This window comes from Oncorhynchus masou, chromosome 2, assembly GCF_036934945.1.
Source record: "Oncorhynchus masou masou isolate Uvic2021 chromosome 2, UVic_Omas_1.1, whole genome shotgun sequence".
NCBI classification, from domain to species: domain Eukaryota; kingdom Metazoa; phylum Chordata; class Actinopteri; order Salmoniformes; family Salmonidae; genus Oncorhynchus; species Oncorhynchus masou.
This window is the reverse complement of record NC_088213.1, coordinates 26,726,725-26,851,127: the sequence shown is the minus strand read 5'-3', so window position 1 is coordinate 26,851,127 and position 124,403 is coordinate 26,726,725. Positions and strand designations below refer to the sequence as shown.

At 42.7% G+C, this 124,403-nt stretch overlaps 1 protein-coding gene and 1 long non-coding RNA gene across 6 annotated transcripts; one reads left to right on the top strand and one right to left on the bottom strand.

Annotated features, from left to right (window-relative positions):
• Positions 1-4,028: 4,028 nt before the first annotated feature.
• Positions 4,029-117,897, top strand: LOC135557787 (tubby protein-like). 3 transcript variants are annotated; one of them, XM_064991394.1, is made up of 12 exons: positions 4,029-4,273; positions 71,804-71,855; positions 89,980-90,142; positions 94,371-94,508; positions 103,607-103,759; positions 104,524-104,645; positions 105,782-105,973; positions 106,454-106,566; positions 109,924-110,038; positions 110,518-110,616; positions 110,736-110,907; positions 115,081-117,897. In XM_064991394.1, the coding sequence occupies exons 1-12, from the start codon at positions 4,218-4,220 to the stop codon at positions 115,212-115,214; spliced, it is 1,509 nt and encodes a 502-aa protein (XP_064847466.1). In that variant the 5' UTR covers positions 4,029-4,217; the 3' UTR covers positions 115,215-117,897. The 3 variants fall into 3 exon arrangements, with proteins under 3 accessions (XP_064847466.1, XP_064847483.1, XP_064847475.1); XM_064991403.1 differs by lacking the exon at positions 4,029-4,273 and adding an exon at positions 52,417-52,900; XM_064991411.1 differs by lacking the exons at positions 94,371-94,508; positions 103,607-103,759.
• A 387-nt stretch (positions 117,898-118,284) lies between these two features.
• Positions 118,285-122,884, bottom strand: LOC135557778 (uncharacterized). Of its 3 annotated transcripts, none has more exons than XR_010458263.1 (5): positions 122,467-122,884; positions 121,452-121,965; positions 120,548-120,639; positions 119,694-119,836; positions 118,285-119,477 (listed from the first exon to the last, which is right to left on the bottom strand). It is a non-coding gene; the product is annotated as an uncharacterized LOC135557778 (long non-coding RNA). The 3 variants fall into 3 exon arrangements; XR_010458261.1 differs by having other exon boundaries at positions 122,780-122,884; XR_010458262.1 differs by having other exon boundaries at positions 120,548-120,636; positions 122,780-122,884.
• Between the last annotated feature and the right edge of the window lie 1,519 nt (positions 122,885-124,403).

Here is a 124,403-nt window from a genome sequence, read left to right as displayed (position 1 = left end):
TATCTGTTGCAGTGATTATCGGCTCCACTACAAACGAAAGGTGAGAGGGTGGGAGAATAATTATACTACAGTTTCTCATTTCAGATTAAGGGAATGGGATACAGAGAAAATAGTACGGGTTGGGAGGGCATTATTCCAGCTCTGTTAAAATACCAGGATTTTACCATCCTTTCACTGAGAGTTTAAGTTTAGTGGTAGTCATCTCATATATATGAGCTTTGTGGTTTCTTCAGAGCTTTTTTAGAGAGAGGTGAACTTACCGCTATTACCTTATTGCATGTCATCTCTCTCTCCTCTCTCATCTGTTCCTTAATTTGTTCTCAATCATTGTCTACACTAGAGGGAGCCAAGACAGGATATATGTTGGGTAGTGCAGTGCCTTTTAAAGTCCTAAAACTGTTGATTGCACATATCAGTGATGATGGTGGATGATATTCCTTGTGTGTTAACATAGTTCAAACTAGAACCCTGTCTTGAAAACTCAGAATTGAATAGTAATGAAGCCCAAAATACACAAATATCATGTTGTAGGCATTTTGTGTTTGAGTGACTCTCTTAAATGGATTTCTGCATCCCCTTGGTTACCATTTGTTTTCATACCCTCCACCTGTGTTTTGCTGACTCACTCTACTGTATTCAAAAGCCTAAAATATGGGCACTAATAAGGACAAGGATTTCAATGGCACCCTTTATTACTGCAAATCACCTAATTAAATCAAAGGAATTCTGTTCCTCGTTCGCCAGCACCATCATCAATCAGCAGTCATGCTGAGTTTCTCTGGGGGGAGTGGGAGATTTCTTTGAAAAGGTTACCAGACATTGTATAATTGTTACATGGTATTGTATAATCTCAACCGTTCACTGGGACACAATTTCCCAGCTGGCTGCTGTTTTTTAAAGTCGTGACTCAGTGGGCTACTGCACATCCCCAAACTCTCACGGTTTATCTGAGCTGCCTGTCCGAGTTGTCAGGGATTCAACCCCTTTTACTATTGAGCCTGGGTGTGATTCAACATGCCTCTGAGGGACCCCTATTGAGACTGCCAAGGTCCACCGCCACCCCCTCGTAGCGTCTATCCATTGACACTGGGGTTTGGCAGGAGAAAGGGAGGGTGCCCACTCATCCACACTTCCTAGGCAAATCCCAATCTCTCTCAATGTCCCAATGGAAGATCTCGCTTTGCATTTGGCTCAAAGTCACAGTCCGGAAGGCAGGCATCCAAACCAGCTGCTTTAGAAAATCTGATGACCATTATATGTGTTTACCTCATCCTTGTCACGTACACAGCTTTTTGTGTGAACTTTCAATGTACCTGATAATGAGGGACCCCTTTATTCATCCGCACACTCTCTTTCAATCCTGCTGTGCTGTTAGAAATGTTGTGAAATCTTATGAGTGGGACTTGGCCTCGGCAGGAGTGGGCTATATACACTGAACTAAAATATAAACGCAACAGGTAAAGTGTTGGTCCCATGTTTGATGAGCTGGAAAATTATCCCAGAAATGTTCCATACACACATAAAGCTAATTTCTCTCAAATGTTGTGAACAAATTTGTTTACATTCCTGTTAGTGAGCATTTCTCCTTTGCCAAAAAATAATCTCACCACAGGTGTGGCATATCAAGAAGCTGATTAAGCAGCATGATCATTACACAGGTGCACCTTGTGCTGGGGACAATAAAAGGCCACTTTAAGGCCACTGTGCAGTTTTGTCGCACAACACAATGCCACAGATGTCTCAAGTTTTGAGGGAGTGTGCAATTGGCATGCTGACTGCAGGAATGTCCACCAGAGCTGTTCACAGAGAATTGAATGTTCAGTTCAGCCACAGTTGTCTACAATAAGCTACCTCTGTTTCTTTGGTTTGAGAAATTGGCAGTACGTTCAACTGGCCTCATAACCGCAGACCACCTGTAACCATGTCAGCCCAGGACATCCACACATTCTTCACCTGTGGGATCGTGTGGGGGAGGGGGGTTTGTCTATAAAAAAAAATGAGACATGAGACAGAGGGAGAGGCATGGGGAGAGAGGGAGAGACATGAGAGGGAGAGGCATGACGAGAGGGAGAGGCATGGGGGTTGGGGGCATGGGGGTTGAGGGAAAGGCATGGGGAGAGAGGGAGAGACAGAGGGAGAGGCATGACGAGAGGGAGAGGCATGGGGGTTGAGGGAAAGGCATGGGGAGAGAGGGAGAGGCATGGGGGGATAGTGAGAGGCATGGGGGAGAGGGAGAGGCATGGCGGGAGAGGGAAAGGAATGGGGAGAGAGGGAGAGGCATGGGGAGAAAGGGAGAGGCATGGGGAGAGAGAAGGAATGAGCTTGGGTGAGAGAGAGACAGATAGTATGGGAAGGGGCGAGTTTATGTGTGCAACAGAGAAATATGGAGAGAAAAGGGAATTTGTATGAAATAATGCATGTGAGAGAGTTGGAGAGTTTTTATTTTATTTATTTATTTATTTCACCTTTATTTAACCAGGTAGGCAAGTTGAGAACAAGTTCTCATTTACAATTGCGACCTGGCCAAGATAAAGCAAAGCAGTTCGACACATACAACGACACAGAGTTACACATGGAGTAAAACAAACATACAGTCAATAATACAGTATAAACAAGTCTATATACGATGTGAGCAAATGAGGTGAGATAAGGGAGGTAAAGGCAAAAAAAGGCCATGGCAAAGTAAATACAATATAGCAAGTAAAACACTGGAATGGTAGATTTGCAATGGAAGAGTGTGCAAATTAGAAATAAAAATAATGGGGTGCAAAGGAGCACAATAAATAAATAAATAAAATACAGTAGGGAAAGAGGTAGTTGTTTGGGCTAAATTATAGGTGGGCTATGTACAGGTGCAGTAATCTGTGAGCTGCTCTGACAGTTGGTGCTTAAAGCTAGTGAGGGAGACAAGTGTTTCCAGTTTCAGAGATTTTTGTAGTAAAGCCCTTTTGTGGGGGAAAACTCATTCTGATTGGCTGCTCAGTCATGTGAAATCCATAGATTAAGGCCTAATGAATTTATTTTATTTCAATTGACTGATTTCCTTATATGAACTGTAACTCAGTAAAATCTTTGAAATTGTTGCATGTTGCGTTTATATTTTTCTTCAATATAATTATGTTCTGTATATATGTTCTACTATATGACTGCTCCAAATTGATATGTCACTCCACTTTTTCAATGCCTTTACTTAGCGACCTTCAAGGCCAATCCTAAGGGACATTGGCTGTCAGGCATTCATCACATCTCTCTCTCTCCCCCTCTGAGCTGTCAAGGAGAGTTTAAGGGATTCAGGGTCAACAGGTTGTGTTAAAGGCCTATGTGCCAAACACCTCCAGACGCAACCCCAAAAGACTAAACCCATGCTTTCTGTAACTGGCTTATGTTATCAATCAGTGTTAATAAATACATTTGATTTTGTTAGAAAAATGTGTGTGTGTGTGTGTTCAGAAGCAGTGATTTCTCTGTGTTATTAAGGCATTGCTTTCAGTCAACATTGATTTTCTGAAGCAAAGACATTTTAACAGAAGATATGTCTCCACATAATACGTAGGTATACACGGCCAAGAAATATCAACAGATAGCTCTGAACACTTTGTATATGCCTGAAAATGATCTTTCACTTACAGTGCAGCCAGAAGAAAACATGAATATGTAAGCACGTGTAGGCTATCAATCATGCCCAAGGAGATAGAGTTCAATACTGTCCATTAATAATGGAATGAATGGCAGGCCAACAAATACAGATAATAATTCAAAACACAATGCTACACCTTTCCAACGTCATCACCAGATGAGACCAACGGGCGTTACAATCTGGGGGACACTGTTACAGAGGATGGAGACTATACATACTTTAATGAAATACAAGTGATATGTGATGTTTTTGCTCGTTGTGATCTGGAAATTATTTGATGATGTATTTAATCGAAATAGACGGGAACATGCCTGCGTGCGCGCAACTAATGGAGTTACCCATGCATTCGTCAAATTATTGACAAGCTTGTCAACTTGCGCGCACTGATTTTTTTCCCTTCACATTCCAAATGGTATAGCCTATAGAAAGTGAGTCCCTGAATCGATGTGCACCACATCTCAACTCCCATTCATTCGAGGAGGAAACGCTAGAACTGGTGAGAAATATCGGCGTGGCATCTAAACCCAGGTTTTATTTTCGTGTCACGTTGAACCCTATTTAGCAACACCCCATAGAAGTCATGGAAGGAGTCAGCAGCAACAGGAACATGTCATACAGTCGATGGAGTTATGACAGGTAAGCGTCTATCCTTTGTCAACATTTACCTTGTTATGCGAGCTGATATCACCAACTTGCCAGCAGAACCTCTCCTTTGCCTTTGTTTAGCAGGCTACCATTGTCATATCTAATCAGAAGTTGGTTGTGATTGATAAACCAATATATATATATATATATATATATATATAAAAATCCTGATATTGACAGAATATATATTAGGCTGTCATGCAGTCTACACTGTAAATCAGTTGTTATCATGAGGCATTTTGACACTGGCATGACAAATTGATATGACCTAGATGTGTGTGTGTGTGTGTGTGTGTGTGTGTGTGTGTGTGTGTGTGTGTGTGTGTGTGTGTGTGTGTGTGTGTGTGTGTGTGTGTGTGTGTGTGTGTGTGTGTGTGTGTGTGTGTGTCGAAGCAGTGATTTGTCTGTGATACTACAACCATATTGCTTCTGGTCAATGTTGATTTCCTGAAACAAATACAATGTGACGGATCCTAGGAGGCTGTATGTCCTGTAACTTACATTTTCAGTTTTTTCTTTTCTTATTTTAACTCGCGGTCAGTTGAAACAGCTTTCAGTATATTTGAGTTGTAGTAAGCTTTGTCAGGCACTGGTACAGTAAGTGGGGCAATAACTTATTTTTCTATTTCTGCATCAAACCGCTACAGTACAGAGTGTTGCTTGCTAGTCTTTATGTTCTGACTATAAGGCCTTTCCTTATTGGTCAGCAGACATGAGCACACACAGTCAGTCAGTAAGCAACATCCCACTGAGCACACACTGGTTGAATCAACATTGTTTCCACCTCATTTCAATAAAATTACGTTGAACCAACATGGAATAGATGTTGAATTGACGTTTGTGCCCAGTGGGATGCTTGTGGCCCGGCTCTCTTAAGCTCTTACATTGTGATTGGTATTCTAGACACCGTAACTGTGCTGATTGGGCATCCCAAGAGGATGCAGAGAGAGATTCTGGGTCTCCTACAGCTTCATACAATTTCTTTCAGCTCTGTGCAACAATGGGGGTGGGGAGAAGAGAGGTAGATTAAGCTGAAGCCTCTCAGCACGTCTCCTCGGCAGTAACACATTCTTGATGTTTGATGTTTTTGTGTTCATGTTATACAGTACCAGACAAAAGTTTAGACACACCTACTCATTCCAGGTTTTTCTTTATTTGTACTATTTTCTACATTGTAGAATAATAGTGAAGATATCCAAACAATGAAAAGACACGTGAAATCAAATCAATTTTATTAGTCACATTCGCAGAATACTTACAGTGAAATGCTTACATACGAGCCCCTAACCAACAGTGATGTTTCAAAAAATACGGATAAGAATAAGAAATAAAAGTAGCAAGTAATTGACGAGCAACAGTAAAAAATAACAATATATACAGGGGGTGCCGGTACAGAGTCAATGTGCGGGGGCACCGGTTAGTTGAGGTAGTATATACATGTAGTAACCTAAAAAGTGTTAAACAAATAAAAATATATTTTATATTTGAGATTCTTCAAATAGCCACCCTTTGATTTGATCACAGCTTTGCACACACTTGGCATTCTCTCAACCAGCTTTATGAGGTTGTCACCTGGAATGCATTTCAGTTAACAGGTGTGCCTTATAATATTAAAAGATCATTTATGGAATTTACTTCCTTCTTAATGAATTTGAGCCAATCAGTTGTGTTGTGACAAGGTAGGGGGGTTTACAGAAGATGGCCCCATTTGGTAAAATACCAAGTCCATATAATGACAAGAACAGCTCCAAAAGGCAAAGAGAAACAACAGCCCATCTTTCTTTAAGACATGAAGGTCAGTCGATACGGAAAAGATCAAGAACTTTAAAAGTTTCTTCACGTGCAGTCGCAAAAGTGATCAAGCACTATGATGAAACTGGCTCCCATGAGGACCGCCACAGGAAAGGAAGATCCAGAGTTTCCTCTGCTGCAGAGGATAAGTTCATTAGAGTTACCAGCCTCAGATATTGCAGCACAACAGACACATCTCAACTTCAACTGTTCAGAGAAGACTGCGTGAATCAGGCCTTTATGGTCAAATTGCTGCTAAGAAACCACTACTAAAGGACACCAATAAAGGTCAAGACACACGAGCAATGGACATTAGACCGGTGGAAATCTGTCCTTTGGCCTGATGAGTCCAAATGTGAGATTTTTGGTTCCAAATGCGGTGTCTTTGTGAGACGCAGAGTAGGTGAACGGATAATCTCTGCATGTGTGATTCCCACCGTGAAGCATGGAGGAGGTGTGATGGTGTGGGGGTGCTTTGCTGGTGACACTGTCTGTGATTTATTTAGAATTCAAGGCACACTTAACCAGCATGGCTAACACAGCATTCTGCAGCGATATGCCATCCCATCTGGTTTGCACTTAGTGGGACGATCATTTGTTTTTCAACAGGACAATGACCCAAAACACACCTCCAGGCTTTGTAAGGGCACCAAGGAGAGAGATGGAGTGCTGCATCAGATGACCTGGCCTCCACAATTACCCGACCTCAACCTTATTTGAGATGGTTATGGATGATTTGAACCGCAGAGTGAAGGAAAAGCAGCCAACAAGTGCTCAGCATATGTGGGAACTCCTTCAAGTCGGTTGGAAAAGCATTCCAGGTGAAGCTGGTTGAGAGAATGCCAAGAGTGTGCAAAGCTTTCATCAAGGCAAAGAGTGGCTACTTTTAATAATCTAAAATACATTTTGATTTGTTTAACCCTTTTTTGGTTGATACATGATTCCATGTGTTATTTCATAGTTTTGATGTCTTCACTATTATTCGACAATGTGAAAATAGACCAAATAAATAAAAACCTTTGAATGAGTAGGTTCTGTATATGACATGCAAATGAATAGAGGCAGGCTGCTATGCTCCTAAAATGTGACTGAGAGAGATGTAATGGTTTGTTGTGTGGAGAGATGTCAGAAGCTGTTCATTACTGTGGTGCTTGATCCATGTTTGACACACTAGTGATATCTGTATGCAGTACACATGAAATGGCACTCCATCAGACACGTGTCACACAGGTTTTACACTTGCAATACAGTCATAAAAAGGCAGCTGACACAAACAACAAATATCAACATCCACAGTTAATAACCCACTTACAAACTAAACAGCAGCTCTTGTATGTATTTATTCTGGCTACGATACTATGGGTATGGTATGTTAAATGTAAGTAATGATTGCTCCAGCTTCTATGCTGTGCATCTCTCACTGTTAGAGGGGAATTTGATCCTGATTTAAAATGCTTACATTTTTCATTCCAATTTATGAGTTCCCTCCGGTTGGCCTCAGGTTCATTAGAACATGTTTCTGGGCCGCATGTAGACTCGACGGGGCTGCTTTGGTTTGAATATGCTCTGCTCATGGACCAGGTGTGTGTTTGTTCAGGCATCGTAATTCATGGCTGTGCCTGTGAAGGTAGGAGCAGTGCACTCACAATGTGTTAGTTCAACAGACCTGGCAGCCAGTACGCACAGCAACCACAGAGCGATGGAGAGCCAAGGTGGTGAGGGGAGATACTATTCAACGAGAGGAGGGGATCACATTCTCACAGATTGTATTTTCATAATTATTGTGTGTCTGCTGAAAAAATCTACATAAATGCCAGGAGATCTCATTAGTCTCTGATTTGGTATCGCCTCACATGGTACATTGCAGTTTTACAGCACTTCTTTATGGACCTCTAACAATTCCTTCTTTTACAGAAGGAACCTAGTACATATCAATTATTTAATGCAATAATGAAGCCAGGACTACAATAAAGTGCATTACTGCAGGGGCAAACTTTTTACGTAATCATTTGATGTTTTTTGTGTTAGTGAGTAGTGTTGGTGAGAGTGAGCCATTTTCTGTGTATGCTGCCATTGTATTTCTGAGAACATCTCTGGGGGTTAATGCACTGTTGGAGTATTGATGGTCCACGCTGCACACCTGCTTCTACGTCACAGATGAATGGGTGATGACACGGGGTACCGACGTGTGAGAGCTCACATCTATAATCTGTGTAGTGGAGGGGAATGACACACACACACACACACACACACAGACACTGTAGGCGCTAGGCAGCCATACAACATAGCTCATGGCTGTTAATATTGTAACGCCAATAATGACATACGGTGCATAGTACATTAAATGCACACACACACACACATATTACTGTGTGTACTAACATATAAACGTTGGTACGAGTTCATATGCTATGTAGACACTGATCTAAAGACAGCACTATTAACTTTAATCGTACGACTAAATAGAGTAGAACAATTATATGATTCCCACATTCTAACCTGTCTGTCTTACTGTTATTGATAATAGTGTTCTGTCTCAGTAACACAGGGTTAGTTCCATTTAAAAGGACCCATGAGCACCAACATAGGAGCATGTCAAATGAAAGCTAAGAGTCTCTTTTTTGTATTCTTTTATTAAGGCATATCCATTTTTCAACCCTTTTCCATCCTAAAAAATGTGGAATGAGCAAAGGCTTTGATTTCTGGTCAAACAGATGAAAAATGGGTCTTGCAAAACATCTACCAGAAAAAGTCCTTAAAGGTACTACAAATACATCAAAGACCCTTGCCAACTACTATCAACACATATATTTAGTTTTGGATACATTTTTCTGCCTTCTGCAAGTTTAAGAAACATTGCCTTGTGGCTTGAAATTCCGTTACCAAAAACCCACATGCTGTATCTTTTAAGATATTTTCTCTCCCTCATGAGGAGGGATGATAATTAAAATTCACAGAAGTAACAAGTATAGGTAAACCTTTCAATTAGATAGTGTTTTTACTGATATCAATTTTGTTTATGAATTATTAAGTGATTAAAACTCAATTTCGTTACCAAATCGGTAACGGAATTTAAAAAAAATGGGTAATGGAATTTCTGTGATTGAATTGACTACAATGGAAAATCATAGTAGTCATTAACCACAGTTGGGTTCACAAGTTTGGACGGCACAGTACAGCAAGCAAAAGCATATTACTGTGTAGAGCACAGTAGATTAACTAGAGTTCAGGACACTATTGCACTGAACTATACTCTACTTTACTGTACTGAACCATAATCTACTTTGTCTTCTACTGTACTGAACTCTACTCTGCTGTACTGTACTCTGCTGTACTCTTCTGAGCTCTACTGTGCTATACTTGATGTCAAACTAGTGAAACATAGATATCTAGGATTGGTTCAGATTTAGTCCAGACCAATAAATGTGGTCTGGTTTGGGGGCAAAGCTCATTAAAATAATAGCCAGTGAGTAGATTCAAACCCAAATATGCAAAGGAGGATATTGTATATTTATACATTTTGTGTAGCTATTTAGGAAAGATCATTATGGAGTGAATGACATTAATATCCATAATTATGCATTTCTGTGTCGTACAGATCGGGATCCATGATGAAATTATGTTACCGCAATTCCAATACCAGATTTAAATCCACTTCACTTATGTCAGGCTTCACATATGTCAGGCTGCTGGTAAGAAGTTTGGTGCAGGAGAGCGGAGAATTGTGATCAGGCGCACACTTTAATTGGCAGAAGTGACAACAGACAGAAGCAACTGCATCAAAAATCTCCAGCCAATTGGCAAAAGTGCAAAGAGCGACAACAATCACAATCATGCATAAGTTAAACAATTAAACACACTCGGTTTAACACGGTACCCGGGGAAAAACCAGACTGGCGCGTAACACGAAACATGTAACAAAACAGTTCCACACAAAGACATGGGGGAAACTGAGGGAATATATATGTAGTGTGATTAGAGAATGTAAACCAGGTGTGTGGGGAAACAAGACAAAACAAATGGAACAATGACAAGTGGAGCTGCGATTGCTAGAAGACCGCCCGAATGCTGCCCGAACAAGGAGAGGAGCTGACTTCGGTGGAAATCGTGACAACTTACTGTAGTTCAATAACCAAAATAGATTTTTTTCATAGTCAATGTGTGATGTCATAGCTGACACCATTCTATCTGCATACATGTTGAATTTTTATTTGGAGCAGATATTTAATTAATGTGGACATAAACTTTTAGAGATTTTACTGAATCTTTGTATCTGCACAGTTCTTCCACTAAATGTGTTTTTTTGTCAAATGTTCAGTGTAAATTGGTCAAAGTAGTCATTGTGTATAGAGGTGTATGCATCTAAGTAAATAACAGTGTCTGTCTGCCTCTTATCAACTCAGAATGGAACAGAAGGGGCCTTGGTTGGAGAGAGCGGGGGCCTGGGTTGGAGAGAGCCGGGGCCTGGGTTGGAGAGAGCGGGAGGCCTGGGTTGGAGAGAGCCGGGGCCTGGGTTGGAGAGAGCCGGGGCCTGGGTTGGAGAGAGCGGGGGCCTGGGTTGGAGTGAGCCGGGGCCTGGGTTGGAGAGAGCCGGGGCCTGGGTTGGAGAGAGCCGGGGCCTGGGTTGGAGAGAGCGGGGGCCTGGGTTGGAGTGAGCTGGGGCCTGGGTTGGAGAGCGGGGGCCTGGGTTGAGAGAGATGGGCCTGGGTTGGAGAGAGCGGGGGCCTGGGTTGGAGAGAGCCGGGGCCTGGGTTGAGAGAGCGGGGCCTGGGTTGGAGAGAGCCGGGGCCTGGGTTGGAGAGAGCAGGGGCCTGGGTTGGAGAGAGCCGGGGCCTGGGTTGGAGAGAGAGAGCCGGGGCCTGGGTTGGAGAGAGCGGGGGCCTGGGTTGGAGTGAGCCGGGGCCTGGGTTGGAGAGAGCGGGGGCCTGGGTTGGAGAGAGCGGGGGCCTGGGTTGGAGAGAGATGGGCCTGGGTTGGAGAGAGCGGGGGCCTGGGTTGGCGAGCGAGGGGGGGCCTGGGTTGGCGAGCGAGGGGGGGCCTGGGTTGGCGAGCGTGGGGGGGGCCTGGGTTGGCGAGCGAGAGTGGGGGGCCTGGGTTGGCGAGCGAGGGGGGGGGGGCTGGGTTGGCGAGCGAGGGGGGGCCTGGGTTGGCGGGAGAGAGGGGGCCTGAGTTGAACAGAGAGAGGGGGCCTGAGTTGAACAGAGAGAGGGAGAACGAAGGGGCTGGGTTTAGACACAAGTGCGCAGATTTATAGGGGTTACACATATTAGAGACTGTTTTCAAAACACTCCCCCTGCTGCTGCTGCAAGGCCCAGATTGAATTCTGCTCTGTCAGTGCCATACACAGGTTGGTGTGTGTGTCTGTGAGTGAGGTCAGGGCTCTGCTGGGGCCATGAGCCAAGGTTTTGATTGCAAACACATCACTGATGGATAATATCTGATGGTTGTAATATCAATGTAACAATGTAGGTCCTATGTTGAGAACTGTTCCAATAACTGGCCCTAGCAGTATATAGAGCACTCAATAGGTCTTAATCCAGTTCCCTGAGGCTTCACATCAAGGGTCATGGCATTGATGGTCAATCATTTCCAGTTGCAATCTTCAAGGCTTCAAAAACACAGCCCCCAGGAATGTCTAGTTTTAAGCTCCTGTAACCATATGCTTTCTGAGTTTAGTTGGGTAAACACAAAATCCATGAGGTTTGGATATGATTTCCTCAGAGCATAAAGCTGTATAATGTTTGGGCCATTGTCTATCAGTAGTTAATTGATGCCTATCCTCCTACCCTCTATTACCTCTAATTGGATCCCATCTGATGAATCTATTGGAAGGGGAGAGGGCTAGTCGTCAGGCAAAGTTATTGTTCCGGAAGTAATGAATTATGAGACCAAGAGACCACTATGAGGGGAGCAGCTGTCTGCTTTTACCTGGCATTCTACTAAATAGCTAGTGTGAATAAGAAGCATTACCACTGAGACTGTTCTGGGAACTGCTGCTCTGCTCTGAGGAGTGCGCTACACTTCAGTAATTATAGCCCCCAATCAGATAGTGGTGCTGGAAGTGATGCTTTTTATCAATATGTTGTTTAGGGAGGCACACTGTGTATATTAGATTAGATGAACATTTGAATATTTCAATAATAGGCAGCTGGAGACAACCATGTTCACAGATGTTGCCTTTGGCTTTTATAAAACGGCACTGTATTTCAGTTTATACTAAGGTCTCAAATATCCTATTTATATTTTACATGTAAAACTACAGTAATGTTTCTATCCTCACAACCTAATTTTACTGCCTAAGATATAGATTCACCCAGCTGGCTGTAGAGCACAGCTCCAGACTGGTCTGGTTGGCAGTACATTCATATTAATATTTATTTAAATGCAGCATCTTGCCAGCAGCTATCAAATTATATTATAATTCCTGGGTATCTGTATGCGTTTTTCTGTGTCAACCTCTAAGAGGAGTGGGATTTAAGTGATGCTTAACTCAGTTTCTTTAGCAGTCTGACAAACCTTAATATCTTACCTGTGTGACACGACTACGACCACGACTGTAGGGCTGAGGTGCTTTGTCTCTGTTTTCAAGGATTTTTCCAAAGGGTTTGAATGTTTCCCCACCATCCTCAATCTGACTGTATTGTCATTTGTCATACTCTCATACACTACCTCACTTTCCCAACCTCAAAACATAGATTGATATCAATCTGGTGGCATGGTAGAAAGGAAGTCGTTGTTCTGTTTGGTCCTTTGCTTGAGATGTCCTGGCTGTGTTCCTAATGGCACCCTATTCCCTTTATAGTGCCCCAGACTGTGTTCAATAGGTGCTATTACCTAGAATCTGGCTACTGTATATCACATGATTATAGTTGAGTACTTTTCAGCTGAATCCCAGTGTTTGAATGATGTGTATTGACTGCAATATATGGCACAGTGTTCACTGTTAGCTTGAATGGTAGGAGGTTGAACATAGTGATGAAAGGGTGTATGTACACTACTGGTCAAATGTTTGGGGCCACTAAGACATTTTAAGAAAAACACATTTTTGTTGATTAAAATAACATCAAATTGATAAGAAATACAGTGTAGACATTGTTAATGTTGTAAATGACTATTGTAGCTGGAAACAGCAGATTTTGTTTGGACTATCTACATAGGCGTACAGAGGCCCATTATCAGCAGCCATCACTCCTGTGTTCCAATGGCACGTTGTGTTAGCTAATCCAAGTTTATAATTTTAAAAGGCTAATTGATCATTAGTAAACCCTTTTGCAATTATGTTAGCACAGCTAAAAACTGTTGTTATGATTAAATAAGCAATAAAACTGGCCTTTAGACTAGTTGAGTGTCTGGAGCATCAGCATTTGGGTACCTGCACCTTTTTGAGCACTTGAGTGTGTCTTGTTAGGATTATGGAGGATGTACCATATACGTACTACATCTTACCCCTTGGCTGTGACTGTGCTGGTGTACAGTATATGGAGATGTTATTACAGTGTTCACATCCACGTGTCCACTTCCAGACAGGCTGCTATTTAATGATCAGAAGCTGCACTGCTGAAGAATATTGACTTTTGTCACAATGGAGAGAGAATTTAATTGGTAAACAATCTTCTTTTCAAAGCATAATTGCGCAGTATGTAAAGAAAATGTAATTCGATTTTCCAATTAAAATACAATTGGCTACTTATGTCATTTGAAATGGAATGTTTCTGTAACTGAAGGGGAGTTTCACTATCAACAAAAAAGATGAGTCAATCTCTATTCTGGCCTGTATTTAGACAGAAATGTACACTCAGGTTTGCTTCCCAAACGCATCCTAAATGACACCCGATTGTTCCTGGTCAAAAGTAGTGTACTACATATTCTTGCCTGCATCCAGATTCAAGAGACAGACTGGTCTCTCAGTCTACTGTATGCTAAACCTCTCTTTTGAATAATTGATCTTAGCGCAGGGAAGGTTGACCTCTGGTATGCTGTGTGGAATGCTAACCATGTTTTAAAGTAATAGGCAGCGCCTGACTTGGGCAGCAGCTCACTGGATCTGATTACTGGCACCTCAAATTTTCTACTGCTTGAGCTCCTGTTCCTCTTATTGAACATTAGTTCAGAAGTCTTGTGGAGCTCTTGCACCCAAATGTAAACAGCACCGGCCCCTATTTCAGTCCAAGTCAAGCACTGGTAATAGTGGGTACTATGGAGACAGTCAGACTCTTTTTATTTTTTATTTTTAGTAATGATAGGGGTTTCTTACTGTAGCAATAAATTGGACTATTATTATAAGCCTTGGCGCGCTGACTGTCTGTTGGAAACTACTATCTCTATAATTCATGGCCAGAATAATGCATGAGATCTCTCTACTGGCTCTACAGCAGGTTTCATTGTCAATTTCATTTGGTTCAATATTGGGTGAGATTCTGGTCCAAGTTAAAAAGTTATAATTATACTCTGTCTTATTCATTGAGACATGTTGGTATTACTGTATGGGAGTATTGTGGACCACTGCCTGTCAATGGCAGTGACTGAGTCTAACTCACTGCTATAGTCAGTGTTTATATGTTGCAATGTCATGATAGTGTCACAGTACACTGTCGACCTTCTCGTCCCTTACTTTCCCAAGGACACAAAGTGTTTTGAGAAGAGAACAAACCTCGAAGTGAGTTAATAGTGGAGGACTGCAGCACGTGCACTGCCTGAGCTGTAGAGATCATTAAGGGAAGTGTGGAGCACCTCTTGTTAAAGCCAAAGTGTGCTGGGCCAACTGCAAAGACAGCAATTAGAGCTGGTAGCTGCCTGCCTGCGACTGATGATCACAGTGAATGCTACGTATATAATTATATAGCTAGACTCTAAAGGATACCAGAGCTGGAAAAGTAAATAGCCAATTTCACTGCTTGTGTTTTGTAGGTATGGAAGGGGCTTGTGTTTGTGTAAAGAAGCCTTATAGTGTGATGAATAGATGGTTCCGTTGTGAAGTGAAAATGGGAAATTACGAGTAGTTATGGTTAGGTCTTTATACACTGAGTGTACAAAACATAAGGAACACCTTGTAATGCTCCGGGTGTCGTGGGTGTGGAGTCAAAAGCAGGAGACAGAGAGTTCAATGCTGTGCGTCTTTAATAGCACCAACGCACCACAGGGTGCTCACAAGAGGTGCGTTCCCAAACACAGGGAATCAAAATGTACAACGAAAAATACACGACCAAGTACTAACACGTACATCTCCAACAGAGCCGAAGGTTACATTGAAATTATCCCGCACAACAACAAGGCGGGCCGGCTGTCTAATAAAGACAAACTAATTAAATGTAAACAGGTGCTACCACTAAACATACAAGGAGGGGGAGGAAAGACAATCAGTGGCAGCTAATAGGCCAGTGACGACGACCGCCGAGCGCCACCCGCCCGGGAAAGGGAACCACCCTCGGTCGGACTCGTGACAGTACCCCCCTCCTGACGCGCGGCTCCCGCAGCGCGCCGACACCGGCCTCGAGGTCGCCCTGGAGGACGAGGTGCAGGGCGATCCGGATGGAGGCGATGGAAATCCCTCAACATGGATGGATCCAAGATGTCCCCCAACGGTACCCAGCACCTCTCCTCCGGACCGTACCCCTCCCACGAGGTACTGCAGGCCCCTCACCCGGCGTCTTGAGTCCAGAATGGCTCGGATCGTGTACGCCGGGGACCCCTCAATGTCCAGAGGGGGGGGGGGAACCTCCGGCACCTCACTGTCCTGCAGGGGACCAGCTACCACCGGCCTGAGGAGAGACACATGAAACGAGGGGTTAATACGATAATAGGAAGGGAGTTGTAATCGATAACACACCTCATTTATTCTCCTCAGGACTTTAAAGGGCCCTACACACTGCGGACCCAGCTTCCGGCAGAGCAAGCGGAGAGGTAGGTTTCGGGTCGAGAGCCAGACCCTGTCCCCCGGTACAAACACGGGGGCCTCACTGCGGTGGCGGTCAGCACTCCTCTTCTGCCGTCCACTCGCTTGTCGTAGAGATTCCTGGACGGCCCTCCAGGTCTCCTTGGAGCGCTGTACCCATTCCTCCACTGCAGGAGCCTCGGTCTGGCTCGGATGCCATGGTGCCAGGACCGGCTGGTACCCCAACACACACTGAAAAGGGGACACGTTAGTAGAGGAGTGGCGTAGTGAGTTCTGAGCCATTTCAGCCCAGGGAATGAATTGTGCCCACTCCACTGGCCGATCCTGGCAATACGACCGCAGAAACCTACCCACCTCTTGGTTCACTCTCTCCACCTGCCCATTACTCTCGGGGTGATAACCGGAGGTCAGGCTGACAGAGACCCCCAAGCGTTCCATGAACGCTCTCCATACCCGAGACGTGAATTGGGGGCCCCGATCAGAAACGATGTCCTCCGGCACCCCGTAGTGCCGAAAGACATGGGTGAATAATGCCTCCGCAGTCTGTAGGGCTGTAGGGATACCGGGCAACGGGAGGAGACGGCAGGACTTAGAGAACCGGTCCACAATCACTAGAACCGTGGTGTTCCCCTGAGACGGCGGAAGATCGGTCAGGAAATCTATGGACAGATGTGACCATGGCCGCTGTGGAACGGGGAGGGGTTGTAACTTCCCTCTAGGAAGGTGCCTAGGAGCCTTACTCTGAGCGCACACTGAACAGGAGGAGACATAACCCTTAATGTCCTTAGCCAACGTAGGCCACCAATACCTCCCCTGAAGGCTCCCCACTGTCCTCGTCACCCCAGGGTGACCCGAGGAGGGTAGGACGTGAGCCCACCGAATCAGTTTGTCCCGAACACCAAGCGGCACGTACCTTCGCCCCGCTGGACACTGAGGAGGCGTGGGTTCAGCCCGTAACGCCCGCTCGATGACCGAGTCCACCTCCCATACCACTGGTGCTACCAGCTTTGAGGCGGAAAGGATGGGAGTAGGTTCGGTGGACCCCTCCTCCGTGTCGTAGAGGCAGGACAGTGCGTCAGCCTTTACGTTCTGGGAGCCCGGTCTATAAGACAAAGTAAACCGGAACCGGGTGAAGAATATGGCCCACCTTGCTTGACGTGGGTTAAGTCTCCTAGCTGCCCGAATGTACTCCAGATTCTGGTGGTCGGTCCAGATGAGAAAGGGGTGCTTAGCCCCCTCAAGCCAGTGTCTCCACACCTTCAGAGCTCTAACCACCGCTAGCAACTCCCGGTCCCCCACATCATAGTTACGCTCCGCTGGGCTGAGCTTCCTTGAGAAGAAAGCGCAGGGGCGGAGTTTTGGTGGCGTACCCGAGCGCTGTGATAGCACGGCACCCACCCCAGCCTTGGACGCGTCCACCTCCACTATGAATGCTAGAGAGGGGTCCGGATGCGCCAACACGGGCGCATCAGTGAACAGCGCCTTCAACTTGTTGAATGCTCCATCCGCCTCTGCTGACCACTGCAACCGCACCGGGCCCCCCTTCAGCAGTGAGGTGATGGGAGCCGCTATCTGGCCAAAACCCCGGATAAACCTCCGGTAGTAGTTGGCAAAACCCCAAAACCGCTGCACCTCCTTTACCGTGGTCGGAGTCGGCCAATTACGCACGGCCCCCTCCATCACTACCCCCGAGGTGGAAATGCGATATCCCAGAAAAGAGACGGCTCGTTTAGAGAACACGCATTTCCCAGCCTATATGTATAGGTCATGCTCCAGCAGTCTACCAAGCACCTTGCGCACCAGAGACACATGTGCGGTGTGAGTGGCCGAGTAGATGAGAATGTCATCGATGTAAACAACCACTCCCTGCCCGCACAGGTCCCTGAGAATCTCGTCTACAAAGGATTGGAAAACGGCTGGAGCATTCTTTAACCCATACGGCATGACGAGGTACTCATAGTGGCCTGATGTGGTACTAAATGCGGTTTTCCACTCGTCTCCCTTCCGAATACGCACCAGACTATACGCGCTCCTGAGATCCAGTTTTGTGAAGAACTGCGCTCCGTGGAACGATTCCACCACCGTAGCGATGAGAGGTAGCGGGTAACTATACCCCACTGTGATGGCGTTTAGACCTCTATAATCGACACACGGATGCAAGCCTCCCTCCTTTTTCCTCACAAAAAAGAAACTCGAGGAGACGGGTGAAATGGAGGGCCGAATGTACCCTGTCCCAGCGACTCCGTGACATATGTCTCCATTGCCAACGTCTCCTCCTGGGACAGAGGGTACACGTGACTCTTGGGAATAGCAGCGTCTACCTGGAGATCTATCCTACAATCCCTTCCTGGTCGATAAGGTGGTAATTTAGTCACTTTCACTTTACTGAAAGCGATTGCCAAATTGGCATACTCGGGGGAATGCACACCGTGGAACGCTGGTCTGGACTCTCCACCGACGTGGCACCGATGGAAACTCCCAAACATCTTCCAGAACACTCCTCTGACCACCCCTGGAGAACCCCCTGTCTCCACGAAATTTTAGGATTGTGCCGGGCCAGCCAGGGAGTCCCCAGCACCACTGGAAACGCAGGCGAATCAATAATAAAGAAACTGATACGCTCCCTATGATTCCCCTGCGTCACCATGTCCAGCGGGACCGTGGTCTCCCTGACCATCCCTGACCCTAATGGCCGGCTATCTAGGGAGTGCACGGGGAAAGGAGAATCTATCGGCACCAGCGGAACCCCTAACTTAAAGGGCGAGTCCGCGATCCATAAAGTTCCCAGCTGCGCCTGAATCGACTAGCGCCCTATGCTGGGAAGAGGGAAAAAAGTGAAGGAAAAAAGTTAAGACAAACATGTGGCCGACAAGGGGTTCTGGGTGAGTTTGATGCTGACTCACCTGGGGTGACCGAGAAGAGTTCCGCCTGCCATCTCTACTCCCAGACGGACCCCCCCCAGCACCGATCAGACGTGTGTCCTCTCCGACCACAGCTGGTGCAGGGGAGCCTCCTCCTCCGGTACCCCTCGGCGCAGCCCCTCCCAACTCCATCGGAATGGGAGCGGAGGGGCTGGGTGGTGGAACGCACAGGACCCTCTCTGAACGCCCGCGAGCAGCCAGCAGATTATCCAGTCGAATGGACATGTCAATCAGCTGATCCAGTGACAGAGTGGTGTCCCGACACGCTAACTTCCGGCGGACGTCCTCTCGGAGACAACATATATATATATGACCCTATTAATGTAAGGAAGACCCCTCCCCATCTATTAATACAACATGAGCATAATCAATTATTATAATACATCAAACATTTGTTACAGCCCCTATCATGACCCCAAGTTGAACCCGACACAAGAATGGTTCACCACCCAAAGGACATCCAGCCAACTTGACACTGGAATGCATTGGAGTCAACATGGGCCAGCATCCCTGTGGAACACTTTGGACACCTTGTAGAATTGAGGCTGTTCTGAGGGCAAAAGGGGGGGGCAACTCAATATTAGGAAGCTGTTCCTAATGTCTTGTACACTTAGTGTATGATTCTACATAGTAACAGTATTATAAATCATGTTGGAGTTGTAGATACCCCTCCATAGATGGTTTTTGATGACCTTCTAACCATGAAGTGGAGTGCTTAGTGTATGTAGGGGTAGACAGGTACTGTAGACTGGCCATGCAGTGAACACCCTGAAAGAACTTCACTGGACTCTCTGTAAACTAGAAACCATATATCCTGAGTCTGCATTTATTGTAGGCGGGGATTTTAACAAAACTAAACTGAAATCAAGTCTCCCTAAATTTGATCAGCATATCGAATGTGCGACTCGAGCTGGCAGCAATCAAACAAGCTAAGCGTCAGTATAGAGACAAAGTAGAGTTAATTCAACGCACAAACAAACACGTATGTGGCAGGGTCTACAGTCAATCACGGATTACAAAAATAAAACCAGCCCTGTCGAGGAACTTCTTTGCTCATTTTGAGGACAATACAGTGCCACTGACAAGGCCCGCTACCAAAACCTGTGGGCTCTCCTTCACTGTGGCCAACGTGAGTAAAAGATTTAAATGTGTTAACCCTCGCAAGGCTGCTGGCTCAGACGGCATCCCTAGCCGTGACCTCAGAGCATGCGCGCATGAGCAGACATATTCAATCAATCCCTATCCCAGTCTGCTGTGCCCACATGCTTCAAGAGTGCCACCATTGTTCCTGTTACCAAGAAAGCTAAGGTAACTGAGCTAAACAACTATTGCCCTGCAGCATTCACTTCTGTCATCATCAAGTGCTTTGAGAGACTATCCAAGGATCATATCACCTCCACCCTACCTGATACCCTAGACCCACTCCAATTTGCTTACCGCCCCAATAGATCCACAGACGACACAATCACACTGCACATTGCCCTAACCCATCTGGACAAGAGGAATACCTATGTAAGAATGCTGTTCATCGACTACAGCTCAGCATTTAACACCATAGTACCCTCCAAACTCGTCATTAAGCTCGAGACACAGGGTCTCGACCTCTTCCCTGTGCAACTGGGTCCTGGACATTCTGACTGGCCGCCCCCAGGGGCCCAACAAGGGTGCGTTCTCAGCCCTCTCCTGTGCTCCCTGTTCACCCATGACTACTTGGCCATGCACGCTTCCAACTCAATCATCAAGTTTACAGACAACACTACAGTGGTAGGCTTGATTACCAACAATGACGAGACGGCCTACAGGGAGGAGGTGTGGGCCCTCGGAGTGTGGTGTCAGGAAAATAACCTCACACTCAACGTCAACAAAACAAAGGAGATGATCGTGGACTTCAAGAAACAGCAGAGGGATCCACATCGACGGGACAGTAGTGGAGAAGGTGGAAAGTTTTAAGTTCCTCGGCGTACACATCACAGCCAAACTGAATTGGTCCACCCACACAGACAGCGTGGTGAAGAAGGCGGAACAGCACCTCTTCAACCTCAGGAGGCTTAAGAAATTTGGCTTTTCACCGAAAACACTCACAAACTTTTACAGATGCACACTCGAGAGCATCCTGTTGGGCTGTATCACAGCCTGGTACGGCAGCTGCTCCGCCCACAACCGTAAGGCTCTCCAGAGGGTAGTGAGGTCTGCACAAATCATCACCGGGGGCAAACTAGCTGCCCTCCGGGACACTTACAGCACCCGATGTCACAGGAAGGCCAAAAAGATCATCAAGGACATCAACCACCCGAGCCACTGCCTGTTCACCCCACTATCATCCAGAAGGCGAGGTCAGTACAGGTGCATCAAAGCTGGGACTGATAGACTGTAAAACAGCTTCTATCTCAAGTTCATCAGACTGTTAAACAGTCAACACTAACATTGAGTGGCTGCTGCCAACATACAGACTCAAATCTCAAGCCACTTTAATAATTAATAATTGGATGTAATAAATGTATCACTAGCCACTTTAAACAATGCCACTTTATATAATGTTTACATACCCTACATTACTCATCTCATATGTATATACTGTACTCTATACCATCTACTCCATCTTGTCTATGCCGCACGGCCATCGTTCTTCCATATATTTATATGTACATTCTTATTCATCCCATTACACGCGTGTGTGTGTGTGTGCGCGTGTGTGTGTGTGTGTGTGTGTGTGTATATATATAAGGTAGTTGTTGTGAAATTGTTAGATATTACTGCACTGTCGGAACTAGAATCACAAGCATTTCGCTACACTCGCATTAACATCTGCTAACCATGTGTATGTGACCAATGAAATTTGATTTGACTCCCAGAGTATTCATTTGTCTTATAATTTTCTATTAGTCTTCATGCTCCGCTCTGCTTGTGAATGAGCTTAACAACAGAAGACATCCAGTAAAATCTCTGATAATTACTGTGTGGTCTCTGGAGGTGTTTTGAACATATCTGATATGTAAGGAAAGACCCCAACCATCCCAGTCTTTTCACTGAGCAGGGCCTCTTTGTTCCAGTACACTGGCCAATTGCCAGAGTATGCGGTCAGTGGCAAACTCACACATCATAGACAGGAACTGTCCAAGGTCCTTGCAAATGATGTATATAAACCCTGCATAGCTGATGCTATATTTTGGCCATGGAGAGACTTTGAAACCACCTGTCGGCCATATTGTCACTCCTCAGAAAAGCAGTCATCCATAGGAATGAATGGAATTCTACAATATTTAATTCAAATGTTTTAAGGACAAATGAACATGTATTATTTTGTTTTAGTAGGGACAGTAACATGAGTGCTTTCGAAGTATACTTTAAGGAAAATGTTTTCATGTTTTTCTGTTTAGCTCACATTATATAATTTAAAAGTATGCATTAAGGTGACTGTAATAGAATAAACATAGCAAAAACAAAGGTTCACAGTAGTAAACTAATTTCTATCGCTTCCCCACCATTGTAAACAATATTTTGGAAGTGCCAAGATGGTGGCTTGTGGCTTCAAAAGAGCGGCCCCTGTAAGTCATCTAGTGTATATATATATATAAATCATTGGTCCTTACATTGATCACACACTGATTAACTGTCTTAATACTTCAGCCTTTGACATGTTTCCTTCATTAGTCATAAATCTATAGACAAGCTCTCCATCCACAGAGGGGAGGCCATGGGAAACCATCGTTAAACTGGTTGGCTGATTGCAGGCTCCTAGTTGACAACGAGTAGGCCACTGTGTGGGATGGATACCACATTATCTCATCACATTATTGACCACAGATCATCTAGCTGGATGTTATTTTTCTCGCTCGCTTGCGCGCTGTCTCTGAGCCATTGTTCCCGAATGTAATGATTCACTCACTGACAAGTTTCAGCAGAAAAAGTAATAAGAAGGTAAATAGATCATCAGTCCAGCAGCAGGCAGCCTGGGGTTTTTCAGAAATTTATCAGCAGCCTTGGCTGATGCCTCAAGGTGAGCATGGCCATTGTAACACTGGCTCAGTGATAATGATAAATGACTCTTCAATGAAGCAAACATATTATTAAGGCAGTCCTCCTACACACTTGTAGTTGAATGTTATCTTACATTTAAATGTTGTCTTTTTCCTTTTAATATATCATCAAATTATAACTATGCACCTGCAACAAGCAACCTCAGATGTACAAGTGCTTTTCCTAGGTGTTACGAAATTAAAAGCATATTTTATTTCTTACATTTGTTCTGTCCCTACACCTGTTATGGTTGCATCACCTCACTCCGCCTGTTTAGTAACATTATATCTAGGTACAATATGTGCTTATTCTTACTAAACTGATTTATATTTTTCTTTTCATCTTTGGCAATTGCAGTTAAACGAAGGCTTTAGAGAAAAATCACCATCTCAGTGACACACCAGTATTGAGTAACAACGCTTGAATCAGCAGTGAATCACTCAGGACAACAGCAGATTGCAATCAATGTGCCATCGCATCGTGATGAAAGTATTGAATGCGTGGCTATTATCACAACAGTTGAGAGACGTGGACAGAAATGGGACTGAAGGAGGAGTACTGGAGTATTGTAGAGGGAAAGGGGGGATACCTAGTCAGTTGTACAACTGAATGCCTTCAACTGAAATGTGTCTTCTGCATTTAACCCAACCCCCCTGAATTAGAGAGGTGCGGGGGGCTGCCTTAATCGACATCCACGACTTCCGGCGCCCGGGGAACAGTGGGTTAACGGCCTTGCTCAGGGGTAAAACAACAGATTTTTACTTGTCAGCTCGGTGATTCGCTCCATTAACCTTTTGGTTACTGGCCCAACGCTCTAACCACTACACTACCTGCTGCCCCTATGAGGATGTCCCAGGGGCCCTATTTGAAATCCTGAGCTGCACACGCCTGTCTTTAACTAGGTGAGGCAGTAGGTTAGACACCACGTAACAACACATTATTGTCAGATAGCACACTCAGCAGTATACTGCATTACCTCCAAGTGTAAGAAGACTTTGATGCAGAGTGCACACATGAAAACCCAGTTGTACCCTGATGCACCTGTGTGCTATCCCCTGGTCCAACAGAACATTCAGGTCAGTACTAATGGTTGGTAGTGGAAGAATATTAAAAATTACAACATTTATTTTATATCCATTTGATTTTCATAAAATTAAATACATGCTTTGTACAGTATCGTAGATGCATCAATTGCAGCTGGTTGCATCCATTTCCTTGTGTTATAGCATGTTAGCTTTAAATCTGTTGCTTTCATTCATAAAAGTAATAAAAACCTCTGTCTTTCTGAGTTATTCACCTCTCTCATGCAGTTGGTTATTATCTAGCGTGATAACAGTAAATCTGCCGTGCCTACATTATTGCATCCCTGGGTCTGCTGAGATTTAGTCATATAGAAGCCTATGGGTGACTGATACATGATGAGATGAGGCCTTTTCAGAATGACAGATTTACATCACACTCTGTTTCAGAGGGACTCTGACTGACACCAGAGAGAGAGAAAGAGAGCGCCTGTTCTCCCTGGGGGAGTTTGGTTTCCTGTGTTCACCTTTTGTCTTGTTTTCTTCCCTTCCTAAAATAGGAACTTTAATGTCCCCGAGGGAGGAAATGGTCTGAGACACACAGCAGACATGGAGGTATTTAAATGAAGATGAAGCTAACTGTGTTGGTGGAACCTTATTAAATAATATCTCCTTATTTAATAGAAGGTTTCCTCATATCCTCTATAACAACGTTAGTGGTAGACTTCACAGTCTGGCATGAGTAATGTTAGGAAATAGAGTGAAGCAGATTTCTCAGTGGACCTAGGATCTTTTCTTCGGCATTGTCTGTCATGTGAGTGTGTGAGAGAGCGAGTTTGTATAAAAGGTTCTTTCCCCACTGGGACAACACTACAGTCACTGGTTCCACAGTGCAACAGTAGAGAACTCCAGATATGTGCAGCCAGTGTAGATGAACAGAGAACAACAGAACTCTCACCTCAGTAGAGCTGAGACCCAATCTTATCTTCTTCTGCCTCTGAAGCATCACAAAGCAGCCATCTGTTGCTCTCCTTTATTCTCCCAATAACATAGCATGTGATGTGCTCTATTTACCCTATCTGACTGGAGATGAGTGAGAGGGTTGAGTTAGTGGTACTGCCTGCTGTACCTGACAGACGCTGCCTGACACACACACACACACACAAATGCATGCACACACACACACACAACTACGTGCTACCAGCCTACCACACATAATCAGTTATCAGGTATTCCTCATGAGAGATTTCAGGGGCGCAGGAGCAGACATACACCAATTCAGACCCTTTTGCTGAACTGTAGGCCTCTTAAATCCTAACCCTGGATAGCAGACCTCTCATACCCTAACCCTGCATGGTAGACCTCTCGAACCCTAACCCTGGATGGTAGACCTCTCAAACCCTAACCCTGGATGGTAGACCTCTCGAACCCTAACCCTGGATGTTAGACCTCTCGAACCCTAACCCTGGATGGTAGACCTCTCGAACCCTAGCCCTGGATGGTAGACCTCTCGAACCCTAACCCTGGATGGTAGACCTCTCTAACCCTAACCCTGGATGGTAGACCTCTCGAACCCTAGCCCTGGATGGTAGACCTCTCGAACCCTAACCCTGGATGGTAGACCTCTCAGATCCCTAACACGGGATGGTAGACCTCTCGAACGCTAACCCTGGATGGTAGACCTCTCGAACCCTAACCCTGGATGGTAGACCTCAAACCCTAACCTTGGATGGTAGACCTCTCAAACCCTAACCCTGGATGGTAGACCTCTAACCCTAACCCTGGATGGTAGACCTCTTGAACCCTGGATGGTAGACCTCTCGAACCCTGGATGGTAGACCTCTCTAACCCTAACCTTGGATGGTAGACCTCTCAAACCCTAACCCTGGATGGTAGACCTCAAACCCTAACCTTGGATGGTAGACCTCTCAAACCCTAACCCTGGATGGTAGACCTCTCATACCCTAACCCTGCATGGTAGACCTCTCGAACCCTAACCCTGGATGGTAGACCTCTCGAACCCTAACCCTGGATGGTAGACCTCTCGAACCCTAACCCTGGATGGTAGACCTCTCCAACCCTAACCCTGCATGGTAGACCTCTCAAACCCTAACCCTGGATGGTAGACCTCTCAAACCCTAACCCTGGACGGTAGACCTCTCAAACCCTAACCCTGGATGGTAGACCTCTCGAACCCTAACCCTGGATGGTAGACCTCTCGAACCCTAACCCTGGATGGTAGACCTCTCTAACCCTAACCTTGGATGGTAGACCTCTCAAACCCTAACCCTGGATGGTAGACCTCTCAAACCCTAACCCTGGATGTTAGACCTCTCGAACCCTAACCCTGGATGGTAGACCTCTCGAACCCTAGCCCTGGATGGTAGACCTCTCGAACCCTAACCCTGGATGGTAGACCTCTCGAACCCTAACCCTGGATGGTAGACCTCTCGAACGCTAACCCTGGATGGTAGACCTCTCAAACCCTAACCCTGGATGGTAGACCTCAAACCCTAACCTTGGATGGTAGACCTCTCAAACCCTAACCCTGGATGGTAGACCTCTAACCCTAACCCTGGATGTTAGACCTCTCGAACCCTGGATGGTAGACCTCTCGAACCCTAACCCTGGATGGTAGACCTCTCAAACCCTAACCCTGGATGGTAGACCTCTCGAACCCTAACCCTGGATGGTAGACCTCTCTAACCCTAACCCTGGATGGTAGACCTCTCGAACCCTAACCCTGGGTGGTAGGCCTCTCGAACCCTAACCCTGGGTGGTAGGCCTCTCGAACCCTAACCCTGGGTGGTCAATATCATCTCTCCTACTCCATATTACTCCTTCATCTCCTCCACCACCTCCTCTTTCTACCCATGGAGCCGGTTGCTATGGTGAACAGTGATAGTGGAATAGGGAAATTGACAGGAGGATCCACTGACATTAAATTGTATGTGCTGCATAATTACTTTCCCCGTCTTTTTCAAGAGGAGAGCAGACTAAATGTGGAAACTTGCTAAGCCCTCTCCTCGTTCTCTTCCTCTCTCTCTTGGTCTCTCTCTTACTGTTTCTGATACTCTATACCTCTGTCTGCATGCTGTGTATGGAATCTATTAGCAGCAGGATTTCATGCTGCATTTACTATTAATAATTAATATGGCAGTGCGAGAGAGCCAAAGATCTGAAGTGACAACCAGTAATATTTAAAATCCCCTATTTTGATAATGGCCATGATTACTTATCACAGAGGACTTTCCTGTTCCAAAGGTGGTTGGTTTATAGATGCATTACTTCACAACGTTGAAAGTAAAATACATCACTTATTCTTCATCTGAAATGGCTGTGTGGAAGATGTGATAGCTGCTGTTTTTGAGGACGGTTTTACTTGAAATGGTTGTGATATGTGTTTGTCATACCTACTACCTCAGTTGAATGCAATGACTGTAAGTTGCTCTGGATAAGAACATCTGCTAAAATGTCATCAGTCCAAGCATGTCCATGCATACTGTCTTGTGGCCTTATATAATCACATGTAAACAGGCATTTGTGTAATCATTGAGACAGATGATGTGTTATGGACCAGAAGACCGTGATTCCTTTGAAAGGAACTGATTAACTTAGAGGGTAGAGGGAGGGAATTCTAAAGAGTACAGTGATAGACTCATGATGTTGCATAGTCATCATCCTCCACCATACAGTATATGTTATGGCACCCTGGTCAGAGCATGCAAATTCACTTTTGTACAGAACACTTCTAAGAGACAGAGACCGTATGTATCAAGTGTCTCAGAGTGACGAGTGCTGATTTATATCAGTTTTGCTTTTTAGATCACAATAAAAAAAGGTTATGTGGTCAACCGAGATCAGCACTCCTATTCTGAGATCGTTGATACAAACATCCCTTGAAATGGTGGTGAAAGTCTCCCAGATTCTGGTGAAGGATACCCCATGTTGTTGTTCAAAAGCTCAATGACTTTAAAATAATCATATTTTCAAGATGTTGTAGTGACTAAATCAGAATAGTCCATACCAAGTGATTGAGGGAGTACTACAATACATCTCTGGTCATATACAGTATGATGCTGAACAGCACCACCATGTGATGATGGAACAATGTCTGGAGTGGATCACATGATTCTCTAACTTCCTGGTGTTTGTGTTCCCTCCTGTGGCCGAAGGGAATAAGCACATGTGCAAGTTGAATTTGGTAGTATAGCGGCCATAAACTACCACTGTGTCAGGGTAGGAGTAAATTTGTTATCTACAGTACCATGGGTAGGAGGATATTCTTAACAGAAATGTCAATTTTGATAGACCTCTTTTACTCTTGTATGAACCTGAGTGAGTTTAGTTTATGATCACCTGCTAGTAGTCAAGAAAGTAATCTTACCCTTATCTTTCCCTCAGTTCATCATCATGAATTGTAGCAAAGTAGCCTTGTATGTCAGTCTCTATCACAGGCGGCTGTTGGCACCTTAATAGGGGAGGATGGAACGGAATGAATGGAATGGTGTCAACATCAAACACATGGTTTCCTTCTGTTTGATACCATTACATGAACTTAATTCCAGTCATATCATAACATGAATAAGATGTAATGAATCACTTAGGTAATGGTATTATGTGATGTGTGCAGTATTGCGGTTGACATATTGCTTGGTGCAGTATCTGTTTTGGGCGGACTACCACTAGGTGTCAGGGTAGTCTGTGGTTGCCATGGTCACGAGCAACCGAGCGCAGCTAAGCTGTCTAAAGACATGGAGAAAAGACGACGTCTGTTCATTTACTGCCTTTTAATTAAATGATGTATGGTATGATTGCATGATCATGGAGCGAAGGACAGACACACAGCCAGGGGGAGATTCACATTTGGACAAAATACCGTCCACTCCTCGGCGCCTCCGTCCTCTCCCCTCCTTGACTCGGAAATCAATAAGTGGTCGAGGAGAGTGTTAATTCGTTGGTAGGCGACTGAAGGAGGCTGCTCCCCTCCTCCATGATCTACTTTGTCAGAGGATGCACAAGAGTATCCTCATGGCAGGTAGCTCAGAAGTCTTTTATAATTAGCCACACCCCCTTTAAATCAGCTGTTGTTTTCTCAAAGGAGAAAGTATACAAACATTTAACATGATAAGTAGCATAACAATTTTATCTATAAAATATCTTGCACAACTAGCTAAACATATATGTTTTTTATTACTTTACACATTTATTGTTGGATTCCACCCCTTCATTTGCATGATTACGCGCGAGTGGAGGAGTCTCATTTCCTGCAGGCGCATTTGTTTCCACGTTTCCTCCTCTCCTCGATTACCTTTGACCTTTTTCAAAAAGAGCAGAGGAAAGGACAGAGGACGGATGAGTTAGGAAAACCGAATTGAGAATCTCCTAGGGTCTGTCCTTTTCTGTTGGAGTTGCCGCTGTAGTTTTTCACTAGATGGTGGTAGAGGTGTGGAGAGATTTTGCTGCAGGTAGGTTGTCTGAACTGATGTTTTACCTTAATGGAAGTATGCCTCACATTTGTATAATTTCTACATTTCTAACAGCACTGGAATTCATAATGATGAAAAGAAGAACATTATGACTAACAACATACATTTCACACGCATTCACACTATTCCTTCAGTCTTACTAAATAGAGAGCGTCATTTAGCCTAATGTAAGACGGTCACGATTTGATAGTCTGTGAGAGTAGAATTAAGTATTTATCTTCATATTATCTATGGGTGTAGCATATTTAATGACATTGCCTTAACAACCATGCAACATTGTTTGCTACCATGGAAGCTGCTGCCACATAACTAGGAAAAAGCATCTTGTGCGTAATCCTCTCCAACAGGAAGTTAGGACTTTATAAAATAATGAAATATGAGTTTTGTTTACATAAATATCTGAATAAATGTTCAGCAAGGGTGTGTTGACATGAGATAAAACAAATTAACAGTTACAACAGAAATAAATGTATCAAACATTTTATTCACCAAGTTGAAGATGTACTGTTCACTCTTTTGTAGACTTTTGCCTGTTTCTCTCCCATCTGAGAAACAAGATGGTGGTCAGTCGACGTCCATGTCATTTGTGGTGTTTCTTTCCTGTTGGTTCCCCAGACGTTAGTAGATTTCCCATTTAGAATGTGATGTAGACTGGTTCAGTTCTGGAGAAAGATTATAGGGAAATTGGAAACCACGACGATGAAACAATGGGAATGGAAATGTCTGCATCAGCTGAGAAAGTGTGAGATGTTCACGTAATGCCCTCTAAAGATAGACATAGGGCAGAGATACTGTATTCCACTTGTCAAGATGGCACTCTCGTTTTTACACCCCCATCTGTCTGTCTGCAGGGCGTGGGGTGTGAGTGTGATCTGGAGCAGCAATCTGTCTGTCTGTGTGTGAGATGCACCCCGTGAGTGGCTGAGGTGGTGGCTGGTGATAAGAGAACTAGCTGTACCTTGTCTCTGAAACAACAGACTGCTTGATCTACTCAAACTAGTGTCAAAAACAACCCAGAAATGAACCCTGAGAATCCACCCTTTGTACCTGCTTCAGCAAAGCTCCAGAATCCAACAAATTGAGGAATCAAACATTTGCACCTGCCATCCTTAGCAACAATACCTGTTGTTTGCTCCACACCCGTGGTTTTCTCTGTATATCCCTGTTATTATTTATCCTGTTGCAGTAAGTATCCCTGGAATTATCCAAGGAACTGTTGGGAGTAGAGGCAGTCCATCTCCAGCCTCACTGGGACATCGGGACACTGTTTCATCCAGCCTGACATTTCCTAATCCAAATCATGTTTTATGCATGTTTCTGTTTGGCACTGAGAGATGAGCTAGGGGGGGCTGTGTTGATATAGGGTGTCTGGTGTGGGTGTGCGCGTTTTATGTGTTTGCGTGTGTGTGTGTGTGTAGTCTGCGGGCCCAAGTTCTGACTGGTAATCATGACTGCAAAACTAGATTAACGCCCTCTAATAAAAGTGAGCCTCTCTCCGCTTCATGTCTCCACTCTGCCCACGTTCAGGCCTAGCCTGCTGGTTGAGCTTCCTGCTCCCATGCTGCTTAGTGGCTGAGAGAGCACAGGGGCCTTCCTGGCCGACACACTCACACCACGCGCTGCAACATGCTGATCAGTGTTAGTACAGGGAGATGTGGTTGGCTACAGTAATTGATAGATTTTCTACATGTATTCTGCAGGTGATGGGGTCGTATTGGCATTACTCTGATGATGGAGGAATATTCTTAGCCTGCTGTAACAACCATGGAACACATTGCTATAGATGCATTATCCTGAAGCATTTCAGTTCTATCTAGGGAAGAGGGAGATAGGAAGGATGTTATTAGTGTTACCATTGCATTGGTCTGTGTTGCAGAGTAAAAATAAGTCTATAAAAAGCAATAGCCATCCATCACCATTGGGTGGGATTGACTGACCAAGCTGATCCTTCATTGTTGAAACGGTTGATTAGGTTCTACATGACCCCTCCATTCAAAAATAGGCAAACCGATTTGAGCTTTTCCTAGTGTGCTCAATTATCCCATGTGGTTGAAAACACCATTGATTCTGATGGATTAATGGCTCCATGAAACATACTACAGACCACAGTATAGTTTGTGGCCATTGTGTAGTGGTGGGAAGCAATAATGCCAGCCTTGACATTTGGTGCAGCGACATCAAATCACATTTTATTTGTCACATACTCCGAATACAACAGGTGTAGACTTTACTGTAAAATGCTTACTTATGAGCTTTTTCCCAACAATGCAGAGTTAAAAAGTAAGACAAATTTGCAAAAAATTAAATAGGAAATTGTATCACAATAAAATAACAAGACTGTATATAAGTACTGGTACTGAGTCAATGTGCAGGGTACGAGGTAGTTGAGGTAATTTCTAGGTAGAGGTAAAGGTGACTAGGCAATAAACAGAGTAGCAGCAGCTTATGTGAAGAGTGTGTCAAATCAATCAAACTCTATTTTTTTTCATGCGCCGAATACAACAAATGTAGACTTTACCGTGAAATGCTTACGTACTACAAGCCCTTAACCAACAGTGCAGTTCAAGAAGAGTTAAGAAAATATTGACCAAGTAGACAAAAAAAAAATGTAACACAACACGAATAACAATAAGGCTATATACCGGGGGCACCGGTACCGAGTCAGTATGTGGGGGTACAGGTTAGTTGAGGTCATTTGTACATGTAGGTGGGAGTGAAGTGACTATGCATAGATAATAAACAGTGAGTAGCTGCAGTGTACAAAAGGGAGGGAGGGGGTGTCAATGTAAATTGTGTATGAGTGTATGTAGTGTGTGTGTTTGGATGTCTGTGTAGTGTGTGTGTGTGTGTGTGTAAGAGTCCATTAAGTGTGCATAGAGCCAGTGTAAGAGAGTCAAATAAAAAGGGTCAATGCAAATAGTCTGGGTAGCCATTTGATTAGATGTTCAGAAGTCTTATGGCTTGGGGGTAGAAGCTGTTTAGAAGCCTCTTGGACCTAGACTTGGCGCTCCGGTACCACTTGCCGTGCAGTAGCAGAAAGAACAGTCTATGACTAGGGTGGCTGGAATCTTTGGCAATTTCTAGGGCCTTCCTCTGACACTGCCTGGTATAGAGGTCCTGGATGGCAGGAAGTTTGCCCCAGTGATGTACTTGGCCGTACGCACTACCCCTGTAGTAGAGGTCTACCGATTAATCGGAATGGCCGATTAATTAGGGCCGAATTCAAGTTTTCACAACAATCGGTAATCTGCATTTTTGGACACTGATTGTGGCAGATAAAAAATATAAAAAATGTTTACCTTCTACTTTGTTATTGACTTGTTTATTGTTTACTCCATGTGTAACTCTGTGTTGTTATCTGTTCACACTGCTATGCTTTATCTTGGCCAGGTCGCAGTTGTAAATGAGAACTTGTTCTCAACTAGCCTACCTGGTTAAATAAAGGTGAAATAAATCAAATATGTTTTATTTATTTAACTGGGCAAGTCAGTTAAGAACACATTCTTATTTTCAATGACAGCCTAGGAATGGTGGGTTCACTGCCTTGTTCAGGGGCAGAACAACAGATTTTTACAGGGTCAGCTCGGGGGGATTCAATCTTGCAACCTTCCGGTTACTAGTTCAACGCTCTAACCACCCGCCTTGCATTGCACTCCACGAGGAGCCTGCTTGGCTTAGCTGACTACCTGTTACGCGAGTGCAGCAAGAAGCCAAGGTAAGTTGCTAGCTAGAATTAAACTTATCTTATAAAAAACAATCAACCATAACATAATCACTAGTTTAACTACACATGGTTGATGATATTACTAGTTTATCTAGAGTGTCCTGCGTTGCATATAATCGATGCGGTGCCTGTTAATTTCTCATCGAATCACAGCTTACTTCTCCAAACGGGTGATGATTTAACAAGCGAATTCGCAAAAAAAGCACTGTTGTTGCACCAATGTGTACCTCACCATAAACATCAATGCCTTTCTTTTAAAATCAATACACACATGACTTTCTTTTAACTGGGGAAATTGTCACTTCTCTTGCGTTCAGTGCAAGCAGAGTCAGGGTATATGCAGCAGTTTGGGCCGCCTGGCTCTTTGCGAACTGTGTGAAGACCATTTATTCCTAACAAAGACATAACATTGAAGGTTGTACAATGTAACAGCAATATTTAGACTTAGGGATGCCACCCGTTAGATAAAATACTGAACGGTTCGGGTATTTCACTGAAAGAATAAACATACTCATCTCATATGTATATACTGTACTCGATACCATCTACTGTATCTTGCCTATGCTGCTCTGTACCATCACTCATTCATATATCCTTATGTACATATTCTTTATCCCCTTACACTGTGTGTAAGCCAGTAGTTTAGGAATTGTTAGTTAGATTACTTGTTGGTTATTACTGCATTGTCGGAACTAGAAGCACAAGCATTTCGCTACACTTGTATTAACATCTGCTAACCATGTGTATGTGACAAATAAAATTTGATTTGATTTGTGTTTTCTTAATTATAGTTTCCGGATTTGACCATATAAATGACCTAAGGCTCATATTTCTATGTGTTATTATGTTATAATTAAGTCTATGATTTGATTGAGCAGTCTGACTGAGCGGTGGTATGCAGCAGCAGGCTCATAAGCATTCGTTCAAACAGCACTTTCGTGCATATGCCAGCAGCTCTTCGTTGTGCTTCAAGCCTATCAACTCCCGAGATTAGGCTGGTGTAACCGATGTGAAATGGCTAGCTAGTTAGCGGGGTGCGCGCTAATATCGTTTCAATCGGTGATGGCACTCGCTCTGAGACCTTGAAGTAGTTGTTCCCCTCTGCAAGGGCCGCAGCATTTGAGGAGCAATGGATAACGATGCTTCGAGGGTGGCTGTTTTCGATGTGATCCTGGTTCGAGCCCAGGTAGGGGCGAGGAGAAGGACTGAAGCTTTACTGTTACACTGGTAATACTAAAGTGCCTATAAGAACATCCAATAGTCAAAGGTATATGAAATACAAATGGTATAGAGAGAAATAGTCCTATAAATACTATATTAACTACAACCTAAAACTTCTTACCTGGGAATATTGAAGACTCATCTTCAAAAAGGAACCACCAGCTTTCATACGTTCTCATGTTCTAAGCAATGAACTTAAACATTAGCTTTTTTACATGGCACATATTGCATTTTTACTTTCTTCTCCAACACTTTGTTTTTGCATTACTTAAACCAAATTGAACATGTTTCATTATTTATTTGAGGCTAAATTGATTTTATTGATGTATTAATAACTTCTTAAGGCTGCAATCCCGTTAACGGGCCAGTGAAAGTGCAGGAGGCCACATTCAAAACAACAGAAATGTCATAATTAAAATTCTTCAAACATACATGTATCTTATACCGTTTTAAAGCTAATCTTGTTGTTAATCCCACCACCAACTCACAGAAAAGCACAGCCATTTTTCCAGCCAAAGAGAGGAGTCACAAAAAGCACAAATAGAGATATAATTAATCACTAACCTTTGATGATCTTCATCGGATGACACTCATAGAACTTCATGTTACACAATACATGTATGTTTTGTTTGATAAAGTTCATATTTATATAAAAAAATCTGAGGTTACATTGGCGCGTGACGTTCACTAGCTCCAAAAACATCCAGTGATTTTGCATAGCCACATCAATTCAACAGAAATACTCATCATAAATGTAGATGAAAATACAAGTTATACATATGGAATATAGATTAACCTCTCCTTAATGCAACCGCTGTGTCAGAGTTTTTAAGAAACTACTGAAAAAGCAAACCATGCAATAATCTGAGACTGCGCTCAGAAAATAAATAAAATTATCCGCCATGTTGGAGTCAACAGAAATCAGAAATCACGATATAAATATTCCCTTTGATGATCTTCATTAGAATGCACTCCCAGGAATCCTAGTTCCACAATAAATGCTTGATTTGTTCAATAATGTCCATTTATTTATGTCCAAGTAGCTACTTTTGTCAGCGCGTTTAGTACACAAATCCAAAAGCTAGTGCAGGTCCATCCGAACATCGGACGAAAACTTCAAGAAGTTATATTACAGGTCGAAGAAACTTGTCAAACTAAATATAAAATCAATCTTTAGGGTGTTATCATAAATCTTCAATAAAGTTCCAACCGGATAATTCCTTTGTCTGTAGGAAAGCCATGTAAAGCAGGTCGAAATCATGTGAATTGCGCGTGACCAGCCCTTGGCTCTCTGCCAGACACCTGGCTCATTCAGCTCCCATTCAGCTCCACAACACAGTAGAAACCTAATTCAAGTTTCTAAAGAGGGTTGACATCTAGTGGAAGCCCTAGGAAGTGCAACTCCATCCATATCCCACTGTGAATTCAAAAAGGGTTGGGTTGAAAATCGACCAACCTCCGATTTCTCACTTCCTGTTTGGATTTCTTCTCAGGTTTTTGCCTGCAATTTGAGTTCTGTTATACTCACAGACATAATTTTAGAAATTTTTGTTTTCTATCCAATACTAATAATAATATGCATACATTAGCAACTGGGACTGAGGAGCAGGCTGTTTACTCTGGGCACCTTTCATCCAAGCTACTCAATACTGCCCCTGCAGCCATAAGAAGTTTTTAAGTTAAAATAAAAGTGTTCATTCACTATTGTTGCAATTGTCATTATTACAAATAAATAAATAAAAATCGTCCGATTAATCAATATCAGCTTTTTTTTGGTCCTCCAATACTCTGTATCGGCGTTGAAAAATCATAATCGGTTGACCTCTGTAGTGCCTTACGGTCGGAGGCCGTGCAGTTGCCATACTAGGCGGTGATGCAAACAGTCAGGATGCTCTTGTCAATGTTGTGTGCTACTGGTACGATGTCAGGTGTATGAGAGCAGTGACTTGTGATCAGGCACACTTTTATTTGGCAAAAGCACAAAAGACAGACGCAACGGCATCAAAAAATCCTCCAGCCACAGGTAAAAGTCAATAAGCGCGAAACCACTCACAAATATACAAATGTATGACAAATACATACAACGGGTCAAAATACAATACCCGGGGAGGAAAACCAGTCTGGCGCATCACACTAAACACGTAACAAAACAATTTCACACAAAAACATGGGGGGAACAGAGGTATAAATACATGCAGTGTGATGAGAGAATGTAAACCAGGTGTGCATGGAACAAGACAAAACCAATGGAACAATGACAACATGGAGCGGTGATGGCTAGAAAGCCGGTGACTTCGAACGCCGCCCGAACAAGGAGAGAATAGGCGTTGTCTTGCCTTCTTCACGAAGGTCTTGGTGTTTGGACCATTCTAGTTTGTTAGGAATGTGGACACCAAGGAAATTTAAACTCTCAACCTGCTCCACTACAGCCCCATCAATGAGAATGGGGTGTGCTCAGCCTTCTTTTTCCTATTGTCCACTCCTTTGTCTTGAACATGTTGAGGGAGAGGTTATTGTCCTGGTACCACACTGCATCACTGGTTGCACATAGAAATGAGGTAAAACGGATTTAAGTTTCCCTGCATTAAAGTTCCCGGCCACTAGGATTGCTGCCTCTGGATGAGCATTTTCTTGTTTGCTTATTGCCTTATACAGCTCGTTGAGTGTGATCTTAGTGCCAACATTTGTATGTGGTGGTAAATAGACAGCTATGAAAAATATTGATGAAAACTCTCTTGGTAAATAGTGTTGTCTACAGCTTATCATGAGATACCTCAGGTGAGCAAAACCTTGAGACTTCCTTCATATTACATTTTGAGCAACAACTGCCACCCCATGTCTTACCAGAGGCAGCTGTTCTGTCTTGACGATGAATGGAAAACACGGCCAACTGTGTATTATCCATGTCGTCGTTCAGCCAGGACTCCGTTAAACATAAGATATTACAGTTTTTAATGTCCCGTTGGTAGGATAGTCTTGAACGGAGCTCATCCAGTTTATTCTCCACTGATGCATGTTGGCCAATAGGACGGATGGTAGAGGAGGGTTACCCACTCTGCCACAAATTCTCACAAGGCACCTGTACCTGCCTCCCCTGTATCGGTGTCTCTTCTTGAAAAGAGAACAGTGTGTGCAGCCTGAGGAAAGGAACAGAGCGCAAGCTTTAAAAAAAAATCATCAATACCCTGTAGTCGCATCATGCAACCCATATATCTTTTGATTTCTAAGGCATTCTAAGGTTTGTATCATTCACAACGGAAGTTGACAAATAACTCTAAATCTAGCGTATAGGACAGGCTTCATATGATTTTACGCTCAACATAGCCACTTCATATGCGCACTCACTCCGGAATGGACCAAAATATCCTTTCTATGTTATTCAGCTAAGTTCAATTATACTTCTTACTATACAATGGCACGGGACTTATAAGCGTATACAGTCTCATTCTGTTCTGAAATACAATTTATTAATATCATAAAGATTCTTTAGACCTGCCTAAAATAAATAATGGATTTATTGTGATGGTGTGTATTCAATTGATTTATTCAACTTTTTTAAATGTAGATGTTCCAAATGCGCGCATCAGCGGCTTGTGTAAGTGAAGGCCTGGAGATGCTAAACATGTTTATGTTTAAATAAACATGGTAAATTACTGTGACACCTGCAGTCTTTTACATGGGTCCAGAATTGGGGAGGGTCCAGAATTCTGGGATGATGGTGTTGATGTGAGCCATGACCAGCCTTTCAAAGCCTTTTATGGCTAAAGATATGATTGCTACAGGGCAATAGGCATTTAGACTGGTTACCTACCTACTCACAGCCTGATGCTACCTTAGCCTGATGGGCCATACATTTTATGAGCCCTACATTGAAGAACTTTAATGAGTCCAAGCCCAAATGATTGTGCCAAAATCCAATACATACAGTTAATTTGGAAAGAATTCGGACTCCTTAACTTTTTCCACATTTTGTTACGTTACAGCCTTGTTCTAAAATGGAGTAAATAGTTTCCCCTCATCAATCTTCACACAATATACCATAATGACTAAGCAAAAAACAGGTTTTTAGACATTTTTGCAAATGTATTACAAATAAAAAATAAAAAATCACATTTACATTAGTATTCAGACCCTTTACTCAGTATTTTGTTGAAGCACCTTTGGCAGCAATTACAGACTTGAGTCTTCTTGGGTATAACGCCACAAGCTTGGCACATCTGTATTTGGGAAGTTTCTCCCATTCTTCTCAGCAGATCCTCTCAAGCTGTGTCAAGTTGGATGAGGAGCGTCACTGAACAGCTATTTTCAGGTCTCTCCAGAGAAGTTAGATCGGGTTCAAGTCCGGACTCTGGCTGGGACACTCAAGGACAGTCGAAGCCACTCCTGTCTTGGCTGTGTGCTTAGGGTCGTTGTCCTTTTGGAAGGTGAACCTTCACCGCAATCTGAGGTTCTGAGTGCTTTGAAGCAGGTTTTCATCAAGGATCTCTCTGTACTTTGCTCTGTTCATCTATCCCTCAATCTTGACTAGTTTTCCAGGCCCTGCCACTGAAAAACATTCCCACAGTATAATGCTGCCATCACCATGCTTCACCATAGGGATGGTGCCAGGTTTGCTCCAGATGTGACGCTTGACATTCAGGCCAAATAATTCAATCTTGGTTTCATCATGCCATAGAATCTTGTTTTTTGGGTGCCTTTTGGCAAACTCCAAGCGGGCTGCCATGTTCCTTTTACTGAGGAGTGGCGTCCGTCCAGTCACTCTAGCATAAAGGCCTGATTGGTGGAGTGCTGCAGAGATGGTTGTCCTTCTGGAGGGTTCTCCCATCTTCACTGAAGAACTCTGGAGCTCTGTCAGAGCTTGTTCACCTCCCTGACCAAGGCCCTTCTCCCCCAGTTGTTCAGTTTGTCTGGGCGGCTAGCTCTAGAAAGAGTCTTGGTGATTCCAATCTTCCATTTAAGAATGGTGGAGACCACTGTGTTCTTGGGGACCTTCAATGCTGCAGACATTTTTTGGTACCCTTCCTCAGGTCTGTGCCTCGACACAATCCTGTCTCGGCGCTCTATGGGCAATTCCTTCGACCTCATGGCTTGGTTTTTGCTCTGACATGCACTGTCAACTGTGGGCCCTTATATAGACAGGTGTGTGGCTTTCCAAATCATGTCCAATCAATTGAATTTACCACAGGTGGACTCCAATTACGTTGTAGAAACATCTCAAGGATGATCAATGGAAACAGGATGCACCTGAGCTCAATTTCGGGTCTCATAGTAACAGACAAATCTCAACATCAACTGTTCAGAGGAGACTGCGTGAATCAGGCAAACTACTACTAAAGTACACCAATGAGCTCAATTTCGAGTTTCAGGAAAGGGTCTGAATACTTATGTAAATAAGGTATTTCTGTTTTTTCTTTTTAATACATTTGCAAACATTTAATAAAAACTGTTTTCACTTTGTCATTATGGTGTATTGTGTGTAGATTGATGAGGGAAAAAGTGAATTTAATCCACTTTAGAATAAAGTAACAAAATGTAACAAAATGTGGGAAAAGGTAAGGGGTTTGAATGCACTGTATATGATATAGGCTACTGCACATTACGCACGACAGAAAAACATAAAAGCCCATAGATCTAGCTAGCTATATGCTTTCCTGGGTAAATAAATACAACTAGCTCTAGTAGGCTAATCTTGTGTGCACTGTTACTGTATTGTATTATACTTAATTATATGGCCTGGAATTATGGACATCGTTCAAACCATGATAAAGCAGAGAGAGAACATGCGATTCTGGTGCAGCACATGCGGCCTACAAATTTATAAGTATAGGCTAGCGAATGTGTTTTTAATTTTGAAATATATAACAGCCTATTTGTATAACTCTTAGTGGGACGCATATAAACCTTTCATTATACTTCCCCTGATGTTATTAGCCTACCTCTTTCTCTGTTGCTTCATTCCATCCTCTCTTTCAACAGTTAAATTAATTATGTTTCGTTGTCCTTATCTTCATCATTCTAATGACATCCTTGAATAATATAGGACTAGAATTAGATGCAGAAGGGTTTTGCTTTCGCTGGTTTGTCACATGTCTTGATCTCTGTTTGAAGCTTCAGACAAACCCAATCTAAATATTACTGTTGGTTGTGATGACCAGCACGTTGTGTTTTTGGACAGACAATACCACAGTTTCCTTGACCTCGTGTTCCTTTTGGTAGACAAATGCTCTCTGATTAGAAGTGGAGCACAGGGCAAATAGACTGTATAAGTTGAGACGTAACAGTAATTTTCAGTAAAAGCACACAGACATTTGTGTCACACAGTAGAAGCTTTGTGGACTTTTCATGCGTGTGCCTGCTCTGTGCCCCCCTCCCCCCAGTCACATCAGACAATTAACACTGGGTAGCAGCCAACACTCCCATTGTTTTCCTGTTGAAAGCGACACACACACACACACACACACACACACACACACACACAGTTGTAAAGCTGAGCGATGTAGTACTACTTGAAATAAGGAAGCCTCTGTTTGTACAAATCCCTCACAGGCACCCTCTGAAACTGCCTCTTGGGTCTCCGCCACCACTCCATCACTGCTGATTAGGTTTCTGCTGGATAATATTTGCATGTACAATTCATACTCTAATGAAAGCGCATGCAGAATTCAGCTGAATCCTCCTCTGACTGCTGTACTTGGTAGTAAGTAGAAGCATATGACATCTAGCTACAGTGCTTAGGGAAAGTCTACACACCCCTTGCACAGTGTTCACGTTTTTCTGCCTTAAAATTAAATCTAAAAAGGGATTACATTTAATTTCGTATTGTAGAGTAAAAATAAGTCCTATTAAAAGCAATAGCCATCCATCACCATGGGGGGGATTGACTGACCAAGCTGATCCATATTTAGCTTTTCCTAGTGTGCTCATTTAGCCCATGTGGTTGAAAATATCATTGATTCTGATGGATTAATGCCATTAATGCCACCATGTAAACATACAGTAGTGTCGACCACAGTACATCACATATGGAATGGCGTCGACAGAGAGGGCTGCCTCGCTTCTCGCTCTTAGGAAACTTGCAGTATTTGTTTTTTTATGTATTACATTGTTATAGTCCAGAACATTTTATGTTTTTACATACAGCCGGGAAGAACTATTGGATATCAGAGCGGCGGTAACGCACCAGCATTACGACCAGGAATACGACTTTCCCGAAGCAGATTCTTTGTTCGCAACCCCAGGGCGATTGAATTGATTCCAGAAACCGACCCAAAACAACACCTGGCGAAGTGGAGGTACTGGGAGCAGTCTTCTCTGCCCGACTTTACACACACCACGCATAGCTTCAGAGTATATTATTCGCACATGTCTCTGGATAATAAAGTTGACGAGCTCAGGGCGAGGGCTTCTTTCCAGCAAGACATCAGGGATTGTAACATACTCTGTTTCACGGAAACATGGCTCTCTTGGGATATACTGTCTGAGTCCGTCCAGCCAATTGGGTTCTCAGTTCATCGCGCAGACAGGAATAAATATCTCTCCGGGAAGGAGGAGGGCGGGGGTGTATGTTTCATGATTAACGACTCATGGTCTAATTGTGATAACATACAGGAACTAAAGTCCTTTTGTTCACCCAACCTAGAATACCTCTCAATCAAATTAAACCACAAACCAATTAGACCAATTAAACTTCACTGGACTTTATGCAAACTGGAAACCACATATACTGAGGCTGCATTTATTGTGGCTAGGGATTTTAACAAAGCAAATTTGAGGAAAAGGCTCCCAAAGTTCTATCAACATATTGACTGTAGTACTCGTGCTGCTAAAACACTCGACCACTGTTACTCCCTATAGGCAGAAACTCAAACAGGAAGTACCCTTGCTAAGGACTATCCAAAGCTGGTCTGACCAATCAGAATCCACGCTTCAAGATGGTTTTGATCATGCGGACTGAGATATGTTCCGGGTAGCTTCAGAGAATAACGACGTATCTACTGACACGGTGACTGAGTTTATCAGGAAGTACCCCCTGTACTATTAAAACCTACCTTAACCAGAAACCGTGGATAAATGGCAGCATTGGCGCAAAACTGAAAGCGTGAACCACTGCATTTAACCATGGCAAGGTGACTGGGAATATGGCAGAATACAAACAGTGTAATTATTCCCTCCGCATGTCAACCAAACAGGCAAAACGTCAGTATAGAGACAAAGTGGAGTCTCAATTTAACGGCTCAGACATGAGATGTATGTGGCAAGGTCTACAGACAATCACAGATTACAAAAGGAAAAACCAGCTACGTTGTGGACACTGACGTCTTGCTTCCGGATAAGCTAAACACCTTCGCCCGCTTTGAGGATAACACAGTGCCACCGATGCAGCCCGCTACCAAGGACTATGGGCTCTCCTCCGACATGAGTAAGACATTCAAGCGTGTTAACCCTCACAAGGCTGCCGGCCCAGACAGCATCCCTATCTGCGTCCTTAGAGGATGCGCAGACCAGCTAGCTGGTGTGTTTACGGACATATTCAATCTCTCCCTATCCCAGTCTGCTGTCCCCACATGCTTCAAGATGGCCACAATTGTTCCTGTACCCAAGAAAGCAAAGGTAACTGAACTAAATGACTACCGCCACGTGGCACTCACTTCTGTCATCATGAAGTGCTTTGAGAGACTAGTCAAGGATCATATCACCTCTACCTTACCTGTCACCCTGGACCCACTTCCATTTGCTTACTGCCCCAATAGGTCCACAGACGATGCAATCGCACAACACTGCACACTGCCCTATCACATCTAGATAAGAGTAATACCTATGTAAAAATGCTGTTCATTGACTATAGCTCAGCATTTAACACCATCGTACCCTCCAAGCTCATCATTTAGCTTGAGTCCCTGGGTCTGACCCCCGCCCTGTGCTACTGGGTCCTGGACTTCCTGACGGGCCACCCCCAGGTAGTGAAGGTAGGAAACACCGGCACCCCACAAGGGTGTGTGCTCAGCCCTCTCCTGTACTCCCTTTTCACCCATGACTGAGTGGCCAAGCACGTCTCCAACTCAATCAGTGAAGCGAAGAGGATACCTTGGTGTCAAGAAGGGCAGCAAAGAAGCCACTTCTCTCCAGGAAAAACATCAGGGACAGACTGATATTCTGCAAAAGGTACAGGGATTGCATTGCTGAGGACTGGGATAAAGTCATTTTTTCTGATGAATCACCTTTCCGATTTGTTTGGGGCATCCGGAAAAAAGCTTGTCCGGAGAAGACAAGGTGAGCGCTACCATCAGTCCAGTGTCGTGCCATCAGTAAAGCATCCTGAGACCATTCATGTGTGGGGTTGCTTCTCAGCCAAGGGAGTGGGCTCACTCACAATTTTGCCTAAGAACACAGCCATGAATAGAGAATGGTACCAACACATCCTCCGAGAGCAACTTCTCCCAAACATCCAGGAACAGCTGACGAACAGTGCCTTTTCCAGCATGATGGAGCACCTTGCCATAAGGCAAAAGTGATAACTAATTTGCTCGGAGAACAAACCATCAATATTTTGGGTCCATGGCCAGGAAACTCCCCAGACCTTAATCCCAATGAGAACGTGTGGTCAATCGTCAAGAGGCGGGTGGACAAACAAAAACCCACAAATTCTGACAAACTCCAAGCATTGATTATGCAAGAATGGGCTGCCATCAGTCAGGATGTGGCCCAGAAGCTAATTGACAGCATGCCAGGGCGGATTGCAGAGGTCTTGAAAAAGAAGGGTCAACACTGCAAATATTAACTCTCTGCATCAACTTCATGTAATTGTCAATAAAATAAAAGCCTTTGACACTTATGAAATGCTTGTAATTAAACTTCAGCATTCCATAGTAACATCTGACAAAAATATCTAACGACACTGAAGCAGCAAACTTTGTGGAAATTAATATTTGTGTCATTCTCAAAACTTTTAGCCATGACTGTATGTTGTGAAATTGTTAGATATTACTTGTTAGCGATTACTGCACTGTCAGAGCTGGAAACACAAGCATTTTGCTACACTCGCAAAAACATCTGCTAAACACGTGTATGTGACCAATATAATTTGATTTGATTTGGTGCAATTCCTTATGTTGCTGAATAACACTAGTCTGTCACATGTATTGATCTAGGAAGCCCCACACAAACCCAAACTATATCCTACTCTTTCTTGGCAGTGATGATAAACACCTTGTGTTGTTGGACAGACATTACCACAGTTTCCTTGACCTCGTGTTCCTTTTGGCAGATAGAATCTATCTGATGAGAAGTGGAGGACAGGGCTGGGTGCAAATAGACTGCAGATGTATAATTCAAGACATAAGAGTCATTTTCAGTAAAAAGCACACAGATGTTTGTGTCACACAGTAGAAGCTTTGAGGACTTTTTATGCGTGTGCTCCCCCCATTCTCCCCCCTTTTTGAGGAGTGCACCATAAAAGTGTGAATGAGATTTGAATGTCAGTCAGGGTGCTGCTCCTCGAACTGAACACAGTCACATCAGACCCAATCAATACTGGGAAGCAGCCAATGCCCCCATTCACTTCCTTTTGAATGAACACACACACACACACACACACTGTTGTAAAGCTGAGCGATGTAGTACTCAGCCTGAAATAAGGAAGCCTCTGTTTGTACAAATCCCTCACAGGCACCCTCTGAAACTGCCTCTTGGGTCTCCGCCACCACTCCATCACTGCTGATTAGGTTTCTGCTGGATAATATTTGCATGTACAATTTATGCACTAATGAAAGCACGTGCAGAATCCAGCTGAATCCTCCTCCAGCTGCTGTACTTGGTGGTAATTAGAGGCATATGACATCTAGCTACAGTGCCTAGTGAATGTCTACAGACCCCTTGCACAGATTTCATATTTTGCTGCCTCAAAATATAATCTAAAAAATGTTGTTTTTTTTCTACTGATCTATATATACTACACCACATTTTAAAATAGAGACAATAGAACATTTTCTAATTGAATAAAACATAGAAACAATGATGTCTTGATTGCATTAGTACTTGGTTGAAGCACCTTTGGCAGTGATTACAAATGTGAATACTTTTGACTGATTCTGCCAACTTTGAACAACTCTTAGGGAAACATATATGCCTTGTTTTTATCCAAATTGCTCACGCTCAGTACATTTGGTTGGAGGTTATTGATGGCCAGCAATTGGTGGACAGCAATATTCAAACCTTCTCAAATTTTCAAGTAGGACTGAGACTGGACCCCTCAGGAACCCCTAACACTGCTTGGAAAGCCATTCTGGTGTGTCTTTGGCATAAAAATGTGTAATTGTCTGGTTGAAATATAGATCTCTATTCGGTTAGGTATTCAGAAGACTACAATAGGTTTTCCTCTAACTTTTTACCTCGGCTTTGCTACTTTATTTTTTGATCCTGACAAACTGCCAATGACCAAGGGTTGAAACTGGATCAGGGAACAGAATCGAAAACCGGAAAATAACCAAATGATTTGAGGTACAGAACCCAAACTGGAAATGAAAGTGATCTACACTGTTCCGGAACAGAACCGTTGTTTTAAAAGCATGGGAACCAGTTAATAACATTATTTTATGCTCCGGGCATTTCTTTCCAGTCCCACAGAAACCGCAACAAAGCGCCTATGCAAAGCCCTCACTCTTTAGTCCTACCTGTAGATAACATCTGCATCTCTGACAAGAGTAGCCAAACTGTGTTTAGTATGCCCAGTGGCACAGCAAGCACGGAGAGGATATTCTCCGCTGCTGGCCTGCTCTCCAGGCACCATTACATGAGCCTGAAGCCGCAGACTCTGTCCAAACTCGCAATTAGAAATGTATTCAAAGGCACTGTAGACTGAGCTTAATAAGGCATTTTTCCATTAAATTTGTCTTTATTTCTAGCTACTATAAGTCTCAGCCTGTATGCACAATTTATAGACTATAATGATTTAATACAACGAAATGTTGTTTAAATGCTGAGCGCTTAACAGCCCTGACTCCCTACCAGCCTTGTGTGTCATACTCGCAAATGCTTCACAATGTATTACTTTGTAGGCTATAATTGAAATAATATAGCCTGAATAATTCATTTTCTTAGGCTCTCTGACTGGCTCCTGACCTATTTAGTGTTTATATGCTGTTTAATGTGACTTTAGCCTATTTGAAATAATAAGCACTTCTTTACATTCACATGTTTAAAAAAATACTTTTCATTCAAATCATATTGTTTGGTTTCAATATTACAAAACAAAATGGTAGGTTCAGGTAGTCACAACAATGGATGGGTGTTGGTTAATTGTGATTTTAATGAATGGAGTGAATTTTTCTTCCTGTGAACGAGTGGTTTTTAGTGGAGCGGTTGGAAAGAAGTGCTGAAGCAGAACTCCATGAGTAATGAGCGGAATTTCCGACCGCTCAACTCCGCACACATACTCTGCTCTGCACACACACACACTTTTTCTCTATCGATCTACCCAACGTTTGCTCTGGTCCAACGTTAAACCAACTAGGAAGTTCAAAGACATTCAAAGATCCTTCATAGAAGCCTCTCCTCTGTTGGCATAATTCTGTGGGGCAAATTCAGATAATACATGTCATAACTTGATGCCCAGCGGTTCAAGGCAAGCTTCTTCCATCCTCTCTCCTCCCCCTCAAAATGTAAGTTGCATCTCTCACTCTACACTTTGACACTGTGTGTGTGTGTGTGTGTTTGTCTTTCATTATGGTTAAACCACGCTGTTACTGAAACATACAATTAGCTCTTAACGACTTTACTACACAGATTAAATTGCTAACCCGCTCCATAGCAAGCTGCTTTATCCACACTGATTGGTGAAGTAATTTAATGTTGTATTTTTTTAAAGTATGATTTCAGAGGTTTAAAAAGGAACAGAAATCTGTACTTTATTTGGTTCGAACCGGTTCAGAACTTTATTTTGCTGGTCGGAACAGTGGAGTGGAACAGTGATTGGAAAATGATTTTGTTTCCAAACCCTGCCAGTAACAAACATACCCATAACATGATGCAGTTGGCAAAAAATACATACCTATAACATGATGCTGCCACCAAAATGCTTGAAAATACAGGGTTGCAATCTGTGATGTATTGGATTTGACCCAATTTAAGACAAAGTACATTTCTTTGCCTTGTTGTCTTGCAGTATTAATTACGTGCCTTGTTGTCTTGCAGTATTAATTAAGGGCCTTGTTGAAAACATAATGGATGATTCGGAATGGATTTTGTAACACATCCTTTCATTTTGTCATTAATTGTATCATTACATTTTTGGTTAATTTACAAATTTCTATCACTTTGAATCCATTTTAACCCCTTCTTAGATGGCAGCATATATGGCTGTTTTAGTTCTGAAGCAATCGCTGGACCCATTAAAGGGCCTTGTCCTGGCTGGTTGGTGCTGGGCAGAACTGAAAAATCAATTGATACAGTTGAAGTCGGAAGTTTACATACACCTTAGCCAAATACATTTAAACTCAGTTTTCACAATTCCTGACATTTAATCCTAATAAAAAGTTCGGATCACCACTTTATTTTAAGAATTTGAAACGTCAGAATAATAGTTATTTATTTCAGCTTTTATTTCTTTCATCACATTCCCAGTGGGTCAGAAGTTTACATACACTCCATTAGTATTTGGTAGCATTGCCTTTCAATTGTTTAACTTGGGTCAAACGTTTCGGGTAGCCTTCCACAAGCTTCCCACAATAAATTGGGTGAATTTTGGCCCATTCCTCCTATCAGAGCTGATGTAACTGAGTCAGGTTTGTTGGCCTCGTTGCTCGCACTTGCTTTTTCAGTTCTGCCCACAAGTTTTCGATTGAGGTAAGGGCTTTTGTGATGGCCACTCCAATACCTTGACTTTGTGTCCTTAAGCCATTTTGTCACAACTTTGGAAGTATGCTTGGGGTCATTGTCCATTTGGAAGACCCATTTGCAACCAAGCTTTAACTTTCTGACTTATGTCTTGAGATGTTGCTTCAATATAGCCACATAATTGTCCTGCTTCATGATGCCATCTATTTTGTGAAGTGCACCAGTCCCTCCTGCAGCAAAGCACCCCCACAACAACATGATGCTGCCACCATCGTGCGTCACAGTTGGGATGGTGTTCTTTGGCTTGCAAGCCTCCACCTTTTTCCTCCAAACATAACAATGGTCATTATGGCCAAACAGTTCCATTTTTGTTTCATCAGACCAGGGGACATTTCTCCAAAAAGTACGATCTTTGTCCCCATGTGCAGTTGCAAACCATAGTCTGGCTTTTTATGGAGGTTTTGGAGCAGTGGCTTCTTCCTTGCGGAGCGGCCTTTCAGGTTATGTCGATATAGGACTAATTTTACTGTGGATATAGATAATTTTATACCTGTTTCCTCCAGCATCTTCACAAGGTCATTTGCTGTTGTTTTGGGATTGATTTGCACTTTTTGCACCAAAGAACGTTAATCTGTAGGAGACAGAACACGTCGTCTTCCTGAGCGGTATGACGGCTGCATGGTGTTTATACTTGCGTACTGTTTGTACAGATGAACGTGGTACTTTCAGGCGTTTGGAAATTGCTCCCAAGGATGAACCAAACTGGTGGAGGTCTACAACTTTTTTTCTGAGACCTTGGCTGATTTCCTTCTTTTGATTTTCCCATGATGTCAAGCGAAGCGGCACAGAGTTTGAAGGTAGGCCTTGAAATACATCCACAGGTGCACCTCCAATTGACTCCAATTGATGATGTCAATTAGCCTATTAGAAGCTTCTAAAGCCATGACATAATTTTCTGGAATTTTCCAAGCTGTTTAAAGGCACAGTTAACTTAGTGTATGTAAACTTCGGACCCACTGGAATTGTGATACAGTGAATTATAAGTCAAATAATCTGTCTGTAAACAATTGTTGGGAAAAAAAACTTTGTGTCACGCACAAAGTAATGTCCTAACCGACTTGCCAAAACTATAGTTTGTTGACAACAAATTTGTGGAGTGGTTGAAAAATTTGTTTTAATGACTCCAACCTAAGTGTATGTAAACTTCTGACTTCAATTGTACTTGATTGAGACATAAATCCAGGGATTTGTTTTAAAGCAAACCGGTGCTGTTCAACAGCTCTGGTTGGAATATGTAATCAGTGGGATTTTAAGAGGCTGTGTCTTCAGAAACATAATGCTATTGTGTTTTCCAGGTGTGAAGAGGTATTCTCAACAATCTTTGTCTAATTCCTTCAGAGTACTGTAATACTTGTCTCTCTTAGTAAGATTAATTAGTTAGATATTGAAATGTCTTTTGTCTTCAATCAGTTGGATAAGCAGGTTGGCCACATGCTGTTTTGCAATTACACAACAAAACTCGCGTGCGCATACAGACACATTGACAATGGTAAAAGTGGTTCATCAGAGAGTGTGCATGGCATGTCCTGCATGCCTGATCAGACTGATGTATTATTAACAGTGTGGCTCCTCTCCTCCAGAACTAAGCTCTGCGGCAGTGCATCACACTGGCTGGACCAGATATTTGAAGAGACCATGCACATTTTACCCAGAGCAGCATTTTCAAAGGGAATCACATCAGCAAGGGTCCAGGGCACAGGACCATTATCACAATCACTGATCCTGCCATCCTCCAGTTTCCACAATGCCTCTGGACAAGCCTCTCACAAAGGTCTGTTTTGGGACAATCTAATTGCTCTGGGTAGTTTATAGTGTTAGTTCTGTAATGATATAACCATGATATGAGACAGTGCCTGAAACTTTTCTCATTGAATTGATTATGTCCAGGGCTTGTTGGACTTTTACTGCAGTATATTACATTTCTGTCCTTGGACATGTGAAAGTGTAGGTGAGTGTAAACCAGGAGGGAGGGAGGGAGTCTGGTAGCAGGGGCACAGTGAGAATTATGATGATGATGTGATGGTTAGCAGGGAGGGAGGGCGATCAGGGAGGGAGGAGGGAGGTCGATCAGGGTGGGAGGGAGAGACCAGAGAGGGAGTCTGGTAGAGGAGGCACAGTGAAGATGATGATGGAACTAAAGGGGCCCCTTGCTGTCGGTCATCTACCTGACCAGATCAGCCCCAACTTCAAAGGGCTCCCATTCTGGCATCAAATATTTACCAGCCTGTTGTGCTTACACCTGCTCTGAGAAGACGAGAGGGGAGTAACTTTTTATTAGCGCTGTTGCCTAGTGAGAGTTGTCATATGGAGCAGCCCAGCACTCAGAAGATCAGAGTATGTGGATCTCTTACTATACAGTTTAGGAGGGACAGAACATGTTGTACTTACTTAGTATCCCTGCACATTGTAAATATGGTTCTGGAACTGACCCTGTATACAGTATAGTATGCTTACTTACTTTATCGTGTTCTTATTTTTTATATCTTGTGTGTTTTTGTTCTACCTTGTTATTTTTAGTGTTACACTGTTGTTGATTACTGCGTTGTTGCGGTTAGAGCTGCAAGAAAGGCATTTCACTGTACTTGTGCACGTGATATTAAAACTTGAAACTCTCCCAGGGCCCAGGCTTTCTCTAGATTGGCTTATTTCACAGAATTTGTTTTACCATGACTGTAATTTACCTCCATTTTATATTTCTACAGAAGCCTGGATGTATTGCCATTCAGTTCTGTGTTTCCCAATACACCAACGTACCAATGAACAGTAGCCTACGGATCAGTGATGCCTGTCGTTGAGGCATACCGTAAATAATTGAGAGAGAATGCTGAAGCGCCCTCAATACTGCCTGCACTGCCTCTGACGTGTTAATCTGTCACATGACTCCAGTGACATTTTGACTAGCATTGTGTGCTATCATGACTAATATGCAGTGAAAAAGAAAGCAGATGACAGTATATCATGCCATAATGTGTGTGCACAGTATCTGTATCAAAAGAACAGTCTCATCTACACTGCTCTGACCTTGTTGGGGAAAATGCATGCATGTTCCCCCATGCCTCAGCATACAGTAGCACATCCCTAAGCTTGTGTGTGTGTGTGTGTGTGTGTGTGTGTGTGTGTGTGTGTGTGTGTGTGTGTGTGTGTGTGTGTGTGTGTGTGTGTGTGTGTGTGTGTGTGTGTGTGTGTGTGTGTGTGTGTGTGTGTGTGTGTGTGTGTGTGTGTGTGTGTGTGTGTGTGTGTGTGTGTGTGTGTGTGCGTGCGCTGGGTGGTGCAGCAAAAGGTCTGTCAGCAGTGCTGAATATTAGAATCAATAGCCAGGTTCACTGAATGCACACTAAATCAAAGTGACTGAATGTGACCATGATAGAGATGAGCAGGAAAGAGCACAACATCCCGATGATGAAATACAGTTAAAACACTGTGTCTGGGGATGTTGTGGTGAAAATACAGTATATGGACCGGCATTTTTGTTACCATATAAAACTGGATGTTCACCAGGTCAGTCTATGCCATGGAAATGGCAGGTGTTCTTAATGTTTTGTACACTCAGTATAGGTTTGACAGAGAGAGCAGGCTGGTGTACCAGATTAATAGTTTATATATTTTATTTTGAAATGTAATGTTTATTAAATACATCTGATTTGCATTTTCAGATTGCGATTAAGCCAACATGGAATTGCATCAATAAGCAGTTTTAAGGGAAATATATTTGATTGATTTCATGTTTAGTAATAACCATCAGAACACACTAAAGGTGGGTGGGGGCAGCAAGTGTGTGTGTGTGTCTGTGTGTGTGTGAGAGAGAGAGCGAGAGAGCGGGAGAGAGAGAGACTGAGGCAGTCATTATCACAGACAGACAGTGTGTCTTTGTCCGGAGCATGTTAAATGACTATTACAATTACTCTGCACAGTCATATGTTAATGACATTCACTCTCAGAGAATGAATAAATCATGTCTCAGAAAACACATCTGAGTCCATGCTTTAGCAGCTAGGTGTGTGTGTGCATGTGTGCGTTGACGCGGGAGGAAAGACCGAACGGGAACACTACGGCTGAAACATTTAAAGCAGCAAGACAAAAGAAAATCTCTTGTACCCGTTTCCTCCGCCTTGCAGCTTGGTGCTCGATTCCGCTCTAACCGATGCTCAGAGAGATCGTGTGAGAGATTGAGTGCCAGGGACAGAGAGGTGGAGGAGAGAAGTGAGAGAGCGCTGAGAGCGGGAGTGAGAACAGAGCAGGGTGTGAGCGAGATAGACAGAGCGCGAGAACCAGAAAGAACGCGCACATGAAGGAGAGGAGACTGAGAGAAGGGGGGTGTTTTATGTGTGCTGCTTGTGTGTATGAGTGAGGAGCCTTCCTGTCTGGATCGTTAGTCATCTCCAGCCAAGCGCTGGGCTCTGTGCTCTATAGGCTGTACTGACTGAGGAACACAGGGACATACAGACAGAGGCTAGGGGACTTTGAGAGGGCTGTGCAGAGGATGTGCTGGCTGCGTGGGCTCTGTCGCCGTGATCGCTGTCTCCAGACCCCTCAGCTGCCTCTGCTTCGCTCGGCTGCTGGCGCAGGTCCCCACTTAGCCCAGCACTCGGAGGACATCAGCTGTCAGTGGTAGAGAGATGAGCTCCAAGCACTCTTCCGACTGGATCCCCTACAGGTACAGTACAGTTCTCTGTGTGCTAGTCAAGACTCAACAGACCACAAGAGAAGGGAGTGGGTGGATGTTTGTGTGTACAAGTGTGAATAGCTATATATGTTCCAGCACTATTAAGGATAGAGAGAATAAAGGATAAGACCTGGGAGCATGCTTGGAAGTTTAGATTGTTGACATCAATTGACTATTCGCTAAACCCCACAAATCTCAGTGCTTCAATGGATAGAAACTTTCCATGAGTCTGACACCTCAGGTTACCTCACGTGAAAAATGGTTTTATTTAAAATATAAATTGTTTAAATGGTTAAATAATTGAACAGTGCACATGGGGTAGTACTTTCTACTGTGATTCCTGAAATGCAGAGCCTCTTGGAGTATTTTTCGAATCTGAAATTATTTGTTTATTTGCTCAGCTGGTTAGCTATCTCAGTCTCATTGACCACAAAATGTTGCTTACTAGCTAGCCACTTAATATAACTTGTTTTCTCTAAATGCATGTTAGCTAGCGAAGTTTGCCATGTTGTTGATACAACTCCCAACTGCTGTCAACATCAGGATACGATTTGAGAGCACTAGCTAGTTTAGCTCCAAAAGGGATCTGCATCCCAATATGGTGACCAGAGTATGGGCGAGTGGGTGTGTCGAAAGGAAAGTATTGGGCATTAGGAAAGGAGTCGTTGTCGAAAGGAAAGTAGTGGGCATTAGGAAAGGAGTCATTGTCGAAAGGAAAGTAGTGGGCATTAGGAAAGGAGTCGTTGTCGAAAGGAAAGTAGTGGGCAATAGGAAAGGACTGGGTGTGTCAAAAGGAAAGTAGTGGGCATGTGGAAAGGACTGGGTGTGTCGAAAGGAAAGTAGTGGGCATGTCAAAAGGACTGGGTGTGTCAAGGAAAGTAGTGGGCATGTGGAAAGGACTGGGTGTGTCAAGGAAAGTAGTGGGCATTAGGAAAGGAGTGGTTGTGTCACGGAAAGTAGTGGGCATGTGGAAAGGACTGGGTGTGTCGAAAGGAAAGTAGTGGGCATTAGGAAAGGAGTGGTTGTCGAAAGGAAACTAGTGGGCAATAGGAAAGGACTGGGTGTGTCAAAAGGAAAGTAGTTGGCATGTGGAAAGGACTGGGTGTGTCAAAAGGAAAGTAGTTGGCATGTGGAAAGGAGTGGGTGTGTCGATAGGAAAGTAGTTGGCATGTGGAAAGGACTGGGTGTGTCAAAAGGAAAGTAGTTGGCATGTGGAAAGGACTGGGTGTGTCAAAAGGAAAGTAGTGGGCAATAGGAAAGGAGTGGTTGTGTCAAGGAAAGTAGTGGGCATGTGGAAAGGACTGGGTGTGTCGAAAGGAAAGTAGTGGGCATTAGGAAAGGAGTGGTTGTCGAAAGGAAAGTAGTGGGCAATAGGAAAGGACTGGGTGTGTCAAAAGGAAAGTAGTTGGCATGTGGAAAGGACTGGGTGTGTCAAAAGGAAAGTAGTTGGCATGTGGAAAGGAGTGGGTGTGTCGATAGGAAAGTAGTTGGCATGTGGAAAGGAGTGGGTGTGTCGATAGGAAAGTAGTTGGCATGTGGAAAGGACTGGGTGTGTCAAAAGGAAAGTAGTTGGCATGTGGAAAGGACTGGGTGTGTCAAAAGGAAAGTAGTTGGCATGTGGAAAGGACTGGGTGTGTCAAAAGGAAAGTAGTTGGCATGTGGAAAGGAGTGGGTGTGTCGATAGGAAAGTAGTGGGCAATAGGAAAGGACTGGGTGTGTCAAAAGGAAAGTAGTTGGCATGTGGAAAGGACTGGGTGTGTCAAAAGGAAAGTAGTTGGCATGTGGAAAGGACTGGGTGTGTCAAAAGGAAAGTAGTTGGCATGTGGAAAGGAGTGGGTGTGTCGATAGGAAAGTAGTTGGCATGTGGAAAGGACTGGGTGTGTCAAAAGGAAAGTAGTTGGCATGTGGAAAGGACTGGGTGTGTCAAAAGGAAAGTAGTTGGCATGTGGAAAGGAGTGGGTGTGTCGATAGGAAAGTAGTTGGCATGTGGAAAGGACTGGGTGTGTCGATAGGAAAGTAGTTGGCATGTGGACAGGACTGGGTGTGTCAAAAGGAAAGTAGTTGGCATGTGGAAAGGAGTGGGTGTGTCGATAGGAAAGTAGTTGGCATGTGGAAAGGACTGGGTGTGTCGATCAAAAGGAAAGTAGTTGGCATGTGGAAAGGAGTGGGTGTGTCGAAAGCACTCTGCTATGGGTTAGATGGTTTTGATTGGTGTTGGGTGTTTTTATTTTCTTTCATACAATTACCGCACATTGAGCTATCCTACTGTGAGAGTTTGGACTTGTTTTTAAACCAGAGAATTAACCTGAGTCGTATTTCACTGTAAGTTTTATACAAATAACTGTACATTTTCAGGTATAAAACTGATGATTGTTTATTTTTTATTAAAAATATTGATGGTTGTACTGTTGCTTCATGCGTTGTATGTGTGTGCTTCCTATGACTGTCACCCTGATATTGGTTACTAGTTAGCTATTTCGCACGCTGTTGACGGACAGTAGTGCTTGTCAAGCGGGAGAAAAGGGCACTGTGTCCTGGTGTTGCCATTCATGCCCTCCCCATTGAGTAGTAGACAGTTATCAATATAGGCTGCTATCTTAATTGATATTAACAAAATGGCCACATCAGCTTCCGCCGGCGGTTATCGACACGTCGTGCAGTCCAATCAGACACGCAAAATTGTCTTGAGTGGCAAAAAAATCTGCCCAATTGGCTGATTTGCTTTCCATACACCCACTCCTTTCGACACACCAACTCACCCATACTCCGGTCGCCATATTGGGCTGCAGCATCCCATACTTGCCAAAAGCTGTTAGCTAGTAGTTTTGACTGCATGCTGACTGCATGCTCTGGAACTTTGGCAACTACTAAGAATTTTTTAAACCTAACGCTTTGTGCTGGATGTGCCGATGTTCATAGCAAACGGAGCAGCTTTATTTAGGCAAGCCTAAATTACACTGAGTATACAAACATTAAGAACACCTGCTCTTTCCATGACATAGTCTGACCAGGTGAATCTAGGTGAAAGCTATGATCCCTTATTGATGCCACATGTTAAATCCACTTCAATCAGTGTAGATGAAGGGAAGGAGACCGGTTAAAGAAGGATTTTTAAACCCTTAGACCAGGTATTCCCAAACTGGGGTAAGCGCAATGCCGTAGGGGGTGTGCCAAATAAAAATGTGATTTACATAATAAAAAAATCAGTACATTTATATTTTCCAACGGGGCTATACATTTGCGAGATTTTTTTTTCTCTCACCTGAGTAGCCTTGTTTCACTGCCAAAAATTAAACTATCTAATGTTCAGCGAAATAACAACACAATGTCAAATACAGGTAGCTTAGTCAAATAATTAACATCCAATCACATTAACCGTTACTCTCTCGCGGGAAACCTTCACTCTTGTGCAGACATTTAGAAATGAAACATGACAATTTGAAAAATAAGCCACAAGTTTTTTGAGCGAGAATAAAGACTACTTTCGAGTAGTAAGGGATGTATAAAAGCAACAGATACCATTAATAAGAAAGGGCTAGAAGCGTCTTATATGGTGAGCTACCGAGTGGCTAGGACAGGCAAGCCCCATACTATTGTGGAGGACTTAATTCTTCTTGCTGCCGTGGATATGGCTGGGACAATGCTGGGGGAAAACTGATGGAGTAAAATCCATGACAGGGAGACACAGTGGAGTGGTAACGCGCGTGCAAGCAGTTGCTCCCGACGCCACTTGGGTACACTGCAGCATCCACTGAGAGGCTCTTGCTGCCAAGGGAATACCTAGCAGCTTGAAAGACGGTTTGGACACTACAGTGAAAATGTTTAACTTTGTTAAAGCAAGGCCCCTGAACTCTTGTGTATTTTCTGCATTATGCAATGATATGGGCAGTGACCATGTAACGCTTTTACAACATACAGGAGTGTGCTGGTTATCAAGGGGCAAAGTATTGACATGCTTTTTTGAATTGAGAGACAAGCTTAAAGTTTTCTTTACTGACCATAATTTTCACTTGTCTGACCGTTTGCATGATGACGAGTTTCTCACACAACTGACCTATCTGGGTGATATTTTTTCTCACCTGAATGAACTCAATCTAGGATTACAGGGACTGTCCACAACTATATTCAATGTGCGGGACAAAATTGAGGCTATGATTAAGAAGTTTGAGCTCTTTTCTGTCTGCATTAACAAGGACAACACACAGGTCTTTTCATCATTGTATGATTTTTGTTTTGTGTGCAAATGAACTCAAGCTTACGGACAATGTCAAATGTGATATAGTGAAGCACCTGAGTGAGATGGGTGCTCAATTTTGCAGGTACTTTCCCAAACGGATGACACAAACAACTGGATTCGTTATCCGTTTTGTGACCTGCCTCCAGTCCACTTACCGATATCTGAACAAGAGAGCCTCATCATAATTGCAAAAAGCTTTTTGTCACTTCCCACGAAACGGATTGTGACAAACTCGCACTCATTCTTATGTTTTAATAAATGTATCGTATAGTGTGTGTGTGGATATAGAAGTCCTCGAAGGCAGGGAGCTCGGCCCAAGTGATGTACTGGGCTGTCAGCACCACCTTCTTTGACGCCTTGCGGTCGAGGGGGATGCATTTGCCATACCAAGCGGTGATGCAGCCAGTCAATATGCTTTCGATGATGCAGCTGTATAACTTTTTGAGGATCCGAGGGCCCATGACAAATCTTTTCAGCCACCGTGCCCTCTTCACGACTGTTTGGGTGTGTGTGGACTAGAGGTCGACGGATGATGACTTTTCAACACCGATACCAATTATTGGAGGACCAAAAAAGCCGATACCGATTAATCGGACGATTTTTAAAATATATATTTTTATTTATTTATTTGTAATAATGACAATTACAACAATACTGAATTAACACTTATTTTAACTTAATATAATACATCAATAAAATCAATTTAGCCTCAAGTAAATAATGAAACATGTTCAATTTGGTTTAAATAATGCAACAAGTTTTGGAGAAGAAAGTAAATGTGCTAAGTAAGAAAGCTAACGTTTCAGTTCCTTGCTCAGAACATGAGAACATATGAAAGCTGGTGGTTCCTTTTAAGATGAGTCTTCAAAATTCCCAGGTAAGAAGTTTTAGATGGTAGTTATTATAGGAATTATATGACTATTTCCCTCTCTAACATTTGTATTTCATTAACCTTTGACTATTGGATGTTTTTATAGGCACTTTAGTATTGCCAGTGTAACAGTATAGCTTCCGTCCCTCTCCTCGCTCCTCCCTGGGCTCGAACCAGCAACACAACGACAACAGCCACCCTCGAAGCAGCGTTACCCATGCAGAGCAAGGGGAACAACTACTAGAAGGCTCAGAGCGAGTGACGTTTGAAACGCTATTAGCGCACGCTAACTAGCCAGCCATTTCACTTCGGTTACACCAGCCTCATCTCGGGAGTTGATAGGCTTGAAGTCATAAACAGAGCAATGCTTGATGCACAATGAAGAGCTGCTGGCAAAACGCACGAAAGTGCTGTTTGAATGAATGTTTACGGGCCTGCTTCTGCCTACCACCGCTCAGTCAGATACTTAGATGCTTGTATGCTCAGTCAGATTATATGCAATGTAGGACACGCTAGGTAATATCTAGTAATATCATCAGCCATGTGTAGTTAACTAGTGATTATGATTGATCGTTTTTTATAAGATAAGTTTCATGCTAGCTAGCAACTTACTTTGGCTTACTGCATTCGTGTAACAAGCAGTCTCCTTGTGGAGTGCAATGAGAGAGAGGCAGGTCTTTATTGCGTTGGACTAGTTAACTGCAAGATTTGATCCCCCGAGCTGACAAGGTGCAAATCTGTCGTTCTGCCCCTGAACAAGGCAGTTAACCCAACGTTCCTAGGCCGTCATTTAAAATAAGAATGTGTTCTTTAACTGACTTGCCTAGTTAAATAAAGGTGTAAAAAATAAAATTAAAAAAATCGGCAAATCGGCGCCCACAAATACCGATTTCCGATTGTTATGAAAACTTGAAATCGGCCCTAGTTAATCGGCCATTCCGATTAATCGGTCGACCTCTAGTGTGGACCATGTTAAGTCCTTATGTGGATGCCAAGGAACTGGAAGCTCTCGACCCACTCCACAACAGCCTTGTCATTGTGGAGAGGGGCGTGCTCTCCTTTCTTTCTCCAATAATCCACAATCAAGTCCTTGGCCTTACTGACATTGTGGGGGAGGTTGTTGTCCCTGGCACCACAATGCTAAGTCTCTGACATCTTCCCTGTAGGATGACTCGTCGTCTCATCAGCAAACTTGGTGATTGTGTTGGAGTCGTGCGTGACCGCACGGTCGTGAATAAACAGGAAGTACTAAGCACAATTTATGCAGAAATCCAGGTAATTCCAACGGGTTCACATACTTTTTCTTGCCACTGTATGTGTATTGAACACTATTCCAGAGGAAAAACAATATTGTGTGGATGTTTTGGAGTCTAATAACTCTGAGGAGGACGTTGGGAAAAAAATTATTGGGTATTGAGTAGACTGATACCCCATTTAATTTATCCCCAATCCTTAGGTAAAGCTGTACAGTCCAGTGCAATATGAATGTCAATACACACAAAAGGCTGACTTGGGAGGGGATTTCACACAGTCACAGTCCCGCGATAAGAGCTACAATGCTAATATTTGCGTAAACTCTTCACAGTTGTATTCTGTGTGTGTCACCAAATAGACTGATACCCCATTTCATTGCTTCACATTCCAACCTTGTTTAACATGATCTATTCTAAATATGGCACGATTCCACCATTTGTAACCTTCTGCATCACTTTCAAAAACATACTTTTATTTTGAAGGCAAACCGCAAATTCCACTATTGTGCCTAATCCTTATTGTGGCTAGCTTCACAACACATAACCCGGTCCGGTCGAGCCTCACTAGCCAGATGAAGCTAGCTGTCTGCTTATAATGTTAGCTTTGGGCAACAGGGTAAAGTAGCTGGCTAGCTATTTATTTTCATGAACCGAAGTTCAATTTTATTAGGCAAACAACAAGTGGCTACCTAGCTAATACTTACTCACAAGGATTCATAAATCATTGCTAAGAATAATGAAAATGATTTCAGTTTCTACTGGTCATTTGTTTTCAGGATGGTTGTATTGGTGCTAGCTAGGTACCAAGCTAACTAGCTTCCCCAGAAGTTGCAGTCGAATAAATGATGCTTTATTACTAACGTGGTATTGTAAACACATTGTTTGTGGCTGGTGTTTACTTGTTTGCTGATATTTCTGTACAGCTTTGACAGTGCTACTGATAGTAGTGGTGGCTCTTGGCTTGCACGTGCAAATTCAGAACACACAACATTCTATAATAGAACTGTATTATTTGACGTGTCAAATTAAGAGCTTTTTTAACGCATAAAATAGTATTATTTTATTTTTATTTTTTTTGACACGCAAGACCCAAACGGCTATTTCTGTGTAGCTCCGGTAGGCCAACATCTAAAAATAGCACACTTGGTAATGTGTACCGGTGCTCGACCAGTCGGCGAAAGCCAACATCACCCTCGACAGAGAACGATTGATTGTCAAGGGCAATGAATTCCATTATCTTGGCGTTAATGGATTTCGCCTTTGAGTTGTCTCGCTGAAATGTTCTTACTCTTTCAAATGACTGCTCGACTTGTTAACTGCTCGATCCACACAGCAGACTTCATGGGCTAGGTTAGGAATGCTACAGTATGTGGAGCGCAAAATTTTACGCGGCATCATTACGCCATGTACTTACATTATATAGATATGCAAATCAGCTTTGACATCGGTTTTGCACATCGGTGTTAAGCTAGACGTTGGACCGATACCGATGTTGGCATTTTTAGCTAATATTGTCCGATTCCGATATGTTCACCGATATATTGTGCATCCCTAGTTGAAAGCTGAGCTGTAGTCTGAACAGCATTCTCACATAGTTATTTTCCCTCCCATTTGTCCAGGTGGGAGAGGGCAGTGTGAAGTGCAATTGAGATTGCTTCATCTGTGGATCTGTTGGGGCGGTGTCGCGACTCTCCTGTGAAGATCTGAAGGATCAGGTTACAGTGGATCCGCTCTACAGCGCCCTCTCTCAGTCCATACACTGAAATGGTTAGAGACCAGTACATTACCGGGTTGCTATGGGTGTGTAAAATGGTTCTAGCTCTACATTAGATCAGCGTGACCGACAGCAAGAGCTGAAAGGTACGAAATTGTTATAAACTCTGAAACTCGAAGAAGACTATTGAGGAACATTCAGTCTGCAGCTGTTTAAGTAAACTCGACCGAGAACCACCGGGTGGTACGTTGAAAGATCCATTCTAACAAACATTTCCTCTGGAAGATCCGTTCTCACAGACACCTGAAACCAAGAAGCTACAACTACAAAAGACATGGTGTTCTCTGGTGGACAACCAGAGACTTACACAACCCAAGACTTTCTGTCCAATTACTCGCCGTAGATGGATCGATTGTTTTCAACAGAGAGACAGCAAAGACATACACACGTAAATATGTTAATTGCAATTATTTCGAATGAGCGGCCGTTCATGTACAAAGTATTCACATTTCCTTGAGCATAGTTATCAGCTGTGTGTACGTTAGTGGAATTCCTTTCTCTCTCTTTTGAATCCGCAATTTTGTGTAACAAGCTGCCATATCAGTTTAGTCCACTAGGGACTTTTCATTGCATTGTGTATTAATTCATGTGTAAGCTATCCTGTTTGTGTGTTTATGTAATTCTGTGTGATTATTTAGTTACTTAGTAAATAAATAATTAAGCCAATTTGTGTATCGCTGATTCATCATTTATGCTAGGGTTCGTGCGGATATCCAAGAGTTTTGCGACATTCAGAATGAAACTGAAGGTAAATAAGAATTCATGATTTGACTGTGACTGATGTAAGAGATATATCTTTAGAGTTTAGTCGGGAGATAGTAACTTGTTAAATAACTTTTCCCGTGATGCCCCTGATTACTACTTAATTAATTGTTATATGAATAATTTAATCGCGTAAAAATTGAATGTGGTATGTAATAATTTTAGAAAATAGCAGACACGTTAATGATTGTCAATACACGACAGCGGTATGCAAATTGGAGTGGGCCTAGGGTGTCTGGGATGATGGTGTTGATGTGTGTCATGACCAGCCTTTCAAAGCACTTCATAATTACAGATATGAGTGCTACAGGGCGATAGTCATTTAGGTAGGTCACTTTTGAGCTCTTGGGGCTTTGCTTGGCTCATCGCGCTCTAGCGCCTCCAGGCTCACTTCGGTCATCAGTTGAATGGTGTTTCCTCTGACACATTGGTGCAGCTGGCTTCCGGGTTAAGTGGGCGGGTGTTAAGAAGCGCAGTTTGGCAGGTCGCATGACTCGACCTTCGCCTTTCCCGAGCCCGTTGGGGAGTTGCAGTGATGAGACAAGATCGCAATTGGATATCACGAAATTGGGGAGAAAAATGGGGTACATTTTTTAAATAATAATGTCTGTGAAGACAGTTGCCCAGCTGGTCTACGCATGCTTTGAGAATGCCCCCTGGGATTCTGTGATTGTTAACCTGTTTATACATTTTGCTCAGCTTTGGTCACGGAGAGCGAGATCACGGTCATCTGGAAAAACAGGGGGTTTCATACAAGGTACAGTGTTATATTCCTCAAAGCAAGAATAAAAGGCATTTAGATCATATGGGAGTTCAGCATCTCTGGGAAACTCATGGCTGGGTTTCCCTTTGTAATTCGTTATCGTCTGCAAGCATGTTTGATGTCTCGTCGGAGGTCGTAGTGGGCTTTCTTGAATGTGTCCATGTCCATGCCCCGTTCCTTGTAAGCGGTAGGTCTGGCCTTTAGCCCAGCACGAATATTGCCTGCAATCTATGTTTTTTTGATTTGGGTACATACTTATAGTCACTGTGGGGGCGACATGCTCCATGCACTTATTGATGAAGCATGTGACTATTGTGGTAAACTTCTCAATGCTATCGGATTGATTGCATTCATGCTTGCACCATGCAGTCTTTTATCAGTTATTTTCCTTCTCTGTACTACCTGCAGCATGATACATTTTTCTGTGGCCACCTGATAGACTGTTGGTGGTCAGAGCTCAAATGGAGAAGTGGGTATTAATCTTGCTGTAGAATTTATTGAGGCCAGGCGGGCCAGCAGGTCAAACGAACAACTAAAATTAACGAGTCACCCGGAGAAATGAATCATGACTTTCAAGTCAAAAGAGTAGTTCAAAAAGAACAAATCACTGCACAGCACTAGCCTCAAGATGATTGGTTTTGACCACTAGAAAGTTTTGCTTCCCTCCCGCTCGTCACTATTTTAGTTCAGTGCAGTTTGAAAGCACTACTTGATTGTACCCGCAAAACACCAGTCTCAACGTCAACAATGAAGAGGCAACTCCGGAATGCTGGCCTTCTAGGCAGAGTTGCAAAGAAAAAGCCATATCTCAGACTCGCCAATTAAAAGAAAAGATTAAGATGGGCAAAAGAACACAGACACTGGACAGAGGAACTCTGCCTAGAAGGCCAGCATCCCGGAGTCGCCTCTTCACTGTTGACGTTGAGATGGGTGTTTTGCAGGTACTATTTAATGACGCTGCCAGTTGAGGACTTGTGAGGTGTCTGTTTCTCAAACTAAACACTCAAATATACTTGTCCTCGTGCTCAGTTGTGCACCAGGCCTTCCACTCCTCTTTCTATTCTGGTTAGAGACAGTTTGCACTGCTCTGTGAAGGGAGCAGTACACAGCATTGTATGAGATCTTCAGTTTCTTGCCAATTTCTCGCATGGAATAGCCTTCATTTCTCAGAACAAGAATAGACTGACGAGTTTCAGAAGAAAGTCTTTGTTTCTGGCCATTTTGAGCCTGTAATCGAACCCACAAATGCTGATGCTCCAGATACTCAACTAGTCTAAGAAGGCCAGTTTTATTGGTTCTTTAATTAGCACAACAGTTTTCAGCTGTGCTAACAAAAATGCAAAATAGTTTTCCAATGATCAATTAGCTTTTGAAAATGATAAACTTGGATTAGCTAACACAACTTGCCATTGGAACACAGGAGTGATGATTGCTGATAAAGGGCCTCTGTACGCCTATGTATATATTCTATAAGAATGTTGCCATTTCCAGCTACAATAGTCATTTACAACATTAACAATGCCTACACTGTATTTCTGATCAATTTGATGTTATTTTAATGGACCAAAAATGTGCTTTTCTTTCAAAAACAAGGACCTTTCTAAGTGACCCCAAACTTTTGAACGGTAGTGTATATACAGTGGCGCAAAAAAATATTTGGTCAGCCACCAATTGTGCAAGTCCTCCCACTTAAAAAGATGAGAGAGGCCTGTAATTTTCATCATAGGTACAGTTCAACTATGACAGACAATATGAGAGAGAAAAAAATCCAGAAAATCACATTGCAGGATTTTTAATGAATTTATTTGCAAAATATGGTGGAAAATAAGTATTTGGTCAATAACAAAAGTTTATCTCAATACTATTATATACCCTTTGTTGGCAATGACAGAGGTCAAACGGTTTCTGTAAGTCTTCACAAGGTTTTCACACACTGTTGATGGTATTTTGGCCCATTCCTCCATGCAGATATTCTCTAGAGCATTGATGTTTTGGGGCTGTTGCTGGGAAATACAGATTTTCAACTCCCTCCAAAGATTTTCTATGGGGTTGAGATCTGGAGACTGGCAAGGCCACTCCAGGACCTTGAAATGCTTCTTACGAAGCCACTCCTTTGTTGCCCGGGCGGTGTGTTTGGGATCATTGTCATGCTGAAAGACCCAGCCACGTTTCATCTTCAATGCCCTTGCTGATGGAAGGAGGTTTTCACTCAAAATCTCACGATACATGACCCCATTCATTCTTTCCTTTACACGGATCAGTCGTCCTGATCCCTTTGCAGAAAAACAGCCCCAAAGCATGATGTTTCCACCCCCATGCTTCACAGTAGGTATGGTGTTCTTTGGATGCAACTCAGCATTCATTGTCCTCCAAACACGACGAGTTGAGTTTTTACCAAAAATGTATATTTTGGTTTCATCTGACCATATGACATTCTCCCAGTCTTCTTCTGGATCATCCAAATGCTCTCTAGCAAACTTCAGACGGGCCTGGACATGTACTGGCTTAAACAGGGGGACACGTCTGGCACTGCAGGATTTGAGTCCCTGGCGGCGTAGTGTGTTACTGATGGTAGGCTTTGTTACTTTAGTCCCAGCTCTCTGCAGGTCATTCACTACGTCCCCCTGTGTGGTTCTGGGATTTTTGCTCACCGTTCTTGTGATCATTTTGACCCCACGGGGTGAGATCTTGCGTGGAGCCCCAGATCGAGGGAGATTATTAGTGGTCTTGTATGTCTTCCATTTCCTAATATTTGCTCCCACAGTTGATTTCTTCAAACCAAGCTGCTTACCTATTGCAGATTCAGTCTTCCCAGACGGGTGCGGGTCTACAATTTTGTTTCTGTTGTCCTTTGACAGCTCTTTGGTCTTGGCCATAGTGGAGTTTGGAGTGTGACTGTTTGAGGTTGTGGACAGGTGTCTTTTATAATGATAACAAGTTCAAACAGGTGCCATTAATACAGGTAACGAGTGGAGGACAGAGGAGCCTCTTAAAGAAGAAGTTACAGGTCTGTGAGAGTCAGAAATCTTGCTTGTTTGTAGGTGACCAAATTTTCCACCATAATTTGCAAATAAATGAATTAAACATCCTACAATGTGATTTTCTGGATTTTCTTTCTCATTTTGTCTGTCATAGTTGAAGTGTTCCAATGATGAAAATTACAGGCCTCATCTTTTTTATTGGGAAAACTTGCACAATTGGTGGCTGACTAAATACTTTTTTACCCCACTGTATGTTATTATTTTGACTTTTTTGGGGTGAATGGCCGCCACCGCTCATGAGCGCTACATTCAGAACTACTGGCTAAAAATATACAAGTGTACTGGAGAATCTCTTTCGTTCAGAGCCATTCAGTGGCTAGCCACGTTATAAACATCATTTTTACCAGGTTCCCATGAAGCAATTGTAATGAAAACCCACCACAACATACCAGAGAGTTTACCTGATTAGTAAAGGATAGTAGTCTGTGTTTAATTTCATGGTGTATTAAAAACACAGTTTGAGATCATTGTGAGGGGATTTCACCAGTGGTTTGAAGGGGGAATTGGGCTTCCTGGGGAAAATGTCTGCTACAACAGTAACCAAGGGGGAGGGGCTTTGTGAAGGGTCTGTTGTGGTCATTGGTGTGTGGTAGTATCTAATTGATGTTTATTTGGTTTTGTCTTTCAAGAATGATGAAAAACTCACTGTATCTCTTATAATAACTGTAGTAGTTATGACTGGTTATTCATGTGAAAATATTTTGGACCTGTCTTTATAGTGTATTTATTGACCCACTTTTTTAATAACATAAAACTGTAGGAGACATTCAATTCCAATGTTGCGTAGGTTACTGTGTTATTGGTGAGTTGTAAAGTCTGCTGATATGAAAGTCTATTTAGGGAATATATGGCACCGTTTTACTGTAATCCAATTACATGGGGATTTTCTCATGCAGAATCTGGTGTAATAGAATCCATAAAAAGCTCTGCTCATTTCCCCCAAAGTGTATTTTCTCCACTACTATCACCTTGGGAAGCAGCAGCCATTGTTTTGCTCTGTGTGACCCCTGCATGTCTCTCCCCATACATTGATAATGCGTTCTGCTGATTATAGGCATTCTCGAGTCACAATCTAATCACAATCTTGTTCACCTAATACATTTTTTGCACTATTAGTTAGAGCATGTAAGTAAGCATTTCACTGTAAGGTGTTGTACTCGGTGCACGTGACAAATAAACTTTGATTTGATCTGCCCGAATGGTTAATAATGTCAGTGTTATTTATCAGTTAGCTTCTTTTTGGGTGAAATAAAGACTTATGCCTGTTCTCAAAGACATTACTACTGCTACTGTTGATACTGCTGCTGCTGTTGCCTCCAAGAGAAGCCCCATTACCATGGTTGCACTGCTTCCTCTGCTCCTATTGGCTCCCTGTTGCTATAAGTTACGGAGCTGGCTTGCCATGAATCTCATTGAGAGATTGCGTCAGGAGAACTGGCCTCCTATGATAGAGCAATAAAGGTAGTGATAGATCTGTGTGTACGTATGTACACGTACTCATGTTGCTGCTTCTAAGAGAGCACACACAGATACACACACCAACATTAAACACATACACTTGAGTGTCCTGGATTTGTATTTGACAGGTTCTAGGGTTTCTAACCCCACTTATTAGAGGATGTATTCATCTGAGAGGAAGAGCAACCATAAGGATTGGTTCAATATGACCCTACCAGGAACAGTAGTTCAAAATATCTGTTATCATTTCAGTTAATCTAGGGAACTAATAAGTTCCTTTCATTAAATCAAATTTCCTCATAGAAAATAATAATTTAACATGTCATTTAATTTGCTTTTGTATCCTTAAGCATGCTCTTTTTGCTGTATAGTTTCTTGTTAAGCATGTTCATCGTTAAGTGTTTTAATGACAAATTACTTTGAAGAGAACTCTTCAAAAAATGTTTCTTATATGTTTGCTATATGAAGATGTGATTACGATGTTGAGTGATATAGCAGTAGTCAATGACATTAGTAATGTAGATAATAAAGGTGATATTGACGTTGTAGGCCTAGGTGTTAAAAGTAATAGACAGGATGACGTATTAGGTGACGCAGTGTCCTATTTAATAACTGACCTCAGGGACAAGAGCCCTTAAACAACACACTACACTGACATACTGAGGCACTGCCACAGAGTCACATTGCTTACCTGTGGGAGGTTGATATGGGAGGGGAGCTCCCAGAGTGGGTGTTCCTCTCGACTTGGAGGCCTGGCCAGCCTGTCATGGATGGTTTCTCAGAGCAATAAGCAGTTCCTCCCATCAGATGGAGCCTACCTGGTGCTTTCTATGAAAAACGTATGTATGGGGCCTGGTGAAGAAGCTGGGCGAGACGAGGGGAGGTGACCTGGGGACTCAGCTGCACCTCTGTGGCCTCTCATGAATCCCATGTGAGCCAGCTCTAAGCCAGCCCAGTATACCAGATTCACCCTGGCTCCGGCAGGTCACAGCCAAACACACACAGCACTGCCAGGGAGGGACGTCAGGCTACCTGTACTGTTCCTACTGTACACAGCGAACAATTATTTTATATATACAGTGCCTTGCGAAAGTATTCGGCCCCCTTGAACTTTGCGACCTTTTGCCACATTTCAGGCTTCAAACATAAAGATATAAAACTGTATTTTTTTGTGAAGAATCAACAACAAGTGGGACACAATCATGAAGTGGAACGACATTTATTGGATATTTCAAACTTTTTTAACAAATCAAAAACTGAAAAATTGGGCGTGCAAAATTATTCAGCTTAAAACATCCCCCTTAAGTTAATACTTTGTAGCACAACCTTTTGCTGAGATTACAGCTGTAAGTCGCTTGGGGTATGTCTCTATCAGTTTGGCGAGCAACACAGGAACACACCATACCCACTGTCAAACATGGTGGTGCACATCGAGAGACTGAAATTTTTAGAGAGTTGAAGTCGGAAGTTTACATATATGAGTTGAAGTCGGAAGTTTACATACACCTTAGCCAAATACATTTAAACTCAGTTTTTCACAATTCCTGACATTTCATCCTAGTAAAGATTCCCTGTCGAGGTCAGTTAGCATCACCACTTTATTTTAAGAATGTGAAATGTCAGAATAATAGTTGAGAGAATGATTTATTTACTTCAGCATTTCTTTCTTTCATCACATTCTCAGTGGGTCAGAAGTTTACATACACTCAATTAGTAAGTAAGTCGCTCTGGATAAGAGCGTCTGCTAAATGACTTAAATGTAAATGTAGTATTTAGTAGCATTGCCTTTAAATAGTTTAACTTGGGTCAAACGTTTCAGGTAGCCTTCCACAAGCTTCCCACAATAAGTTGGGTGAATTTTGGCCCATTTGTCCTGACAGAGATGGTGCAACTGAGTCGGGTTTGTTGGCTTCCTTGCTCGCACATGCTTTTTCAGTTCTGCCCACAAATGTTCTATGGGATTGAGGTCAGGGCTTTGTGATGGCCACTCCAATACCTTGACTTGTTGTCCTTAAGCCATTTTGTCACAAATTTGGAAGTATGCTTGGGGTCATTGTCCATTTGGAAGACCCATTTGCGATCAAGCTTTAACTTCCTGACTGATATCTTGAGATGTTGCTTCAATATATCAACATAATTTTCCTGCCTCATGATGCCATCTATTTTGTGAAGTGCACCAGTCCCTCCTGCAGCAAAGCACCCCGACAACATGATGCTGCCACCCCTGTGCTTCACGGTTGTGATGGTGTTCTTCAGCTTGCAATTCCCCCCCCCTTTCCTCCAAACATAACAATGGTCATTATGGCCAAACAGTTCCATTTTTGTTTCATCAGACCAGAGGACATTTTTCCAAAAAGTCTGATCTTTGTCCCCATGTGCAGTTGCAAACCGTTGTCTGGCTTTTTTATGGCGGTTTGGATCAGTGACTTCTTCCCTGCTGAGCAGCCTTTCAGGTTATGTCAATATAGGACTCATCTTACTGTGGCTATAGATACATTTGTACCTGTTTCCTCCAGCATCTTCACAAGGTCCTTTGCTGTTGTTCTGGGATTGATTCGCACCAAAGTCCGTTCATCTCTAGGAGACAGAACGCGTCTCTTTCCTGAGCGGTATGACGGCTGTGTGGTCCCATGGTGTTTATACTTATGTACTATTGTTTGTACAGATGAACATGGTACCTTCAGGCGTTTATAAATTGCTCCCAAGGATGAACCAGACTTGTGGAGGTCTGCAATTCTTTTTCTGAGGTCTTGGCTGATTTCTTTTGATTTTCCCATGATGTCAAGCAAAGAGGCACTGAGTTTGAAGGTAGGCCTTGAAATACATCCACAGGTACACCTCCAATTCACTGAAATTATGTCAATCAGAAGCTTGTAAAGCCATTACATAATTGTCTGGAATTTTCCAAGCTGTTTAAAGGCACAGTCAACTTAGTGTATGTAAACTTCTGACCCACTGGAATTGTGATACAGTGAATTATAAGTCAAATAATCTGTCTGTAAACAATTGTTGGAAAAATGACTTGTGATTCATGCACAAAGTAGATGTCCTAACCGACTTGCCAAAACTATAGTTTGTTAACAAGAAATTTGTGGAGTGGTGGAAAAACTAATTTTATTGACTCCAAACTAAGTGTATGTAAACTTTGGACTTCAAATGTACCTACTGTAAAAAAGTGCCAAACACTTTAAAGTACACAAACGTTTTAAATTTCAGCCACGTACTGTATTGTGCATACTTAGAAACACATGTATATGTATACTGTACGTACACAGGCTTCTTGAATATAGTGTAAGAACAATCATATATGACCAATTTCTATGAAAATTTTCGATATTTAAACCGATGTAAAAACAGCATCAAGGACTTTGTTGAATTGGCATGATTTCAGAGAAATGCCATTGAAAACCTGTACGATATTGAGTTTATTAGAGAGAGTATCAGGGAAAAATATGTCCCTGTTATATTATATAAAATGTAATGTAAGGCATTTGATCTAATTGTTTTATAATAATCAACCCTCATTGATTATTCATGTGATGCTGGTAGACAGCACAACATTCTAACTCTATTCTGTGGAGGGAACATCAAAATAGAATATCTGCTAAGACATCCCTCTGCACTGCAGGTAAAACACATTAAACACTCACTAGGCACTTCACCAGCACTGTGTTCCCAATAGGGACAGCATTAATGCATCACTGTTGAGGGGTCAATGGGTACCGTTCAGACTACGTTGTTATTGACATCAACTGGGGTAGGTGGGGCGAGAAGAGTAGAGGTGTCTAATGCACATTCTAGCTTACCACTAATGCATATCAATTAACATGTCTTCTCTATTGTAATGCGGTAGTTGACCCTCATTGTCACAGCTGTGTTTATGTCATTATCTACCTGTCTGAAACACATTCACACACTTGATTGCTGACTGTCGCTAGTGAGTGTTTTTTCTGTGTGTGTTTCGGAAAGGGAGATGTACTGTGTATGTAGCACACACACTAACCACAAACACACACATTATTGAACCCCCCTGGCTCTGCTCCATCTACCCCCCCAGCTGAAGGAAGCACTCTTCTCCTTCACCTGACCTTCAGCCTCTTATTATCTTCAATTAAGAACCCTTTCGTTTAAATGGTCTGGGCAATGCCAAGCAACACAGAGTGAATGGGCAATTGGAGTGTGTCATTGCTGATTTAGAGGTTGCGTGTGTTTTGGTGTGGGAGGAATGGGAAAGATGGCGACTGGCTGGGCATTACCATTACCTTTATAGTCCTATCACACAGGATAAAGATGTTAGATCATCATCCAATTGTGACTATGAATTCCCTAGCACTTCATATCCCATGCTGGTGTGACTGATCTCTGTATGATGTCATTCTACACGTTTTGTAATGTAATCGTAAGAGTTATGTGTTGCTTCCTAGAGAACATATCGGAGGCTACATGACATGTCACTCCCAATAACTACTGTGGTTCCTCCAGTGACATACACTGCATTTTAAAGACATCACCTGCTGTTTTCTGCTTCACTGGAAAGCTCCATGACAGATATTAATGTATCACTATTTCCCATAATTTCCAAGTGGTTATTGCAGTGTATCAAACAGGAGAGGAAACTAATGTTTTTTCCTGGAGTGTGTGTGTGTTTGTTCTGTACAATGTCAAAGAAATGGAAAGAGCTTTTGTTTTAACCATCTCTCTCTCGTTCTTCGTTTCTCTCTCTTGCTCTCTGCAGTACCTTGGACGATGAGGGCAGCAACCTCCGCCAACAGAAGCTAGACAGACAGGTAGGTCTCCCATGTCCCTGTACTGTAGCAGAGCAGCTCAGCCACTTACTGATATGAACCTCCTCTGTTGTTCCTTGGCTGGTAAAGGAGACTGTAGTGTGATGAAAAGAGAGGAAGAATATACTCTACAGAAGGGTTGCGCTATATTTGATAAATTACTGTGAACTAGAAAGTTCACACACCTGGTTTTCATGGTAGACAATAATTCAATCTCTGATTATTAGGCAGGGATGAAAGCCAGCTAAAGCTAATCTGGTTAATTGTTTTTAGGAGATGTCATCAGTGTTATACTTATGCATTAATGCCAGAGGAGGTGTGGTATACAGCCATTAGCCATTGGCCATATACCACAAAACCCTTATTGCCTTATTGCTATTATATGATCACTTGGCTACACAGCTGATGCCTGCTGGACTGTTCATTAACACGGTACTTCATTTTGTTTATCTGTCGGCCCCAGCCTCAACTCAGGCCCTGTGTGTAGCTAACTGACCCTCTCTGCCCATTCACCACCGTTTACCCGCTGTTGTCTTACCTGTTGTCTTAGCTCTCCCAATCAACACTTGTGATTGCTTTATGCCTCTCTCTAATGCCAATATGCCTTGTATACTGTTGTTTAGGGTTGCTCTCATTATTTTATTTTACTGCGGAGCCCCTAGTCCCACTCAACATGCCTCAGATAGCTCCGTTGTCCCACCCCCCACACATGCGGAGACCGCACCTAGATTAACTGGCGCCTCCAGAGATGCAACCTCTCTCATCGTCACTCAATGCCTAAGTTTACCTCTACTGTACTCGCACCCTACCATACCCTTGTCTGTACATTATGCCCTGAATCTATCCTATCACACCCAGAAATCTGCTCCTTTTATTCTCTGTTCCCAACGCACTAGACGACCAGTTCTTATAGCCTTTAGCCGTACCCTCATCCTACTCCTCCTCTGTTCCTCTGGTGATGTAGAGGTTAACCCAGGCCCTGTTTGTCCCCAGGCCCTCTCATTTGTTGACTTTTGTCACTGTAAAAGCCTTGGGTTCATGCATGTTAACGTCAGAAGCCTCCTCCCTAAGTTTTCTTTATTCACTACTTTAGCACACTCTGCCAACCCCGATGTCCTAACCGTGTCTGAATCCTGGCTTAGGAAGGCCACCAAAAGTTCTGGAATTTCCATCCCCAATTACAACATTTTCCTTCAAGATAGAACTGCTAAAGGGGGCGGAGTTGCAATCTACTGTAAAGATAGCCTGCAGAGTTCTGTCATACTTTCCAGGTCTGTGCCCAAACAGTTCGAGCTTCTACTTTTAAAAATCCATCTCCCCCGAAATAAGTCCCTCACTGTTGACACTTGTTATAGACCCCCCTCAGCTCTCAGCTGTGCCCTGGACACCATATGTGAATTGATTACCCCCCATCTATCATCAGAGTTGTGAGTTGTACTGTTAGGTAACCTAAACTGGGATATGCTTAATACCCTGGCCGTCCTACAATCTAAACTAGATCCCCTCAATCTCACACAAATTATCAAGGAACCACCAGGTACAACACAAAATCCGTAAACATGGGCGACCTCATAGATATCATCCTGACCAACTTGTCCTCTAAATACACCTTTGCTCTTTTCAAACAAGGATCTCAGCGATCACTGCCTCATTGCCTGTGTCCGTTATGGGTCCGCAGTCAAACGACCACCTCTTATCACTGTCAAACGCTCCCTAAAACACTTCTGCGAGCAGGCCTTTCTAATCGACCTGGCCCGGGTATCCTGGAAGGATATTGACCTCATCCCGTCAGTAGCGGGTGCCTGGTTGTTCTTTTAAAAGTGCTTTCCTCGTCTTAAATAAGCATGCCCCTTTCAAAAAAGGTAGAACTAAGAACCAATATAGCCCTTGGTTCACTCCAGACTTGACTGTCCTTGACCAGCACAAAAATATCCTGTGGCGTACTGCACTAGCATCGAATAGTCCCTGCGATATGCAACTTTTCAGGGAAGTCAGGAACCAATATACACAGTCAGTTAGGAAAGCAAGGCTAGCTTTCAAACAGAAATTTTCATCCTGCAGCAGTAACTCCAAAAAGTTTTGGGACACTGTAAAGTCCACGGAGAACAAGAGCACCTCCTTCCAGCTGCCCACTGCACAGAGGCTAGAAAACACTGTCACCACCGATAAATCCACGATAATTGAAATTCTCAATAAGCATTTCTCTACGGCTGGCCATGCTTTCCACCTGGCTACCACAACCCCGGTAAACAGCTCTGTACCCCTCCGCAGCAACTGGGCCAAGCCCCCCCCCCCGCTTCTCCTTCACTCAAATCCAGTTAGCTGTATATAGCCTGTCTTTTTACTGTTGTTTTATTTCTTTACTTACCTTGTTCACCTGACTCCTCTTTTGCACTATTGGTTAGAGCCTGTAAGTAAGCATTGTAAGGTCTACACCTGTTGTATTTTGCGCACGTGACAAATAAACTTTGATTTCATTGATGTTCTGATAGAGCTGCAAAATCTGGATCCCTACAAATCAGCTGGGCTAGACAATCTGGACCCTTTCTTCCTAAAATTATCTGCTGCCATTGTTGCAACCCTTATTACTTGTCTGTTCAACTTCTCTTTCGTAACGTCTGAGACTCCTAAAGATTGTAAAGCGGCTGCGGTCATCCCCCTCTTCAAAAGGGGACACACTCTAGACCCAAACTGTTATAGACCTATATCCATCCTGCACTGCCTTTCTAAAGTCTTCGAAAGCCAAGTTAACAAACAGATCACCGACCATTTTGAATCCCACTGTACCTTCTCTGCTATGCAATCCGGTTTCCGAGCTGGTCACGGGTGCACGTCAGTCACGCTCAAGGTCCTAAATGATATCATAACCGCCATCGATAAAAGACAGTAATGTGCAGCCGTCTTCATCGACCTGGCCAAGGCATTCGACTCTGTCAATCACCGTATTCTTATCGACAGACTCGACAGCCTTGGTTTCTCTAATGACTGGTTCACTAACTACTTATCAGATAGAGTTCAGTGTGTCAAATTGGAGGGCCTGTTGTCCGGACCTCTGGCAGTCTCTATGGGGGTGCCACAGGGTTAAATTCTTAGACCGACTCTTTTTTTCTGTATATATCAATGATGTTGCTCTTGCTGCTGGTGATTATTTGATCCACCTCTACGCAGATGACATCGTTCTGTATACATCTGGCCCTTCTTTGGACACTGTGTTAACAAACCTCCAAACAAACTCCAATGCCATACAACACTCCTTCCGTGGCCTCCAACTGCTCTTAAATGCTAGTAAAACTAAATGCATGCTCTTCAACCGATCGCTGCCTGCACCCGCCCACCCGACTAGCATCACTACTCTGGACGGTTCTGACTTAGAATATGTGGACAACTATAAATACCTAGGTGTCTGGCTAGACTGTAAACTCTCCTTCCAGACTCACATTAAGCATCTCCAATCCAAAATTAAATTTAGAATCGGCTTCCTATTTTGCAACAAAGCCTTCTTCACTTATGCTGCCAAACATACCCTCGTAAAACTGACTATCCTACCGATCCTTGACTTCGGTGATGTCATTTACAAGATAGCTTCCAACACTCTACTCAGCAAGATAGATGCAGATTAGATGCAGTCTATCGCAGTGCCATCCGTTTTGTCACCAAAGCCCCATATACTACCCACCACTGCGACCTGTATGCTCTTGTTGGCGGGCCCTCGTTACATATTTGTCACCAGACCCACTGGCTCCAGGTCATCTATAAGTCTTTGCTAGGTAAAGCTTCACCTTATCTCAGCTCACTGATCACCATAGCATCACCCACCCGTAGCACGCGCTCCAGCAGGTATATTTCTCTGGTCATCCCCAAAGCCAACACCCCCCTTTTGGCTGCCTTTCCTTCCAGTTCTCTGCTGCCAATGACTGGAACAAATTGAACGAATCTGTAAATATCCCATCCAACCAACTACTTACCTCATCCCATATTTGTTTTTGTTTTTGCACACCAGTATTTCTACTTGCACATCCTAATCTGCACATCTATCTCTCCAGTGTTAATTGCACAATTGTAATTACTTCGCAACTATGGCCTATTTATTGCCTTACATCTTTACTTCATTTGCACACACTGTATACAGATTTTTCTATTGTGTTATTTACTGTATGTTTGTTTATTCCATGTGTAACTCTGTGTTGTTGTTATTGTCACACTGCTTTGCTTTTCTTGGCCAGGTCGCTGTTGTAAATGAGAACTTGTTCTCAACTGGCCGACCTTGTTAAATGAAGGTGAAATAAAAAATAAAAAACTGGTTACCAACATAATAAGTTTTTTTTTTTTGTCATACATGTGGTTTAGGGTCTGATATAGTACCACCATCAGCCAATCAGCATTCAGGGCTCAAACCATCCAGTTTATAATGTGTAATAATGCGCAATCAGAAGTGTATTATGCCGATCAGCCTTTGCCACTTCTGTGCTATCCATGATACATGATAAAGATGTTTATCAAAGTGTTGTCATAGACCTGACCAGCGTAGAAAATGGCGTCGACATCAGTGGCACTCTCAAGAGACTCGTCAATTAGCATATTTTCATCGGCCCTGTGTAATTCCATCAAGATACTGGGTTACATCAGCAACCTCTCCCTAGGGTTACATCAGCAACCTCTCCCTACACATTACATTTATTGCATTTCCTGAAATGTAGGAACGAATTGTAAGGAGATTATTTTTCAAATGGTGATTAAAGGCTAATCGTAGTGGATTAACGGGATAGACAGAGGATTAGGGTTTGCGGTACTACATTAACATAAACCAAATCACCAGAGAGACTTTCAAGCATTTACAGTGCCTTTTTATTTGGATTTCCTGTAATGGACATACACAAAATAGTCCAAATTGGTGAAGTGAAATGAAAAAAGTAACTTGTTTAAAATAAAATAAAAAGTTAAAAAGGGAAAAATGGTGCGTGCCTATGTATTCACCCTCTTTGCTATGAAGTCCCTAAGTAAGATCTGGTGCAACCAATTACCTTCAGAAGTCACATAATTAGTTAGATTGCACACAGGTGGACTTTATTTAAGTGTAACAGGATCTCAGTGTATATATATACCTGTTCTGAAAGGCCCCAGAGTCTGAAACACCATTCAGCAAGTGTCAGGAGCCAAGGAGCTCTCCAAACAGGTCAGGGACAAAGTTGTGGAGAAGTACAGATCAGGATTGGGTTATTAAAAAATATCAGAACATCCCACGGAGCACCATTAAATCCATTATTAAAAAATGGAAAGAATACGGCACCACAACAAACCTGCCAAGAGAGGGCCGCCCACCAAAACTCACGAACCAGGAAAGTAGGTGCATTAATCAGAGAGGAAACAAAGATACCAAAAATAACCCTGAAGGAGCTGCAAAGATCCACAGCGGAGATTGGAGTATCTGTCCATAGGACCTCTTTAACCCATACACGACACAGAGCTGGGCTTTATGGAAGAGTGGCCAGAAAAAAGCCATTGCTTAACGAAAAAAATAAGCAAACACGTTTTGGTATTCGCCAAAAGGCATGTGGGAGACTCCCCAAACATATGGAAGAGGGTACTCTGCTCAGATGAGATTAAAAGGTAGCTTTTTGGCCATCAAGGAAAACGCTATGTCTGGGGCAAACCCAACACCTCTCATCACCCGAGAACACCATCCCCAAAGTGAAGCATACTGGTGGCAGCATCATGATGTGTGGATGTTTTTCATCTGCAGGAACTGGGAAGTTGGTCAGAATTTAAGAAATGATAGATGGCGCTAAATACAGGGAAATCCTTGAGGGAAACCTGTTTCAGTTTTCCAGAGATTTGAGACTGGACATAGGTTCCCCTTTCAGCAGGACAATGACCCTAAGCATACTGCTAAAGCAACACTCGTGTGGTTTAAGGGGAAACATTTAAATGTCTTGGAATGACCTAGTCAAAGCACAGACCTCAATCCAATTGTGAATCTGTGGTATGACTTAAAGATTGCTTAAACATATTTTGCTTTTTTGAAGTGGTAGGCATGTTGTGTAAATCAAATGGCACAACCCCCCCCCCCCCCAAAAAAAAATGTTTATTCCAGGTTGTAAGGCAACAAAATAGGAAAAATGCCAAGTGGGGTGAATACTTTCGCAAGCCACTGTAAGATAACACTACTCAATACTGCTTGCACAAATCAATCTGCAATAATTTTAGTGGATTACAAGTCAGAAAATGGTTGGAGATGCTAATTGTAAAGTTAACTTCTTGAAACTCCCCATCCCGGATCCGGGATCGTGACTAAAGCCTCAGGCTCATTAGCATAACACAACGTTAACGATTTCTGAAAATCGCAAATAAAATGAAAATAATGCGCCTACTCTCAAGCTTAGCCTTTTCTTAACAACACTGTCATCTCAGATTTTCCAAATATGCTTTTGAACCATAGCAATTCACTAATTTGTGTAAGAGTATGCTAAGCTAGCTTAGCATTTTGAGTAGCATTTAGCACGCAACATTTTCACAAAAACCAGATAACCAAATAAATAAAATCATTTACCTTTGAAGAGCTTTGGATGTTTTCAATGAGGAGACTCTCAGTTACATAGCAAATGTGCAGTTTTTCAAAAAAATATTATTTGTGTAGGACAAATCGCTCCGTTTTGTTCACGTTTGGCTCTGAAAAAAACCTGTATACAGTTATAGCCTGAAGCTCATTAGCATAATGTAACATTAACGATTTCTGAAAATCGCAAATAAAATGAAAATAATGCGCCTACTCTCAAGCTTAGCCTTTTCTTAACAACACTGTCATCTCAGACTTTCAAAATATGCTTTTGAACCATAGCAATTCACTAATTTGTGTAAGAGTATGCTAAGCTAGCTTAGCATTTTGAGTAGCATTTAGCACGCAACATTTTCACAAAAACCAGATAACCAAATAAATAAAATCATTTACCTTTGAAGAGCTTCGGATGTTTTCAATGAGGAGACTCTCAGTTACATACCAAATGTGCAGTTTTTCCTGAAAGCGTCTTTGTGTAGGAGAAATCGCTCCGTTTTGTACATCACATTTGGCTACCGAAACGAACCGAAAATTCAGTCACCTACAACGTCAAACTTTTTCCGAATTAACTCCATAATATCGACCGAAACATGGCAAACGTTGTTTGGAATCAATCCTCAAGGTGTTTTTTCACATATCTCTTCATTGATATATCGTTCGTGGAAGCCTGCATTCTTCTCTGAATTCTGTGGAAAAATACTTGCAGCTGACTTTTGCGCACCAATTTCGGCGCAGGACACCGGGCGGACACCTGGTAAATGTGGTCTCTTATGGTCAATCTTCCAATGATATGCCTACAAATACGTCACAATGCTGCAGACACCTTGGGAAAAACGACAGAAAGGGCTGACTCACTCCTCTCGCATTCACAGCCATATAAGGAGACAATGGAAAACTGAGCCTCAAAAATCCTGCTCATTTCCTGGATGCCATTTCATCTTGGTTTTGCCTGTAGCTCTCGTTCTAGGGCACGCACAGAAAATATCTTTGCAGTTCTGGAAACGTCAGAGTGTTTTCTTTCCAAAGCTACCAATTATATGCATAGTCGAGCATCTTTTTGTGACAAAATATTGCGCTTAAAACGGGCACGTCTTTTTATCCAAAAATGATATAGCGCCCCCAGAGTTTCAACAGGTTAAGTGATCTAATAAACATGGGAGTGATTTTAATGAACATCGCACAACTCTCTCAATTATATGATGTGCAAGTGATGTCATTCTTACGGGTCCTATCCCCTAATCTTTGAATGGGTTTGATGATTATTTCATCAAATTTGTGAAAACACCAATATAGTGACAATTGCACAATTTTTGTTGCTTTGTACTCCAGCACTTTGGATTTGAAATGATACAATGACTATGAGGTTAAACTGCAGACTGTCAGCATTCATTTGAGGGTATTTTCATCCATATCGTGTGAACCGTTTAGACATTACCGCACTTTTTGTACATTATTGGGACAAATTCACATATGTGCATTAAAGTAGTACAATGTTAAGTGGTCCCATTGTCATAGCCCACAATGACTACATCATCAAATTGTGATGCTACACATTTTTTGGACGCATTTGCTGTTTGTTTTGGTTTTGTTTCAGATTATGTTGTGCCCAATAGAAATTAATGGTAAGTAATGTATTGTGTCATTTTGGAGTCACTTGTATTGTAAATAAGAATAGAATATGTTACTAAACACTTCTACATTAATGTGGATGCTACCAAAATTGCGGCTAATCCTGAATGAATCGTGAATAACAGATGCACAAATTGTGCGTCTAACTTTCTCACTCATCATTATTCACGATTCATTCAGGTCTCAATATTTTTGGTCACCTAAAATGGGGGGACTATGTACAAAAAGTTATGTCATTTCTAAACGGTTTATCTGATATGGATGCAAATACCCTCAAATTAAAGCTGACAGTCTGCACTTTAACCTCATAGTCATTGTGCTGGAGTACAGAGCCAGAACAACAACACAATTGTCACTGTACCAATACTTTTGGAGCTCACTGTATATCAAATTATACTTCTGTTTGTGGATTAATTTACTTCTGCAAGATGTCATTTATGACGTTTTTGCTGAAGACCATTGTGCTACATTTTTACCCATTTGAACACCATTCAAAAAGTTTTTTAAAACCTTCCTGGAAACTACGCATCACTTTCATACCATATAGAGTGAAGATGGCATCAAAGAACTGACGTTTTACATTCTCCCAACCAATTGTGCTGTTTTGTTAGTTTTTTGCATTTTGTGCCATTTATTTTTTTACTTATTGTGTACATAATGTTGCTGCTACCGTCTCTTATGACCGAAAATAACTTCTGGACATCAGAACAGTGATTACTCACCGTGGACTGGAAGGAACTTTTTCCTTTAACGAGTCCGACGAGAAGGATATCCTGCTTTCACTGGAACAGGCCCAGATCCACGCCTTTTGTGTGAAGAAAAGATGGATAAAATGGGGCCGCAGGTCGGCATCCTTCTGAAGATCCGTAGGCGAGCGAGTAAACTCCCACTGCCATCCAGGTGTGTTTATTTGTGAATAAAAGCTGGTGCTCGATGTCTAATATTAAAGAAGTCTCGAGGTATTGCTCGCCTGAGGTAGATTACCTTATGATAAGCTGTAGATCCCACTATCTACCAAGAGAGTTCTCATCTATATTATTCCTAGCTGTCTATTAACCACCACAGATCGAAGCTGGCACTAAGACCACTCTCAACAAACTCTATAAGGGCATAAGCAAAGAAGAAAATGCTCACCCAGAAGTGGCGGGAACTTTAATGCAGGCATACTTAAATCAGTTTTACCATTTTTTTACCAGGATGTCACATGTGCAACCAGAGGAAAAAAAAAATCCTAGACCACCTTTACTCCACACACAGGGATGCATACAAAGCTCTCCCCCGCCCTCCATTTGGCAAATCTGACCATAATTCTATCCTCCTGATCCCTGCTTACAAGCAAAAACTAAAGCAGGAAGAACCGGTGACTCGCTCAATACGGTAGTGGTCAGATTACGCGGATGCTACACTACAGGACTGTTTTGCTAGCACAGACTGGAATATGTTCCGGGATTCATCTAATGGCATTGAGGAGTACACCACCTCCAGTCATCAGCTTCATCAATACGTGCATCAACGACATTGTACCCACAGTGACTGTACGTACATATCCCAACCAGAAGCCATGGATTACAGGCAACATCTGTTTCAAGCGAAAGGCTAGAGCTTCCACTTTCAAAGAGCGGGAGACTAATCCGGACGCTTATGAGAAATCCCGCTATTCCCTCCGATGAACAATCAAACAAGCAAAAGCATCAATACGGGATTAAGATTGAATCCTACTACACCGGCTCTGACACTCGTTGGATGTGGCAGGGCTTGAAAACTATTACGGACTACAAAGGGAAACCCAGATGCAAGCTGCCTAGTGATGTGAGCCTACCAAATGAGCAAGCAACACTGAAGCATGCACGAGAGCACCAGCTGTTCTGGATGACTGTGTGATAACGCTATCGGTAGCCGATGTGAACAAAACTATTTGAGAATGCTGTTCATTGACTACAGCTCAGAGTTCAACACCATAGTGCCCACAAAGCTCATCAGTAAGCTAAGGACTCTGGGACTAAACACCTCCCTCTGCAACTGGATCCTGGACTTCCTGACGGGACGCCCCCCAGGTGGTAAAAGTAGTTAACAACATGTCTGCCACGCTGATCCTTAACACTGGGGCCCCTCAGGGGTGTGTACTTAGTCCCTCCTGTACTCCCTGTTCACCCATGACTGCGTGGCCAAACACGACTCCAACACAATCATTAAGTTTGCTGATGACACAACAGTGGTACTCCTGATCACTGACAATGATGAGACGGCCTATAGGGAGGTCAGAGACCTGGCAGTGTGGTGCCAGAACAAAAACCTCTCCCTCAATGTGAGCAAGACTAAGGAGCTGATCGTGGACTACAGGAAAAGGCAGGCCGAACAGGCCCCCATTAACATCGATGAGATTGTAGTAAGAGCGGGTCGAGAGTTTCGTGTCCACATCACCAACAAACTATCATGGTCCAAACACACCAAGACAGTCGTGAAGAGGGCACAACAAAACCTTTTTCCCCTCAGGAGACTGAAAATATTTGGCATGGCTCCCCAGACCCTCAAAAGGTTCTACAGCTGCACCATTGAGAGCATCCTGGTTGCATCACCGCCTGGTATGGCAACTGCTCGGCATCTGACCGTAAGGCACTACAGAGGGTAGTGCGAATGGCCCAGTACATTACTGGGGCCAAGCTTCCTGCCATCCAGGACCTATATAATAGGCAGTGTCAGAGCAATACCCATAAAATTGTCAGAGACTCCAGTCACCCAGACTATAGACTATTTTCTCTGCTACCGCACGGCAAGCGGTGCCGGAGCGCCAAGTCTAAGAACAAGAGGCTCCTCAACAACTTCTACCCCCAAGCCATAAGACTGCTGAACAATTAGTAAAATTTCCACTGGACAATTTACATTGTCCCCCGCTACTCGCTGCTTATTATCTATGCATAGTCACTTCACCCCCACCTACATGTACAAATTACCTCAACTAACCTGGAGCCCTGCACACTGACTCGGTACCAGTGTCCCCGGTATATAGCCTCGTTATTCTTATTGTGTTACTTTTTTATTATTACTTTTTATTTTAGTCTATTTGGTAAATATTTTCTTAACTATTCTTGTATTGCACTGTTGATTAAGGGCTTGTAAGTAAGCATTTCACGGTAAGGTCTACACTTGTTGTATTCGGCGCATGTGACAAAGTTTGATTTGATTTGTATTGTGCTTAGGGCTGGCATAACTACTGTAATACTGTGCAGTTATGGATGAAGACCATCATGAAAATAAAATAACCTTTTAACACTTTTTTTTTTACAGTGTTATATTTTTTTGGGTGAAATGAACAGCTGACTGAAGACCGGCCAGGTATTTGTAGCTTCGTAAGAACCATCCTGATCACTGTAGTGCTGCAGTGGCCTGCTGGTATTCACTCAGGGAGTTCCTGTTGGGTTCACACAGTGTGATTTTAGTGACAGAGGAGAGAAGACAGTATTATAGTCTGGACCAGGGGTCTGGTGTGCTGCAGACTGTTCTGTTTGTCTGTCTATCTCTGTAGATTTTCTGCAGAATTGACCAGGTTCCTCGCGCAAAACCATTTATCATGTTACAGTAATGGGACATACTGGTCAAATAGATTTTGGTTGCATTGGTTTGAGCCTTGAGTTTGAGGTTTTGGTTATGTGGTTGTCATTACTGTGAGTCTATCATGAAACTCCCATGGCTTGGTCACTCAATAGCTGAGGACAGAATTACCATTATTGCTCAGCTGCTTTGCATATGAAGACAGAAGGATCTGAGGCTAAAAGGGGATTTCCACATAACACAATAATTTGTTTATCCACTCTAGCTTCTCCCTCATGTGGGTGCTAACAAGCAGGCTAGGTAGTGCTAGTATCAACAGCCAATCCAGAAGGGGCTGGAAGCTATAGTGAGCTCTATGTCCATAACGTTGCGATATCGCCAATTATTATCATAAAGTTCAGCTTGCCCCAACTTTGGTCCCGCCCTTTGGTCCCGCCCTGTTCATGCTCCCTCGCCCATGCTCGTATTGCCCAACGTTCCCCTCGTTCACTTCCCTCCATTGAAAATGAATGGGGCTCTGTTATTTCATCACCCCCAATGAGTTATGTGGAAATGCATTGTAAGGTTGTTCAGCATGACATGTACAGTATGATCTCCATCATGTGTTCTTGCTATAGAACTTAAGGAGCCTGTGATTGCATCAATTTGGCAAACACTGAAGACTGAAGGAAAGCTCAAACCAACCTTCCATCCATGTAACCGTAACACTTTTGCATTTTATTCTCAAAGTCGATCTGTTTTGAAAGGAATTGTTTGTTAAAGAACATAATATTAAATGTACTGCTTTTCCACAAAAGAAAAAGAACATACAAAAGAAATTGTCAAGATATTCTGTGCAAAAGAAAGATAGACCCTTTCTCTGTATTTCTTCACATCGTGTGGTGTCCCTGCTGAACAAACCATTGTTTGAATATTGTTTCAATATCAAATTGGGTATGGATATTCATACTGCATTACCGAGACAGGTACCCAAGCAACAGTGTTCCTTAAGCAGCATCCACATCCAGCTTCAATCCTGAAAAGTCTGTTCATCGAAATGTCAGGAGTTACTGTAGCAAGTTGCATAACCAGTCCTGATGCTGTAACGATTTTGTTTTAGGTCCAAAAGATGGCACATGTTGGTTATTCACCTCACATGCTTTTCAAATTGTGAATTTCTTGGTAACCTCCTGGCTGTACATGCACTGTCAGGCATTGTGCATGAGAGAAGCACAACGTCTTGTTAGTAGAGAGAGAGGAGGCAGAGTAGGAAGAGGAGATAACTTATTAGTTGGTTATTTCACTGTACAGTGACTGGTGGTGTTTTGGACAGCTCCTCCCATGGTTCCTCCTGGTTAACTTAGTTCAGGCTTCCTCCTCCTCCACACTCCACAGAAGATGTTGTGTTCTGGTCATGGCTGAAGTGGTGGGCTAAATGACACAATCCCAATTCTCCACCCTTTTCCCAAAGTGTGCACTTGCACACTTCCTATCTTGGAAACTCCCTCTAGCCAACAATACACCAATCAAATACTTTTCGATTCATTACAGGAAGTGTGCAAGTGCCCACTTAGGCAAAGGGGTTGAGAACTGGGACACAGACATGGGTTTAGATTAAGGGAACTCTGTACTGGTACAGCAGATAATAGTACAACAGAGTACAGTCGAGTGGTGTTCCTGCTTCATCAGGGATTCTCTCAATATTTGATGAGCTTCCAGCCTTGGGATCTCCCTTTGTTTGTAAACTTACATAATCTCAGATGACTGCTGACTGCATCAGGATGGAAGGGATACCCAAGCTGTAGTAATACTTCATGTCGATTTCCACATTGCCAGAGAAGGGGGGGGGGAGAAACAGCTGAGGAGAAACAGATTGGGGCAGTGGTCCTGAAACATTAATTACAGAAGCAGAAGACATTCTATTTTGGTGCTTCTGAGACTGTGCTATGCAGAGGTTTGAAGCAACTCTTCTTGCTTTCTCTGTTTTTGAACTCTGAGGGTGTGGAGCTCTAACACTCTGTGAACTCAGGAGAGCTGGCTTTTACAGGTTTTAAAAAAGTTTGTGACTGCTTAAAATTAGGATTATGACATAAATTAAATTGGCTCATGTGGGAAAAGGAAAGTAATTATTTAGTGTGAAAGTAGGATAATGAATTTGTGCAAAGACACAGATTCTACTGAGCTACCGGATAAGGATAAAGGATTTGTGTGAGAAAAGAAGAGGTTATATGAATTTTTGGTTTGTGTGTGCCAGTGTGTGAATCATGTTAGAGAGTTCATATACTGGTCACTTCTGCAGCTGATGGTTCAGGCTTATCTTTGGTCAGTCGTGTGATTTAATGTCCTTCCCACATTGGACATAGGAGTCAGTATTTTATGATTATTACATGACACACTGTGCGATTTTACCAAATTAAAATCTTGATATCCACCAGTGGTGTAAAGTACTTAAGTTAAAATACTTTAAAGTACTACTTATGTTTTTTTTGTTGTTGGTATTTGTACTTTACTGTTTATATTTTTGACAACTTTTACTCCACGACATTCCTAAAGAAAATAATGTACTTTTTACTCCATACATTTTCCCTGACACCCAAAAGTACTCGTTACATTTTGAATGCTTACCAGGACAGGAAATTGGTCCAATTGACGCACTTCAAGAGAACATCCCTGGTCATCCCTACTGTCTCTGATCTGGCGGACTCACTAAGCACAAATATTTTGTTTGTAAGATATGTCTGAGTTTTGGAGTGTAAATGTTGGAGTGTAAATTCAAAATACAAGAAAATCATGCCATCTGACTTGCTTAATATAAGGAATTTTAAATGATTTATACTTTTACTTTTGGTACTTAAGTGTATTTTAGCAATTACATGTATGTTTGATACTTAAGTATATTTAAAACCAAATACTTTTAGACTTTTACTCACTCAAGTAGTATTTTACTGGGTGTCTTTCACTTTTACTTGAGTAATTGTCTGTTAAGTTATCTTTACTTTTACTCAAGTATGACAATCGGCCACTTTTTCCACCACTGACATCCACCTGGCCAGATTGTACGATTTACTTCAGTTTTGTTGTCACATTCTGTGATTGGCTTGCGCTGCTATGTCAGCCGACATAGGCTACATCAACTGCAGTGGTGTATTGGATCTGCGCATGTTTCAGCACCAGCAGCGCAAGCTTCCCTCTATGTGAATGCGAGAGTAAAATGAGTTCGGAAATTATGCATTTTAGAATTTTCACATACAAACTTTATTATGTCCGAACTCAGAATCAAATACCCTTCCCAAAAATAACATGGTCACTGTGGTAGAACGTTTATTTTGATTGGTGGTGATGTGCGTTTATCAAAATCCCATCAGGTAAACAAGATTATTAGGGAAATCATTTCTTCTTGCAAAGCATTTAAACGTTTAAATAGAACTGTTATAAGACACGTCTGTCAACTAGTCTGGTTCCTCTTCAGGAAATGGTAAAAACTAAAAAATAAATGAAGGCAGTCACCCACCTACAGGTGAACGAAATGTAGCAGACACAGTCAGGCAGAGGTCAAACTCATGTCCCAATGATCTTGTCCTTGATAGGGTGTTCTGTAGCTCATGGTATGAAGACAAGCAGAAATGTAATTTATGCTGGACTGTGGCATGATTGCAAGCTGGGCAGATGCACATGTTTGTCCAGTAATCAGTAATCTTTAATCTACTGTAGCTCAGGTGATTGGAGGGCCAGAGCGCACAGACACATTTCTTCTCTCAAGGACACAGTCTTGTGTCTTGTTACAGTGAGGACGCAGTGTGTGTGTGTGTGTGTGTGTGTGTGTGTGTGTGTGTGTGTGTGTGTGTGTGTGTGTGTGTGTGTGTGTGTGTGTGTGTGTGTGTGTGTGTGTGTGTGTGTGTGTGTGTGTTTTTCAGGACCAGAAGTCCCCACAAGAATAGTAAACAAACAACAATTTCACCATCTGGGTACAAATTTGTTATTCCCCACAAGGTCGAATTCAATTTCTAGGGGATTTAGTGGTAAGGTTAGAATTTGGGTTAGGAGTAGGTTTAGGTTTTGGGGTTAATGTTAGGGTTAGGAGTAGGTTTAGGTTTTGGGGTTAATGTTAGGGTTAGGAGTAGGTTTAGGTTTTGGGGTTAATGTTAGGGTTAGGTTTAGGTTTTGGGGTTACTGTTAGGGTTAGGTTTAGGTTTTGGGGTTAATGTTAGGGTTAGGTTTAGGTTTTGGGGTTAATGTTAGGGTTAGGATTAGGTTTTGGGGTTAATGTTAGGGTTAGGTTTAGGTTTTGGGGTTAATGTTAGGGTTAGGATTAGGTTTTGGGGTTAATGTTAGGGTTAGGAGTAGGTTTACGTTTTGGGGTTAATGTTAGGTTAGGAGTAGGTTTAGGTTTTGGGGTTAATGTTAGGAGTAGGTTTATGTTTTGGGGTTAATGTTAGGGTTAGGTTTATGTTTTGGGGTTAATGTTCAGGTTAGGTTTAGGTTTTGGGGTTAATGTTAGGGTTAGGTTTAGGTTTTGGGGTTAATGTTAGGGTTAGGTTTAGGTTTTGGGGTTAATGTTAGGGTTAGGTTTTGGGGTTAATGTTAGGTTTAGGTTTTGGGGTTAATGTTACGGTTAGGTTTAGGTTTTGGGGTTAATGTTAGGGTTAGGTTTAGGTTTTGGGGTTAATGTTAGGAGTAGGTTTAGGTTTTGGGGTTAATGTTAGGAGTAGGTTTAGGTTTTGGGGTTAATGTTAGGGTTAGGACTAGGTTTAGGTTTTGGGGTTAATGTTAGCGTTAGGATTAGGTTTTGGGGTTAATGTTAGGGTTAGGAGTAGGTTTAGGTTTTGGGGTTAATGTTAGGGTTAGGAGTAGGTTTAGGTTTTGGGGTTAATGTTAGGGTTAGGAGTAGGTTTTGGGGTTAATGTTAGGTTTAGGTTTTGGGGTTAATGTTAGGGTTAGGTTTAGGTTTTGGGGTTAATGTTAGGTTTAGGTTTTGGGATTAATGTTAGGGTTAGGTTTAGGTTTTGGGGTTAATGTTAGGAGTAGGTTTAGGTTTTGGGGTTAATGTTAGGAGTAGGTTTGGGTTTTGGGGTTAATGTTAGGGTTAGGAGTAGGTTTAGGTTTTGGGGTTAATGTTAGGGTTAGGATTAGGTTTTGTGGTTAATGTTAGGGTTAGGAGTAGGTTTAGGTTTTGGGGTTAATGTTAGGGTTAGGAGTAGGTTTAGGTTTTGGGGTTAATGTTAGGTTTAGGTTTTGGGGTTAATGTTAAGGTTAGGTTTAGGTTTTGGGGTTAATGTTAGCGTTAGGTTTAGGTTTAGGTTTTGGGGTTAAAGTTAGGTTTAGGTTTTGGGGTTAATGTTAGGGTTAGGTTTAGGTTTTGGGGTTAATGTTAGGGTTAGGAGTAGGTTTAGGTTTTGGGGTTAATGTTAGGGTTAGGAGTAGGTTTAGGTTTTGGGGTTAATGTTAGGGTTAGGATTAGGTTTTGGGGTTAATGTTAGGGTTAGGAGTAGGTTTAGGTTTTGGGGTTAATGTTAGGGTTAGGAGTAGGTTTTGGGGTTACTGTTAGGGTTAGGTTTAGGTTTTGGGGTTAATGTTAGGTTTAGGTTTTGGGGTTAATGTTAGGTTTAGGTTTTGTGGTTAATGTTAGGTTTAGGTTTTGGGGTTAATGTTACGGTTAGGTTTAGGTTTTGGGGTTAATGTTAGGAGTAGGTTTAGGTTTTGGGGTTAATGTTAGGGTTAGGAGTAGGTTTAGGTTTTGGGGTTAATGTTAGGGTTAGGAGTAGGTTTAGGTTTTGGGGTTAATGTTAGGGTTAGGAGTAGGTTTAGGTTTTGGGGTTAATGTTAGGGTTAGGTTTAGGTTTTGGGGTTAATGTTAGGGTTAGGAGTAGGTTTAGGTTTTGGGGTTAATGTTAGGGTTAGGAGTAGGTTTAGGTTTTGGGGTTAATGTTAGGAGTAGGTTTAGGTTTTGGGGTTAATGTTAGGAGTAGGTTTAGGTTTTGGGGTTAATGTTAGGGTTAGGAGTAGGTTTAGGTTTTGGGGTTAATGTTAGGGTTAGGTTTAGGTTTTGAGGTTAATGTTAGGGTTAGGTTTAGGTTTTGGAGTTAATGTTCGGGTTAGGGAAAAATGCATTTTGAATGGGACAGAATTTTGTGTCCCCACAAGGTTAGTTGTAAAAGAGTGTGTGTGAGCAGGTAAACCATTATTGTTAGAAAATGTCTATCCATGTTAATGTATTATATATGATACATTATTAGAAGATATTTGAGTGAGTGTGTGCATGTGTCAATAATACCAAAAGAATTGAACACCATTGAGGTGTGTGTGTGTGTGTGTGTGTGTGTGTGTGTGTGTGTGTGTGTGTGTGTGTGTGTGTGTGTGTGTGTGTGTGTGTGTGTGTGTGTGTGTGTGTGTGTGTGTGTGTGTGTGTGTGTGTTTCAGCGAGCTCTCCTAGAGCAGAAGCAGAAGAAGAAGAGACAGGAGCCTCTGATGGTGCAGTCGAACGTGGACGGGCGGTCTCGTGCCCGCAGGACCAAGCAGTGTGAGGAGCAGGCTCCCCTGGTAGAGTCTTACCTCAGCAGCAACAGGAGCACCATCTACCACGGTAAGTGAGCCAGCCAGGATCCTTTCACCACCAGGAACCTATTACCAGGGCTGTGTATCGAATGGCACCCTATTCCCTATATATAGTGCACTACTTTTGGCTATGTTTTGTATACTACTACTACTACTACTATATATGCTTTTTCCCAAAATTTGTGCACTATATAGGGAATAGAGTGCCATTTTGGTAACAGCCCAGGACCCTATCAACATCTGTTTACCATAGGAACCCGCTTCCTCTCATCTCTGAGGAAGCTGCTCCAGTGGTGCCGGGCAATTACAGAGATGTCCAGTAACGCTCCGGCATGGGGCCCTTTCAAGGGCCTTTCACAGCCATGACCGGGTGGTATTGATCCAGGTTACTCACATAGAGTGCTTGTGAAAGATAGCTGATTGAAATACTGTATCCATGTTCTTGTCCTGATGCGCTGCTCACTGTTTGCTCAAGTTCGTCTATTGATTCTTAGCTCCTGGGCCAAAGGAAAACTTTTCTACTGTAGTGACTTTTTTAGTGTTACTTTCTGCTCTGCATATGTAAATTCTTAGATATCTATCAATACCATGTCAAGGTTGGCAAAAGAAACATGTAATACTTTATTCATTAAATAACTTTGTGTCTTTGTGTGAGAGAGACTGCAGGATTTACCAGTACATGCCTTTCAACTATAAAACTCTAGTGGTCAGAGCTCTGCAGTAGTCCTTCCAGATAGAGCAGAGATGGTGTTAGTGCTGTGGCGATTGGGCCACTGATCTCCACAGACGGACATTAGCTGTAGTCTTAATCCCCAACTCAGTGACTGAGTCTGGGCTCCAGACCATGCATCTAAACAGCACGCCCTGGATGGCTGGCTGCTGGAGAGGAACACAATGCCCAACACAACATAAATCAGGCAATGGGGTCAAAAAAATGACTGAAAAAGCAAATATACCACTAATCACTATTAGGGCAACAATGAAGAACTTTAAAACCATTGAACCCGTGGTAAACTTGCCTGGTAGAGGAAATGTGTAGCTTGTCCCCACGCACAGTGAGGAAGATGTTTCAGGAGGCAGAAAAGTCCAAGGGCCACAGTTGGACAAATACAGAACATGGTCGCATATTGGGGTCTCCTAATCTACAATTAGATGCCACCTCCATGCCAATAGGCCATTTGGAAAGGTTGCCATGAAAATGGCTTTATTGAGAGCAACCAACAAATGCAAATGCCTGGAGTTTGCTAAAGACATTTCCACTTGGATTGGAACCAGGTCCTATGGTCAGATGAGACGAAGACGGAGCTCTTCGGCCACACACACTAGAGGTATGCAGAAAATAACCTCATACTTATTGTAAAATATGGTAGTGGATCTTTGATTTTATGGGGCTGTGACTTGAACCCCATTGAAAACCTGTGGTTTATATTGAAGAGGGCAGTCCATAAGCACAGACGAAGGATGTCAATGATCTGAAAACATTCTGTATGGAGGAATGGTCTAAGATCCCTCCCAATGTGTTGTCCAGTCTCATAAAACATTAAAGAAGAAAGCTAAGTGCCATTATCCTCACAAAGTATTGAAAACAGGTGGTGCCAAGGATTCCGACACCTATCTTTTTGAGATTTTCTTTAATCACTTGTTCAACAAAATATTTTTCTCTGAGCAATTGTATTATTATAAAATAATATAATTTATTATTAAAGCTCAGTATTTATTTTAGTCTTTTTTCCATCACCTTCATAATGCGTGCCAAAACATTTTGAGATGACTGAATATGAAAGCTCCAGAAACAGCTTAGTGCATATGAGCGGAGTGACGTCAATACAAAGTATATGATTCATCTTCCTTCAGTGAGTGTACATCCTGATGAAAATATTCCCCTCTGACACTAGTCAAACAGCCCCTGCTATACACAGAAGACACGGAAGCTTTGAACTTCTCTGAATGTTTCCCGTTGCAATCTCAGCCACATCCTTCCAAAGATGTCAAAAAGATGCCTTTGAGCTCATTCAGTACAGCAGCAAACATATGGAGAGAGTCCCTTGATTCATACCTTATGCTTAACAACACACTGATGGCTCTACACTGTTAGTGAAGGAAGCATACACACTGTTTGGTCTTGATAAAAATAGAATCCCTCTCTCTCCTGTCCTTATGTTTCACCATCTTTAGATTAACCATTGTTTTTCTCTCTTTAGAACTCACATTTTCTTGGCTCTATTTTAAGAATCAATTCAACACTAAGAGGGATTACGTGTTCTCTGTACCTTTCCTATTTCCATCTGATTAACCTTAAACTGTATGCATTTCCACATCTACAGTATATCCTTCAGATAATATCCATGAAAGGTTAAGTTCAGTATTAAGTGGAAATGCTGTTTCATATTCCAGCTTTTATTTACGTACCCTATCTGGATTCATTGAAAAATCATATGGTTTAAGTACAACTCTGACTTGTGTGATAAGTTTGTCTCTCCTCATTTGATAGTAAAGAAATGAACCACCACAAGTCACTGCTGTCAAAAAAAACATTACTGCACGTCTGAGGTTCGCAAAAGAGCAACTGGATGTTCCACAGCGCTACTGGCAGGATATTCTGTGGACAGATGAAACTACAGTTGAGTTGTTTGGAAGGAACACACAACACTATTTGTGGAGAAAAAAAAGGCACAGCACACCAACATCAAAACTTCATATCTCAACTGTAAAATATGGTGGCGGGAGCATCATGGTTTGTGCTTTGCTGCGTCAGGGCCTGGACAGCTTGCTATCATTTACGGAAAAATGAGTTTATCAAGACATTTTGCAGGAGAATGTAAGGCTATCTGTCCGCCAACTGAAGCTCAACAGAAGTTGGAAGATGCAACAGGACAACGACCAAAAGCACAGAAGTAAATCAACAACAGAATGGCTTCAACAGAAGAAAATAACCCTTCTGGGGTGGCCCAGTCAGTCTTGACCTCAACCTGATTGAGATGCTGTGGCATGACCTCGAGCGGCTCACACCAGACATCCCAAAAATATTACGGAATTGGAACAGTTTTGTAAAGAGGAATGATTCAAAATTCCTCCTGACCATTGTGCAGGTCTGATCCACAACTACAGAAAATGTTTGGTTGAGTTTATAGCTGCAAAAAGGAGGGTCAACCAGTTATTAAATCCAAAGTTTCACATACTTTTCCCACCCTGCGCTGTGAATGTTTACACGGTGTGTTCAATAAAGACATTAAAACGTAAAATTGTTTGTGTTATTATTTTAAGCTGACTGTGTTTGTCTATTGTTGTGGCTTAGATGAAGATCAGATAGAATTTTAGGACAAATTTATGCAGAAATCTAGGTCATTCCGAAGGGTTCACATACTTTTTCTTGCTACTGTAAATAGCATGTTTTTTCTGCTATAAATCAAATTAGCATTCAGTAGATAAATCATAAAGCAGAAAAACCTGGAAAATATTTGTCAATTATTGACCACCCCAAATATAGGGTGACATTGTTAACAGAATATTTTAGGTGGACTAAACAGATTTAATTTCACCTAGTTCAGAAACTGACTCCAGGCTCATGCTTATCTGAAACAGAGGCCTACCAGTTGTTAGTTTCATATATGCTAACAGTAACTTCAGGTCATGAATACAGGTCTCTCCATCTCGCTCTGCTCGGAGCTTTTGAAGCATTTGCTCTATTATTCCCCTTGAAGCTGTTTGGAATAATTAGAAGAGAAATGGGTTCCCACAATGAGACTGTGAATGTCTCCGCGGTGACGGATCTGGGCTCCGAATTTTTACGAGAATAGACACATACCACTGGATATTCAGAGGAGGCTGTAGGGGAAATACCAAGGCAACCAAGCAGTTGATAAGATTAAGATAAACATGTTAGAATCAAAGTGCCAATTTCAAGGGACTGTAGCTACAGTATGCATTTGTTATTATCTAATCCTGGAACATGTTGTTGCTGTATGCTGTGCATTTGCAATTTTCACAGAGCTAGCACATTCATGACCTGTTTGACATGAGGCGATAAATAGTGTTCTCACCCAGGCGAGAGAAACGCCTCTGTTGTGTGTCTGCTTCTTATAACCTTGCAAAGTGTCTTCTGCTAACTCTGTCTTTACCTGTTCTTTCTCTTTCCCTATAGGCTAACCTTAACTGACAGTACCCTTCTGTTTAGTCTCTGACTTTTATCTTCATCATTTCCCCCCACCTGCCTGCTAACTCCCTCTGTCCGCTGGCTCCTGCCGTGCCGTACGTAGTGCAAGAAGCTGAACATGAGGAGGTGAAGGTGGTAGCAGACAACCAGGCTCCTCGCTCAGCCAAAAAGGGCAGGGCATCGACCAGCTCGACCCCGCAGACAGGCAGCGGCAAGAAGGAGAGGAAGGGGAAGCACAAAGGTCAGGCTTGCAGTTGTTGCCTCCAGACAGACCGAGAGACAGACAGAGAGACAGACAGGCTACAGTAGCATGCATGGTCCTCTCTCTCTGTCTGTTGGCCAACTGTACAGCACGTCTCCATCTGGCTCAGCTCTGTCTCCTACCGTGATGGAAATGAAACAATCCAATTGATATCCTCAGGTTTTTAATGAGGAGGAAGTTTCATTTGTTGTGCCAGAATGAAATGCACCATGTGAGAGTGTTGTGCAGAGCAAGAGATACCACTTTGGGATCATGTAGAGTAAAACAGATTGCATGTGAAATTAGTTGCATGGCCACCAGACCACATATTTGTCTCCCAATTGATCTCCTTTGATAGCTGTATTGTATTGCTGTATTGTCTTCATAAGTTAAGCTCTAAAAAGTCAATGTTAAGATGCCCCTTGCTCCATAGGGTACATGGCTGTATGCGTCTCTCTCATTCACACACCCCTTTCAACCTCCTCAAGCTGGATTGGACTCAGTTCTGTTCATGTTTCCATCTCTGGTGGCACATAGTGGCATTCTAAAGCTAATCAAGCTGCCCTTACAGAGAAGTGAAGCATGCACTCAGTTGCTAAGTCTGTCCAAAATCTAATCTGAGTAATGATGTTAGAGAAGTCGGTCCTATCTGCCTGCCAAGTAAACACCTTAGTGGCTGCTGAAATGCTCCTTGGCCTTGATACAGACTTCAGCATGAATTGAAATGGAAGTGTGAAATTGTGCTCTCTCACTTTGATGTCTCTCTCAGCTTCTGAGCTTCAATAATAAAATCACTATACTGTATAGTATACTGTATGTATTTTTGGGCTCCCGAATGGTGCAGCAGTCTAAGGCACTGCTTCTCAGTGCTTGGGGTGTCACTATAGACACCCTGGTTCGATTCCAGGCTGTATCGGAACCGGCCGTGATTGGGAGTCCCAAAGGGCGGCGCCCAGCATTGTCCGGGTTTGACCGGTGTAGGCCGTCATTGTAAATAACAATTTGTTCTTAACTGACTTGCCTAGTTAGATAAAGGTTAAATAAAAAATACAAATAAATTGCCAGTGGCTGTCTGAAATGTTTGTTTACGAGCCCTTGCCAATGATGCAGATTTAAAAAATATATAATAATAAAATAAATAGTAGCACGAGGAATAAATATACACAAGAATGGAGCTACAGTTGAAGTCAGAAGTTTACATTGGAATAGGTTGGAGTCATTAAAACTTGATTTTCAACCACTCCACAAATGTCTTGTTAAAATACTATAGTTTTGGCAAGTCGGGTAGGACATCTACTTTGTGCATCACAAGTCATTTTTCCAACAATTGTTTACAGACATATTATTTCACGTATAATTCACTGTATCACAGTACCAGTCAGACGTTTACATACCCTAAGTTGACTGTGCCTTTAAACAGCTTGGAAATTCCAGAAAATTAAGTCATGGCTTCTGATAGACTAATTGACATAATTTGAGTCAATTGGAGGTGTACCTGCTGATGTATTTCAAGGCCTACCTTCAAACTCAGTGCCTCTTTGCTTGACATCATGGGAAAATCAAAAGAAATCAGCCAAGACCTCAGAAAAAATTGTAGACCTCTCCAAGTCTGGTTCATCCTTGGGAGCAATTTCCAAACACCTGAAGGTACCATGTTCATATGTACAAACAATCAGCTTGGAGGGGAATGTGATGTTGAACACTGAGCTGTAGTCTATGAACAGCATTTCCCTCTTGTCCAGGTAGGAGAGGGCAGTGTGAAGTGAAATTGAGCTTGGAACCCTTTTTGCATTCTCTTTTGACTCATCACAGTGCTGCTGCTACTGTTTATTATCCACCCTGTTGCCTAGTCCCTTTATCCCTACCTATATGTACATCTACCTCAATTACTCCATACTCTTGCACATTGACTCGGTACTGGGATTTTCACGCAAGACATAGTGTTGTATTCCTCGAAGTGAGCATAAATGGCATTTAGCCCGTTTGGGCGTTCTGTATCTCACTGGGTTTCCTTTGTAATACGTTATTGTCTGTTAGCCCTGCCAGATACGACAAGCATCGAATAGGTGTAATAGGATTCCACCTTTCTCCTATATTGTCTTTTTGCATTTTCGATGTCTCATCCGCGGTTGTACCGGGCTTTCTTGTATGCGTCCATGTGTCCCGTTCCTTGTAAGCGGTAGCTCTAACCTTTAACCCTGCGTGGATATTGCCTGTAAGCCATGGTTTTTGGTTTTGATACGTTCATATAGTCACTGTGGGGACGACATCATCTATGCACTTATTGAAGAAGCCTGTGACCGGTGTGGTAATCTCCTCAATGCTATCAGATGAAACGCGGAACATATTCCAGCCTGTAGTAGCAAAACAGTCTTGTAGCCTCACATCTGCTTCATCAAACCACTTTGGTATTGAGCATGTCGCTGGTACATCCTGTTTGAGCTTTTGTTTATAATAAGTAATCAGAAGAATAGAGTTGTGGTCAGATTCGCTGAAGTGAGGACAAGGGAGTGGCTTGTATGTGTTTCTGTGGGTAGAATAAAAGTGGTTTAGGGTTTTAGCGCGCCTAGTGTCGCAGAAGACATGTTGATAAAAGTGAGGTGGAACTAGGGTTGCAAAATTCCGTGAACTTTCATTAAATTCCCTGGTTTTCTTAAAATCCCAGTTGGAGGTTTCCCTGAATCAGGAGGGAATAAGCAGGAAATCCAGAATCAGGAGGGAATAAGCAGGTAATCCAGAATCAGGAGGGACTAAGCAGGAAATCCAGAATCAGGAGGGAATAAGCAGGAAATCCGCAATCCTCCAACTAGAGTTTTGTGAAAACAGTGAATTTACTGAAAGTTTTCAGAATTTTGCAACCCTAAGTAGAACTGTTGTCTCCCTGTGTTAAAGTCTCCGCCCACCAGAAACGCTGCCTCTGGGTGAGCAGTTTCATGTTTGTTTATGGCACCATACAGTTTGTTGGTGGTGATGGTTTGTGGAGGGATGTCGACAACTGTGATAATTACAGATGAGAATTATCTTGGTAGATAAGAGTCTGCAGCTCACCATGAGATTTTTATATCTGGTGAGCAAAAGCTATAGATTTCCTTCTCACTGGAAGCAGCACACCAGTTGATGTTTATGAAGAGACACACCCCTCCCCCCTTGGATTTGCCTGAGGCCACATTCGTCCGATCGCGCTGCTGCCTGGAGAAACCACTGAGTTCTACATACATGGTCATCCAGCCATGTCTCTGCAAGGCATATAATATCGCAGCTTTTCAGATCTCTCTGATAGAAGACTCTCAAATGAAGCTCATCCATATTATTCTCGAGTGACTGGACATTTGCCAATAGAACGGAGGGGAGTGATGGTCGATAGTCTATTCGTCTCAGTCTCACAAGGATAACGGCTCGTCTGCCACGTCTATGTCTGCAGTGTTTTGGTTGCCCATGCAGCCAAGGAATGGGGTCCAGTATGAACAATGGAACAGCTGAGTCGGAGTTGAAGTCGGATATGATAGTCGAAATTGAGATTAGCAACTGTTTACCTGTCCAGAATTACATGGCGGTCATATGTGATAATAGTATGAACTTTCTCTATTAAACAAAGTAAAGATAAATAAGAAAAGGTCACTAAGTCAGGTTGGAACTCGTAAGATGTCGCTCTTATCCGTTGGCGCTATCTTTGTTGCTGCACAATAATGCAGGAAACTGCTCTTGAAGTAATGTAAAGGCAAATTATTGATATAATAAATAATAATACATGTTTTTATTGTCACATACATCAGATAGGTGCAGTGAAATGTGTTCATTTCCAGTGATGGATATGTTTTATTCTGCTCTGATCGAGTGATACCTATCCCTGACATACAGAGTGAGCCCTCCAGGCTGGTTTATGGGAAGCCCACTACCTTGTAAAGATGGTGTAGGTAACAGGGATGTTTGTCATCTCAGGATGCTTTTGTAATCCTTACTCATCTGTTCAATGCTATTGTTTTTCCTCCAATGTGATTCACTCAGGGCTAGTGATTAATCAGACTAGAGTCACGACGTTGTTCAACACCGATATGGCCCCTTTCTTCTTACGGAATGATGGCTTACCTCGTCGCACGCGCGCACACACACACACACACACACACACACACACACACACACACACACACACACACACACACACACACACACACACACACACACACACATACACACATATACACACATATACACACACACACACACAGCTGCTCTCTGAAATGAGGGTTGGCTGCTTCGCTAACGCCACACTAACAAAGGGCTGCAATCTCCCTCTGAAAGCAGCAGTAATTCTTGTGTAATCACAGTGTTAAAAAGACAGTCACTAATTCAGTTGGGAGCAATAAAACACTCTTTCAGAATGTGCGTTTTACTGGCCGTGATTTCATCTGGCTCATCTCGCTTGTTGCACTGCTATGGTGATGAGACAGAAGAGGATGAGGGAAAACAGTATGCCAGTGGCTTTGAAGCAGTAATGACCAGGAGGCCTCATTTATAACCGTTGTGTAAGTTTGACACCAAATATCTGTGCATCATTTCTGAAAAGGCTACCCTAGTCAAAAAAATCCCCCAAATCCAATAAAAACTATTAGAATCTAATAGAAAATCATTTTGGAACCTCCCCTATAGGATTTCGTCCTGTCGGTCCTATCGTAGAGGATTTTATCTGATAGGACTGGTTCTAAAATATGATCGTTTATTGGGGAGATTCTTGAATTTGAATCCTGTATAAGATAAAAACCTATAGGATAGAATCCCATAGGAGTCCAATAGGAATGGTTCCAAAATCTGATAGTGGTGGTGTGTTTAAGAGGTTGAGAACCTCAGGGAATTATCACTGGTGTGGGTAGGCAAAGAGATGGACATTGTGCTTCAGAGAGACATGGGAGAGAATGTTCCTCAGTTTACTTGTCTTTAATCTTGATTGCAGTTTAACATAAATGTTCAGGTTTCTGTGCCATATTAGATTTGAGATGATTTGCGCTAATTTCTGGAACTAAGACCTTATGTGTTACTACATTACGCAACCTCACGTTTCAAATACATTGAATTTAGGGTCATTACACATCCTTTTTACCTAAGATTAGACCGGGAGGTTTTGGGACTTCAAATTCTACTATCGTTTTGAAAACGCGAATGGCAGGCAACATTTGAAACGCTCTGTATAAAAGTCACTGGCCTCACACCAATACATGGATTCATCACTCAAATAAGAGCTAACCCTTGTCACCGGGGCGGCAGGGTAGCCTAGTGGTTAGAGAGTTGGACTAGCAACCGTAAAGGTTGCAAGTTCATATCCCCGAGCTGACAAGGTGAGAAATCTGTTTTTCTGCCCTAGGCCGTCATTGTAAATAAGAATTTGTTCTTAACTGACTTGCCCAGTTAAATAAAGGTAAAAAAAAAGCTGTTGATATCCTATGGTGAGTTGTGATTTGTTGAAGTTAATAATAAAGCAACTGATTTATTTCCTTCCCTGTTTCGGCATCCTCACAACTTCCATCTGCCATTCTAGAATTTAGATGACTGTCTACAGCAAATTCTCTTCGAACCAGTGATATACAAATGATTCTCAGATTCAGTGTGGCCTTTGAATAGTGTTAGTTTAAACAGTGCATACACTCCAAACGTTTGCCCCTGCTCTGTTTATTTCAAATTCATATCGATATGACTGATGAACAAAAAGTGTTGTTTCTTTCCTCAGTGGCGACACACTTGCAACAATCGTAAATGTAGCTGGCTGTCTTCTACAAGTTGTCCTCTAACCAGTGATATACATACAGTGCCTTGCGAAAGTATTCGGCCCCCTTGAAATTTGCGACCTTTTGCCACATTTCAGGCTTCAAACATAAAGATATAAAACTGTATTTTTTTGTGAAGAATCAACAACAAGTGGGACACAATCATGAAGTGGAACGACATTTATTGGATATTTCAAACTTTTTTAACAAATCAAAAACTGAAAAATTGGGCGTGCAAAATTATTCAGCCCCCTTAAGTGAATACTTTGTAGCACCACCTTTTGCTGCGATTACAGCTGTAAGTCGCTTGGGGTATGTCTCTATCAGTTTTGCACATCGAGAGACTGAAATTTTTTCCCATTCCTCCTTGCAAAACAGCTCGAGCTCAGTGAGGTTGGATGGAGAGCATTTGTGAACAGCAGTTTTCAGGTCTTTCCACAGATTCTCGATTGGATTCAGGTCTGGACTTTGACTTGGCCATTCTAACACCTGGATATGTTTATTTTTGAACCATTCCATTGTAGATTTTGCTTTATGTTTTGGATCATTGTCTTGTTGGAAGACAATTCTACGTCCCAGTCTCAGGTCTTTTGCAGACTCCATCAGGTTTTCTTTCAGAATTGTCCTGTATTTGGCTCCATCCATCTTCCCATCAATTTTAACCATCTTCCCTGTCCCTGCTGAAGAAAAGCAGGCCCAAACCATGATGCTGCCACCACCATGTTTGACCGTGGGGATGGTGTGTTCAGGGTGATGAGCTGTGTTGCTTTCACGCCAAACATAACGTTTTGCATTGTTGCCAAAAAGTTCAATTTTGGTTTCATCTGACCAGAGCACCTTCTTCCACATGTTTGGTGTGTCTCCCAGGTGGCTTGTGGCAAACTTTAAACAACACTTTTTATGAATATCTTTAAGAAATGGCTTTCTTCTTGCCACTCTTCCATAAATTTGTGCAATATACGACTGATTGTTGTCCTATGGACAGAGTCTCCCACCTCAGCTGTAGATCTCTGCAGTTCATCCAGAGTGATCATGGGCCTCTTGGCTGCATCTCTGATCAGTCTTCTCCTTGTATGAGGTGAAAGTTTAGAGGGACGGCCAGGTCTTGGTAGATTTGCAGTGGTCTGATACTCCTTCCATTTCAATATTATCGCTTGCACAGTGCTCCTTGGGATGTTTAAAGCTTGGGAAATCTTTTTGTATCCAAATACGGCTTTAAACTTCTTCACAACAGTATCTCGGACCTGCCTGGTGTGTTCCTTGTTCTTCATGATGCTCTCTGCGCTTTTAACGGACCTCTGAGACTATCACAGTGCAGGTGCATTTATACGGAGACTTGATTACACACAGGTGGATTGTATTTATCATCATTAGTCATTTAGGTCAACATTGGATCATTCAGAGATCCTCACTGAACTTCTGGAGAGAGTTTGCTGCACTGAAAGTAAAGGGGCTGAATAATTTTGCACACCCAATTTTTCAGTTTTTGATTTGTTAAAAAAGTTTGAAATATCCAATTGTAACAGCGTTCTTCGTTTGTCGCAAGAAAGTCGGACCGAAATGCAGTGTGGTGGTTACTCATGTTTTTAATGAATGAATCAAATGACAATTACAAAAATACATAACAACAAAACGGAACGTGAAACCTAATTACAGCCTATCTGGTGAAACTACACAGAGACAGGAACAATCACCCACGAAATACACAGTGAAACCCAGGCTACCTAAATACGGTTCCCCATCAGAGACAACAAGAATCCCCTGACTCTGATTGAGAACCGCCTCAGGCAGCCAAACCTAAACTAAACACACCCCTAATCAACCACAATTGCAATGCCTACAAAAACCCCAATACAACAACACAATAACATAAACCCATGTCACACCCTGGCCTGACCAACTAATTATCTAAAACACAAAATACTAAGACCAAGGCGTTTCACCAATAAATGTCGTTCCACTTCATGATTGTGTCCCACTTGTTGTTGATTCTTCACAAAAAAATACAGTTTTATATCTTTATGTTTGAAGCCTGAAATGTGGCAAAAGGTCGCAAAGTTCAAGGGGGTCGAATACTTTCGCAAGGCACTGTATTATTCCCAGATTCCGTGTGTTTGTTTTTAGTAAGGCTAGTTTGAACAGGACGTGTAACCCGACTCCCCCTCTCGTTCTAATGATTTCAACGTGATATCAATATGAGGGATTGACAAATAAGTGTTGCATTTCTCTTTCCATTTTGGCCACACCCCCAAAGCAAAATGTATCACTACAAAATGTAGCTGGTTGTCATCAACAGGTTGACCTCTAATGAGTGATGTAAAAATGATTTCCAGTTTTCATGTGGTTTTTGAGTTGTGTTAGTTTTAACAGTGCACACAAACCTGATTTCTCCCCTAACCAATATGAGTGATTATTTGCCACTTGTCAAAACAACAGGGTGTTTGGTGCATATGCAGTTCATAAGGTGCTCGTTAAAAGGAATAGAAGAAATATGACAAACATGTCCATCTGGGGCGGCAGATAGCCTAGTGGTTAGAGCGTTGGACTAGTAACCGGAAGGTTGCAAGATCAAATCCCTGACCTGACAAGGTCAAAATATGCCGTTCTGCCCCTGAACAAGCAGATAACCCACTGTTCCTAGACCGTCATTGAAAATAAGAATTTGTTCTTAACTGATTTGCCTAGTGAAATAAAATAAATAAAAAAATCCACAGTTGCACAAAATACTAGGCCACTTGCCTGTTTGCAATAGCAATACTTAAACCACTCGCGCACGCATAGTCTAAAGTTTGCAGGAAGGTGAGCACATTCTCATGTCAAGTTAACTTTTGCATGAAGACTGGCAGACACATGTTTTGGGGTATTTTTTGTACAGGTTTATAAATGAGGCCCCCACCACTCCATGCGTGTGAAAGGGACTAGTAATCTGGTGCTTGATTGGCTGAATCAGTAGCTGACTAGCAGCAGGGACATCATGTTCTGCCCTGTTACGCAGGCTAATTAAATGGCAAAGAAGCAGCGGAAGTCTTAAGAGTCAGGCCAAAAATATACCACATCAACCCACAAAGGCTTTCAAATCTGAATTTCACTGCATGACTCCTATTACCCAGGCAAATGTCATCTACTAGACTCCATTTACTTATACTGTATGAGTTTTTTTCCAACAGATTTCCATTCATTCTCCATGTCATGTTTGCATGCTTGTAGGCATGTTATGTGTGAGTGTTGACACATAATAACAGAATGTTTGTGCATGATCTAATGCATGTGCGTTACTACTGTTACTGTACGACTATGGAGGTCTGACCCTGATGGGGCTGGTTGGGTGTGGTGGTGTGGCAGGACTCGATGGGCCGGCGTCCTTCCAGGAAGAGGGCCAGATCCAGATCATGACGGTGGGTCACTGGGCCGTGGAGGAGGGGAGTGAGGGAGATGCTGTGATCAGTGCTCAGCCACAGGGCAAGCAGGACCTGAGGGTCACCATGCTTAAGAAAGGTATCAATACATATAGGCCTATCCCTGGCCTCCAGCCTGATCTGTGTACATGTACAGTCCCTCTGTGGCTTCGATTGGTCTGAAACACTGGTCAGAGAGTGAATGGCTCTTGTCCTCTCCAATCATGCAGTGATTGGTCTGAGATGATGAGGACTTTGGATTTATTATACAGTAAGACCTGTCAAATACAGCTCCCCTGAGATTTTTGCCAACTGAACAATAACATCTAAGTCAACTAAACAGTAACATCATGCTTATTACACCATGAATAACACCTTACTAAAAACATCAACAGTACTCCACTTGTTTTGTTCCTCTTGGTAAATAGGTTTCCAGTTTCCACCACCTTTTGATAGCTGAAAACATACTGTACACAGTGACAGTTAGATACATTTATCTTAAAAATGATCATAGGCAACCAACCAATTCAGGAAGCAGCAGGTATGCTACGACCTGTTGTGATGCTTTTAGTGAGCACGCTACAGGTGTCTATTGGCAGCTTTTCATGGTTCTTTCCCTGTTGGAGAGAGAACCTCATACAGTTCAGACTCTACCCAGAACACTACCTTTAGACAGTAGTGTATCCAAACCTCTCCATGAACTGATGTTTCAGAACAGGCGTATATGTCTATGTTCCTGTGTGTTGTATCTTTGTGTACCGTGCTTGGTGTATGGTGCAGCATGCATTTACAGTTCTGTTGTTATTCAAACAGCATTACTAGGAGCACGACAATGCCATTACATTATGTATTTTCTGTTTGAAGGTATTTCTAGTAGTATGAACTTTGACGAAGAGGAGGATGACGAGGATGAAGTCAGTTCCAGTTCCTCTCAGCTCAACAGTAACACACGGCCAGGCTCTGCCACCAGCAAGAAGTCCTGCAAGGTACACCATCTGATGCTCTGTGGTCATCTATTGATTCCTGACTCTTGGATGGAGCTTTTACTTTATACACAGTGGGCACTAATGCACACTCTATTTGCTTTGTTCCTCTGCTCAGCGGGGCTCAGCCATTAGTCCATTTGGGGAATGACGACGGAGCAGTTTTGTGTTTTGGGCTACATTATGCACAACCTATTCCTCTTTTGTATCTTTATTATTGTCATTTGAACTGTAGTTTGTTGATGCACGGAAGCAGCCCAGACATCTTCTGATGTGAATAGTTTTACCTAATGGAAATAGGAGTATTTTCCCCTGATCTCAGAACCTAAGCAGTCTCATGAATCCATCTGAGAGGGGAAAGGGGAATTTTTGTATATCAAACTGCCTCTCTAAATCATGTCCTTGCTGAACTCTTTGGTAGCTGAATATAATATTCCAGTTGGCATGGCTTTCTATCATGCAGTTGACATACCCTGGCCCTTTGTCCCCCTGGCAGTTTTGAAATGCTATTTAAAATACCCCCCTGAAAAGACAAATGACAGACCACAAAATGACAGGTTAGCCCTGGTATTTCTGACTTGTCATATTCCGAAATAACTGCTGATTATTATTTGTATGAATATTTTAAACCTGCAGGAAATGTGGTGTGAGAACAGGCTGTTTTTCTCTGCTGTTCCTTTCCTCCCCTACTGTCTGACTTAGAGGTAGAGCTAGTCAGAGGAGGCAGTGGGCTGTGTAGTCTCCTGTGGTTCCAGGAGGTTGAGGGGAAGTGACTCTTTAGTGTACTGTGGGCTTTAGAGAGGCACCTGACATCAGGAGTGACATTAGAAACTACCCTGAGCACCTGACCATGTCACCTACCTGCTGAGACAGTCTGTCTCTTACTATAAGTTTGGTTGTTAATCATGTCTCCTCGCTGCCTGGTCCTTCCATATGGATCTAACCCCCTGTTGAAACCCAGATGGCTTCTACACAGCCTCATGGTTTTAAACACAACGTGCTAATGTAGTTTCAGTCCCCAATGGATGTTTTATAATAACCATTATCATTTTATAATGGAAGGGATGCAGAACAGCCGAAGGTCCGGTAATCTGATGTTTTGAACGTGACATGGACTGATGTGTCTCTCTGTCCCTCAGGAGGCAGCCTCAGCGTCCACCCCTCCCGTCAGTGATCCGGCCATCGACGTGGATGACCTGGAAGAGTTCACCCTGAGACCAGCCCCTCAGGGGATCACGGTGAAGTGCAGGATCACCAGAGACAAGAAGGGCATGGACCGAGGCATGTACCCTACCTACTACCTCCACCTGGAGAGGGAGGATGGGAAGAAGGTGTGTAGAGCAGAAGGATAAATACTTACCACACTGACAGAACGCTTTAGGGCAGGGCTGTTCAATGTCGGTCCTGGATGGCCAAAAAACGACTGCTTTTCATCCTCTCCTTCTAATAAGGGACTGATTTAGACCTAGGACACCAGGTTAGTGCAATTAACTACCAGGTTGAAACAAAAATCAGATGTGTTTCTGCCCTCCAGGACCAGAATTGAACAGCACTAGGGCCACCATCCATCCTGACACCACTTGACCCTCTGCCTATTAACAAAAACTGGTGTCAAATACCATCATGACACTATGAATTAGCATGACCAATCAACCGTGAAAGGCTGTGAAAGGAGTACATGCTTTGATTGTTTAGTGGAGCTGGTTAGATGAGGCTAATTTAGATGTTGCAGCCTCAAATCCCAGGGCTTATTGATGATGGTGTTGTTTCTGATGAAGTTGCTTTGCTAATTGGATTTGTTCTTGCCATAGGTGTTCCTGTTAGCTGGAAGGAAGAGAAAGAAGAGCAAAACATCTAATTACCTCATCTCCATCGATCCCACTGATCTGTCTCGAGGGGGGGAGAGTTTCATCGGGAAGCTGCGGTGAGTGAGTCTGCTGCTGTTTCTTTTGAGCACGGGGCTGCAGCTGCAATTTTCACAATAATGAGCTCATCATTATGGGAAATCCAGGTTACCTTCCAAGAAACTGTGGAAGATGGTTGTTTCTCTTTCCGACTGTAGGCCAATGGTGTCGTGGAAATTTCCTCTATTTACCAAATCATGGGAGCAAACCACACACACAAGTCAGAGTTAGTTATCAAAGTCATTCTTTAATTATATGAGCTCTATAGCATTTTCTGTGACTCTCAACAGTTTCAGTATCTCTACTGAAAAGTTGAGAGCCCCCACACAATGGCAAATGGGATCCTTTATAGCGAAGATCCACCCCCCCTAGACGACATGACAATCCACAGGTCCCAGGAACTTACACAAAGAAAATACTTTACTCCAGAGAGGAGTATCCCCTAGCCAGACAGAGTTAGCTGTAAATTATCATTCAGTTTTGTCTCCTTTCTCAAACACAGAACCATAAACCAATCCTCCATATCAACATGCATATATCAAATTGTCATTAGATACAACCAATTCTAAATACAACCAATCCTGGACAAGATCACAGAGGCACACAGACATTGGAGCAAAAGATATGTTTACATATGATGACACTTTGACCTCTCCGCTCTCTGCGGCCCATGCAACTTAGTCTTGACATAGAACAGATAACTGCAACCTCGCCACAGTATTATACAAAAACACCATTCTGATGAGAAGTAACTTACAAACATATGATGAATATAAAACATCTTACATATGTTACCCACCAATTCTGATTATTCCCTAACAATGGGCAGAGGTATTACAACAATGTAGAGTAGAGCAGGCTACTGAGTGCATGCTCATACTTATCTGTCAACTCCATGGCATTCTCTAACCTTAAAAAGATGTTATGCAAGAAGGACGTTTGCCTTTTTGGAGTAGCTGAATGAATGTTCTGTTTGATATATGCTATAATGAATTAGGGGCTATGCAGGCCCACACCTGGCTGCTCTCTTGGAGAAGACAAAGTAATTGGATTCATTACTTCCGTTTGAGCGCTCATTGTTGGGATGAGGAAGCAACACCTGTGTGTTGGCAGCCAGGGGGCCAGGGTTGATTAAAACAAGGACAGAGAGACCCTGTGGGCACACTGGAGAGGGGCACTGCTGCAGCCTACACACCCTGGCAGACGCTTCCTATAAGGACGTGTGGGTGGGTCTGCACTGACGACAGTATGTGTTAAAATGGATGAAATTGAGATTTTGTGTCACTGGCCTACACATAATAACCCATAACGTACACACAATACCCAGTGGAATGACGTTTTCATTTTATTTTTATTTAACCTTTATTTAACTAGGTAGTGGCTGTGATAGGCAAAAACTGAAGATGGATCAACAGCATTGTAGTTACTTGACAATACTAACACATGTTTTCAAGCATGGTGGTGGCTGAGTCATGTTATGGATATGCTTGTCATCGGCAAGGACTAGGGTGTTTTTGGGGATAAAAAGAAGCTGAATAGAGATAAGCTCAGGCAAAATCCTTTCACTCTGCTTTCCAACAGACACTGGGAGACAAATTCACCTTTCAGCAGGACAATAACCTAAAACACAAGGCGTAGTTGCAGTTTTGACTTAAATCGGGTTGAAAATCTATGGTAAGACTTGAAAATGGCTGTCCAGCAATGATCAACAACAACAAATACATTTTTTCATGTGCAAATATCATACAATCCAGGTGTGCAAAGCTCTTCAAGACTTACCCAGAAAGACTCGCAGCTGTAATCACCGCCAACGGTGATTCTAACATGTATTGAGTCAGGGGTGTGAATACTTACGTAAATTAGATATTTCTGTATTTCATTTTCAAAACATTTTCAAAAAAATCTAAACTTTTTTACTTTGTCATTATGGGGTATTGTGGGTGAGACAGATGGGTGAGAAAGAAAAAAATACAACTAAATATGGAATAAGTAAAGGGGTATGAATACTTTCTGAATCTGTGACCAGATTTCACTGTGGGTTTATGTCAAATTGAACAGATTTGTTTTCTTCTAAAGAGCTCTTTTTGGATACGCCTGTTCACACTCTCTTATTAAGCCTTAGCCCCACCCATCTCTTTAAGAATTCACATGTAAACGCATGGCCAGCAACCGTCAGAATGGGCGACCCTCCATTATCTCAACCAATCGTGGCTAGCACGGAAGGATCCTGTCATTCTCCCTATATAGCTCAGGGCTTTCTCCTTGGCTAAACTAGGCTCATAGTTAAACATTTGTATTAATATTTACGGATCCCGTACAAGTTTGTGATTAAGGCGCATGAAAGTTCACATGTTCAAGAAGGCATTTGTGCAAAGCAATCTACAAATATATTAAAATGTCCCTGCTGTGAAGTAGAAACTAGCCTCAAACGCCACCAATCCTGTAACCAGTCACATATTGTCTGGGCCTGCTCACTGTCTGCGTTAGTATAGAATAGTGCCGGAGCTCCAGGCTTTGATTTCCAGGAAGGCAGTGACATCAGGGCTCCTTAGAGATAGGATCAGCTCTGGCCACACTCTTCATTAATCTGGTGTACTGGCTGCTTCTGCTGTTCGATAGGCTACGCTCCCCTCCCCTCCGTGCCTCTCGCCCCTCACGCCTCTATCATCACAGTAACACTTGACTGATGGAGAGCTGGATTGAGAAGAGCAGCTGACCTTTCACCTGCCACTTGTGAGAGTCATGGACAGGCCGCATAAATGAGCTCCTGACTTTTCAATTGACCTTTAAGAGCCGTCCAATCTGCCATTAGGGGCTCCAGTTGTGATTGAGGTAAAGGGATTAACAGAGATATGAGCCATTATTCAACCTAGCTGTGCAGACATCTCATCTAACCCTCTCCAACTGTTTATAGCCATACAATTATTTATTTTGACAGCTAATAACGAAATAATGCTGTTTTAATTCATAAATTCAATTTACTATGGCAATAGTATAAACACCATGATTGCATGTACTGTAAGATATGATAAACACTAATTGTAATTTGAAATAATGTGATGGTGACTTTTGAACAACTAATGACTCAACCGTTTACCAAAAACAATGATGTTGTTGATGATGATGATGATGATGTAAACCATTTACATTGATTGCGCATCATGGGCTGGATACAAATGTATTGTTTTCTTAAGGTTGATTAGCAGAGCCTTTTTCCTGCTCATTGAGTCTGATTGAAGGATGGGCTCCAGGAGGTGGCTGATTAGGGATAATGGCCACTGCCTTCATCTGTCTCAATGGCTCCTTGTCCCTTTAGTATGGCATGGCATACTCTCCCAGTCCCTCTGTATCCTCAGTGTGTTTTCTCTTCTCTGCAGGTCCAACCTCATGGGAACCAAGTTTACAGTGTATGACAGTGGACAGAACCCTGGGAAGACAACCTCCAGCCTAGAGGCTACTAACCTGCGGCAGGAGCTGGCAGCTGTCTGCTATGTGAGTCCTCCTGTTGTCTATTACCCAGATACAAACAGGCAAACATTGAGCTACTCTCAGGCCCATAGCTAATTAGCGTTGCCTTAGTCTGGGGGAGACATGGACGTGTCAGACACAAATAAGAGAGGAGAGGCAAGCAAGGTCAAATACATACACTGAATCCAGAGACCGCACACAGAGCACTACTCTCAGGCATTAGGACCAGCCCCTGGAGCCCCTTAATAACACTGCCTTCATCTGGGGAGACAACGGTGTGTCAGACACATAATAGCAAATAAAATAAAAGAGGCAAACCTGGATGAATCCATACAATGTCATGGGGTTAGCAGGCAAAGCCACAGAGCATTGGTGTTGGAACATGGGGACACCTAGTGCTCACATTTAAATGGCAACGGTTTTGACCTGATACTTTATCAACGAGGACTCTGTGGTTGACAGACTGGACCATAATATAAGTCCCCACTGTGCTTCTTTTTCAGGAAACCAATGTTTTAGGGTTCAAAGGACCTCGTAAAATGAGTGTCATCATTCCTGGAATGAACATGGACCATGTGAGAGTCGCCATCTGCCCACGGAATGTAAGTCAAAAAAAAATATTCCTCAATGTAGGTAGAGTATGTTAGGGACTAGTGGTGTGGTTTCAGTTGGTTGCCTTGAGTAATGGTTTACCTGTCTGTGACTTATTCTCGCCACTCAGGACCATGAGTCTTTACTGGCGCGGTGGCAGAACAAGAGCACAGAGAGCGTGATCGAGCTTCACAACAAGACCCCCGTGTGGAACGACGACACTCAGTCCTACGTTCTCAACTTCCACGGCAGAGTCACTCAGGCCTCAGTCAAGAATTTCCAGATAATCCACGACAATGACCGTGAGCTCTCCAGATTCTTACTGCCTGCATGTCATATACTTTGTGCATCCTATTCCCTAATCTGATGAAATATTGGTGCACTATATAGGGCAAGGATGGGCAATCAGCTGCACCGGCCCCCCTTTTGAAGGACCTCTGATCAGTCGGGGTCTCAACCTACTGTTGCGAGTTAGAATAGTAGAATACACAAGTTGTCATTTTGAAATGTGGTTGTGCATCAGCAGTTTTTCTCTTTTTATGTCAGTCACTGATAGTCAGTCAATTAGCCCATATCAATATTTTTTGGGGGATTGCTAAATTAGTTTTGCGGCCAGCTGTTGAATTACCAGCTATAGGGCCCCATTGATTTTGTTAGTCAGTTAGATATCATATTAAAAACTGTAAACATTTCTCTCCACCCTATGGCAAACTGTGTAGAATTGTAGGAAATTAGCTGTAAAAAAGAAAATTTTCCTCTCTACTCAATGGCAAAATATGTAGAATTGCAGCAAACTTGCTTTAACACTGCAACACTTTCTCTACAGCCAATGGCAACGTGTAGAATTGTATGAAATGAACTATAAAATGTAAGGCCATAGTAGCAAAGTAGTTACAATTTAGCAGATTAACACTGGAGTGATAGATGAGCAGATGATGGTGTGTAAATAGTGATACTGGTGTGCAAAAGAGCAGCAAAGTAAATAAAAACAATATGGGGATGAGGTAGGTAGATTGGGTGGGCTATTTACAGATGGACTATGTACAGCTGCAGCGATCGGTTAGCTGCTCAGATAGCTGATGTTTAAAGTTAGTGAGGGAAATGTAAGTCTCCAGCTTCAGCGATTTTTGCAATTTGTTCCAGTCACTGGCAGCAGAGAACTGGAAGGAAAGGCGGCCAAAGGAGGTGTTGGCTTTGGGGATGACTAGTGAGATATACCTGCTGGAGCACGTGCTACGGGCGGGTTTTGTTATATTGACCAGTGAGCTGATATAAGGCGGAGATTTACCTAGCATAGATTTGTAGATGACTTGGAGCCAGTGGGTCTGGCGAAGAATATGTAGCGAGGGCCAGCCGACTAGAGCATACAGGTCGCAGTGGTGGGTGGTATAAGGCGCTTTGGTAACAAAACGGATGGCACTGTGATAGACTGCATACAATTTGCTGAGTAGAGTATTGGAAGCTATTTTGTAGATGACATCGCCGAAGTCGAGGATCGGTAGGATAGTCAGTTTTACTAGGGTAAGTTTGGCGGCGTGAGTGAAGGAGGCTTTGTTTGCGAAATAGAAAGACGATTCTAGATTTGATTTTAGATTGGAGATGTTTGATATGAGTCTGGAAGGAGAGTTCACAGTCTAGCCAGACACCTAGGTATTTGTAGGTGTCCACGTATTCTAGGTTAGAACCATCCAGGGTGGTGATGCTAGTCGGGCAGGCGGGTGCGAGCAGCGAACGGTTGAAAACCATGTATTTGGTTTTGCTAGCATTTAAGAGCAGTTGGAGGCCACAAATGGAGTGTTGTATGGCAATGAAGCTCGTTTGGAGGTTAGTTAACACAGTGTCCAAAGAAGGGCCAGATGTATACAGAATGGTGTCGTCTGCGTAGAGGTGGATCAGGGAATCACCCGCAGCAAGAGCGACATCGTTGATATATACAGAGAAAAGAGTCGGCCCGAGAATTGAACCCTGTGGTACCAGCCATAGAGACTGCCAGAGGTCCGGACAACAGGCCCTCCGATTTAACACACTGATCTCTATCTGCGAAGTAGTTGGTGAACCAGGCGAGGCAGTCATTTGAGAAACCAAGGCTATTGAGTCTGCCAATAAGAATACGGTGATTGAAAGAGTTGAAAGCCTTGGCCAGGTCGATGAAGACGGCTGCACGGTACTGTCTTTTATCGATGGCGGTTATGATATTGTTTCGTACCTTGAGCGTGGCTGAGGTGCACCCGTGACCAGTTTGGAAACCGGATTGAACAGCGGAGGAGGTACGGTTAGATTCGATATGGTCAGTGATCTGTTTATTAACTTGGCTTTCAAAGACTTTAGAAAGGCAGGGCAGGATGAATATAGGTCTGTAACAGTTTGGGTCTAGAGTGTCATCCCCTTTGAAGAGGGGGATGACCGCGGCAGCTTTCCAATCTTTAGGAATCTCAGACGAAATGAGAGGTTGAACAGACTGGTAAGAAGGGTTGCAACAATGGCGGCGGAACATTTTAGAAAGAGAAGGTCCAGATTGTCTAGCCCAGCTGATTTGTACGGGTCCAGGTTTTGCAGCTCTTTCAGAACATCTGCGATCTGGATTTGGGTGAAGGAGAAGCTGGGGAGGCTCGGGCAAGTAGCTGCGAGGGGTGCGGAGCTGTTGGCCGGGGTTGGGGTAGCCAGGAGGAAAGCATCGCCAGCCGTAGAGAAATGCTTTTTGAAATTTCCGATTATCATGGATTTATCGGTGGTGACCGTGTCGCCTAGACTCAGTGCAGTGGGCAGCTGGGAGGAGGTGCTCTTGTTCTTCATGGACTTTAGTGTCCCAAAACATTTTGGAGTTGGACATACAGGATACAAATTTCTGTTTGAAAAAGCTAGCCTTTGCTTTCCTGACTGACTGTGTGTAGTGGTTCCCACTTCCCTGAACAGTTGCATATCACGGGGACTATTCGATGCTATTGCAGTCCGCCACAGGATGTTTTTGTGCTGGCCAAGGGCAGTCAAGTCTGGAGTGAACCAAGGGCTATATAGGTTCTTAGTTCTACCTTTTTTGAAAGGGGCATGCTTATTGAAAATGGTGAGGAAATTACTTTTAAAGATCGACCAGGCATCCTCGACTGACGGGATGAGGTCAATATCCTTCCAGGAAACCTGGGCCAGGTCGATTAGAAAGGCCTGCTCGCAGAAGTGTTTTAGGGAGCGTTTGACAGTGATGAGAGGTGGACGTTTAACCGCGGACCCATAGCGAATGCAGGCAATGAGACAGTGATCGCTGAGATCCTGATTGAAAACAGCAGAGGTGTATTTGGAGGGCAAGTTAGTCAGGATAATATCTATGAGGTTGCCCATGTTTACTGATTTAGGGTTGTACCTGGTGGTTTCCTTGATCATTTGTGTGAGATTCAGGGCATCTAGCTTAGATTGTATGACTGCTGGGGTGTTAAGCATATTCCAGTTTAGGTCACCCAACAGAACAAACTCTGAAGATAGATGGGGGGCAATCAATTCACATATGGTGTCCAAGGCACAGCTGGGACCTGAGGGGGTCTATAACAGGTGACAACAGTGAGAGACTTATTTCTGGAGAGATTAATTTTTAAAATTAGAAGCTCGAACTGTTTGGGCATATACCTGGAAAGTATGACAGAACTTTGCAAGCAATCTCTGCAGTAGATTGCAACTCCTCCCCCTTTGGCAGTTCTATCTTGACGGAAAATGTTGTAGTTGGGTATGGAAATCTCAACATTTTTGGTGGCCTTCCTAAGCCAGGATTTAGACATGGCAAGGACATCGGGGTTGGCGGAGTGTGCTAAAGCAGTGAGTAAAACAAACTTAGGGAGGAGGCTTCTGATGTTAACATGCATGAAACCAAGGCTTCTTCGATTACAGAAGTCAACAAATGAGAGTGCCTGGGGACACACACAGGCTGGGTTAGCCCCTACATCACCCGAGGAACAGAGGAGGAGTAGGATGAGGGTACGGCTAAAGGCTAGCAAAACTGGTCGTCTGGTGCGTTTGGGACAGAGAATAAAAGGAGCAGATTTCTGGGCGTGGTAGAATAGATTCAGGGCATAATGTGCAGACAGGGGTATGGTGGGGTGCGGGTACAGTGGAGGTAAGCCCAGGCCCTGAGTGATGATATAGGGAATAGGGTGCCATTTGGTATGCAGACAAAGTACAGAGCACAGTGCAAGTATAACAGCAGGCCTGTGTGTATTAACACACATACTAATCTCTCATGTTATCCTATATTTATGTCATTCTCTGAATCTGGCACAGTGGAGGGGTTTTATTCTCCATATTTTTACTTATTCAAGAAATATATTTTCACTCACTTCTTTTAAAGTGACATTTTTAAGGTCTGAGTACGTCAAATAAATGAAATAAACTTTTATTTGAGTAATGATAGTTTATATTGTTTTATGTAACTAAAACCCTACATTCCTCAAGTTATCACTTCTTTGTTTTCTGTTTCTTCCTCACCCCTTTAGCGGACTACATTGTGATGCAGTTTGGGCGGGTTGCGGAGGATGTATTCACCATGGACTATAACTACCCTATGTGTGCCCTCCAAGCCTTCGCCATTGCTCTCTCCAGCTTTGACAGCAAGCTGGCCTGTGAGTAGCAGCCACCCTCAGTCCTTTCCCTCCTGAGAAGCTACCTGCTCCAAACTGAAGGCCTACTCATGGGCCTCCATTAGTCCATCAGTCCCCTCACCAAGGGCTGCAGTTAATCCTGGGTCACCATTGGGGCCCAACACCGTCCAAGAATCCCCCTGGAATTTGCTTAAGCCGAGGATGGTGTGGAGGCACAAACTGTCTGCAAGAGTGTCTGTGAGTGTGTGTATGTGTTCTGGTGCTCCTTAGGAACCCTTCCAGTCTCTATTCAGGATAAGGATATGTCAATCAGTGAACAGGACAAGCACAAAGACTAATCCACTCTTGATTTTAATAGATCATGTTTTAAATTAAAAATGTAACAATGAATTCTGTTACTTTATGTAGCCGTTGTGGAATTCTAACATTTCTTTAACCATTAATTACTTTTCAATGAATTTAACATTTATTGCAACAAAAAAACTAACAACTGTTCATCTTCATGTTGAATTGGTTGAAGGAGTTTCATCGTATTAATTAACCCCCAAATGCCACCTTTAACTTATTCAATATTGGACTGGAAACCATTAGGTTACAAATTAGGACCGATTCAAGATTGAAAACATAATTCAAGATAAAGCTCCTAACAAATAACACTCTAACTTCATAACTGTCACTAATATTACTCATTTGAACATCACATAACATTCACATCCATGTATGTGTTTATATTGTTATTTATGTATTTATACATATCATGACACAGGTAACTGCCAAAATAAAGGAAACCCCAACATAAAGTGTCTTAATAAGGGGTTGTGTCACCACGAGCCAGAACAGCTTCAAATCACATTGGTATAGATTCCTGTCTGGAACGCTATTGGAGGGAGGCGATACCATTCTCCACAATAAATTCCATAATTTGGTGTTTTGTTGATGGTGATGGAAAATGCTGTCTCAGGTGCCGCTCCAGAATCTCCCATAAGTTTACAATTTGATTGAGATCTGGAGACTGAGACACACACTTTAAACCCCCTATACTTCTTTGAGACCCCTCTGAGTTCTATTCTTCTAGCCATGGTAGCCAAAATAATAGGTAACTGGGCATTTTTATACATGACCCTAAGGATGATGGGATTAAATAACTGAGGAACTACACCTGTGTGGAAGCACCTGCTTTTTGTATCCCTAATTTACTCAAGTGGTTTCTTTTATTCTGGCAGTTACCTGTATCTTGTTCTTAAGTGTGTCCATATCCTTAGTTTACACACATTGAATCTCTGTTTTTGAGCCTGAAGCATACATGATTGAAGGGAATATCTGTCATAGTTAGTCAATTGGACATGAACAGACCAGGTCAACGAAGGGCATGACACACAGTCCGTGCATCTTGTAAAACATCATATCACACTATCAAGTATGAGAATGTATAGGATGGTGCACTTTAACGACGTTTACAGTGTATGTGAAATAGCTGTATATATTGTGCCTTTGGAGACAAAATCCAATTTTATGCTTTAACTTGATCAGATGTTCTCTCTCTGAGACGGGACTTTGTAATGCACCTGCCCTGTCTGAGCCTGGGTTTCTTGGTTCTGTCTGCTCCCTCTCCACCCTCTACTAGAAAAACACTTCTTGAGGTGACAGGATTTGTTCCCTTTTCTGTTTGGTTATATTATTTTCAGATAATGAAGTCACTAAAGTCAGGGTTTTTTATATGCCCCTACTGTAAATTCTCAACTCCCTGAATAAAATATGATTTACTAATTTGTCCCCAGGAATCTTAACAAATTAGATTCAGTAATATAACGTACAGAATCGGTTATTGGCACCAGGCACAAGACCATGGGCATTGTGGTTTGCAGATTCACTCATATCTTCATCTGACATTATCAGATGAACTGATAACACCCATCTGATAATGTGAATCATTTCACACGTTATCAGAGACCAAACCACTCAGATATGGCAAGGATAGTAGCAGGCCTGTGTGTATTAACACACATACTAATATCTCATGTTATCCTATATTGATATCATTCTCTATGAATCTGGCATACCAGAGGATTTTATTCTCTATATTTTAGTGAATCAATAAATATCTTTACCCTACTTTTAAATATATATATATTTTTCTGACTTTATTGAACAGATAGAAAGAGAGAATGACAGTGGGGAAAGATAGAAAGGTTGTGTCAAAGGGCAGTAGACTGGATTCAAACCTATGCTGATAATGTAGAAATGTGCTGGAGGCTGCGACATTACCATTAGACCACCTGGCCACTCTCCACACTTGTTGAGAGGCAAAAGCCTTTCACAAAATATATGAAACTATTTTATATTTTATGGATATTAAGACCAAATGAAAGCAAACAGCAAAGAACAATCTCTGAGGCAGCTCATTGCTATTGTAAGTTATGAAAAAGGGTCTACTTTAATCAACCATGATATTCCTGTTTCTTAGTAATGTGTTCCAATTTCGGAATTTTTAGGCAAACTGCTGAGATCCTTGCAGAAAAAAATACTGTGCTTTTCATATCAAGTTTCTTTGTGTCCAAGAAACAAGGCCCTTTCATTCTATGAGTGTGTTTAGTACTGTTTCACTGTAATGTAAAATGTGTACATTGTTCAATATACGGTGTTTGTATACACACAGTTCTCTGATTATGAAAAAAATAAAACTCCAATGTGTCAAACAACGGTCACATGCACCCACAACACTATGTATACTCTCTGACTGAACCCCTGAGATGTCTGTGAAGTGATGATATGGTCGTAAAAGAAAATAGGCAGCTAGTGTAACCAATGTGAAATGGGCTAGCTAGTTAGTGGTGGTGCGCGCTAATATCATTTCAATCGGTCACTCGCTCTGAGACCTGAAGTAGTTGTTCCCCTTGCTCTGCAAGGGCCACGGCTTTTGTGGAGCGATGGTTCGTGGGTGACTGTTGTTGACGTGTGCAGAGGGTCCCTGGTTCAAGCTCAGGGCGAGGAGAGGGACGGAAGCAAAACTGTTACACTAGGATAGTGGGCAGTGTCCTCGAGGACAGCGGTACAGTAGTACAGTGTATTCAACAGGAAAACAGGAGACTCAGATACAACTCATGGACAATTCATTTTTTATTACGACTACATTCTGGGCTTAATAGTTGCTGGTTTGAAAAAATATTTTTCATATGACCTTTTAATAGAATGTGTCCACTTTAATAGTCTTGAGATACAAAAGCTGGACTTGAACGATCTACCTCTGTTTACTCATTTATATGGGTCCCTGCTCTCTCTCTGTTTACAATCTATCCCAGAGGACACCAGGGTCTCTACAATGCTTGACTGCCATATTGGAATAAAGTTAGTCAGATAGTTTGATGTCTATCATCAAAGGACATGATGAATTGTGGGTAAATGGTTTTCTTTAAAGCAGCATGAATATTAGGGTATTAGGTAGTCTAGTAGGATCACAAAATTCACCCACTGAACAGCATATTCTGCCTTGGGACGCAAGGAGACAGGATAGAAAACTGGGATTTGCATAAGGAGAGGTACATTCTTGGGAATATTCAGAACATTCAGTAAGGTCAAAGGGCTAGAGAGGCAAGTTTAGGATGAGCTAGTTTCCTCATTGACTCTGCCCTCTGTCTCTCTCCTGTTCCTCAACCTGAGAGAACTCCCAATCCCCAGCTCCCCAGACCTATCTGGTGGGGTGAAGCTGTCTGTCTCTTCAGACTGAGACAGTAGAATGTACTCTTCTTCCATCTCTTCTTCTGCTTCTGGATTACTACAGACATCACAACTAAAACTGAGAGCCTCGGCCTCCATCAGTGGGTCTTCATCACCTACTACTCCCTCTTCCTCTGTCTCATCCACTTGCTCCTCTTCCTCTGTCTCATCCACTTAACATTTAACATTTAAGTCATTTAGCAGACGCTCTTATCCAGAGCGACTTACAAATTGGTGAATTCACCTTCTGACATCCAGTTGCTCCTCTTCCTCCTCCTCTCTATACCTATATTCATAGACCGTATCCTGCTTAGGGTAGTGAAACACGTCTTTGTGGTCGCTGAATCTGATGAGCTTTTTTACTCTGGTGGGACTACTACCCGTTTCTTCCATTCATCCTTCAGGAGGTGGGGGCGGGCAGAGCTACTGCTCCTCCTCCCCTGCTTCCTCTTCTACCTCCTCATCCACCATCTCCTCAGCCAGGGCCTCGGCAGTGGGTATCTGAGTCAGCAGCAGGCTCCTCCCAGGATGGTGATGGGGTCATAACTGCCTCTGCGCTCCTTATACTGGGGGTAGGTCTGAGAGAGAGAGAGAGAGAGAGAGAGAGAGAGAGACTCTACCAGAGGGGACAATCAGAATATCAACTCATAGTTCAACGTTTTGCTAACTTACCTTTTCCACTAACCCTCTGTCATAATTCTATAGAAGTACAGTAAGTAATACTCAAAGCCTCATGTGAATATTATTTTATGTGTGGTGAGTGACAAAGGAGCCTATGTGTTGTGTTAACCTACCCTCTCAGTCAGCAGCGTAGGGCACCATCTCAGGTGTGGCCCCTTCCATCAGTCATACCTCCTGCATCACCCGGCTGATCTTACTCAGCTTCCGCAGTAACTTCTCCTGCTTGGATGCTCTTCTAACCTTGCTGCTAGTCGTGCTGAATGCCACCAGAGAGCAGCAGAGAGGGGGGAAAAGTGGGCCTCAATACCAATGTGGTCCTTCATCATAATGAAATGGCTAAACACTGCCTCTAGGATGAGCAATATTAAAAAGTTATTGTGAAGAGGTGAAAAATGGCATGAGTAAAGAGAGAAGTTAATAGCTGAGATTTGTCCTGAAAGGAGATATTTGTCTCTGAAAAGGATTGGAAATCTACTCCCGTATGGAGTGAAAATGAAGAGAGCCACTAATTGCATGTTATTGATCTAATATACACCTTATTAAGAAAGATCAGAGTGAATATCGTTATCTGTTATTGGAGATCGAATATTCACCGTCCATGGATGGTGGCCCCAATCTCTGTGTAAAACAGGAGGCTTTTAAATGTACATGCTTTCCTTCAAGTTGCATCAAATCTACAATGAAGTACAATCTTCAGGAAGCACAAAATATACACTTGCATGGTGGGTAAGAGTGCGAACCTATAAAGATTGACATGTCATATTTTAACAGTTGGATCCAGACAAAAAAAACAAATGGCACATGAGCAAAGGAATGCCTGAATATGGGAGAGTTAATCAAAGAATTTGCCCTTTCATTTTTATGTGGCGTCCACCCTGATTTATCCCTGCAATGGAGTCATTTATTTGGCTCTTCTTAGATCTGGGCTGGGAGAAGTGGTGTGTAAATGGAAATATGGGCCATTTACCTGTTAGGAGTGCTGCTACTTCTGGAGACAATCCTCTACTTCACCCTCTGTCTCCAGCAGCTTCTCCTGAAGCTGGGCCAGCTCATCATCTGCTGGGAGGGAAACATGGCAGTCAGGGATGTAAAGAGCAAACTCATGCATGGACGAACACACACCGTATCTAGAGTTGCTTTCCAATGTTGCAGAAAGCCTTGAGATTCAACATTCACTCTGCACGTTCAGAACTACACGTTCAATACTCAGGAATGGAAACAAATCAACCATTGTGACTCAATGTTTCTTAATTACGCAAGGTGAGAGTGGCATTGATACATAGGACATGAATAGATTTATATGCTTGTCCCTGTCACATTGTCCCCCACCCCTACCCCCTTAGCATTCATTTGATGAATGGAGCTAAACCTCTTAGTGCTGATCCAAAATACATGCAGTAATTGGTATTAGACACTGCTGGGCTGAAACAACATTACTTCTGATTGCTAATCCAGGTCTAACAAAGGCAGGGAACAAAGCTCCCTGTGAGTTGGACAGGATCCTAATCTACCTTATCATGGAGTTGCTTAAATTGGAGCTACTGATACATTCTGCAGGGGCCCTGACAAATGGAACGATCAAAACAATGAGGAAGTTGATTGAAAATAAGCCCTCAAAGTCATGAAAGAGGTGACTGTAGAGAGGAGCTCATTTACCAGATGATATTTCTCCTCGCAGGGTGTGCTATATCCTGCATTAGTCTTTTATCAGGGTGAATCATCACGGAATGTAGGACCTAAATGGTGTGTGTTAGGGAGGTCAGTTGCATGGGACTTTTATCAACTGCGCTATGAGATAAAAGGCACATCATATACATCATTGTGTCATTCACAATGGCCTAGCTATTAATGATGTGATGCTGTCTACTTACTCCTCCTCTTCTGCCAAGCTTCAAATGTCATTGTAGGAAATCAGCATACCAGTTTAGTACTTTTTCCTTTAGGCCTAGTTGTCATCTGTGAATACAACAATGCATTTATGGTATGCACACCTTGTAATGTACTGGATGCACTGGACTCCTAGCCAGTATAGGTATGACATGGATGCTGTTAAAAACTGTAATAGTCTACATCTTCTACATTCCTGCCTCTAAATAGTTTGTCTATCCATTTGACTGAGCCAGTCTAGGGTGGACATTGTGCAGCTTATCTAGAATATGATGAAGAGGATATAGAGTAGGATTCCAAATCCGTAGATGGGGATGGCCTGGCTGATCCGATTGGATTTAGTGGCTCCTCGGATCTGAAGTGTGCCCATGCCTTTGACTTTAGCCAGGACCTCAGGGCTGTGGGGCCCAGAGTCATGAGTCCCCTCCATCCACTGTCCGAGGCCCTCCTCTGGCATCTGTAGGCGATGCATCATGGGAGGATAATACTCAGGACCAACTAGGAATGAGAACAGCGAGCACTGATCAACACACTAGGAAGAAGCCTGCAGTGTTCAATGATTAATCAATGTACAGTTTACTGAAGTATAATATATTATGGAGAGAGATGGTCACAATGAAGAACAGGAAAAACAAGACAAATTACAACTACTTTATTGGAATGGTGTGGGAGTTCATAAAACTGGCAAGGGCGATGAGGAGCAGAACACAGCAAAGAGGATAACCTCCTAGACTAAATAGATGCATACAACCTGATGATGATGACAAAAGTGTAGGCTATAATAACTTACAGTTGTAGGCTATTGGCAAAATGCATAGACTTATATGAAATGCTGTATTCAATAGTTACATGCTGTTACTGTACGTATTATACATTATTTAGCTTTGCTGGCAGGTTTGTAGATGGCTAGAACGATACGCAAAATATGGAATTATCTTCCAAGCATCAAAGCCGAACTGCACATCAACATCAGAACGGATCAGTGATAAGCTGCCTTACCCTCGGGCTGCCCTACATCATTCTTCCCTCTCGGGAAAATTATTTAGGGAAGGAAAAACGAAACACAGAGGACAGAGCAGAAAATCAGAGTAACCTTCTACATAGTTGTCATCGACATTTTGTCACAGATAAACTGTACCAGAGATAGTAGAGAATGGAGTATATTTGGCTGTACATTAAACCTCTGGTCGTCACTAGTTATCACAACCACAAAGTCATAATTATGGCTACACCCCGCCCATTTCTACAATTGTTATTCGTACAATCTGATTTTAAACCTAACCCTAAACACACTGCTAACTTTATGCCTCACCTTAAATTTAGCCCCTTCAAAACGCTGTTTTTTTACGATATAGTCCATTTTGACTCTGTGGCTGTGGTAACTAGTGGAAACCCAACCCTCCAGCATCCTTCCTGATTTTTACAGCTCAACGGAAGTGACCTGTTTTGTTTTGGCTTTGTGATTGGTGTATTTTCATGCAGTTTGCAGTAGTCATGGCTGGAAGGCATCCAAGCTTTTATCAAATTAACGTCAGATTTTACTTTTCGTAGCAGGTTATGATAATTAGATTAAGATTAGGAACATGGTAAGGGTTAGCAAAAATGTTAATAATATATACTTTTGACGTTCATTTGACAAATACTGGATTATATATAGCAAGGCCTGCTTGCAGTCTCATCCATGTCAGGCGTCATCCGCGGTCCAACAAAGTAGGCCCTACCGTGTAATTCTGAAGATATCCATCAGATGGCAATGCAGCTTTAGCTATTGGAAAGGAACGCTGCCACGACCTCGCTCTCCAACCAAGTTGCGTCATGAATTGAGGAGCAAACACAATTGGTCAGATTTCTGCAACTAATTTACCAATCACATCCATGTTTTGATTTGTATTCGCATCGTGATTGGTCTATGAACCCATAGGAGGCCATTGAAGTGTATAAAAACATCCTTCATTTGAGTCTGTACTTCAATGTGGGAGGAGCTATTGGAGGGCAGGCTCATTATAATGGCTGTTTTTAGACTCAATCAGGCAACGCAATTTTATTCCCCTGTTTTTTAGTGTAATACTTTTTGAATCACTTCAGTAGGATGAAACAACCTGTAGGTCGAAACTTTTGCAGTTAAGTGTAACACCTATCAGGCCCCCAAGGACTGGAATTACCCAGGCCTGCCGGGTTTAGGGTAGGGACGTCACACGGATCCCAGATAGCACTGACGGTCTCAGCTATTGGCAACTGTAATCAAGGGCGAGGTCAGTTACCATGAGTACAACGATGGCGGTTTCTGTTCTGTAAATTCCATTTACCATTGCATAGGCTTGGCGATACAGGGAGGATGGTCGAGGGGCCTATTATATTTTGAATTCAGAGCAGTAGATTGTAAATATTTCTGACGAGTCACCGAACAAAATAATTACCCTACTCTAAACTTTACAGATATAGTTCCATATGGTTGATATTTCACATAGGCCTACAGTCTCAGTCCTTCAGTAATATTGACAAAGGTCTCCCTGAGACAATGTTAGTCTAATCTCATTACCAAAGTTGGCCTACAGTAATTGTGTTCATTGGGCAATTATAATTGCCCAGAATTATTTATTTTATGTGAAAGTTTTGTAGCCTGCGTAGGTGAAGCTAGCAGAGTTTAGTTCACTAAAGCTAGTGTCCAATAGACCTTGGTTAGGGCCCACTCACTTTGTTTTATGAGTGTGAATGTATAGTTTAGCCACATGAGGTCTGTACATAGATTTATTAAAGCAATTACATTTTCCCTGAAAGGTGACATTTTGAGCAGGCATGCAAAGAAAGAAAACAATGTGGCTGTTGCAGTAATATCACTCTGAAGGTTGCCACCCTGTCTCTCACAGCAGTCTGTCATTGATCTCAGGCAGGCCGCATCAAAATACCTCCTCCAATGTGGTTTGGGAACACAAAGT

Bases quoted from the DNA above. Each gene is read 5' to 3' on its own strand.
- LOC135557787 (XM_064991394.1), top strand. From the start codon at position 4,218: ATGGAAGGAGTCAGCAGCAACAGGAACATGTCATACAGTCGATGGAGT. The intron at 90,143-94,370 runs GTAAGTGAGCCA...TGCCGTACGTAG, and splicing joins CAGGAGCACCATCTACCACG to TGCAAGAAGCTGAACATGAG. The intron at 110,039-110,517 runs GTGAGTCCTCCT...CTTCTTTTTCAG, and splicing joins AGCTGGCAGCTGTCTGCTAT to GAAACCAATGTTTTAGGGTT.